This window comes from Xenopus laevis, chromosome 8S, assembly GCF_017654675.1.
Source record: "Xenopus laevis strain J_2021 chromosome 8S, Xenopus_laevis_v10.1, whole genome shotgun sequence".
Classification (NCBI taxonomy): Eukaryota; Metazoa; Chordata; class Amphibia; order Anura; family Pipidae; genus Xenopus; species Xenopus laevis.
In genome coordinates, this window is record NC_054386.1 from 76,237,084 (window position 1) to 76,357,620 (window position 120,537).

The 120,537-nt window shown below is 37.3% G+C and overlaps 2 protein-coding genes across 6 annotated transcripts; both read right to left on the reverse strand.

The window, feature by feature from the left end:
- Positions 1-8,918: 8,918 nt before the first annotated feature.
- Positions 8,919-18,664, reverse strand: rap2c.S (RAP2C, member of RAS oncogene family S homeolog). Of its 2 annotated transcripts, XM_018231862.2 has the most exons (4): positions 18,507-18,664; positions 17,438-17,967; positions 14,527-14,844; positions 8,919-11,052 (listed from the first exon to the last, which is right to left on the reverse strand). In XM_018231862.2, the coding sequence occupies exons 2-3, from the start codon at positions 17,708-17,710 to the stop codon at positions 14,566-14,568; spliced, it is 552 nt and encodes a 183-aa protein (XP_018087351.1). In that variant the 5' UTR covers positions 17,711-17,967; positions 18,507-18,664; the 3' UTR covers positions 8,919-11,052; positions 14,527-14,565. The 2 variants fall into 2 exon arrangements, with proteins under 2 accessions (XP_018087351.1, NP_001080480.1); NM_001087011.1 differs by lacking the exon at positions 8,919-11,052 and having other exon boundaries at positions 13,594-14,844; positions 18,507-18,567.
- A 19,318-nt stretch (positions 18,665-37,982) lies between these two features.
- Positions 37,983-109,743, reverse strand: LOC108700174 (muscleblind-like protein 3). Of its 4 annotated transcripts, XM_018233117.2 has the most exons (8): positions 94,233-95,486; positions 84,208-85,071; positions 67,996-68,160; positions 61,239-61,439; positions 59,259-59,492; positions 50,670-50,820; positions 43,628-43,722; positions 38,569-38,704 (listed from the first exon to the last, which is right to left on the reverse strand). In XM_018233117.2, the coding sequence occupies exons 2-8, from the start codon at positions 84,379-84,381 to the stop codon at positions 38,702-38,704; spliced, it is 1,023 nt and encodes a 340-aa protein (XP_018088606.1). In that variant the 5' UTR covers positions 84,382-85,071; positions 94,233-95,486; the 3' UTR covers positions 38,569-38,701. The 4 variants fall into 4 exon arrangements, with proteins under 4 accessions (XP_018088605.1, XP_018088604.1, XP_041431038.1 ...); XM_018233116.2 differs by lacking the exons at positions 43,628-43,722; positions 94,233-95,486 and adding an exon at positions 109,218-109,743 and having other exon boundaries at positions 37,983-38,704; XM_018233115.2 differs by lacking the exon at positions 43,628-43,722 and having other exon boundaries at positions 37,983-38,704; positions 94,233-95,489.
- Between the last annotated feature and the right edge of the window lie 10,794 nt (positions 109,744-120,537).

The window sequence follows — 120,537 nt, forward strand, 5'->3', positions numbered from 1 at the left end:
TCCCTTTAAGATTTGCTATTTATATTTCCTGGGAAGCCTCCAAACCAAACTGACAGTCATAGGTCCACCACAGAGTCACTACCTTACATCAAAATGATTAAATATAAAAAAAAAATGAATTGAATTGACTTGAAAAGCTGTGATTCGGCACATGCAAAACAATAGAAAAATAAGCTTGTGTTATAAAGCAACGATCTTATTGTCTTGTTTGAAAATATGTATTTAAAGCTTGCAAAAAAGCAAATAAAGTATTGATAAAGTATTTCAAGGTTAACTTAGTATCAAAGATAAATAGCTTTTTTTCAAAAAAACATCACATTTATACAAGTGCATAATTTCTATTGTAATAATTATATATCCAGTGTATATTTATTTACATATGCTCCAAAAAATAGATAACAATATAATCATAGAGCACACAAGTCAGGGGTTCCATTATGTATGATTTGTGTCAGCAGAAAGTACAAATTCGGTTGATTGAAAGTACAAGCTGCCTGATCAAGTACATTTTGCTGGACAACAATGGTGCGCAGGATGGCAAGGAATTTGGAATTGTATCAGCAAATTCTGCAGGAAATTGTGGGGGTTTCCATCTTTAATGAAGACATTTTGTGTGAAAAAACAAGAATGTACCAGTTTATTAAACTCTTTAAAATATAGAAGGAATATAGAAGGAATGTGCTTTAAAAAAGTAGTGTTTCAGGCTGATTTATTAAATATTTCTGAAAAAAAAACCCTAACCCGCCCTGCTACAACCCGCGCCCGCTTTCGGAGTCCTTTTACAGACCCACGCCGAGCAGACACGAGACTATAAAACCAGAACTCAGAAGTCGGATGCCGGCCACCCGCGAGGAGCACTGCAAGGGCGACTTGAACCCGTCTGACCTGCTTGTCCCGCGGGTATCGGGTCGGCCCGCACATCACTATTGAGTAGCAAAGGGACACAACATTTTTGTACTGTTCTTGAATAAGAGTTGTAGAACAAACGCAGTATTCTCTTTTTAACCCCTCCAGTACCTAATAACACATGGAGAACAGAAATAAAAATTAGGAGTAAATCACAGCACACACAAAGTTGATAAAACAGTAACTCAGGGGCTCATTTATAAACACTGGGCAAATGTCCTCCTGGGCAGTATCCTATAGCAACCAATCAGTGATTAGCTGGTTTCAGCCAGCAGCAGGTTGAACAGGGAAAGCAAACATCTGATTGGTTGCTATTGGTTAGCAAATGAGCCAGTTTATAATTGAGCCCTTTGTGCATATTTGGCATTGAGCAATAGGTGGCATCATTACACAACTTAAACTGTGCATACAAACATTTTAACAAGCTGCCAGGGTATTTCATTATATTAGTATTTTCATTATATCAGCAGTTCGTGAAATGTATCCCGCGTGTCACCTGGTATATACAAAAACAAATTACAACAGAATATGTACGTTTAAAATAAGTTATGGACTTGCTACAGATTTCATACCAAGTGAAATGCATTCAGGCATAATTACATAAAGTATATGGATTTCTTTTTGTTTCCTAATAGTTTTTATTGCTTTTTAAAATCAACAGTCCGGTATAAATAAAGGCCGAGATCAAAAAATGGCTAAGAATATAAATCTTAAAGATCTTAAAAAAGATAACAATACAAGAAGTCTCTCTCTCTCTTATAGTAGAAATTAAGTCAATGAAATAATTATTATATCGCAAATGCGAATGGCCTTTCCCTCTGGAAACTGAATTTGTAGCTGTATTATTTGTAAATATTAGGGATGCACCGAATCCACTATTTTGGATTTGGCCGAACCCATCGCGAATCCTTCACGAATACTGAACCGAATCTGAATTCTAGTTTACATATGCAAATTAGGGGTGGGAAGGGGAAAACATTTTTTCTTTCCTTGTTTTGGCACAAAAAGTCATGTGATTTCCCTCCACACCACTAATTTACATATGTAAATTAGGATTCAGTTCAGCCGGGCAGAAGGATACAGCCAAATCCGAATCCTGCTGAAAAAGGCTGAAACCCGAACCGAATCCTGGATTCGGTGCATCCCTAGTGTATATTTCAACTTTCTTTCCTTATCATCAATTATTTCTAGATATAATGAACAATTTTATTGATTCCCATATCTGAATCTTATTGTCTCTTGGATGCAAAGGTTTTTCAATGATATCATAATATTATCCAAAGATGGGACTTCCTCGTTGATCTTTATCTATAGCTATAAAATGTTTCTGTTTGCTGGATTCCAGTATATGGAATGTAATATATAAACAGGTTATCTTAGAGACATGTGTGTGCTCCCATAGCACCTCTTCACCAGTAGATATCACACCCTGTAACCTGTATTGATTAGTATGGTCTGGTAATATGCCTTGTTTGTGTAAGTACCTTTTGTAATCACTTAGGGGCAGCTTTACTAAGGTTCGAATGGAAAATTCAAATTGTCCAATTTTTTTTTTGGTCAAATCTCACAGATTTTAATTTAATTTCATGTACAAGTCAATGGCAGAGGTCTGTTGAACCATTTGAAGATGTTACTTGCTTTCCTGGAATTCGAGTTCTTTTTTCGAAAGGAAAATTTGATTCATATTTGATTTTTCGGGTCGATTGAATATTAGACATTCAAGTTTTTTCATGAATAACCTCCCATTCGAGTTCGAGTACATTCAAATTTAATAGAGTTAAAGGGGACTTGTAACCCAGACACAAAAATCTGTATAATAAAAGACCTTTTCAAATTAAGCATGGAATACAATTTCTATTTTTTATTAAAGCGTTCATAGCTGTTGTAAGCTCATTTAAAAATCTCAGCTGTCAATCAAATATTGTCTGCCCCTCCTCTATGCCTTAGTCATAGAGGCGGGGCAGACAATTAATTTCACTTTCCATTCAGCACTTCCTAGATGTCACTGCTCTCCCCACATTCTCCCGTTCTCTTCACCATTTAATTGAGTAGCCAGGGCATGGGAATGGACAGCGGGTCCCCCATTCTGAGATGATACAAGGCTTGTCTTAATAACAGAGTCCACAATATGGCTCCTGCCTGCTTGCTATAGTCATGAATTCCCAGACTGAAGGAAACAAGATTCAAATAATTTATACAGTGTAATTAAAGTTCATTTTGCTTGACTAATGTGATAAAATAGGATGTTGAATAATTTTTTTGGGTGACGGGTCCCCTTTAAAAAAATTCACATAACATCGGAATTCGACCTCCGATAAATCTGCCCATTAGGGGCATATTTATTATGCTGTGTAAAGTTAGATTCGCTGAAAAAATGGCGTAAAAAGCATTGTAAAATAAATGGCGAATTTAAGAAAGGTGTGTGTAATTTTACGCCATGTGAAGGCCAGATTCAACACCGCTATTTTACATTGCTTCCGACCAAAAAAACGGTAGGAAAAAACGTGTAAGAAATTTAAGCTGTTTTTTACACCGTTTTTTTACATGGCGAAACCTGGCGATGTCTGGTGTATTATCTCGCTGTTATTTACACAGCATATTAAATATGTAAGGTGGATAATACCATACTGGATTCACAATCTAACACTTACTCATATGAATTTTGTATACAGTGGGTTTTGATGAGCTCTACACACTTTAAATACAGGTATGGAACCTGTTATCCAGAATGCTTTATGAATAAGGGGTCTGTAATTTGGATCTGCATACCCTACTAAAAATAATTTTAAACATTAAATAAGCCCAATAGGCTGGTTTTGCCCCCAATAAGGATTCATTATATTTTAGCTGAGATAAAGTACAAGGTAATGTTTTAGTAGTGCAGGTATGGAACCTGATTTATTCAAATCAATGCATGGTTGCTAGGGGAATTGTGACCCTAGCTACCAGATTGCTTAAAATGCAAATCTGCTGAATAAAAAGCAAAATAACTCAAAATCCTTAAATAATAAAAAATGAAAACCAGCTGCTAATTGTCTCAGAATATCCCTCTCTACATCATACTAAAAGTTATCTCAAAGGTGAAGAACCCCTTTAACCATTAGAGAACAAACTTACCTAAAAACAAACCTACCTTCTTGTACCTGAGGAAGGGATGCGGGAGGCCCCTGAAATGTTATATGTGCCACACATGTCCCTCTCATGGGTAGGGCTCTCTTTTTGTATATCATACCAAGGAATCTATAAAAAAAACATATTATTAAACCTTTCTCTTAAACCAACATCAGTGTTGGCTTTGGCTTCACATAGGCGTATTTACAACACCCAAATGAGCTTCTATATAAATACCCCAGGGTGGTGCAGTTTTCTGCTAAAGGAGCACTGGCACAGGGTATTAGGTAAGGGATTTTAATTACTGGGCGCCACTTAGAAATTTTACCTTTAGTTCCCTTTAAACTTACTGCTGTCCAGAGTAGGGATGGGTGAATTTTTTCGCCTTATTTCGCCGCAAAAAGGACGCCGATAGATTTGTATGGCATTGTGTGTCAAAAAAAAAAAAAAAAAAGACGCACGTCAAAAAAATCCTCTCGTGATTTTTATGGTGTCATTTATTTGTAAATCACACTGTTGTCACTGTAAACAATTCACTCTACCATATCAAATTTTCATTCCTAACACAAAAAGTATATTTTTGTAGTTGTAATATTGGTGTGTAAGCTGCCATCTCAGATCATTTTTCCTGCTCATGTGCTTCCAGAGCCAGTGCTGCACTATGGAACTGCTTTCTGATAGGCTATTGTTTCTCCTACTCAATGTAACTGAAAGAGTAGAAAGAGAGACATGGATTTTTACTACTGAGTGCTGTTCTTATATCTACCAGGGATCTGTAATCTGGGTACCTTCCCATTGTTTTGCTGATGAGGGGGGGTAGGGGAGCAGTAACGTAACTAGAGGGGGGCGGGCCCTGGCGCGGGACGTGCAGCCGGCCCCCTCTGTACGCCTGGAAACGGGCGCAATTACTAAAGAAATCCGTGGCGCGTGAGCTGCCAGGGGCCCTGGCCCAATCGCACCCCCGGTAGTTACGCCACTGATGTAGGGAGATAGCAGTACAACAAAGAGTCAGGAGTTTAGGATGACTAAAAGTGCTTTCTGGCAGGCTGTTGTTTCTCCTACGCAATGTTACTGAATGTGTCTCAGTGGGACCTGGATTTTTACTATTGAGTGCTGTTCTTAGATCTACCAGGCAACTGTTCTCTATTGTTAGGGAGCTGTTATCTGGTTACCTTCCCACTGGGTGATATCACTTGAATTTACAGTGCAGCAGTAAAGAGGGACTGAATGTTATCAGAGCACACGTCACATGACTGGGGCACCTGGGAAACTGACAATATGTCTAGCCCCATGTCAGATTTCAAAATTAAATATAAAAAAAATCTGTTTGCTCTTTTATGAAATAGATTTCAGTGCAGAATTCTGCTGAAGTTCTGACCCACCCACTATGATGTCTCTAAGTACCATGTTGTACGGTGCTTTTTGAAGCGTTGCAAAACAAACAAAACAACAACACTGGATTTTGAAAAAAAAAATAAAAATAAACATTCTGCACCTGGATCATCCCTAAAAGAAAGTGTATTATAGTGCCTGCTGCATAAAACATGTTATCGTCTTTCTTTCCTTTGGTGTGGACTCTGCAGATTTGTACTTGTTTTGGTCTTCTCATTGAATGAAAATATCAGACCTAGACTGCAATGAAGAAGGATCAGCAAGGTTTCAAACTTATAACCATATGGTGATGCAGGAGAAGTCAGAAATGATACAAAGTTTCAATGAAGTCATTAATACAGATTTATTTTTATATATAAAAAAAATAAAATTTACAAACTGGTAACTGTAGGGGCTGCTTTTACAAAATGACAGTTGCAATCTGTAATTTCAACCACAAAGCTCTGCCGTTGGCCAGTCATTCCTTTGTGTTGTCTCATCCACAAGAAACACAGTCCATGCATGATGCCGCCTGCTTGCAGTTCCGTATTCGGCCGACTTGATCTCCTACAGCGATGCAGTTTAAAGGTTACATTTGAAGGTTTCAGCCTCGAACAGCAACACCACATGCAAATTGGTCAGGAGGCTTTAACATTTGGTCCATATCTCCTGTACAATGTGCCGATGAAACGGTTTTATTAAACGTTTGATGAAAGCCATTACTTCACCCGGCATTTCATAGTCGACAAATCTCAAACTTTTGCCTTGAAAACAGAATGACCCATTTTAAATAAATCACCGATAAAGGAAAACTAACCCTCAAACCAGTTTTTCCACTGGAATTCCTTTTGTCATTCAGACATGGGGGAACAGTATTCTTCTAATGACCCCTACAAAACAAGTTGGCAGTTCACTGTACTGTATAACATTTTGGCTCTGAAAATATTTTTTACACCCGAGTGTTTAAAAAAACAAAAAAAAAAAAACAAAACAAAAACCAGTGCTGAATTTCCAACAAGAAAACACTAAATTTGAAAAGCATATTTACTACATCTGGTATTAAAGTGCAGGCTACATGAATGCTTACCATAATAAAATTAAAGTGGGGACATGAAGAGGGTAAGGGATGTTTTACATTACAATAGCAATTCAAAAAATAAAAAAAAAATAGGTGTTAAAACTTAAAACTGTAATGTAAACAATTATAAAAATACTACCACAGATCAACACGAGTCCACTGAAATAAAACAATTCAGACCTACACTGGTTTACCTGCTGTACAGTAGCAGTGATTGGCAATTGTCTATTGCTTGATTTTTCAGGTAACGGAAATGTTATTGCGAGTCAATTTTTTCAAAAAATTTGTTTCTACTTAACGAAAAAAAACACCAAGATCCTTTTAACTTGAAATTCTCAAAGTCTTTATTAAGAAATAACTGACCGAAACTCCGCTTACGCTCCTCTTCAGAAAAGGGGATCGTGATCCATCGTGTGGCGCTTGATTTCTCCTCCCTGCCTTCCTTATAGGAGATAGTCAGGGAGGAGAAATCGAGCGACACACGATGGATTGTCACTGTTTCTGAAGAGGAGCGCAAGAGGAGTTTCGATAAGTTATTTCTTAATAAAGACTTCGCGAATTTAAAGTTGTGCCTTGGTGTGCGTTTTTTTTTCCTGTTAGGTAGTAACTCATTTTTTATGTTACTGGTCCTTTAATGCAAAAGAAAACAAAAGGCTGCACCATTGTTAAATGTCATATAGGAGTGCAAGGTAAGTGTACGTCAAAAAGCCTCTATGAAGAACAAATCCCACGATCCAGCTCTAGGTTTCTGTCACCTGGTTATTAGGGATGTAATGGAAAGATCTTGCCTTTTCACATAAACTTCTAGTTCTTTTGCTGGTGCAATAACACAGCAGTAAGATTTTCCTACTTCCAAGAGTGGAATAAATAAAGAGAGAGAAAACAAACAATAACCCAGGTTGGATTTAACATACAGTCCATCAATAAGAATTTCTGCACAAACATTGGCCATCGGTTCACTCATCCATTTTCTGCAGCTACATTTTAATAATGGTGCAGCTGGGGGCTGGTAACACAAGCTTAGAACCACATATTTGTTCAGACCTGCAAACTCATCTTTAGCGATTTTGGCCATTAAGCCAACGCCTACATATAATGTTATTCAATAGTAAATGGAACCAATGTTTCACAAGTAGCGTTTCTCTACTTGTTTAATCTGTGATGCCAACAAAGAGGCATTATCTGTCAACTGCAATAGCCAACCCAACCAACCTAATAGAATACATCCGTTCCTGAATTTTGACTGTATCCCAGGCAAACACACATCAGCCTATGATTAAAGGAGAAACAAACCCACACTAGAAAAAACCCTACCCTGCGTAGACCAATCTCCCTCCTCCCCCAGAGCATAACTGCCCCACGGGCAAATGCCCCAAATTTTTAACTTACCCCTCCGTGCAGATCTGGCCTCGGGAGTTCACGGGCGCCATCTTCTTTTTTATGTCTTCTTCGGAATCTGAGCGGAGTTTCGGCGCATGTGCAGTTGGAGTAAATTTCCGGTCCCAAACAACATGCGCTGAAAGTCACGAAAATTCTCGAAAAAGTTCTGGTCCCGAACAACTGCGCATGCACCAAAAGTCACGTAAATTTCCGAAAAAGCTCCGGTCCCGAACAACTGCAAATATGCAGAAAGTCGCAAAAATTTCCTAACATTTTTCATGACTTTCAGGACATGCGAAGTCATTCGTGACCGGAAATTTACTCCAACTGTGCATGCGCCGAAACTCCGCTCAGATTCCAAAGAAGACTGAAAAAAGAAGATGGCACCCGTGATACCAGATCTGCATGGAGGGGTACTTAAAAATTAAGGGCATTTGCCCTGGGGGGGGGGGGGGTGCAGTTAGGCTACGCAGGGTAGGGTTTTATTCTAGTACGGGTTTGTTTCTCCTTTAAGTGCCATCATGGCATGAAACGCGCAACGCTACATCATTTATTGCGTTTTTTGTTAAATATACTTTTAATTGCATCAAGCATTGGAGTGAAGTCCGGCTTGTGTCAGTCCAATATGAATATCTAATTACCAAACACACCTCTCTGGCCGATTAAAAAGAAATAAATAATATAATACATGTTAAGCTGTGTGTGACCAACCTAGTGTTTGGAAGAAGATGCAGATGACAATACCCAGATCAAACTTACCGCATTTCACCAAAATGAAATACAGACTTTGGTCAATATCTGATCTGGGCCCAGACAACAAATGGATATTAAATCATTGATTACATGAACTGAAAATAAGTGAGTTTTGGTGCATTTTGTTTCCTGGAAGAGTTCATTTCATATACATATATATAGAATTGGAGAGGGCATCTTATATTTGTGTTATAAACCTCACATATCCCTGAACTGGGTGGGCAACCACAGCAATGGAGATTAGATCACTAACAAGAAGTCATCAGATCTCTGCAACCACAGAGCAAACCTTTTTTTTTTTAAATGCACATCACACATTCTAGAAAAGTCATGTTTAAAAACTGCAGTTCTGGTAAAGACCACGGAAGGCATTCGCTGTTTAAAGCACATTTTGGCTAGTCACTGCTTGCTAAGAGCACGGGCTGGCTAATTTGACCTGTGAGCAGGGACAGGCAGGTGCTCCTACACAATTGAACGCATACAAAGCAAATTTCAGGAGGGGGGGGGGTAGTAAAATCATTTTATTTGCACGTGACTTATATGTGCACAGGTGGGAAATATAAAAATGCCAAATGCCAAATTATATTACTTTGTAGATGCACAAGTAAAAAAAAAAAATAAGAATGAATATTGTAAAGCAGGTTGAAGACAGTTTTGGAAAAAAAACGCTTAAGACAGAAAAGGGTATATTCTCTAAAATAGAAATACATTATATAATTGTGTTCTTATCGCAGCCAAGGCCTGCATAACCCCACCAAACCATATCACAGATGGCCTTTAATCAAAGACAATCAGATGGCTAACCAAGAAGGTTTAGTTAAGCCATTTTTCATGTGTCATTTATTGTGTAGGCCAAACCAGTGCTTCGGCACATAAGGAAAGAAACAGGGGGTGTGCCAACTACTCCTGTACAACAACCATCATGAGAGTTACATTCCAGAAACAACTGGAAAGCCACCTCCTCTTAAAGGGAAGTGGCACAAGCCAAACGGGGCTATATTTACGGAACGCATTTTAGGACATCCTCCAGCCAAATACCTGTCCTGCATGCAATGTCCTACGGCTTAGGAATGCCGCTCGAGTGCTTTTACCGTCACTCATCCTCCAAATCTGCAGTCCTACCTCCATCCTCTACCCTCCCTTCTCAGTCGTCAGCCATACGAACTCCGCCCTCAGCCCTCAGTCTTCCTCCCTCAGTCCTCTTCCTTCCACCTTCCCTGCTCAGCCCTCTACCCTCAGCCTTCCTCTTTACCCTCCGCTCTCCCCCCTCAGAACTCTCTTTCCATCCATTAGTCTTCTCTCTAAGCTCCTAAAGTAGTGAGCGAGCATTTTCAGTCCTGCACTGCTTGGTCCACTCACAAAACCTTAGATGTCTATTGGCTGTGAAAAATGGCGCCAAATAGAAAAGCAGAAGTTAAAATATGTGAATAAAGCAGCGCAGGACTGAATATGCTCGCTCACCCCTGTAGGAGCTTATAGAGAAGACTGACGGATGAAAAGAGAGTTTTGAGGGGGGAGAGCGGAGGGAAAAGTGCGGAGGGATGAAGAGGTAAAGCGGAAGGCTGAGTGCTGAGCAGGGAGGGCAGAAGGCGGAGGACTGAGGGCGGAGGGAAGAAGGAGGGCTGAGGGCGTATGGCTGACAAGGGAGGGTAGAGGACGGAGGTATGACTGCAGATTTGGAGGATGAGTGACGGTAAAAGCACCCAATGCGGCATTCCTAAGCCGTAGGACATCGCTTGGAGGGCAGGTATTTCGCCGGAGGATGTCCTAAAATGCGTTCCGTAGATATATGCGCTAAGTTGCGCTTCTATGCAATTGTTTTTGGATCAGGATTTTCTGTAACCCAGTAAATATGGGACAGAGTGGCAAGGTTTTCAAGGAGGTCCAGTTCATATTGAGCAGCTTCACTTGACACACTTAACGTAAACAAAATCTCAAAAGTATTTACCGACCACTTTTAGGAGAAAACCAGCAAATTCTCCCGTTCAGCCACAGAGGAAAAAGGCAGAGCACTACAGAATGAAATGCTGCCGGCCTCTTTAGAGCTGATGGGATTCAGATGTGAGGAAATACATAGGAATAACCATGTGTTTAAGGCTCAAATTACCCTCTGATAAAACTTTCTTTTTAAAAGGCATTAAGTAATACTGAGTTTAAGTGTTTAATAAATACATGTTTCAGAAACGGATTAAAGAAATCAATTAAAAGTTTAAAAAAAAAAAGGGCATAGGCTTTTAAGTTGCTGCGGGGAAAGAGAGGAATCTCTAACGCATGGTAAATGTGCAATGCACAGCAGCTACAGGGGTGTGGTTGCTAAGGACACACTCCCTTAGCGTTCCATGGACTCTTGTGGCAATGTGCTATTTTGCAGACAGGTTCATTACGGCTCAGATCTGCAACCTGGGCTGTTAAGTTCTCCGAAGCGGTAGCTGTGCAAATTTCCTCTGAGTTATCTGTATGGGAGATAAAAAAAAATGAGGATCACAACAACACTTAGTAATGCCGTTTATAAACGTCGTTCAGTAAAGTAAATGTAAACAAATATTTTCAAAGTTTGTAGCTGGTTATGTAGCACCTACAAAAAAAAAAAAAAAAAAAAATTTGAATTCTGCAAGTCCTGTAGAAAGCCAAGAATGACACTTGAACGCGGTTAAATAACCTTTGCTTCCCTGCTATTTAAAGGGGAACTATTGCAAAAATTAAAATTTAATTTAAGCTTCCTCATACTGAAATAAAAAACTTTCGAAATAATAAATTAAAACTTTTATTAGAACATATTTTCTGAAATCATCAAGTTTATGTTCACTATCCCTCTCTCAACATCTGTTTCTCTTCATTCTGTCTTCATACAGCAGTTGGGTGTCAGATAGTCATTGACAGTTAGATCCAATATGTCTTATAGGGGGGCTCCTTTTCCTAGCAGATGTATTAGAGCTCACCAAAATAACGGATTCCAGTACAAACAAAATCTAAGAAAATAACTGCCTTTTGCAGAAATTCTGCATGTAGAGAGACATGATATCTGGTGATTTTAATAGAGTGACCTTTAATACATCTTCTAGGCAAAAGGAGCCTCCTATAAGATATATTGGATCATTTATCTGACACCCAACTCCTAAATGAAGACAACATGAAAAGTAAAAAAAAAAAAAAAAAGAATGGAAGGAACATGAAAAGTAACAGATGCTGAGAGAGGGATAGTGAATATAAACTTGATTATTTCAGAAACAATGCAGAATATTTAATTCATTGTATTTAGAAAGTTTCTTATTTCAGTATTATGAAGTTTATGACATTTACGTGATAGTTCCCCTTTAAACATGTGCGTTTTTACCCTATTTAACTCATGATAGCTTGCCAGTTTGCCATGGGAGCAACCATTTCATTAATATCCAGCAGTTGACCTGCCCATCTGTGACATCACCAGAGGGGACGGGGCAAGTACAAGAATATAAATAAGCAAATGGCAGAAGGGCACTGGAGGAATTGGGGGACGTCCCAGGGGTTTTGGGCCAGACCACATATCACTACTGAGGGCACATAGGGCGTATAACCCCTGGTGTTTTCCCTGGAACAATAAAATAGTGACTGTTATAACCATGATTACATTTATCAGAATTCTATTCTACATCCTCATACAAGGGGATGGGACTGAAAATGTCTTATCGAATCAGTGTGTATTTCCCTAGTACTGTTTAACACATTGATAAAAGTGGGCAGAATTCCATTATGACAAAAAAACATTAATTTGCCAAGCTCTAAACAGTACATAAATCATGTTTTGCTAGGAAATAAAACATGAGAGATACTGACACAGTTTTACATACGGTATTTATAAAATGCATAAGGTATGTCACCCCAAGATCTGATATCCTATAGCTGTCCTTTCTTCTAAAACCCAGTTTTTACCATTACAGCAGCCTCAATTTCCTAGCTTTCAACTCCTCTATAAGAAGCTCACTAGAAGGCCAGGTTTCAGCATGCTATCATGGGGAAAATGAGCAAAAACCTGGATTCTGGTATTCCATAGTGGCCAGGCCCAGACGTTATAGTTATAGGATAACTTCCAGTCTCTAGTGCAGTGATCCCCAACCAGTAGCTCGTGAGCAACATGTTGCTCACCAACCCCTTGGATGTTGCTCCCAGTGGCCTCAAAGCAGGAGCTTATTTTTTAATTCCAGGCTTGGAGGCAAGTTTTGGTTGTAGAAAAACCAGATGTACTGCCAAACAGAGACTCAATGTAGGTTGACAATCCACATAGGGGCTACTAAATGTCCAATCACAGCCCTTATTTGGCAGCCCAAGAACATTTTTCATGCTTGTGTTGCTCCCCAACTCATTTTACTTCTGAATGTTGCTCACGGGTTCAAAAGGTTGGGGATCCCTAGTGTGTGCCTTATAGGCACTGAACCTGTAAAACGCATTCAGACTAGGTATACACTGAATCCCCTATTTTGGATTTGGCCGAACCCCCAAAATCCTTTGCGAAAGATTTGGCTATACCGAACCAAATCCTAATTTGCATATGCAAATTAGGGGTGGGAAGGGGAAAACATTTTTTACTTTCTTATTTTGTGACAAAAAAGTCACCCAATTTACCCCCCCCACCTTAATTTGTGCATGCAAATTAGGATTTGGTTCAGGCTGGGCAGAAGGATTTGGCCAAATCCTGCTGAAAAAGGCCGAATCCTGAACCGAATCCTGGATTCAGTGTATCCCTAATTCAGACATGGCCAGGTTTATGCAGTGATCTCCTCTCAAGATACCATATTCAGTTACATTGAGTAGGAGAAACAACAGCCTGCCAGAAAGCAGTTCCATCCTAAAGTGCTGGCTCTTTCTGAAAGCACATGACCAGGAAAATAACCCGAGATGGCGCCTACACACCAATATTACAATTAAAAAAATACACTTGCTGGTACATTAATGACATTTTATATTGTAGAGTGAATTATTTACAGTGTAATTTAGAAATAAAAACTACATCATAAAAATCATGACAGAATCCCTTTAATAATAATACATCTGCTTTTATAAATGCTGCCAATCAAACCTCTCCAAAAAGAAACCGGCAGCTTACCACCACAGGCTCTCTACTACGGCTACAAATTACTCTAGGGCCTTTGCCGCTCATACACAGTACAATTACTGTTCAAGAGGAGAGTGTAAATGAACACTGCTGGTAAGTTGATGTGGGTTACTAGACCTGCGTAAACTTTGTAACTTTTATTACAATACTCCTATAAAACTTCAAAATAAACTAGGAATGATTAGGGGCCCTCCCCCCCAAACAAAGTAGGTCTCTATAAAAAGATATTGCATGAACCAGCTCATATGTAAAATCCTGCTTCATGTAAATAAACCATTTTCATAATAATATACTTTTCTAGCAGTATGTGCCATTGGGTAATCATAAATAGAAATTTGCCATTTTAAAAAATAAGGGCCTTTCCCCGGGATCGTACTATTCACTGTGCACACAAACATACCAAACAAACTATACTTGTTAGGTCACATGAGCCAATTAACAGACAGAGTTGTGTCTTTTGCTTGAACACTTCTTCCTGTTACAGTTAGAGCTGCAGTATTTCTGGTCAGGTGATCTCTGAGGCAGCACACAGACCATCACTAAATGGGGGTTCAAGGCAAGAGATGTAAAAGGGCAAGATTTACCAAAATATATAGACCAATTTGGTAAGATTCTTTAATACTGTATGCCACTTAATATGATATAAACTATCTGTTGCTTAAGTGTTCATTTTGGGGGAATGGTTTTACTTAATCGACTAAGTACTTTGAAATATTTTTTTCACAATCAGGGTCAAAACAACTGTTTTTGCCAGGAGATCTTACTTTAGATCTAATACACCCTCAAATTGCTACCATTTTGAAACAAGCAATCCAGTAAATACTCCTCTTCCACCAACCTGCTCTTTATGGCCATGATTGAGGTCCCTCCTAATGTCTCATTGAACAGTGCAAGTTGTACAACACTGATCCTGTTTCTCAGGCAAAGATGCATAGTTCATTTGCCTCACAATTTCAGCAAACAGTTCGTCCACCATTGTCTTGCTTTTAGCAGAGGTCTCAATGAACGGACAACCCCACTCTTGAGCAAGGGACCGTCCCTCTGCTGCCATAACTTCTCTCTCTGACTCCAGGTCCACTTTGTTTCCAACTAGGATGAGAGGGACCTTTTCATATCTCTTGACTCTAACGATTTGGTCCCGCATTGGCTTTATGTCCTAGATAAAAGGAAGAGGTCATAAGTGAAAAAAATAAAATAAAAAATCATTGACAGAACAAAAAGCTAACCGGCAAAAAAAATTTTTCTAATTCTTAAATGAGACTGCAAGATATAGAGTCTTCCTAATTTAATAAAACACAGACCATCCCGTGTGGGTATCAACAAATTCTAACTGAATTTTCTCACTGCCAAGAAACATCTGTAATATTGCTTTCTCTCAACTGCTATAATGTATGATTTTAGTCTATTTGGCACCTCCATAGAGATATTAAAATGTTCTATAAAATATCCCATGTACCATTAAAGGAACAGTAACATCAAAAAAGGTGTTTTAAGGTAATACAAATATAATACAGTGTTGCCCTGCACTAGTAAAACTGCTGTGTTTGCTTTAGAAACACTACTATTGTTTATATAAATAAGCTGCTGTGTAGCAATGGGGGCAGCCATTCAAAGGAGAAAAGGCTCAGGTTACACAGCAGATAAGCTCTGTAGAACATAATGGTGTTATCTGTTATCCACTATTTAACCTGTGCCATATAGCCTTTTTTCAATTTCCACCATTGCTACACAGCAGCTTGTTTATATGAACTATAGTAGTGTTTACTGAAGCAAACAGATCAGTTTTACCAGTGCAGGGCAACACTACATGATATTTTCATTACTTTAAAGGGGACCTGTGTCCCAAAAAGAAATATTCCAAATCCTATTTTATCACATTAGTCAAGCAAAAAAAAACAAAAAACTCTAATTAAGCTATATAAATAATTTAATCTTGTTTCCTTCGGTCTGGGGTTTCATAATTATAGCAAGAAGGCAGTAGCCATTTTGTGGATACTGTTATCAAGACAAGCCTTGTGTCATCTCAGAATCTTGTTTGTGCACCAGAATGGGGGACCTGATGTCCATCCCCATGTACTGGCTACACAATTAAATGGCAGAGGGAGGGGGGAATGTGGGGAGAGCAGTGACATCTAGGAAAGAGGAGGGGCAGACAATATTTGATTGAAAGCTGAGATTTTTAAATGAGTTTATGAATGCTTTAATAAAAGAATTTGGATTTCATGTTTAATTTGAAAAATACTTTTATTATACAGTTCCACTTTAAAACACTATCATTTATTGTGACCCCATACCTGTAATGATATTCCCCAACCCCCCCAATCCCTTCTCAAAGATTTATGGGACACTTTCCTCGTGCAGCAGTGTGATTGGAGAAACAAATCCACCAGGTCCATGGAGTGATTGTATATCTAACTGCATATAATATATGGGATTTTATTTTATACATCTTTTTCAATCACAAGGTCTAATGCACAGGGCCATCTTTACATTCTATATCGATTAGTAATCTGAATGTTTGATGTATACTCTCTTCTATGGTACAGTGCTGCACATTATGTTGGTGATTTATAAATACATGTTAATAAAGGCCTCCTGCACAGCCAAGGGTTCCATTGACCTTTTAAATTAGATCATTTTTATATCAGTTGGTCCCTAGATAAGTGGAATAGTTGGTAATTGCCCTACTACATTGAAAAAGCTGGAAATTAAAATATCCAGTTCCCTTCTATTAAAGGTAGTAGTCATGTTCAGGTCGACTGCTGCACAAAGGGGCATATTTATGAAAGAGTGAAGTTAGAGATCTCACAGTCCGCTAGAGTGAAATTCCGCCACTCTCCATTCATTTCTATGGGATTTTTAAAAGAGTATTTATCAATGGGTGAAAGTTAAAATTCACCCTTTGATTAATAAGTCTTTCAAAATCCCATAGAAATGAATGGAGAGTGGCGGAATTTCACTCTAATGGACTTTTCTATGACTTTTCATGATTTTCAATGGTTTCGGACCATTCCCTTAGCATAGCCCACTGCTCTTCTGCTGATCTTTCTGACTACTTTGCTGAGCTGGCTGACTACTGTTACTTTGTATCAACACTCAGGACTCGATGCAAGCGGGCCAGGCTCTGCGTGTTTATTACAAAGTTACTTTATAATAAACACGCAGGGCCTGGCCCGTTTGCATCGAGTCTTGAGTGTCGGTAATTTTCTTCCTTACCTAAGTCTATTGGGTATGAGGGTGCCCTTCTTTACTGAGCACCGGACCAATATCCTTTGAGAGGCCAGGGTGTGCTGGTGGGTTTTCCTTTTGGACTTTGCATCAACAGCCATATGTCCTTCAAACCCCACAATTCCCTGATTCACACATGATTTCAATAACGAACAGAACATCACAGGGCAATGCATTGTGGGTTATGTATTTCCTGCATGCTGTCTGTAAGCTGTGGAGAAGTTGTTACAATGTGTAACATCAGTGTTTAGTCCCTCCTTCCCTGCCAGGATTTCAAATGATGCAGAAAGAGAAGAACTGTTAAACAGCTGGATTTCAGCATAGAAAATTGTGTTAATTCATACTTTTTGAAGAAACAGGTAATTATGATGGATATATTAGGGGTTTCTGTGTTACGTGGGCCTTTTTATCAAATTTTGGTTTGGAAGCCGGAGTTCCCCTTTAAGCAATTTATAGATTAGCGGTCATGTGACACTGTCATTTATACTCGGCACTGTATGTGAAAGAACTGGTTATCTCACCTGGAATGACTGTTGATTTACCAAGCTGTACACCAAGATAAAGCCCTGGCCATTCTTAATGTATAGATCCCTCATGGATGCAAACTGTTCTGTGCCTGCTGTGTCCAAGATCTCCAGCACGGAGGGTGAAGAGTCCACCTCAATTTCTTTGCGATAAAAATCCTCAATTGTAGGATCATACTTTTCAATAAAGGTGCCCGTAACAAACTGGACTGTCAGGGCTGACTTCCCGACCCCGCCGCTGCCTAACACCACCACCTTGTACTCCCTCATGGGCTCGGACAAGTGGGGTCCCACAGCACATGCACCACGTCAGGAAGGTGGAAGATGGTGTTAGCGTGCTGCCTTAGAACTGAAGCTGTTCATATACGTTTCTAGAAAGTGTTCTTATCTAGGGATACTGTTGGAATGATCCTTCTTGATGATCCAGAGTACAAAGGGCCGTTCCTTTTGGTCCAATACCAGGAAGCAGTTCAATTTCCAGTGCGAGCAGCAAGGCGAGTTCCTTCTCCTGAATTGTGACGTCACAACTAATAGGATAAACGCAAGGAAACAGGTTATCTATTCCAATAAGTAATACAAGTATCAAAGTAAACAGACTGTGCGCTGCTATTTCACTCTATTACTCTAAGAAGGAAATGAACCCCCACCCATGTTTATTGTTTTTGTCTTTAAATTCACAGGCACAAGTTATATTTACTGATGTCAAGCAGGACCTTCACAGACTACTCATTCAGCCAGACAGACTCTTTAGAGCCCCTTTAGGTCACCAATGCTGAATGGGTCAATTTTGGCTGATTTGATCAGTTTCCTCTGCCAAAAATCTCATTATTCGGAGCCTTGTTGAGGAATGAGCAGGAGAAGCAAATATGTTGGTATATTTGAGGCTCCTGACCCAGTCAATACAAGTCAATGACTACTCGAGTATATGCAGCAAGTTGAAGGGCATAGTAACAGCACAGAGGCCCCTTTACATTAATAAATGCACAAACTCGAAATGCCGCTAAGGACAATGGCCGCTTTTCAGGACACTCCCGATTTGACTAACACATCCCGGGTGGCTACTTACACGCCCCGCGAAGCTGTTGATTGCAGCCCCCTTAGCGCCTGCCTGTCTTACAGGAAATCCCGACGCCACAAGTCTCGTCACGCGAGAGTGTGGCGTCACGATACACGTAAGCGTAATGACGCGTGACGTAGCCGTCTTCTGGGCGTGACAAACAGAGACTGAGTTACCCAGGGCCTTACCGGAAGCAGTTGCAATCCAGCTCCCAATCCTTTGCGCTGCTCGCACCTCCTACTTTTGTTAGAGGACTTTTGTTTCGCATTGTCTGTTTGGCTGTCGTGCCCTCTGCTACCTCAGCTTCCAATATTATTTAACAGTCTATTATAATTTGCTCAGACCTCTACGACTTTTGCCAGGGAACTAAAAAAACAAATGTATTTCCTGGTTGCCAGTGGTATCTGCCATTACAGAGTCTTTCGCCACAGCTTGTCCAAAAAAAGGAAAGAGTTGCTCGGACTAGGGAAGTGAAATGAAGGAATGCATTGAGCTTGGGGTTAACAAATCTTCCTTAGGGTTGCCACCCTTTCTGGAAAAAATACCGGCCTTTTTATATATTTATCTTTTTTCCCCTAAACCACCTGGCCGTTATTAGGCAACCCTATCCTCAAGCCAATGAGGGGAACAAGATTTCTCCAAAAAAAAAAAGATTTCTTCAATTGTTATCTAAGGGCCTCGCAGCAAAAACTTTATGGGCCCTGCACTCCTCAAACGAATTCTGAAATAATTCCTGAATGGTCTGCTTTTGCCGCGACACCCCAGCAGGGTGAACACTTCAGATTCCCTAAAAAACTGGTCAGGACAGGCGTCATTTTTATTTGATTTAGTCTGAATGTCTGAATGTCCAAAACAGAAAAAAATGTTTTATTTTTTTTTTTACTATATAACCCACTATAGATTTAGTGGGAGAAAAAAAAACAAATTTTTTTTGGAATTTATTATACCCCGGGTATGGAAAAAGTCAGAATCCGAAAATCCGGCGTCTCAGACCTACTGAGGTTGCGTTTAAGACAATGAGAGAAGTCCCGAAGATATCGTGATCTGCGCTGGGTTTCGTCTAACAATCCGAAGATTTGTGGTTTTTCGGGCAAATACTGAAAGAATTTAGTTTTCGTACCTCGATTCGTACGATGAGATCTTTGCGTCTATGGCCAGCTTTAGACTCACAGCTTAAAGGGCAATTCACCTTCATTAGCAAAACTGTAATTGAAAACAACATGTTCAAACTTTTCATTACCTGCCAAATTTTGTAAAATGAACATGGTAATTTGGGGGTGTGGCCAAACTAATTCACACTTTTTTGCCCCTCTTTTTATTTCCAAAATGTTGGGAGGTATGTTCAGAGTCATCATGTACAACATTGTGGAATAGAGAGTACATATTCACAAGTCACATAGATAACAATGTTTTGCAATTCCCACACGGGAAGGAGACACCCCCAGACTCCCCAAGGGGGGCAGTCATTTTTTCAGCCATAAGTGTCCCGGATAGGGTCCAATCCGAACAGCCTCTCGCTATGTATGTCGTTTTTATGCAAGGGCAATATACAATTGATAGTATAGCTTTAGTATGTTCCAACCTAAAGATTCCAATGTTTGTAAAGCTAATGAAAGATAGACTTTTAGAAGTGACAAGGTGCTTGATTTTTTTAACTTTGAGGTATGGAATTATAGCCACTTATTATTATTATTCTCTATAAAAAGCTGGTACAACTCTTTGTTTCAAAGGGGGGTGCAGCAAACTGAAGGTGATTTCTTATTGGGTAATGCAGTCTGCTGGAGACAAAGGGGCAAATTCACTTAAGTTTTGCCACTCTCCGCGCCACTTCACTAGGCACAAATTCGTTACCACTACGCTTATTAACTAAAATGCGAAGTTGCGTCTCAGCAGCTGAATGCTGGCAAATTTTCTTTAGTGTTACTTCGGCTGGGCGAGCATTTCATTATAAATTTTCGCTGGTGTTCATTTCTGCCTAGTGAACCGTTGCTAGCACTCTTGCACTAAGGTTAATTTGAATAGGGCGGGTACCTAAAAGTCATATGGATTTCTTTTTTAGTAATGTTGGTGCAAATGCTTGAACCACTTTTTCAATTTACAATTTACCACGTTTTTTTTTTTTTTTTTTTTTTAAAAACTCCTGTTTCTCTGTAATAATAGAACAGTACATTGTACTTGATCCCAACTAAGATATAATTAATCCTTATTGGATTCAAAACCAGCCTATTGGGTTTATTTATGGGCAGATTTATCAAAGGTCGAAGTGAATTTTCGACTGAAAATAAAATTTGAATTTCGAGCTATTCTTTGTGTAGTTCTACTAGGAAATAGTCCAAATTCGATTTGAATTTGAAAAAACATAAAAAACATGAGTATCAACATTTATTTACTGGTTCTTTAAAAATTCGACTTTGACCATTCGCCATCTAAAACCTGCCGAATTGCTGTTTTAGCCTATGGGGGACCTCCTAGAACCCATTTGGTGTCAATTGGTGGACTCTTTTTTTTTTTTTGTTTGGGAAAAACGTCGAATCGAATGCGCTATTCCTTCGATACGTACAATTCAAATTCGGCCGAAAACTGACCTATGCGAATAAAAACTGACCTATTCAACCAAAAAAAACTTCGACTTAATTTCAGTTGGTCTTTTAGAAGTTTTTTCAATTCGATAAATTTGGCCCTTAATGTTTACATGATTTTCGAGTAGACTTAAGCTGGCCATAGACGTTGAGATTTTCTCGGAACGAACGTACGATTGTACGAATTTACCATCAACTAAAAAGACCAATTTACCAGGAAAACTTGGCCCTGCAAAAATAGATAGAATGCACCGGGACCGACAAAGATTTTTTGACCTGGCCAATCAATTTCCTGACAGATGTCGGCCGAAAAATCATAAGATGTACGATCGAATCCCACTAACCGCATGATAATTTCGAAGGATTGGTCGGACTTCCCTAAAATCGGTTGTTCGGCAATAGGAATCGTCGTGTCTATGGGGAGCTTAAAGGTATGAAGATCCAAATAACAGAAAGATCCTTCATCCGGAAAACCCATGTCCGGAGCATTCTGGATAACAGGTGCTATACCTGTACTATGACACAGTGTTTCTTAAGAAGCTCAAGAAAAGACAGCAACAAAAAAAGATAAATATAGCACAGTAATTTTTTTACTTTTTTTGTAATACCCTTTTGTGCTCCACTTTCCTTAGTTACTCATACGTGAAACCAGTTTTTTTTTTTCATTTAGCAGTGGTAAAACTGTGGGATAGGGTTAACTACTCTTTACACCTACTCAAAAGTGCTTCTACACCAGGGGAGGGTGGGTCTTCACTTCGGGGACCCTTTGAAATAACTTTTTTGGGAGATGGTGGTATCTACAGGTTTCCCCTGTGTCAATAGGTGCAGCACTGCCCATTTAATAACTGACGGCAGGAAGAACTGAGCAGTAGTAAGTGCAACTCTATGGAAGTGCAATGAAATTGGTTTTACACACAAGTCTCTGCAGGGAAAAACAAGTTGCCCACTGCCCTTGTGGATGCAAATGAGCCCTCATATATATGTTTATAGTGAAATGTTTCCTTTTGCTCTTTCAATATTTCTTTGCCACAATTATATGTATTCGGAAAACTTGAATAGCCAGAATTTATTAAAGGAAAAAAAAACACCAGGGCATATTTATCAAGGGTCGAATTTCGAATTGAAAAAACTTCGAAATTCGAATTCAAAAAGACCAACCGAAATGAAGTCGAATTTTTTTTGGTAGAATAGCTCCGCATTCGGCTAAATTTGAATCGTACGAATCGAAGGAAAATCGCATTCAATCGTATTTGAATTGAAGTTTTTCCCAAAAAAACCTTAGATTTAGACAGTTCTAGGAGGTCCCCCAAAGCCTAAAACAGCAATTCAGCAGGTTTTAGATGGCAAATGGTCTTAAGTCCAATTTTTAAAGAGACAGTACATGATAAACTTTGATATTCAAATTTTCTTCAAATTTGAATCGAATTTGGACTATTCTCTAGTCGAAGTACACAAAAAAGTAGCTTGAAATTCAAATTTTTTTCATTCGAAAATCCACCTCGACCTTTGATAAATATGCCCTATAATGTGCAATTAGTAACAAAAAGAGTTATAACATTTTTTAGTATTTCTAATATAGCTATAAAGTCAGCTACTTACTTTATTGCCTTCCATTCAGAGCACAAGGGTCAGTTTGTGTGAGTAGCATTGGTATTTGGTTGCACATATCCATGCAGAGCCTTTTCCATCCATCCCAGGTCTCATCAGGGGAAGCTCATTCTGTGTAACTTCTGTGTAGCATTCATTTATTTCAGTGCTGTCCAATTTATATGGTACAGAGGGCCGGAATTTTTCTAATCTACATGGTGGAGGGCCGATAATGGAAGCCAGTGTTAGCCACTTCCTGTTTTTAGACCACACCCACTTTAAACCACACCAATGTTACCACAAGGCCATGTCCACATTAATAGCACACCAAAAAACCAAATGGTTGGTGCTCACTGCAGGGATCAGGGCTGGAACTAGGGGTAGGCAGAGTAGGCGGCTGTCTAGGGCACTCTCATTGAGGGGCGCACTTTTAATGGGGTTTTTTTCTTTTTTTCTTCAAGCGTTTATTTAATAATTTGTTTCAGTAATCATGGTCACTCAGTCCGGTGGATCAGATTTATTTAATGGCAGTCGCGGGCGCTTTGATTTCCGAAGTCACCGAAATTGCCTCACGAGGAAACTTCGAGCAACTTCGGAAATCGAAGCGCCGCAAGTGCATTGGCACAGGCGATTTTTCATTTTAGCGGGGGGAAGGCAGCTCGGGGAGATAGTCACCCTGAAGAAGAGGCGATTAATCGACAGGCGACTAAATCTCCCCCGAATCTGCCCATGTGCCCCTGCCCTAAGGATTTCTTGTCCTTTATGAACACCATGTATTTGACATAAGCAAATTAATATTGGTTCCGCCATTTCTTCAACAAACTATATTTGGCATCAGATTGCAGTAAAGTACAGTAGGATTCTAAAATCAGGTAAACACACAACCAAGAATTTAATATACTTTATTAAAAGATCAAAAAATAAACAACAATATAGAAGTAACATACTAAAATGAGTAGCATTATGCACATCTCTAAAGCACATACAAGCACTACAGCAATATAGTCTGGCAAAAAAAATTTAAAAACATACATCCTGTTGGTAGCAGTTGAGGGAATGAATAATTAATACATTCTAGAGTTGAAAAACAGATCCGTTTTGTTCTTTTTTTTTTAGATCCAAGCTGTCAATAACACAGAACATTACGTATGAAAAGAGTGAACATTCAATAGCAACTGGCAATCCCCAAAAGTAGGACTTACTTTAAGTGCTGGAGAGAGAAAGAGAAACTGGTTGCTAATAAGGTCAGCTCTGGTTGAAAGGCCCCTTTTCTGTATTAATTCATACATTTGTGGGTAATAAACACCCTTGCACTTTGCTTTTATATTAAGTTCACTATGTTACCCTGAGCAGCACTGGGGGGCTTGCAAATCTTTTTAAAAAATGGAATAAGAAGCCGATTTGCAAAAACTTGAACTATATTAGACTGTTTTATTCCTATAGACCAGGGGTCCCCAACCTTTTTCACCCGTGAACAACATTCAGATGTAAAAAAAGTTGGGGAGCAACACAAAAACGTAACATTTTCCTGGGTGATGTGATTAGCTATTGGTAGTCCCTATGTGGACTGGCAGCCTACCGTAGGCTCTGTTTGGCAGTACATCTGGTTTTATGCAACCAAAACTTGCCTCCAAGCCAGGAATTCAAAAATAAGCACCTGCTTTGAGGCCGTTGAGAGCAACATCCAAGGCGTTGGAGAGCAACATGTTACTCACAAGCTACTGGTTAGGGATCACTGCTATAGACATTGGGAGCCTCTAAATGTTGACTTTGGAGTTCAGCATTCACAACTCCAGACCTGTAGGAAAATGCTTGATTTATTCTCTAGGGTAGAATTTTGCTATTGAAAATGTTTTTCTAACAAGGCCACTAAAAAAACTGAACACGATACAAAGAGAATAATGTGGTCCAAGTTGTCCTTGCTGTCAGATTGTACCATTGTGTCCTTCCTTTCTGTAATACATTAGGCGCCCAAGAGTTCTCAGCGCAGTGCATAGCTATTTTGCTTTCAATATATTGATGATTATGTCAAAAAAGTATTTGCTCAAGTTGCTATTGTTTAAATGCTTTTTGTGTGCACTCTTGCATTATAAACATGTCCCTCCTTGTAAATATTATATGACATCTGCAAAATGGTACACTCCAAACACATTGTTCATCCCTCCTCTGCTAGGATATAACAATCTTTATTTGTGGCTCCCAACAGTATTGTAGAACGGTTTACCGTGCACAGTAGAATAGAGCTAGAATAGTATAACTTCTACGTCAGGTTACTTCATTCTGTTGTGTGTGACGAATAAACAAAACAAGAAAAGAAACCAAAGCATCATTTTCACGAATGGGGCGATTCCTGCAAGTGCCAAAACAGATAGAAGTGATTTGTAACCACGAAGAGAGTCAGTGAAGACCATTAGCAAAGGTGTTTAAATGCATAATATTAATGTTAGTGCAAAACGATTGTCATGTGGTGTAAGAACTGATAAAGTTGCAGAGTTCGCAACAGTATCATTCCGCCCCGCAAGGAAATTGCCTGTTATCCTGTAACTCCACATCAGTTTAGGTTATAAACAATATAGGGGAGAGCTCTTTGGTACCCTAGCTTTGAAATAATAGTGACATTTTTACACATTGCGATCAAGAAAAAGGACCTACAGCCGGACTGCATACAGCAGCTGCAATGTAACAGCAATGTTTTCTGGAGGTATTCTCTTAGTAGTTAGATTAATTAAATCTTGGTACATGCATTGAAGTCGATGGGCAACAATTTTTTTCACCCATTGGAGTCTATGGGCATCAGTTTTGCGGTGAAACTCTGCAAAAAAATGTGCTCATCACTATCTATAAGGCATCACCAGCCAAATAGCTACATATAATGCAAATATTGTTGTGAACGTAGTGGGGCTCATTTATCAACACTGGGCAGATTTGCCCTTGGGCAGTTACCTATAGCAACCAATCAGTGATTAGCTTTTTAAAGCCAGCTGCAAGTAGAACAGTGAACACAACAATCTAATTGGTTGCCATCGGTCAATATGCCCAGTGTTGATAAACGATCCCCACTGTATTTTGATTGGGCTTGGAATTCAAACCTAAGAATAATTCATGATAAGGGATTTAGGATATGAGTAGAACCCAAGAGAGACATCCTGGCCTTATAATTGCACAGGTGCTAATACTAGGTCATTTCTAAACATTTCTATGAAAGAAACAACTGAACAGGACAGTGCCAGCAAATTGTGGGAAGTTGGAAAATATACCGTCATCCTACCCTAAAACAAGATGATGGGATTTACAAGTGACAGGCAAATATCTTTGCATCTGCAAGAGAAACCAGCAGTGATGGGGCAGCTAGTGATCTTCACACATGGACTCTAATCTTCAAAGGTACACAGTAAGTTGCTGTGACATGATCAAGCAATAGCAGTACGGTCAAATTACTAAGCTAATTATAGCTGGCTACAATTGATTTCATTTGGACAAACTACATACACGTAGGGGGTTATTTACTAAATTCTGAATGCAAAAATCACAAAGAATTCATGATTTTTTAAAATAAAATCGGACTTTTTTTTAAAAAAAAAATTCGGAATTTGTTAAAACCCCGAGGATGGAAAAGTCCAAACCTGAAAATCCGGCATCTCAGACCTGTCGAGGTTGCATATACCTGTAAGTCAATGGGAGAAGTCCCAATGATTTTTCCATGTGCGATAGGTTTCGTGCAATACCCTGAAGTTTTCGGGTGAAAATTCAGAAAGAAAATCGTGAAAATCAGATGAAAAAATCGGATTTTTTTCTGCAAAGCTAATTTTCAAGAAAATTTTTATAATAAATAAGCGTAAAAACCCCGAGCGGATTTGATCAGAGTTTGTAGCAGAAAATATTGAGATGAATTTGGACTTTGATAAATAACCCCCCTACAAGTATTGCAGTAAGTACAGTTTATCCGCAGGACAATGCAACCCATCTTTAATCAGCATTAAGAAGATTAATCTTTAGGGTCTACATATTGTAGAACTGGTTACATATATTTCCCAGGTGCTGCATATTAAGCTATGGCGAGCTACAAAGCTTTTGCAACGGCAACGCAACATCATACTTTTGCTCTGAAGTTTTCATAGCAAATCACCTTCTTTTCAAAGCCTTTATTAATACATATCTCTTTTACAAACATTTCCTGTGTTTTTTTTTTATGGATTTATATTCAAAATATGTTCCAAGATTTTTTTTTTCTTTTTATTATGCATGGACTATGTACATAAGTGCAAAAAAGGTGAGTCTCACACATTCGTACACTAATCGAATCAGTTTAACTGCAGCATATTTGTATCTTCAACACTGTTGAAGCAGCATTTCATGTTTGGGGAGAAAGAAAAAAATGTTCCCCCAGAAAATAAACACATTTTGCAGTTATACTCAGTATCTCTACATTATTCAACCAACATGTTCCGTTTTTGAACAAAAGTAATACATGTAAAAAAAAAAAAGAAAGAAAAACCTCACATTGCCAAAAAAATTCTTGTCAAGTCTGCGGTCGGTGACCTTTTGCTTTTATAGTGAATTAGAAAGCGTCAAGTCTAAGGGGCAGATTTATCAAGGGTCGAATTGAATTCGAGGAAATTTTCGAAGTAGTAATTTTTTGGATACTTTGACCATCGAATAGGATACTACGACTTTGAATTTACTTCGAATCCGATTCAAAGTAAAATAGTTTGAATATTCAGATATTAAAGTGATACTGTCATGGGAAAAAAAAACTTTTTCAAAATGAATCAGTTAATAGTGCTGCTCCAGCAGAATTCTGCACTGAAATCCATTTCTCAAAAGAGCAAACAGATTTGTTTATATTCAATTTTGAAATCTGACATGGGGCTAGACATTTTGTCAATTTCCCAGCTGCCATGTCATGTGACTTGTGCCTGCACTTCAGGAGAGAAATGCTTTCTGGCAGGCTGCTGTTTTTCCTTCTCAATGTAACTGAATGTGTCTCAGTGAGACATGGGTTTTTACTATTGAGTGCTGTTCTTAGATCTACCAGGCAGCTGTTATCTTGTGTTAGGGAGCTGCTATCTGATTACCTTCCTATTGTTCTTTTGTTTGGCTGCTGGGGGGGAAAAGGGAGGGGGTGATATCACTCCTACTTTCAGTACAGCAGTAAAGAGTGATTGAAGTTTATCAGAGCACAGGTCACATGACTTGGGGCAGCTGGGAAATTGACAAAATGTCTAGCCCCATGTCAGATTTCAAAATTAAATATAAAAAAATCTGTTTGCTCTTTTGAGAAATGGATTTCAGTGCAGAATTCTGCTGGAGCAGCACTATTAACTGATTCATTTTGAAAAAAATGTTTTTTCCCATGACAGTATCCCTTTAAGTACTGTCTCTTCGACTTCGACATCAATAGTTCACCAAATTAAACCTGCCGAAGTGCTATGTTGGCCTATGGGGACCTTCTAATGCATTTTTCTACGTTTTTTGTAGTCAAAGTAAAATCGTTCGAATTTGAATATCGAAGCCGAAGTTGTATATACTGAATTTGACCGTTTTGCGGTCGTAGTAAAATTGTTCGATTAAAAGATTCAAACGATTTTACTACGACCGCATAACGGTCAAATTCGGTAAATACAACTTCGGCTTCGATATTCGAATTCGAAGTATTTCAATTCAATGGTCGTATTTCGAAGTATTTTTTACTTCGAAATTCGACCCTTGATAAATCTGCCCATAAGTCATTTAGCTGTTAATGTCCTTTATGTTGAATGAAAGATTAAGTGATTGATTATACATACGTACTAGCGTACAGTGCAGTACACATATTTTCAGATAGAAGGGGTAGGAATCTAAACATGAAGGGGGTTATTTACTAAAATCCGAATGCCAAACGCCTGAAAAAAAATTATGTTTACTATCCGAATTTTTAGTGGGAAAAAACCCACAAATTTTTCGGGATTTATTATACCCTGAGGATGAAAAAAGTCTGAATCCAAAAATTCCGGCATCTCAGACCTGCCGAGGTTGCATATAAGTCAATTGATATTCTGATCTGCGTTGGGTCTCGTGCAATAATCCAAAAAGGTTTTGTGGTTTTCAGCCAAAAATCTGAAAAGAGTTTTTCGGTGGAAAATCCGAATAATTTGTACGATTCGTTTTTTTCCCTGCTGTTTTTCTGAGGGTTTTTCTCGCAAACTATATTTTCGGGTAAAGTGTATTAATAAATAAGGAGAAAAAACTCGTGCGGATTTGGTCGGCGTTCTTATTGAAAATATTGAGATACAATTTCTCAATATAAATGAGGCCTCGCCATGTAGGTTAAAGAGGTCATTCCACATTATTTTCATTATTTTATACAGACTTTCCATATAAAAATTTAAATTTAAATATCCCAGCATGTTTTTTATTTTTTGATTTGCAGTTCAGAGCTAGTCAAAGCCTGGACAAATGAAATTAAGGCCTTTTACCATTACCATTTTTTCCTTTACTATTCTTATTTCTTATAAAACTGTGCTCAAATACTGTGGAATATCTCAAGGCCACACAATATTTTTTTCAGACTCTGGGAACCTGACTCCTTGGTTCTTATTCGAATGCTGTGATGTGGCTTCCCAGCTATATTTTCAGAACTGGACTAGAACATGACATTCTAGAGGTTAAGGACCCACATGTATTTTAAATACGCTAACTTTTTTTGTTATGGTTAGTAATAATAGCTAAAGCACCAAAGCAACCTTCTGAGTCGTTTCCAAACCATTCTTAATAAGGATTTTGTCAGTATGTCTCTGCTTTGTTTTACACTCTATAAAGCTTATATTTGTTATATATGTTCAAATTACTCATATTATGTCTCTTTTTTGCCCCTCCTATTAAGGGCTTTTATATGTCACACTGGCAATATAGAGTTTTTCAGTAACCACAATGCAGCCCACTGCCATTTTGTGAGAAACTGCAGCCTACAATCTCTTGTGAAATGTGAAAACTATGCATTTTTTATAGAAAAATAAAATTCTGTAATAGGGAGGTCCAGTTCTAACAGATGGACTGCAAGAGCAGGGATAATAAAGACAATACATAAATAGAAGGTCAAATTGTTGCTTAACACAATATGTGGCTTAAAGGAGAACTAACCCCTAGAAATGAATATGGCTAAAAATGCCATATTTTATATACTGAACTTATTGCACCAGCCTAAAGTTTCAGCTTTCAATAGCAGCAATGATCTGGGACTTCAGACTTGTCACAAGGGGTCACCATCTTGGAAAGTGTCTGTGACACTCACATGCTCACTGGGCTCTGAGCAGCTGTTGAGAAGCTAAGCTTAGGGGTTGTTGCAAATTTACAAGCGAAAAAATGTGTGTTGTCTGTAATATAAGCTGATGTTACAAGACTGAGTATTAAATTCTGATGTTAATTGTACTCGTTTCTGAGCAGACATATACTAATCAGCCTTATATTGTGACATTTCTATTCTATGTGTACTGTATATAGTGAGTTGGTCCGTAAGCTCAGTAAGTGACAGCAGCACAGAACATGTGCAGTGAATCAGCAGAAAAGAAGATGGGGAGCTACTGGGGCATCTTTGGAGACACAGATCTTTACTGCTAAAGGGATGTGGTTGCCTTGGGCTGGTACAGAAGCACAACATATAGGGGCACATTTACTTAGGGTCAAATATCGAGGATTAATTAACCCTCGATATTCGGCCGTCGAAGTAAAATCCTTCGACTTCGATATTCGAAGTCGAAGCATTTACCACATTTCCTTTGTTCGTACGATCGAAGGAAAAATCGAACGATTTAATCCTTCGAATATAACGGTTCGAAGGATTTTAATCCATCGATCGAACGATTTTCCTTCAATCAAAAAAAGCTTGGAAAGCCTAGGCTAACATTGATGCTCGGTAGGTTTTAGGTGGTCGAAGTTTTTTTTTGGACGAATGGTCGAACGATTTTTAGTTTGAATCGTTTGATTCAAAGTCGTAGTTGAAGGTCGAAGTAGCCAATTCGATGGTCGAAGTAGCCAAAAAAATACTTTGAAGTGCCCCATAATGTACAACTTTTCTAGCCTATGTCTTTAGCTAGGCTTTAGTTCTCCTTTAAAGGTTTCATTAGTAAATGCCAAAACCATCAACAGCTTCAGCTAAAACAGTTTCAGAATTCAGTTAAATTTTTAATAAAAATCTGCATACTGATGGAGAAAACCCCCTAAAACACAAACTGATACATGGAGATATGTGAAAAGAATTCTGTCTTGATCTTTGAGTATGTAGTAAACTGCGCCTTTCGGGATTCGGCCTTTTCCAGCAGGATTCGGATTGAGCTGAATCCTTGTGTGTGGCAGAACCAAATCTGAATATGTAAATTAGGTGTGGGAAGGGAAATCACGTGACTTTTCATCTGAAAACAAGGAAGTAAAACATTCTTTTTCCACTTTTTCCTTTCCCGCCTCTAATTTGCATATGCAAATTCGGATCAGTATTCGGCCAAATCTTTCACAAAGGATTCAGGGATTCGGCCGAATCACAAATAGTGGATTCGGTGCATCCCTATTCTTGTCATATAGTTTAGTCAGAAACTGAAACCTGTACCCTGCTGTACTTGAACGTTGATTTGGTATTACTCAAAAGAGATAATATCATTTATATCTCAAAAGCTAAAGAATGTTTAAAGGGCATGTCAACCCCAAAATAAAAATTTGCCTAATAAAAGAAAACAATATTCTAAGCAACTTTGCAATATACATTTATTGTTTTCCATGTTTTTTTTAAGTTATTTGTATTTGTAATTCTATTGAAAGCAGTTTTTGTCTGTGCATTTCTATTCTGTACCTTGATGGCTAAGACAATGTAAGACAAGCTCATGACTTTGCTGGGGAACCAAGACTTTTGCATTTTGCATTGTTTAAAAAGTAACAACCAGGAGTTGAGCAAATGCTGCTGCTTTTAATAGCAAATGTTTTTACAAATAAGCACTGACCTTTTTTAATGAATGTATATTGGAAAGTTGCTTAGAATTATGTTTTCTTTTATTAAGCAAATTTTTATTTTGGGGTTGAATTGCCCTTTAAGTAATTAACTAACTTATTATTATAGATAATACAATGGGTAAAAATATCTGTTTAACAATTGGCAATCTACTTTTAGTCTAATAATAAGCAAAAGAAAATATACGGCCCTCATTGACCATACAAATGACTAACATTTTTTTAATATACTTATATATTTACATTAAAATCAAGATAACAATTACAAACAAATTTTTTTACCTTATTTTTACACCATATTATAAGCTTTTTACTGTGGGTGGGGTGGAGGATTCAAATTCTTTGTGACATAATAGTGCGAAATTGAAGTAAATGTGGTTTGAAGTTGATATACCGTATATACTCGAGTATAAGCCGTCCCGAGTATAAGCCGAGGTACCTTATTTTACCTCCATAAACTGGGAAAGCTTATTGACTCGAGTATAAGCCTAGGGTGAAAAATGCAGCAGCTTCCGGTAAGTTTCAATCAAAAAACTAAGGATTTCTGCTCCCATTGGAGGTGCCGCATTTTCATTTTTGGATGCCGGCGACCATTCTTGGATGCCGGCGAATATTCTTGGAGACTATTCTTAGGCGCCGGCGACTATTCTTAGGTGCCGGCGACCGTTTTTGCGCTTGACCCGAGTATAAGCCGGGGTAGAGTTTTTCAGCATATTTTGGGGGCTGAAAAACTCGGCTTATACTCGAGTATATACGGTATCCACTTTGCACTGTTGCAAATAGTATATTCAATTTACTGTATGTGTCACTTTTGTGTAATGTATTGCTAAAGCAAATGTATTTAAAATGTTTCTAAGCAATACTGACATTTTTTTACACATAGTTTGGGCATTCGGACATTACCTATTTACTGGGCAAAACAAATTAGTCAGTTATATCAGATTTCTGAAACAGTAATTAGCATGCATTTTGTGTGCAGCATTAAACAATTTCAGAGGTGTATATTAAACAAATACGCCCAGCCTTTTACTAATGTGGCAAAACAGAAACATAAACAAAGGGGCAGATTTATTAAGGGTTGAAGTGAAAATTCGAATTTTGGAATTTTTATCTTGGTGGATTATCCATACTGGATTCGAGTTTTAATTTGAATTTCGAGGCTTATCATACTCTGGCCCTTTAAGAACTCTAATTTGACTATTTGCCACGTAAACCCTGCCAAATTACTGTATACGTCAATGGGAGAGGTCCAGGGATCAATTTGGTGATGTTTGCAGCCTTCCTGACTTTAAAAAAAAAGAGTTTAAAAAAATTTTTGATTTTTTTTTTTATAAATTCGATTGGTTGAATTTATAGGAGTTTTAAAAAACACTCATGAATTCCTAATTCGACCCTTGATAAATGTGCCTCAAAGTGTTAAAGCCTTTAGCATCATATACCCTGTTGAGAAGCGTCTATGTGATGTTTAATTATACTTGTCTCAATATCCTAACAAATTATTTGATGAACACAAGGAGGTTACAGGACAGATTTTCAAACATCCATTTTTAACACATTTTTCTCAATGTAATTCATTACGTTTTCCCACTTTCTGGGATTTCTTTTTATGTTCATTGAAGGTTCGTGTTTTTATAATTTTTTTTACAATTGAATTGTTTAAAGAATTAGCCAACGGGGCAGATTTATCTAGGGTCGAATTTGAAGAGTTAAAAAACCCCTGAATTCGACCCTCGAAGTAAAATCTATCGAATTCGAAGGATTTTAGCGCAAAACTTTCGATCGAACGATTCAAACGATTTTAAGCGATCGATTGAAGGATTTTTATTCGATCATAAAAAGCTTAGAAAAGTGCTGGGGAAGGTCCCCATAGGCTAACATTGGACTTCGGTAGGTTTAAAGTGGCGAAGTATGAAGTCAAAGTTTTTTTTAGAGAGACAGTACTTTGATTATCGAATGGTCGAATAGTCAAACGATTTTTACTTCGAATTTTTACTTGAATTTGACCAATTCGATGGTCGAAGTACCCAAAAAATTACTTCGAAATTCAAATATTTTTTCATTCGAATTATTCACTCATAAATCTGCCCCAACGTATCAGTTTGTTTTAAGACTGTTTGACAAGTTAAACCAGTTACTATTAAATCCTTTGACCCAAAAACTTGCAAACTCGCTCAGTTCATAGATTCAAAAAGCACTTGATAACTAGACACTATGGGGGTTATTTATCAAACTCTGAAATGTTCTCACTTTTTTTCTGGAAACCACTCAAAAAAAATCCACACTGACTTGTCCCCCTCTATTTAATAGTACATTTTCACAAATTTTTCTTGTGCGGAAAAAGTCATGGGAAAATTGTAAAAAAAAGCCTAAAATTTTTTTGGATTTTGCACGCAAAACCTACGTTTTTTTTTTGGAAAATCGCACGAAAGCTATGAAAAATTGTGTTTTCCCCTTTAAAAGTCCAACTAGAAAAATTCAGAGCTTTATAAATAACCCCCTATATGTCACTGAAAAATCTGAACAATTTGTTAAAGAATTGTTTTGACTTTTTGGCAAATCAGATTAATGGTGTATAAGAACACTGAAAAACATTTGTCTTGACTACTCGTATGTTTATCCTTGGCCCTAACAATTGAATTTAGTTCAGTTCATTAATTATTTTTTAAAAATCTGCCCAAATATGAATTTTTTGGGGAAAGCATTAATGCAAAAAACCAGAGAACAACAAATGTCTACAGGATGAGCTGAAAACAAAATAATCCACTTAGTATATATTAATTTAGATGTGGAGAAAAAATATAAAAAAATATAAAAAAATAATCCTCCAGATTTATGCTGTCTTTATTCTGGTATAACCTATATTAAAATATCGGTGCAAATCAGAATTCAATAATTAAACAATATAACATGGCTGATAATGAAATTAATATATAGCATGTAAAAATGAACACTGTACTTTTCTTTTTTTTTTTTTAACTCACTCCCTCATACCCACATTATCATTCCAAAGCAGGTATCGTAACCATACTTCTAAAATACTAATAAATTAAGCATTTCAGCTTGTCCCTCCTAGAGACCCGTTCTATATCCATATTTCAGCATTCTTGCATATTATTTGCATAAGGCTGAGAGTGATGGACAAACAAAAAAAACTTTGGATTAAAAAGAAACACAATCACACATGCTTATAATTATTTTGGGAGCATTTTTTTGTACACATAACAAGTGCCTATATTTAGAGTCACTATGACTAAAAAAAATATTCAGGAAGTTTAGAGTCTAACGACAACTTTTTTTTCATGAACACTTACGCATAAATAGATTAAGCAGTAAAATACCTCTCATATTCCTTTGGTTTTGTATAGTACTAACTTGTTTTAGTTCTCTGAATGTCATGAAAATAGCAGGAATATGAAAGATTTTTGTTTTTAGGTTTTTTTTTTTTAACTATTTTAAGTTTGAGTCATTGCACAACTTGTAGATTTAGTGCTACCTCAAAATGGCTTTTTTTTTAGCCTAGATTGTATAAAATGTAACGAGGAATTTAGTGCTTCAAGCTTTCAATTCTGAAATGTACAAATCATTGTAATTCTGTCGAAAATATATACATAAGTAAAGCTACCTGAATTATTAGTAATACAAAGTTTCTAGTAGAACAAGTAGCATCACCTTCTTGGCTTGTTTTTTTTAAGTTGGCAAATCCTCATGTGGCTGAAGCCAATCATCTTGGTATATCTTCATAAAAAGTGCACTCATTCTTAATTTGTGTTGGATATTTTTTCTAATTTAAAATGATAGAATCAAGAGGTACTGATTAAGACTTTTTTCCAATCGAAATTTGGTAACAGCTACTTGTAAGTGGCTAGAAATAGTGTTTATTGTTAACTGGGTGGGTTCATTGTCCTCATTGATGTCATTGAAAATTACTGGCTACAAATCTACCTGTGACAAATTTAAAAGTGAGTGCACCTTTTAAACAAAACATTTTAAACAACATTTTTAAAAACTATTTCTGAAGTTGTAAACACACTAGTGAAATTTCTGACCTTTTAAAGGGCGTGAACAATAATTAATTAGCTTTGGAAAAAAATTACTGTTTACCTTTTACATACATCTTTGCCAGATGTTATATATATATATATATATATATATATATATATATATATATATATATATATATATTTAGGTTTCATGATTATATATATATATATAATACAAGTTAGAAAGAGAGCAAGGTTACATTAAAGGGGACCTGTCACCCTAAAAAAATAATTCCAATTCCTGTTTTATGATGTTAGCCAAGCAAAATAAAGATCACTTACACTATACACATGATATCAATCTTCTTTCTTTTAGTCTTGTAAATCATAATCACATCAAGCAGGCAGCAGCCATTTTGTGGACACTGTTATTAAGGCAAGCTAAAATCTTGTTTATGCACCAAAATGGGGCTCCTCATGCCTGTGCACTAGCTAAAAAATTAAATGTTGGAGACGGAGGGGGAATGTAAGGAGAGCAGTGACATCTAGGAATTGCAGAATGGAAAGTGAAAGTACCTGCCTGCCCTGCCTCTATGCCTAAGGTATAGATGCGGGGCAGGCAATATATGATTGACAGATGAGAGTTTTAAACAAGTTTATAACCAGTATGGTTGTTTTAATAAAAAATTAATTTAGGTTTCATGATTAATTTTAAAGGGACTTTTATTATAAAATGTTCATGTGTGGTTGACATGTCCCCTTTAAGGTGTCACAATATTAAAAAAAAAAAAAAAAGTTCTAAAACTGAAAAACGTTCCAATATCCTTTAAATGTATAAAGCCATTTTACCATGTATCCAGTCTGGTTCAGTCACATCCCACCACTATTGAGGCACTGGCACAGGTTGTGCAAAAGTCATTGTTGATAACACGAATCATTTTAAAACAGAAAACACACTAATCAATCCTCATTTTACAGTAATTGTGGCTGTATTTTGTAAAACAGGAGCCAAAGTGGTTAGAAGCAAACTGTCCAAAATATAACGCAACTAGAGGGGCGGTTTCAAAATCTAAATACCTGGCAGTTTTGTGGTTTATTTATACACTGGATTTATTTCTGGTATGTGTTTCCAGATTTAATGCATGGGGGAAAAAAAGCGATGCATAACTTCCCAAGTTATACAGGTCCTAAAAATATTGTCAGATTGAACACAGGCCCGGATTTGCGGCAAGGCCGCATAGGCCCGGGCCTAGGGCGGCAAAGAAATAGGGGCGGCATGCCGCCCAGCCGCCGTTCAACTGCACCAGCTGCGCCGGCGTTTTTTCGCCGGCGCGCTGGGAAGGCGGGCGCTAGGACCGCGCGGCCGCCTGGTCGGACCGCGCGGCCGCCTGGTCGGACCGCGCGGCCTAGGGGCGCGCAAAAGTTAAATCCGGCGCTGATTGAACAGTAATCCAGGTTTTTCAGTTGTGAAAGCTACTAAATCATTGTATGTGCTTGGAAACTGGTGCATAAACTAAGTGCTAAGCTTGCATCGGTATCACTAAATTGTAGAAGTACACCATACACCTGCCAGTATCCAAATCATACTGAGTAGGACTAGAGTATAGGTGACACACTTGGAAATCACTTGGACACAAAAAGTGCTACATGATGGGTTAGTTGTAAAAAAAACTTAATACAATTTAAAAATGTGTCAAGAAGAGGTCTTGTATTTATGATCTAAGAGGCCCATATTCAATAGGCTGTGAAGGTATGCTGCCATAATTTGTGAAGTAGACAACAGTTTGGTCTTATGTTTTTCTTTAAAGGCAACAAAGAATAAGACATTCAATACTCTACCAAATAAAATGTAATGACTGGAATATTATTTTGCAGGATCTATCCCATATGAAGTGGTTAATTCCAAAAGCCCATAATATGGTTTGCTAAGCACTTCACAGAATATCCAAATAGGGCCAACTAAGGCTAAGCCTAGTCAGGTAAAATACTAGACCTGTTTAAAATGACTACCACTTTGTTTTAGATATTCATCTGCCATTAAATGCTATTTTTATTAGAAATTGACACCTAGGGGCAGATTTATCAAAGGTCAACATTTTGAGCTGTTTTTTGTGTACTTTGACTAGGGAATAGTCCAAATTTGATTCGAATTTGAAAAAATGTGAAAATTCGAATATCGAAATTTATCATGTACTGTCTCTTTAAAAATTCGACTTTGACTATTCGCCAACTAAAACCTATTTGAAGTCAATTGGTGGGAAAAACTTCTAATCGATTTCGATCGAATGCGCTATTCCTTAGATTCGTACAATTCGACCTATTACGGACCTCGAAAACGGACCTATTCGACCAAAAAAAAAAAACTTCAACTTAATTTCAGTTGGTCTATTTCAATTCGAATTTCGAAGTTTTTTTCAATTCGAAATTCGACTCTTGATAAATAGGCTCCCTAATAAAAATCAGTATCAATTAAGTGGCCTGATTTTAATGTACAAAATGAGACGGGCAGGTCCCTAAAATATATATATTTTAGACCCATTTCAAAAACCACCTTGTCCCTGTTTGGCATAATACCCAAAATTATTACAAAACAACAATGAATGAAAAAAAATCACAATTAAAAAAAATTGTCTTGAATATACTCAATAATGATGCACACGCAAAAAATGAATTAACTACGATGTAAACAAAACAGTAAGATAACACTTTAAACATGAATCCATCAATAATATACAGTAAACCAACAGTTCACTGTGTGTACACATTTAATATGGTACACATAAAATGATTACATGTATTAAAAGTAAATGTGTTACAAAAGTCTATTATAATATCCTACTTATATAACTGTTTTGAAAGAGCGATGTTAGCTTTTTCCCATAGTGCGATATTCAGACATTCCCATGATTCTGGTTTTTTTTTTTTTAAATTATTTCTTTTTTTGGTTAACATGTAGGCTGCAGCAGGCTTACTGTCGAGCTGGTAGAGGATGCCAAATGGGGATATTTACAGAAAGGCCATGAATAACTCCCCACGGATAAATTCTGGTACTCCACTATTCTGCTGTTCAGAAATTCAACATGGTCTACTAGAGGAGGAAAACAGAACAAAAGAAAAGAGGTTAAAACAGGAACATATGAAGATATTATGATTCCAAAAAAGTTAAGATGAGAGCAGAAATTTAAAATAATTCAATATATGTGTGTGCATATGTACGTATATCAGAATTCCTTTCAGTATTCAGATAAATGGCAGCACTTTTTGCAAAGCTTGGATTTAGCCAAATCCATGGGGCAGATTTATCAAGGGTCGAATTTCAAATTTATGGGAAACACCCAAATTCCAGAAACACCCATGAACTCGAAATTGGACCAATTGAAATTTATTTAAAAAATCTAATTTTCAAAACTCGGCTGAAAAGGTTTGAACCGAAAATTCTAATAGAATTCGATTCAGGTTTTTTCTCCAAAAAAAAACCTGGAATGTCAGGAAGGTAGCAAACAACTCCAAATTGATCCCAGGACATCTCCCATTGACTAAAACAACAATTCAGCAGGTTTTAGGTGGCAAATAGTCGAATTCAAGTTCCTAAAGGGCCAGAGTATGGTAAATCTTGAAAATTGAAGTTGAATTTTTTTTTAAAAAAAACCTCAAATCCAATTTTAATAATTCCCTAGCTTGGCTATAAAAAAAACCTTGTTAATTCGAATTTGAAATTTGAATTTTCAATTCAACCCTTGATAAATCTGCCCACATGTGTCTTCAAATGAAAATACTCAAAGATTATGTCATTTTGGTGATTATTTTCAGACTAAATATGTAAATTAGGGGTTCAATTTGTTATGTTTGTGGAAGAGATGATATTCAGCTGAATTATAAACCACTGAAAGTAGTAAATATAATGGTAAGTGGCACTTCTGTGAAACCGGTTTGTGGTTTAAAGTCTTATTTTGTATTATGACATTTTCTGCCACACTCACTTCAGTATAAGCACCTCACCCATGGCAGGTAACTATCAGACTGTGTCCTGATAACTATGAAATTGTTTAGGATACAGAGCCTCTTTTATTTATAAGGTGAACATCAGGGTGAATTATCTATGTACAAGAGAAAAGGCAATGATAGACAGGACTTGCTTTTATGGTAGAATATAATGTGGTGACATGAGACATGATGATATGAAATATATATCTGGCAGTGTGCTAAGACATTACATTGATGTTTATGACTCCCATGCTGAGTATAAGATCTGTTATTTGGAAAACAGTTTTCTAGAATTTCCGCACCGCATATGTAGATACAAGCAGAGCTATTTAAATAAATGTATACATACACACATTAAGGGGGTTGATATATATTAAACTCTGAATGCAAAAATCTCGAAAAATTCGTGATTTCTTTAATATAAAATCTGACTTTTAAAAAATCATGCATTTTTTGGAATTTATGAAACCCCGTGGATGAAAAAGTCTGAATCAGAAAATCTTGCATCTCAGATCTGTCGAGGTTGCATATAAGTCAATGGGAGAAGTCCCAATGATTTTCTGATGTGCGCTGGGTTGAATTCAATACCCCAAAGTTTTCAGGCAAAAATCATAAGAAATCAGAGTTTTCAGGTGAAAAATCCAAAAAAATCATGAAAATCAGATTCTGGAAAAAACATGTAAATCTGATTCATCACGACTTTTTCCTGCAAAATTTTATTCAGAAAAGTGTATTAATAAATAAGCTGAAAAAAACTGTATTTGGTCTGAGTTTTTTTCAGAAAATATTGAGATTAATTCAGACTTTGATAAATAACTAGGGATGGGCGAATTTGACCTGTTTTGTTTCGCCAAAAATTGTCGCCAACGCCCATTAAAGTCTATTGGCGCGCTTCTTTTTATTTTGACATATACATACAAGTCTATGGGCGTAATCTTTTCAGCGAAACAAGGTGAAAAAATTCGCCCATCCCTATAAATAACCCCCTAAGATTCCCTGAAATAATTAACCAGCTGGAAATGTTTTTTTTCAAATTGTTCCTTCATATTCGTAACTTTATATATGGTTTATTTATACATATGTACAATGACATTCGTCATTGTGTAATTTTTATTTATTTTTGCCTGATTGATTGTTCCACTGTAATAAAAGGCAGTTCCAGTGATAACTCATACATTCATGTAAGTTTTTATTTTAATGTTTTTCTCATCTCTCCAACCACTCCAAACTGAATTGGCATCTTATTGGAGCAAAATGATGGCCTGCCCTGCTAGTATGTGGTCCTCTCCTGATAGGATTAGCCTAATCCCTTATTATGATGTAATTGTTGGCCCCAAAGCCATACAGTTTGGTCAATCTTATTTGGTGTGTATGTATATATATATATATATATATATATATATATATATATATATATATATATATATATATATATATATATATATATATATATATATATATATATATAATGACAGCATGGAGATACTGTAGGGTTAGATAGTGATAGTTTTAAGGAATGCAGTAGATAAGGGATCTTTTAGTAATTTGGATCACCATACCTTAACCCTGCTAAATGAACATTTAAACACTAAGGGGCAGATTTATTAAGGGTCGAATCTCAAATTCATGTGACTTTTTAAAACTCCCATGAACTCAAAATTCGACCAATCTACTTGGGTGAATAGGATCAACCCAAAAACTCAAATGAAATTCGATTCGAGTTTTAAAAACTCGATTTGAGTTTTATCTCCAAAAAAATGGAATGTCAGGAAGGCTGCAAACAACTGATCCCTGGACGTCTCCCATTGACTTAAACAGCAATTCGGCAGGTTTAAGGTGGCAAATAGTCAAATTTGATTTTTTAAAGGGCCAGAGTGTAATAAATCCCGTAAATCTAATTAGAATTTTTTGAAAAACTCGAATTTCAATAACTCCTTAGTCGAATTTGCCAGTTTTGACCATAAAAAAAACTTGAAAATTTGGATTTCGAAATAGAATGTTCAATTTAAATCTGTCCCTAAATAAACTCAATAGGATTGTTAATTCAAAGAAAAAAGAAATTATTTTTAAAAATTAGAATGTGTACTGGCCTTCCTGTAGTTCGATGCTTACTGGATAAGGGATTCTATCTCTGTATACTAAAGTAGCTTGTACCTTAGCTATAGTTTCTCTTCAACATGATAAAGGAAAGGTATTACTTACTATTATCATAGGAATGCTTATTTAATATATATTGTAGTTTGGCATTTTGCGTTAGTAGATTCAACTACATTTTGCTGCATGTGTTTTACAAAGCTGTAAATGAGGGGTAAGTGGAAGGAATGAATGTAGACATTCTGCTGCTCCATGTGAGTTGGAGATGTGCTGGTGGGTTAGGCTATTTATTAAGTACGGGATTCCTTTTCACCAGCCACCTCTATGCTCTGAACCTTGCACTAGATTTTTAATCCACCCAATCAAGACTCCAGATGCAAGTGCTTTTTGAATGAGCGCAAGATTGTGATTTTGTGCCCTTTAGCGAAGTGTTACAAAAATATATTGGTACTATTCCACATTGCAAATTATATTTTTATTCTTTTGTGGGTCTTTGTAGATGTAGTTAATTATTAACTGTTATTTTAAAGTGCACTTTGTAAGTGAGAATTGTTTTTATCTCTCATTTGACCCAGTAAAATTCTCCTTCGCACTTTCATTAAACCATAAACTTGGAAAGAATAATCTGATTTCTACTGCTGAACTTACTGCTACTAAAAGATATACAGAAATAATTCTGTTCACTTTTTATCTTTGAAAAGCTAATGATATTAATATTTATATAGATATATGTATCTTTGATCTTCATTCATTTCCCTGCCTGATGCTTTAGATCCAGGAGATGACTAAGAATGATTCAGTCCTGGTATTTACAGTATTTTATTTATTTATAGTTTTTTGTCCATTTTTAAAACACTCTTAGGGGTTTATTTATTAATGTGTGAATGCTAAAAACTGAAAAAGGTTCAAGAGGTTCAAGTTTTTTTTTATTATAAAATCGGAATTTTTTTTCGAGATTTATTATACACTGAGGCTGCAAAAAGTCAGAATCTGAAAATCTGCCATCTCAGACCTACCAAGGTTGTATGGGAGAGGTCCCTATCCTATTTCTGTCGTCTGTGCTGGAACTAGCCTGAAAATCAAACTTTTTCAGGCTTTTCGGGCAAAAATCTGAAAAATTCAGGCTTTTCGAGAAAAGCCAGAAAAAAATCAATTGGTTTGGAAAAAAAAATCCCAAAAAATTGTACGATTCGGGAGTTTCGCTCAATTTTATTGAGTTTTTCTCTGATCCGATTATATCGTGCTTTTTAAATAATAAATTAGGTAAAATCATGGATTCTAGTTTGGTCGGACTTAAAAAAATCAGATAAATTCTAAATAACCCCCTTAAAGTAATTGGGGTATATTTATCAAAGAGTGAAGCTAGAGGTCGCCAAAGTCCTGAAAATTGAAATTCCACCACTCTTTATTCATTTCTATGGGATTTTTAAAAGAGTATTTATCAATGGGTGAAAGTGAAAGTTCATCCTTTGATAAATACGCTTTTCAAAATCCCATAGAAATGAATGGAGAGTGGCGGAATTTCACTTTAGAGGATCGTGCTGATCTCTAACTTCACTATTTGATAAATATACCCCATTGTATCTTGCGAAAAAGCAAAGACATAATGATTGTTTCATTAAACATTCAAAAAGCATGTACTCTGTTTCAATCACAAGATGCTTTATTGATACTAAGCAGAAAGAAGAAAATTGCCACAAGCATCCAATATATATACGTCTAAGGATAGGTGTGGCAAGATGTTTCATGAGTATAACCTCAGTGGCATCGCCATACAATATATTTATTTCAATAAACATACTCTTAAAGAAGACAAATCAAAATAATTTGGGGTTTATTTACCATAATACTACATTGTTTCAGCTCACCCATCCAAAAGGCGCATATAATATGGATTTCTACATGTGAAATAAAGCTATTTAAAGGGCCAAACCTGATTGGCTGTAGCTGTTGCAGCGAAGGGCACGCTGGTAGCAGGTGTCGTTGCTGCAGACACAGTGGTGGGCGTAGCACCGTGCATCATGGGTACTTTCAGGAGGGAACCATGGAAGCGACATACAGGAGGGTGGAGGGTTAATGGTAACCATAGCAACATATGGTGATTGAAGGAGCGTGGTAGGTATCACAGCAGCAAGCCATGTGACATCAACCATGAAGGTTACACCGGGAGCAGCATGCAATCACAGTGCAAAGCAAGACAGCGTTATCAAAGAAAAGATAGAAAACAAAAACAAAAAAAAAAAAAGAGAAAAAGGGAAAAGCTAATTATAATTGAGTAAACTAAAACATTATACACAATACATTTATAAGCACAGATGTGATGGGAGTCACTCTTTGAGGAATGAGTTCAAAATTGAAAAGCCATACAACTAAAGAGTAGTGACGGGCAAATCTGACCCGTTTCACTTCGCCAAAAATTTGTGACCATTTTTTTCACCCATTAGAGTCTATGGGCGAAATTTTGTGGCGAAGCTTCACTACTAAAGAGATGTTTATAGCTTTGATTCATATGAGCTATTCTGGTTAGGGTAAGGCCAGACGAGGAGATTCAGGGAGGTTTTGTTGCCTGGCGACTAATCGCCACGTCTTTTGCGCGACTATCTCCCCGAACCGCCTCAGCGTTTTTCCCCATAGGCTACAGCGCAAAATCGCCTGTGCTAATGCACACGCGGCGATGCGTTTTCAAAGTCACTATTGAAAACGCATCGCCGCGTGTGCAATTTTGCGCTGTAGCCTATGGGGAAAAAACGTTGAGGCAGTTCGGGGAGATAGTCGCGCAAAAGACGTGGCGATTAGTCGCCAGGCGACAAAAACTCCCCGAATCTCCTCGTCTGGCCTTACCCTTAATAACTAATTGGCAGTTGTTCAAATATAATCTGTTTTAACTGCTATTTGTTCTGTGTTCTATGAAACAGGGCATCAAATCTCTGTTTTACTATTAATGAACCCTTAGCTGACAACCGATTTTATAAATATCCATGTTTTAGTGCCATCATAAACCAGAGCCTTTAAGATGTATCTTGGATATAGGCATAGATTTAGTGCTCCATCTCATGTATTAAAGAGAACATGAATCCTCCAGGGAAAACCCCAACATACTGTAGTATGTACTTATTGTAGGCTAGTATTGGATAAAAAAAAAAGCTATAAAAACTTTTTTTACTGTAATAGTAACACTAAGGGGCAGATTTTTCAAAACGTGAGTTTAGAGCTGAATAAATAAAAACTCACTCACTTTCTATTCATTCCTATAGGATTTTTAGAATTGTGTTTATCAGTGGGTGAAAATTAGAACTCACCATTTGATAAATATGGTTCAAAAACTCCCATATGAATAGAACATGGGTGAGTTTTTATTTATTAAGCTCTAAACTCACGTTTGATGTCACCCCAGTTCATGGAACATGCCCCATTAGATTGGCAGCTTGCTGTATACTCCAGTTTATTGAATTGAATTGCTCCTTTCCAGGTTAAAGTCCCCTTTTCAAAAGTATAATATGACATTTTAGCCTGATATACTCCTGCTTACTATGGTATTTTAATCTGTCTCACTGGGTCTTCTGTGTTACTAAAAATGCAGACATTTAGGGGGCTATTTATCAAAATCCAAAATTTTTTGATTAAGTAAAAAAGTCTGACCAAACTATAATCCACAATTTGACCTTATTTATCATTGAAAAAACCTGATAAAATCGGTTTGGAAAAAATGCGAAAAATTTGAGTTTTTGCGAACAAAACCAAAATATTTCAGGTTTTATGCCCGAAACATTAACATTTTTAGTGAAATCGTTAGAAGCCCCTTTTGTTTTGGATTTTTGGACAACACCATGATATCTTCAAATTTGATATCTGACCTTTGCCATTGACTTCTACAGGACCCCCTGCAGCTTGGAGATGGACTATTTTTGGATTCAAACTTTTAGCAGCTTCGGGGTATAATAAATCACGAAAAATTCTATTTTTTTCTCCCAATAAAAATTTTGATTTTATAGTAAAAAAAAAAATTCAAATTTTTTTTGAGTTTTTGCCATTCGGACTTTAATAAATAACCCCTTTACTGATGGTCAGGTTGACACTTACCATACTGCTTAAAACATATACCTGTTTTCATTAAATGTTTAGCAGAAGGGCACACATTTCTGTTTAAGAAGTGACCAAGGAAGGCAAGCTTGTAAGAAGCATGGAAACGTGTTGATCTGTTTCTGACATTAAACTTCTGCATTGTCAGTATCACAGATTACCATTAAGGTGAAGATCAGATGGATCTATGTTAATTACTTATATTAGCTAAACCATGACCTGGGTGAATGAAAATCTTCATAGTCATAAGTCAGAGTGGGAGAGCTCCATTCAAAAATATCTGTCTACTGCACTGCAGCAGCAACCTCCCATAATCCACTAATAGGCGGACTCTCTTTCTGTCTGTCCTTAGACCCTGGCTTCCCAGCATTATTGATTTACAGAAGATCTGCTGGAGGACAAGTTGGGAAAAGGGGAAGGGCATTGACAAAACAACCCTAAAGAAAGATTGACATTTGCCATTTGTATAAACAATAGAACATACATAAGCTCACACATAACCGAAAATACAAACACAATGAACCAGCAACAGACAGCCAATGATTCACCTGTGAGGTAGACAATGGGGTGAGGAGGAAATGTGTTACCATAAGAGCAATGGAACCATTGACGCTGCATAAAGGGATATTAATCTGACCAGTTGCAGATTCTGACTTTTTCCCCTGAGTAAGCAAAATCACTCCTGTATATTCTTTTCTCTTAAGTTAGTCCTTTGCAAAATACAGAAAAAAATCCACCATCTACCTTATGTATGAAACTTATCTTATTATATTATGACTAATATAATATAATTATGACTGCTCTCATAAACCAGAGGATGACCAAGGCACCAGTGCTTCCTAAATATATAAATATTAAGCAATAATAAACAGGGCATATTTTTCTTGTAAAGCACTGTGGTATAATAATATATAATTGGCATTTGGGGCCTAACACTAAAACAATAATATTGCCACTATTTTTGGACGTGATTGGCCTCATGTATTGTCTGCCAGCCAAAGAATGTAGTTTCTGTTTTATTATAAAAAGGTATGGTGTTGGGGAGCACCAACCATCAAACACAGTGTATGGTGTGCAAGGCCAAATAATAACTATATAAAAAAAAAGGAGAGAAATTGAAAGAACTGGCCCTCACAGTTGCACCTTCCCATATATAGCCTCCGAATTAATTAGAAGTATTGAAATTAAAACATAACTTTTAATCAGCATTTAAAATGGATGTCCAAACAAAAAATGTTTAAAAAGACAGCTGGAAACAGGACGTTGATTGACCGGGTAAAAGGAGGGTTGTCACGAGTAGTGCTGAGCAACAGTTTAACCAAGTGATTGGTTAATCCTAGTGGGTGTTAGGTATTGATTATGAACCAAATAAGCAAATGGCTACCTTGCCGTACTGGTAACTACCAGTTCTGTGGCTAGTTAAAGATTCTAACCCACGGTTCATTCCGCCAGTTCCAACCCCTTCACCCTCATAGTACACCACCCACTCTAAAGTGCCCTTCAGTAGTAGAGCCGTGTTCCTTCGGCACTTAATTTTCTGCAAAGAGCTAAGGCTCTGGCCCTGGCTTTGACAAAGCCCGCAACTGGCGGGTGAAACGCACGTCAGGCGCACCTTTTAGTTTTCAGTTAGGCAGGACGTCTGATAGGGACTTTAATGGGAAAACGGATCGGGAGGGTGCGTCACGAGGGTGAAGGGGTTGGATGTGGTCAAATGATCCGTGGGCCAGAACCTTAGCTCTTTGCAGAAAATTAGGTGCCGAAGGAACACGGCTCTACTACTGAAGGGCACTTTAGAGCAGGTGGTGTACTATGAGGGTGAAGGGGTTCGAACTGGCGGAATGAACCATGGGTTAGAATCTTTAACTAGCCACAGAACTGGTAGTTACCAGTACGGCAAGGTAGCCATTTGCTAATTTGGTTCATAATCAATACCTAACACCCACTAAGATTAACCAATCACTTGGTTAAACTGTTGCTCAGCACTACTCGTGACAACCCTCCTTTTACCTGGTCAATCAACGTCCTGTTTCCATCTGTCTTTTTAAACATTTTTTGTTTGGACATCCATTTTAAATGCTGATTAAAAGTTATGTTTTAATTTCAATACTTCTAATTAATTCGGAGGTTATATATGGGAAGGTGCAACTGTGAGGGCCAGTTCTCTCCTTTTTTTGTATCTGTTTTATTATACCAGTTTATTTTCTGAGCTGGAAAGGTTGGTTCAAGCTTTGAAAACTATTGTCTGGCAGTGCTAAGTAAAATAATTATAAGGGATTTTCACCAAATTGAATCTCTTTTTCAGTACAAGGCAAAGTCAATTTTTTAACTTAATCACTATTGATTGAAGTGCATTCATTGTAACAGTTTCAACCAGGAAGAATGTTTAGGTTAACACATAAAAACAGCAAGTTGGAATAGTCTGAAATGGGAGTTACAGAAGTATCGGCAAATACAAAATACATTTAAGAATACCTGGAGAATATATATATAAAGCTTATTTTAGTTGATGTGGTTTTTTTGTACCACTTGGGGGGAGAAACACCTGGAACTACCATGTTTCCTACTATTGAGCAGTATACTATGAAAAAAAACACCAACACATATTAAACTTTAAAATCTCAAAGTCTTTATTTAGAAATAACTTACCGAGTCTCTGCTTGTTCTCCTCTTCAGAAAAGGCGACAGGGTGACTATCCATCGTGCGGCGATCAATTTCTCCTTCCTGGCTATGTCCTATAAGGAAGGCACGATGGATCACCCGATCACCTTTTCTGAAGAGGAGCGCAAGCGGAGATTTGGTAAGTTATTTCTAAATAAAGATTTTGCGATTTTAAAGTTTAATATGTGTTGGTGTTTTTTTTAGTAGTATACAAGCAAATTTTTTTTTATGTTACTGATCCTTTAAAGGAACGTGTTTGACATGATATGTGCAGTTGATATTTTTAGAGTGAAAATGCTCTAATGCACATTTTTTGGGCCACAAATCACCCTTAATCAGCGGTATCACTCAATGGAATACTGCATGAACAGTTTCAGGCAAAAGAAATGCTTGTGGAGAAACTAGGCTGCATGGCATTAGCCTTAGAGAACTGAGGCAAATATAGGGGGATTAACAAAAAAAACACAACCAAAACTTTGGACACTAGTGCAATATCTTTTATCAGGCTGTTAAGGAAAGGGTAGGGCAGCTGAGAAGGTACTTTATTTGGAATTGCTAGAGGTAATGAGTACAAAGAAAGAAGTTGTTTGATCCAAGGCAAGGCGCAGGAAGGAACAGAAATAGAAAAGGATGAAAATTAGTAGGGATCACATTTACAAACTATGATGATGATGGGGGTCAAACTCAAGAACATACTGGGAGGACAAAACAATGGTTTAGAAAGTTCACAGGAAAATATTATTTAAATTAATCCTAAAGGGATTTTTATGATGTAGTTTTTATTTCTAAATTACATTGTTTACACTCCAAATAATTCACTCTACAATATAAAATTTCATAACTGAACCAGCAAGTGCATTATTTTAGTTGCAATATTGGTGTGTAGGCAGCCATCTCAGGTCATTTTGCCTAGTCATGTGCTTTCAGAAAGAGCCAGCACTTTAGGATGGAACTACTTTATGGAAGGCTGTTGTTTCTCCTACTCAATGTAACTGAATGTGTCACAATGGGACCTGGATTTTACTATTGAGTGCTGTTCCTAGATCTACCAGCCAGCTGTTATCTTCTGTTAGGGAGCTGCTATCTGGTTACCTTCCCATTGTTTTGTTTTTAGGCTGCTGGGGGGGGAGGGTCGGGTCGGAGGTGATATCACTCCCACTTGCAGTACAGCAAGAGTGACTGACTGTATTAGATACAATATCACAATAATATACATAAATCTCAAACCAGCTGTAGATGCTTATTGTAAGAACTATGGGTAAGTGCATATAAAGATCCAGTGTAGACATCAATAGAATGGCAATAAAAATCTCTCTTTCATTTTACTGGTGGCAAAGCCATCCAAAGCCACAGAAACCTTGGGAAGGAAAGAGAAAAAATGTATGTGCCTTGAGTTTGTATTGTCTATTTGGCAACATCTTGTACAGGTACCGGTAGTTACATATTAAATGTGCAGTTGTGCAAAATGCCTCAGTCATAAGCAAGTTTGCCACCATAAACTGTCTGGCTGCATTTTGCTCAAGTACAGTGTAAAAGTAAATTGCATCTGTATATACCAGTTATTTCTTATTTTGGCAGTTCTAATTTTTATTTCTACCTTTTTAAATTCTGAAGACAGAGTACATATAATATATCTTATGACTTTCTAAAATCACCTTAAATATACAATTTGAATAGTTAATTTTCATGATTTCAGTTAGGGAGTAGGGTGAAGGCAAATACAGTAGCTCTGCTATGTTCTGACTGCATTTCATTTATCAAAAAAACACTAAAAAAAATTACATTACAGTGACTGCTTGATGGAACTTCCAAAATATTAAACAAGCAGTTTGTTATATGCTTCATACTGTACATACAGTAGCTTCAGCCGGATTCCATAACTAGTTAAAAGCCCAAGACAATAGATGTTGCCATTCTTTGTGATAAGTAACAGCAGACATTTCTAAGACAAAAGTGGTCTAGCAAGTGCTGCATTTACTCCAAGATTCTAGTGCTGGTGACTTTTCAGGTTAACTGCACCATCATAACTGTGAAATTCAGATACAATGATAAATCTTGACTTTTAAAATAGAAGTGACTGTGTCTTCTGTACTACTCTCCAGACAAAAATGGTTGGATGGTATCATCCATAGTGGTTATTTTGATACTACGAATGGCTTAGTAAGTATTATTGCACAGAAAGATGAATGGTCACTTACAGCGAGACTTCTAAATATCATCCGTGAATATTTCTCACCTGTAGGGATAAATGTAGGTTGTTGTAACTGCATATTTGCTAGAGCTTGTTGGTAGTGGAAAACACTTGGGTTAAACACCGTTGTGGCACCATTACTCTTCTCAAGTGCTGGCCTCTTTGGTAAAGGTTGAAGTGCTCCAGGCTGCAGAGCCTGTAAATAAATGAGTTATTAATAAAAAAATAAAAAAACTCACCTAGAATTAAGAGGCAAATCACATGTACAATTTAGAGAGTGTCATATATGTATTCATATTTATTTCCTTAAAAGGAAAACAGAAGCTCAAAGGTTGAAGAAATGACTAATGTGTGACACTCGCAACTTTTAGTTTTTAGAAGCAAATGGTTGTTGAAAGATGCCAGAGCTGTATAACAGAAATACTTTGTGAGCCACAGATTAGCCATTACTTTGTTTTAATTAACAAATAATACATTTCACAAAGTTACGAGGAATAGAGAAGAAGATTAGTTGTGGGCAACAGCACATGGTTAACATTGATTATCCATTTACTGTTTGAGGCACAGTCGGCTGGTGATCTTAAAACTACAGCACACAATCACAAACAGAAGCTGATTCAACAATTAACATCACTAGGATTTGCAACTAAACCAACCAAGCAAAAGTTCATCCAGCTGCAGTATTCCTACAAAGTTTCAGGAAAAATGCCTTTTGGTATCTATCTGTTTTGCAAGTTGTAGTCACAAGGGATACAGTTATCTTTTAATACCATGTTTCTAGAGAAAGAACTGTGATGCATGCTTAGATTACATATATGCTTGGCTGAATTGGACTGATTCAAGCCCAGAGCTCTGGATCATAGTTGGGCTAAGTTATAAACACTAGGCAAACTTGTACCTGGTCAGTAACCCATTGCAACCAATCAAATATGTGCTTTCATTGATCTAACTGCAAAAAAAAAAAAAAAACTCACTGACTGGTTGCTAAGGTTTACTGCCCAGGTACAAATTTGCTAAGCGTTCAAAAAACAAGCCCCGGCATGATTGGTAAGCAGTGTTAACATTAAAGATACCTAGCACAAATTCATGTCAAAGATGAGAGGGTTCAAGTGAGACTCAAGACTGGAACTAGAAGAGGTCAAATTCATGTTAAGACAGAAATAGAGGTATTTAGTAGGTTCAAGGCTATGTAATGGTAAGTCCAATTAAGGGTTGTGTTAAATTATCAGAGAGGAAATTGCTACTATTTTAATAATTAAGCATTGATCTTCACTGATCTTAAAAAGAAGGCTATTGGGGTTATTTTAAAAAAAAGGCACTATGTTTGTCCAGGTGCAGTAATCAAAAGCAACCAATAAGCAGGTCTAATTTACTGGTCACTGGTTTAAAAGCAGACATCTTATTGGTTGTTATGGGTTACTGGTACTGGGCAAACTTAGTGCCTTGTATTACAAATGGGGTTATAAGTTCTTTCTGACCATACCCAAGACAACAGTACCCAAGCCCAAGTCTCAAGACCTGCCCTAATTAATACAGGTATGGGTCCTCTCATCCAGAATGCTATGGACCTGGGGTTTTTCAGATTTGGATCAATATACTTATAGGGGGTTATTTAGTAAAACTCAAATTTTCTGAGTTTTAAAGGGGAAAAAGATATCTTTTAGAGAAAAAAACTTGAATTTTTTGAAATGTATTATACCACGAAGCTGCTAACATTTTCAATCAGAAAATACTCCAGCTAACACCTGTCAATGGCAGATGGTCCTTTTTACCTTTGGAACATATTTTATGCCTTCATGGTTGTCAAAAGTTCTGGGCTGTTTGGACTGGTTTTCGTTCGATGATCCATATTATTCGAGTTTTTTCGGGCGACGAATCGAAAAAGTCGAGTTTTCAGAGTGTCAATTTGAAAAAGTCGCATGATTCTAATTGACACCCTTTTTTTGGGGGAAAAATTATTGATAAATAAAGGGGATTCGGTTTGGGAGTATGGTCAGATTTTATTATTTTAATAAAGTGAAGAAAAAGTCGAGTTTCAGTAAATAACCCCAATAGTCTACTTAAAGGAGAATTCAACCTGTGGAGAAAAAAACCCGTACCCCCCCACCCCAGTTAGACCACCCACCCTCCTCCGCCCAAGGTTAATTGCCCCCCGGGGAAATGCCCCATACTTTATACTTACCCCTCTGCGCAGATTCTTCTTACCCCTCTGTGCAGATTTCCGTGTAATTCCGCGCATGCGCAGCTGTCGCAAACCAGCAAATTGCTCCAACTGCGCATGCGCAGAAATAGCGATCTCAGAGGAGCTGGAAGATGGATGCGTGGAACTCCGCTGGAAGAATCTGCACCAAGAGGTAAGTATAAAGTATGGGGCATTTCCCCGGCGGGAGGGGGCAATTAGCCTGGGCGGAGGAGGGTGGGGGGGTATAACTGGGGTGGGGGCATGGGGGTTTTTCCCCACAGGTTGAATTCTCTCTTAAAAAACATTAATTCAATCCAATAGGATTGTTTTGCCTCTATTTGTTTTGTTTAGTTAGTTATATTTTGTTTGTATCAAGAACAATGTACATTTTTATAATTAAAGAGAAAAGGAAATAATGTTTTAAAATGTTAATTATTTGATTAAAATTTAGTCTATGACACATGGCCAGTAATTCAGAGCTTTCTGGATAATTGTTTCCTAGATAACGGATCCCATACCTATATATTACTTCACGGTAGCAGTTTTGGTTGTGCTGTTACAACAAGATTTTTTACATATTGAGATCCGCTCATTGGTGAGGTTCAACTCAGGCCACCCCCTAAGTGGGCAACATCTGGGTCAATACATGAATGATAAAGCAAGCCTTTGGAGATCTATGGGATAAGGAACCTATCAATAAACCAATGTCCTCCCCAATGGAATTTTCAAACATGCCCAAAAGATGTCTGTCTGATTTTCACCCAGATATTGGTTGGGTAAGCCTTCCAGGTTAGAGCAGACAGTAGAGTAGTATAATAGCGCATGCGCAGCTGTCGCAAACCAGCAAATTGCTCCAACTGCGCATGCGCAGAAATAGCGATCTCAGAGGAGCTGGAAGATGGATGCGTGGAACTCCGCTGGAAGAATCTGCACCAAGAGGTAAGTATAAAGTATGGGGCATTTCCCCGGCGGGAGGGGGCAATTAGCCTGGGCGGAGGAGGGTGGGGGGGTCTAACTGGGGTGGGGGCATGGGGGTTTTTCCCCACAGGTTGAATTCTCTCTTAAAAAACATTAATTCAATCCAATAGGATTGTTTTGCCTCTATTTGTTTTGTTTAGTTAGTTATATTTTGTTTGTATCAAGAACAATGTACATTTTTATAATTAAAGAGAAAAAGGAAATAATGTTTTAAAATGTTAATTATTTGATTAAAATTTAGTCTATGACACATGGCCAGTAATTCAGAGCTTTCTGGATAATTGTTTCCTAGATAACGGATCCCATACCTATATATTACTTCACGGTAGCAGTTTTGGTTGTGCTGTTACAACAAGATTTTTTTACATATTGAGATCCGCTCATTGGTGAGGTTCAACTCAGGCCACCCCCTAAGTGGGTAACATCTGGGTCAATACATGAATGATAAAGCAAGCCTTTGGAGATCTATGGGATAAGGAACCTATCAATAAACCAATGTCCTCCCCAATGGAATTTTCAAACATGCCCAAAAGATGTCTGTCTGATTTTCACCCAGATATTGGTTGGGTAAGCCTTCCAGGTTAGAGCAGACAGTAGAGTAGTATAATAGATTTATATCTGTTACCCACAACTAATATGTTTAAACCTAATACATTTAATTTTAGACAAACAGAACAGAGTAAACATTTTACCACATAATTAATGAACTGTAGACTGCCTAGCAGAGAAAAAATATTCTATGAAAAAGTGAAACATTTAAGAGGATGAAGAGTAAAGTAATGTAGAAAGCAATGGGAATCTAATATTGTTGCACACAGAGATGAAGACATTTGGTTTGCAGTTCATAAATAACAGCATGGAATGTAATCTCCATTGTTATGTAAAGAAAATGCAAATCATGCCTCTTTGCTATTTATACTTAATCGCCACCCCATTTAAGCTGTATGATCTCATCTTAAATTTTAATTGTTACAGCACAAATTGCATACTTAAAGTGGAAAATTTTTCAAATGTTACACCTAAAGGTCAGAAGGTTTGTTTAAATTCATGGTTATAGGGTTTAAAATTAATTATGGCTCTATGGCTAGATATTGAATTAATTGTATGATGCTTTCTGCTAAAAGAATGAGAATGAAGCACAGCATATGTTTTCACACTGGCAATTTACTTTATTCCTGGTGGGTAAGGATAGGCAAATTTTTTCGCCTTGTTTCGCTGCGGACGCCAATATACTTGAATGGCGTCATGCGTCAAAAAAAGAAAATGATGCGCGTCAAAAAATTATTTGCTGTGTTTAAAAAATGTAAGCAAATTTTTGGCAACAAAATGCTATGATGAAGTCTTTCATTTTCCTTGCTTAACTTTTTTTTTTCAAGAACATTTTTTATTGTTTTTTCATTTAAACATACAACTTGCCCCAGAGGGCCATGACATAAGGAGTAGTGATGGACGAATCTGAATGAATGAATCTGGCCCATTTTGCTTTGCCGAAAATTGGCGAAATGGCGACAATTCACCAAAATGCATTGAAGTTCATGGGCGACAAATTTTGACGCGCGACAATTTTTTTCACCCATTAGAGTCTATGGGCGTCATTTTCACTGTAAAACTTGGTGAAAAATCTCAATCATCACTAATAAGGGGGCAAATATGAAAAAAGGAAATGTATGCATGTGTGTATTTAAGGTCTACATCTCATTTATACAGGCAATTACTCCAATGTACACATGTCTCATATGTAAAGTCATGGAAATATCTCTTGCTCAAAACTCCCCTATAGTTTTCCTTGGTTAATGTTAACTTATTATAATAAAAGGTACATTTGAAATAAGGTAGTTCTGAATCAAACAGCATGTAAAGGAAACCAACTTAGTTTCTAGACTGCACAGATATGAATTCCTCATTGACATGAGCTGCAAACCATTGCACGGTATAACATGGAATAAGCTCTCTCAAAGCAAAAGGTCAAAGATGCAAGTACCAGGTCAAGGGTTGCCTTGTGAGGTCGTTTCATTGATCTGACAGTTGGTTGAATCTTATTAAGCAGGCAGGGAGCGCATGATGGAAATGGGCCAAGGGGGTCAAGCACAACAAAAAACAGCAAGCAGAGGTGCATCATAAGGAGAGGAACATTGTGAGGATGAAGAGAAGAAGAAAAAAAAATCGAGAATGTATTATATTTAGAAATCTAAGCATGCACACAAAATGATTACTACAGTTATTTTATATTATTGTTAAACAACTTTTTAAGCTTCTTGGTGCTGTCAAAAACAGAAATCATGTGTAATTCAATTGTCTTTTTTTCAGCACAAAATAAATCAGGGTGGTCATCAAAACATTTATTGTATGTAAAAACAAATGCATAGTGAGTTTAAAGGAGAACTAATTCACTGCACATGCTCTGTGCTGCTGCCAGTCACTTTTCTGAGCATAGGGACCAACTCACAATTTACTGTATATACAGAATAGAAATGTCACAATATAAGGCTGATTAGTACTTAATACAGATAATTACTACATGGCAGCACAGAAACCAGTGCAACAGAATTTAATTATCAGCCTTGTAACACAGCTTATATTACAGACAAACCTAATTTTCTACTTGTAAATTTGTGATGACCCCTAAGCTTAGCTTCTCAACAGCTGCACAGAGCCCACCGAGCATGTGAGTGTCACAGACACTTTCCAAGATGGTGATCCCCTGTAACAAATTTGAAATCCTGGACCATTGCTGCTTTTGAGAAGCTGAAACTTTAGGCTGGTGCAATACTTTCAGTATGTAAAATATGTAGTTTTTAACCATATGCATCTTTAGGGTGTAGTTCTCCTTTAAAGAAGCATTTGGTTAGATATGTGTTAACTGGCATTTACAAATGTGTCCTGTCTATGAGAGCTTTAAGGGAAAATGAAACCAGTAAACACGCATTGCCCTGGAACAAGGGGTCCCAAAAAGCAGGTGTTCACATCTTGACGAATCAGATGTAAGTCAGAACTACATCATTTCTGGCACTTGTGCATTTAAAAGACATGTGCATGTGATTCTTTTGGAGCAAGTTGGGCACAGCCTGCAGTGCTGGCTGGTGCTGAGTGCAAATATACACAAATTGAAAGAACATCTTTGGATGCAAGTGTTTTTAAATTATTGCGTCACTGTGCACAAAGACTGCGTCCATTTTCAGTCACCGCAACTGCGGTTGTGGTCATAGAAGCTCTCGCACTCACCCTAACACTGCTCACAAATTCTATTGCTTGTTGACACTTCGGGAGTTATTTATTAAAATTCGATTTGTTTTTTTTTTGTAGTTTTAAAGGGGAAAAACTATTTTTTCATAGAAAAGAAAAAAAACGTAATTTTTCGTAATTTATTAAACCCCGATGGTGTTAAACGTCAGAATAAAAAAGTACTCCATCTCAAACCTGCCGAGGTCATCTAGAAGTCAATGGCAGATATCTGTTTTACAATTGGAAGATATCACGATCTGCTCTGGGCATCGAACAAAAATCTGAAAAAATAGTGGTTTTCAGGCGATAATCAGAAAAAAATCTGAGTTTTCGGGCATCAAGTCTGAAAAAATCGTACAATTTGGATATTTTTATGATTTTATCAAGTCTTTTCCTGTATCAGATTTTTTCAAGTAAATTTATTGATAAATACGGTAAGTAAAGACTCCTGCCTGAGTATCTCCTTGCTCACTCATAGCTCTGGGCTCAGATTACAGCAGGGAGGGGGGAAAAGGGAACGGAATAGATGAGCAAACTGAGCATGCTCAAGCCCTAGCCCTGGAGGTTTAAGCTGAAAACAGGAAATCTGATACAGAAGCCCATGAGTACACAATAGAAGGAAAGGAATGCTGTGTTTCTTTTGACAGAGGACTCAGAGCAGCATTACTTTGAGGGTTTACTGGTGTATTTATAAAGACCTTTCTGATAAAGCTTACTTAATTTTAGCCTTTCCTTCTCCTTTAACCTGTTGGTCTATGAGGTGTGGAGTTAGACAGCTCTGACATGACAACATTTAAATAGTTGTCACACATTTCTGTATACTTAAAAAAGGGTCAAATAATAATTAAATGATTGTAAAAATAAACCTTTCAAAATAAAAAATCAGACTATTGTGCCTTAAGAAACCACATTTTTCAGTTACATCAGGTAATTCAATTATGGCCCAAAACCTATATTTGCTAGGTAAAGTAATCTTGTGTAATAGCTGTGTCTAAGATCAATATTGTTATACTCTGTTCATGTTGATTTATAATGAACTAGTATAACCTGGGACTTGTGTCTTTATTACTCTAACCTTAGCCCAAACCCCACTCCTTTTGTTGCCAGTATGCCCAACTTCCACACGTAGTTGCTGATTTATGATTGTCTTCAGGTAAATCAATAGCAGATCACATGAATCTGTTCCTAAACTGACTGTTGTTTTCTGCATTTCACCATTTTTTCCTGATCTGGTGTTGCTAAACCAAGATCAAGCGTATTTTTGGTAAAAATTAAAAAGCCCAACAGATTTTAGCAATGGTTCACTGTGAATTTAACCAAGTACAATGTAGAGAGTGGCATTCTAAAACAGATTATGATTGGCCTTTGTTGTTTTTGAATTAATCTGAAGAAAAATACAAATGGTCTCAGAACATCTCTGTCTACCTCATAATAAATGTTAATTTTAAGGTGAACTTGCTCTTTAGACATTGGATCTAGACCCACGCTTTGTATTTAAACCACAAGTTTTGATGAAATTTGTACTCTTGAAAATGTTTACTAGTACTAGTCTGTGATATTTTACTTTTAAAGGGATACTGTCATGATTTTTATGATGTAGTTTTTATTTCTAAATTACACTGTTTACACTGCAAATAGTTCACTCTACAATATAACATTTCATTCCTGAACTGGCAAGTGTATTCTTTTTAGTTGTGATATTTTTGTGTAGGCAGAGATCTCAGGTCATGTGCTTTTCAGAGCCAGCACTTTAGGATGGAACTGCTTTCTGGGAGGCTGTTGTTTCTACTCAATGTAACTGAATGTGTCTCAGTGGGACCTGGATTTTACGATTGAGTGCTTTTCTTAGATTTACCAGGCAGCTGTTATCTTGTGTTAGGGAGCTGCTATCTGGTTACCTTCCCATTGTTCTGTTGTTGGGCTGCTGGGGGGGGGGTGGAGTAAAGAGTGACTGAAGTTTATCACATGAATGGGGGCAGCTGGGAAACTGACAATATGTCTAGTTTCCCAGCTGCAAATCTGCAAATCTGTTTGCTCTTTTGAGACACATATTTCAATGCAGCATTCTGCTGGAGCAGCACTATTAACTGATGCACTTTGAAAAAAAAAATTTTCTCACGACTGTATTACTTTAAGTTATATTTTGTTTGCTCAGGTATTGCAGAACCTATTATTGCAAGTGGCTATAGGTAGTTTACTTAGCCCCCAGGCACGGGTTAATGTCCCCAGATACAGAAAGAGCACGACCTTACCATGGCAGCTGCTGTTTGGTTCACCTGGTGCTGGGCTGCCTTTATTTTGGCTTGCAAATGTGCAGGGGGGTGAAAGTACTTGCATTTCTCTCGAGAGCATCTCCCTTTGATGTAATCCATGCAAACAGTTACAGTGTTTTCGTTTGTTTCAATCATGGCAATGTCTATTGGGTGAGCATAACGACAGTCATTCTCACCACGGGTACAGTTCCCCCGCTGGAACTCTCTGCATACCTGCAATAGATGAAACATGCAACTGTATTCATTTTTTTTGTTTATTTTGTTAAATGTGCACACAGACATTTATTAAAAAAACAGTATTTGACAACAACAAACATTACAATTGTCTGTTGCATTCTGCAAAAAAATCAAATATATATATATATATATATATATATATATATATATATATATATATATATGTATATATATATATATATAGTCACATGGAATGCTCCACAGTGCATTGTGTATTGTATTTCTGTTACTGAAATAATACTGAAATAATACTCAAAGCTTTTTGCTTATACGCAGCAAGTCACAAACTGATTTCTGAAATTCCTTCTTTTTTGTTGAGCTTTCTGCATATTCATGTGATGCTGTGATTAGGCCAGGTATTGAATAAAATGGACATTATAAACTAAAATGTGTTTAGAATACACCTCTGTGTCATGAAAAATATTTTTATAGTTCTACGTTTGTTATATAGGGGTTGTGATATAAATGATTTGTGTCCAATTTAATGCAATCCTAGAGACTCATAAGCTGGGTGCAAGTATCAAGCCCTCTTATAGTACATTTACAAATCCTGCTCGGGTGCATAGAGTATAGAAGCCATATTCTGCAAAAGGCAGCAAGTTTCAGCAGTATTGTACATGATTCAAGCTGCAGAATCACAAGGAGTATTATGATTTTTCAGTACCATCCAAAGAAGATGGCGGCACTCATAAAATATCCCAGGGGGGAGCACCCATTTTGTATTCATTGGGGGAAGTCTCACCAAACTGGTCTATATATTTAAATAAATATTGCCCTTTTACATCTCTTGCCTTGAGCCACCACTTTGTGATGGTCTGTGTGCTGCCTCAGAGGTCACCTGACCAGAAATACTACAACTCTAACTGTAACAGGAAGAAGTGAGGAAGCAAAAGACACAACTCTGTCTGTTAATTGGCTCATGTGACCTAACATGTATGTTTTGTTTGTGCGCACCGTGAATCCTACGATCCCAGGGGGCGGCCCTTATTTTTTACATTGGCAATTTTCTATTTAGAATTACACAATGGCACATACTGTACTACTAAAAAAGTATTTTATTATGAAAATAGTTTATTTACATGAAACAGATTTTTACACGTGAGCTGTTTTATTCAATGTATTTTTTATAGAGAACTACATTGTTCGGTATAGTTTTCCTTTAAGGTTCCAGATATTTTAATTTTTTTTTTACCACTATAATTTTTTACTAATCAAGGACATTTTATTTCTATACCAACAGGTGAGTATATCACATTGTGCTTCATATTGAATATTCTCATTTAAGATATTTCTTCAGGCCACCACTTATTGGCACTGATGTCAGGCAGGAATTTGCATAATCATTAACATGCACATTGTCGTACTTCATGCATACAGAACTTTGCACGTTGCCAAAGCAACTGGCTACTGTGAGTGAGCTTATGCCTAGGCTTTGTTCCTGCAATATTTATTTATACAAATGAAATTCTGGCTACACATGTTTGAAGCTTGCAGTATTAGCTCAATATAGTCTATTACTACTTGAAATAACTTTCAGTATAAATTAATACCTAATTAATGCCTATTACCACAGTAAGAGGTTCAAAAACTGCCTATCAAAAGCTGGTGTTAAAGAGTTGCCTCTTTAACACCTCAAATATGTTACCTGATGATACTTGCTTTTTTCCTTTTTATTACATTAGTCATTGTATATTAGGTCACATGTTGTTGACAACCACATACCTCTAGTTTGTCTGTGCGCATAAGTTTCTGACCAGCAGAGCCTCCAGGTACTGTAACAGCTGGGTTTCCAGAGACCAAAACAGGTGTATTTGGTAGAAGCTCAGCAGGAACTAAGCCCATTCCTGGGGACACATGACTTAGGTATGGGCTAAAAGCCATGGAAGGACTTGTAGCAAGTGATTGTGTCACGGGGAATGTGGTCTGTTGGTAAGAATAAAAATTCCATTAATTATTAAATTATTATATGTTTGATAATGACAAACCTGCTATGTTGGCCAACTGGACTTCTACAATTCTCAGGGATTCCACCCTGAAAAGTTGCTATCCAATGTTGGACTTATATGACAAGGTGGCCAGCAGATTAAATAGGTCCAAACATACTGTCTGTTGTAGTAAAACTGCCAGACCATACTTATATGTATGACAATCTAGTCTACTATGATTTTAATCTTAAAACTTGCATTTTAATTTTTTTGGCAGACTGCTTTCCCTCCATATATAATATGTATGCTGCTCAGTTTTTGATGCTTCTTATCATGCACAGTGAAGAAAGCATATTCTCAGGCAGCAACAGGACATTAGCAGCTCTGTAATTAGAACACCTCAATATTTAAAGGAGACATATTGGATAAATGAAAAACCCCTAATTTTGTAGGCAAATATAAGCAATATATGGTGTTGATTTTACATGGTGATAAAAATGAACATTATCTTTAAAAATAGCCCCTTTATTGGAGCTCCCTATAAATGTTCTCTGGTCCCTGCCTGTGTTTCGAATGAGGGGTGTGCATGTCCTAATAGTCCCTGCCAGAAGCACAGTAGGAGGGGGGGCAGTCAATCACAGCCCTGCAGTCCCACAAACAAATACAGACTTCAGTTCCCTATCAGGTCCTGCTAGCTGCTGATTGGTTAGAGAAGGGAGGGATTATTAGGGTTTTTGCAGAAATATTCAATAAATCAGCCTGAAACAGTACTTTTTTTTAGCACATTTCTTCTATATGTAAATGAGTATAATGCCCTGGTACATTCTTATTTTTTACACAAAATGTCTCCTTTAAGCCATCCAAACAAACTCATTAAAATGAAAATGAGCCAAAAATAGAAAGCAAAAATTTAGCTAATCCCATACATTTGTCTTTATATCATGTCATGTTTATTAAAGAAAAATTAGAAAGTAAAATGTGTAATTTTCAAATATTTCATGCAAAATGCTGTTCTCTGCAATGTATGCTGTTTTAGTCTTGAACAGTACTTGACTATAAATATTTACTGGCATTTGATCATTTGATTTTAAGCAAAAATCTTTTCCATCGCAATCCAATCCCATTGGTGTGGTTAATGATTACAATTACAATTTATACCCAGTGATATTTGAATTGTTGATTCATATGTTCTGACCCCATAGAGCAACATAACTACCTCCCCTAGGGCAAACTTTGTGTCTGGGATCCTCTAGAATCCCCCATCCAGGGTCACATGCCCGCCTGTACCTGACATCTTCATGCCGTTGCCCCTGATAGGTCCCAGGGAAGGAGGGCCCGGGTGTAGTTGCACCACCGACCCCATTGTTGCAGATGTGTTACATTACAGGATAGTCAAGTTTCTTATTGAATTGTCCAAATACTAAAGGGCAGATTTATCAAGAGTCGAATTGAAAATTTGAATTCAAAGTTTGAGTTTTTGAGTTATTTTTGAGCTATTTAAATTCGATTTGAGTTTTTCAAAAAAATTAGATTTTCGAGATTTATCACAAACTGGCCCTTTAAGAACTCGAATTCTACTATTTGCCACCTAAAACCTGCCAAATTACTGTTTAAGTCAATGGGAGATCTCCAGGGATCAATTTGGAGTTGTTTGCAACCTTCTTGACATTCATGTTTTTTTCGGGTTGATCCTATTCACCCGAGTTTACAAAGTTACCGAGTTTACAAAGTTACATTTTTATAATAAATTTTAATTGGTCAAATTTGAGTTTATGGGAATTTAAAAAAAAAAAATCGAAATCCGACCCTTAATAAATGTGCTTAAATATTAAGAAAACTATAAAAATCTCTAATGTTTTAAAAGTAAGTAATCCAGTCTTTGTTTCTGTTTACCCTAATAGTTTGTAGGGTTACCTACATGATCTATACAAAAATAATTTCTCTGACTCTTAGAGGGACCCAACCGAGGGACAAATTATATGAAACAAGCTTTCCTGTTTTTCTTTAGTCACCATTTTGGTCATTTCTGTAATTAGTTGCAGACAGGATGTCTTGAAACTTTTGATTCAATACAATTCATGTTCTTCGTGGTGATCCGGCATAATTGAATAGCCAGAATATCACAAGATTTCAGGAGGAAAACTTACATATTCCAACTTAATTCATCCTGTATATTTTAAGAAGAATATCCCGAGTTCTATACATGGGACCCTTCTTATAAAAACATTAGGAATATTCAAAATCAACAAGCAGTTACTCGAACTTATAAAGGAACAACTTCATAGACCTTATTTGAAGATTTAGGGGGTTATTTATTTAAGTTCGAATGTCAAAACCTTTTTTTTTTACTATAAAATCCAAATTTTTACTAAAATCTTTTGAGATTTATTATCCCCAGGGGATGGAAAAAGTCCAAATCCGAAAAATCCGGCATCTCAGACCTGATGAGGTTGTATATAAGTCAATGGGAGAGGTTTCTTTCCTATTTGGAAGTTTCTGTGATTTGCGCTGGAATTAGCCCGAAACTCCCACTATTTTGGACTTTTCTGGCAAAATTCTGAAAAGATTTGGGCTTTTTGGGGAAAAGGCAGGAATAGATTCAAATAATTTCAGTCATGATTCAGTGAAGTGCTTCATAACAGAAAAGTAAACCTGACTACCAGTGTTACACCCCATTAATTAAAGGGCAACTAAAGTCTAAAATAGAATAATGTTAGAAATGCTGTATTTTGTATACTAAATATAAACATGAACTTACTGCACCAGAAGCTCAATTAAACAAAATGATTGTATATTGTATTGTAGCCGGAAGCTGTGGCTGAGCTTCATGTGGTTTGTAGCACCCCATACCACCCTTAAACTAATGGTGGTCCTATGCTTTCATAAATAGACATTGGTTTGGGCAATCTCTCTCTCTATAAAGACGCATACTGGCGGGGGAGAATTTAGCCCTCAGACTGAAACCAAGGTTCTGGATAAATTATATGGTCTGTTAAACATGATCAGAATATGTAATCAGATTATATCAAGTACATTTTTGAAGCTCAAATAACATTTTTCCAGTATGTAAGATTAACCTCATTATTGCTAATTAAGGTATAACTGTACATGTAAGTATCCATTTAGAGACATTACACAGAAACTGCTACTTATTTCCCAGATGCAGTTAGGGCCTAATGATATCTATGTCAGCATTAAAAATACCATAGGCAGGTTTTAGGTTAAGTGGAAGCCGTGCAAATGATTATTCATGTTAAAGTTTTAGCAGAACACTATAGTTATCCGTATTTAATTAACTTACATTGACCTTTCATTACAGACCCTGCAACATAACAGATATAGAGAAGAGCCCACAGAGCTGACAAACTGAAGAACATTAGTAAAGTTAATGTTTGCTTAGGAACCCCCAACTAATTATAATATGCTCCCTTTTTGTTAATTTAACAACACAATCTTACTAATCATATGCAATACAAATAATGTTGTGCTAGTATGCAGGGGCTGTTCTAGAGCAGATGAATATGACTAGAGGCATAGCAAAACACCCTTAAACAGACTGTGTCCTGAGCTATGAGTATGCACAAAATACCTTTATATTGGAGAGAGAGGTCGACAAATAAAGGGACATTATGACATTTTGGAGGTGGCATGGCTTTATATCAGTGGATGTTGTCTTGTATGGCTTATGCATCAACAGTAGTGATGAGCGAAACTTTCTCACAGATCTCACAAAGATGCTTTCTGCTTTTCCAGGGATTTATCATAGACAGTGTACTGGTGACCAGCAATTGGCCTGGAAAGCCCAAAATTCTGAATTATATCACAGCTACTTTCCTTCTAGAATATATAATGGGCACTTCTGAGGATCACACCATTTGTGTATCTTATTGATTGCTTAGTGGAGCCTTTGATACATTATGAAGCTAAAATTCCATGAGACCAGGTGCACTGTTGGCTGTATACAATACCAATGTTCATTTTTAAAAATGATTGTCTTGTTCCTCTATAATAATAAAACAGTACCTTGATGGTAGCTAAGATGCTGGAATCCATTGGAGGCAAAACAATAATTTAATGTTTAAATGATTTTTAACAGACCAGGTATGGAGATCCAAATTAAGGAAAACACCCAGATCCAAAACATTCTGTATAATAGATACCATACCTGTACTGCCAAAACAAACCCAGCAAAAACACCAGACTACACTAGAAGATGAGGAGGCAGATGCTGATTCCATTTGAGAAACAGTAATGGGCAGATTTATCAAGGGTTGGATTGAAAATTCAAATTTCAATTTTTAATAAATTTCGATTGGTCAAATTTCACATTCATGGGAGTTTTAAAAAACTCCCATGATTTTGAAATTTGACCCTTGATAAATCTGCCCCAAAGTGAAGTGTAACTATTGCTGACACAAAGAAATCAGGGCAGTGACATTATAAATGTTGTAACATCTACAAATGCCTTATTTCCTTAAAAATGTCGTAACATATACAAACGTCTTATTTTCTATCAGTGTTTATATTTCCAGAGAAATGGCATTATAGCACTAGGTTAAAAAACATGATATTTAGTGAATGATAAAGGGTAACGGGTTATTTCATGACATAGTGATGATATTTCAAATGGTTCTATATTCAAAAAGATAAATAAAGTGTAGATTTAGGTATAACTATGGCATTTCTATTTTAGAAAGAATAGGAGTAGCTATGATTATCCCCAGTAGACCCAAATTAGTTAAAGGAACAGTTCAATATAAAAATAAAAACTGGGTAAATAGAAAGGCTGTGCAAAATAAAAATATTTTCAATATAGTTAGCCAAAAATGTCATGTATAAAGGATGGAGTTACTGGATGTGTAACAGAACAGAACACAACTTCCGGCTTTTTAGCTCTTTAACTCTGAGTTAGTCAGCAACTTGAAGGGGGGCCACATGGGACATAACTGTGTAACGAACTTACCTGGTGGTCTAGGGGGGAGACTGCCAATTCTTCTGTCCTGAAATTTTCCGAAATTTGTTCTCAAGTTCATAATTCTTTATCCGCAGCTTCCCTAGCTCAGAAAAGGGCTGCTGACAAATCCCGTAGGGAAGCACCCCAGTACAAGGTGGGAGATTTAGTATGGTTGTCGACAAAGAATATCAAATTGAAGGTTCCCTTTCCTAAACTGGGTCCTAGATTCATTGGTCCATATCCCATCATTACAGTAATTAATCCATCCTCTGTCCGTCTTCAGTTACCTCCTAATTTCAAAATTTCTAATTCCTTCCATGTCTCTCTTTTGAAGCCTGCCAATAATTCTCGTCACCTGTCTGTTCCTCCCCCAGTGTTGGTTGAAGGTCAGCCTGAGTATGAGATCCAGGAGTTCCTCGACTCCCGCCTCGTGAGGGGTAAGTTACAATATCTTACCAGGTGGAAGGGCTTCGGTCCTGAGGAGAACTCTTGGGTCTCAGTTGATGACATCAAGGCTGACCGCCTCAGGAAACAATACCATGCTAGGTTTCCCGGTAAGCCTGGGGGTCCAGTGGCCCCCCCTAGAGAGGGGGGTAATGTAACAAACTTACCTGGTGGTCTAGGGGGGAGACGACAGGGACGCCTGTCGCTCCCTCGGCGGGGACGCCCGCCTCGACGAGCGGCTTCCGTTAGGCCGCAGGCGCCGGCATCTTAGGGCGCGCTCTGGAGTTTCTTAAAGGCGCAGGCGCGCTGACGTTGTGACGTCAGCGCGCAAGGGCGCGCAATTCAAAAACTATTTAAAGCCCATTAGGGCTGTGGGACCTTGCCCGTGATAGGATTTAGTTCCTGGTGCTTCTGAGCTTTGTGCTATATTCTGAACCTGTTTGATTCCTGTTTTTGACCCCTGCCTGGCTATTTGACTATTCTGACTTCTGGATTCTGACCCTTGCCTGATTATTGACTACCGCTTCTGTTTAACCCTCTGATTGACTCCCTGGTTTGACCTTTGCCTGTCTGATAACGTTTGTTCTCTGCCTGCCTCGACCCGGCCTGATCTGACTACTCTTTTGCCTAACGCCTTGTACTGTGATCTTCTGTCCAAAGACTTGCTTTACTGTCGTGCCCCTCTGCCTATCCAGAACCCTCATCTTGCACCTCTCGTTTAAGTCCTGGTGGCATCCAAGTAAGCCGAGGGCTCCTCCCGAGGCCCAAAGGCGGTCACACTACTGGTGAAGCACGAGCCGAGACCAGGGTGCCTGGTGTTTGTTCTGGTGTTGGGTGCCGACTGTGACAAACTGTTCAGTGAGTTTGCAATTGATCCTTAGCATTCAGCTCAGATTCAAAAGTTATGACCCATGTGCTCTCCTCTCAAGTCACTGATTGGTTAGTGCCTGGTAACCAATCAGCGGAAACCAAGAGAGTTGCAAAGCAGGAATTAGTGTTCTGATTATTATGTTACACATCCAGTCACTCCAGCTTTTATAAATTACATTTTTGGCTAACTGACTATATTGAAAATATTTTTTATTTTATTTTTATACTGAACAATTCCTTTAACACAACAAATATGCTACTTTTTGAGCCTATCAGGACTACTTACGATTGGCTGTAACTGTGTGCCCGGGAGCATGAATTGCATCTGCTGTGCAAACATTGCTGCTGCTGTCTTTTGCTGTATGAGATTGTTCCTTCCATTGATTTCTAACTGAGTTTTTAAGTGCGGGGGAGGATGAAGATATTTACAATTTTCTCTTGTACATCGACCCTACAGGCAAAATAGACAAATAAACGACTTAATCAGCTGTGAAGTTTTCAACACACACATGCAACAAAAATGTTTCAAATTGATTTCACTTATGTAATAATAAAAATAATAACAATAATACATTTCCATTTAACGAAGAGACACTTTGAATGAAATAAATCTTTGCAGGCTTTTCCTTCAGTGAATGTGCTTGTTACTGATATGATTCATTAACACGCCTAGGCACACATACATTTAGCTGTGACACCGTGCAGATACAGTGTATGTGTAAAATTGGTTACTACAGGTATGGTATCCGTTATGCGGAAAACCGTTATCCAGAAAGCTCCTAATTATGGGATGGCTGTCTCCCATAGACTCCATTCTATCCAAATAATCCAAATTTTTACAATTTGGATTTCCTTTTTCTCTATAATAATAAAACAGTAGCTTGTACTTGATCCAAACTAAGATATAATTAATCCTTATTAGAAGGAAAACCAGCCTATTTAGGTTTATTAAATATTTAAATGATTTTCTAGTAGACGTAAGCTATAAATTTGGGGCAAATTCACTAACCGGCGAAAATTCGCCATTGCTGGCTTCGTGCACATCGCAACACTTCGCCAGGCGAAAATTCACCTGGACAACGCTAATTCACGAAGATCCGAAGTTACGCACAGGGTACTGAACGCTGGAGAAATTACGCCAGCAAAATTACTCTCAGCAGTTCGAAGTTACGCTAGCGTTGGCTAATTTGCATACGGCGTGCAAAGTACAATGGCCGTATATGCTGCAGCAAATACATTACACTACACAAGGCCAGGGAACCTTAATAAAATTATATAAAGTTGTTATATTGCCCTACACATGTGTCCACAGTATAGTTTAGGTTCCATATGTTAGCAAATGTAGGGGAGAAGGAGGGTACCCCCCAAAAAAAATTACGGTCTTTTTCAGTCTATTTTTTGGGACTTTTTAAATTTTCAACTTTTTTTGAGGAACTCCTATCTACTCTATTGCACTTCGCCTGGTCTGAGGTGGCGAAGGCAAGTCTGGCGATAGAGGTAACGGTCAGTAAAATCAAAAACTTAGTGAATTTGCATAGTAACGCTCTTTCGCCAGACCAAAAATTCGTCTGGCATAAGAGTGCGAATTTGCGACAGAGTCTATCTCCTTGGCGAAATTATGCCAGCTACCGTTAGTAAATTGTCGAAGTGCCAAAACGATGTCACGCTGGTGACACGCTGGAACTTCGCCCATTAGTAAATTTCCCCCAAAGATCCAAATTACAAAAAGATCTGTTACCTGGAAAACTACAGGTCCCGAGCATTCTGGATAACAGATCCCGTACCTTTACAGCATTTTTGAGCTAAAAATCTCAAGTACTAAAAGAGCCCTTATGAATACATATAGGTGGTATAATGTTATTTTTACTGACCATTTACTTTCATTACTCAAGTTTCAAGAAAATAATTCAAGGCATTTGTGCTCTTTATTACTTCTTTGTGGTTGTCTCTATAGGAGTGATGTCCCCATTCTTTGTTGTTAAAAGATTAGAAGCATTGCAGCATGCAATCTCACAAGCACATTACAATGAAGATATCACACTGTTATTATTGTTGGCAGAGTAAGTCTCTGCTAAATTACTTGTTCCAAATAATGGCTGGCAACAAAATCTTTAAATTATACTGCACAATAATAAAGAAGCTCCATATTTTGTTTTTGTTCTTTATTGTATTTATTTACTTGATCTCGTGCTTTAATGTATATAACCAGCAGTAGCAATCAGGTGACTCAAAGCAGACTTAATGCCGCCAGAATCACATTTGAAACATCTGAGAATAAACTAGTACAATCCTAATTTTATACTGAAATATATTGAACCCGCAGTCCATAGAGACAAAAGCGGGGTTCATAACCATGATTAATCACGACAGCCCCTGTCGTGATTTGTGCAATTTATGCAATTTTCTGCCCTCCACAATTACCCTTAATTCATACGTGACATGGGGAGGCCCTTCAAAGTCCGAATTTATCTCAGTATTTAAAAAAAAAAACTTAGACCAAATCCGCATGCGTTTTTTCGCCTTATTTATTAATACACTTTTCCAAAAATTTAGTTTGAGTGAATAAATCGTGAAAAATACAAACCGTAGGAAAGATTTTTTTCAAATTTTTGCCCGAAAACCCCAAAATCGCCAGATTATTGCATGAATGAAAGATTACAAAATCTTTGGAACCTCTCCCACTGACTTATATGCAACCTCGGCAGGTCTGAGATGCCGGATTTTCAGATTCTGACTTTTTTCATCCTCGGGGTATAATAAATCACGAAAAAATTCAGTAACACTACTTTTTCTGGTTTTTGGTATTCGGATTTTCGTAAATAACCCACATACAGTGCGTTAGATTTCAAGTTACTATGTCAGTTAATAAAATAACTCCGTGCACCTTCTGGGTTATGTTGTATATTGTAGATATGTAGCTTAGGTCACCCAGAATTTTTTAGGGTGGTCTCTGCCTGTTGTCATTGTGTTTTCAGTTAATTGCATAGTTACTCAGCAGATATACCATAGTTTAGAAAATCAAGATAATATGTGCTAAATATACAGAGCTAGGAACAAGGCAGGATCTCGCACACCCAATAGATAACAACAATATGTCTGGTGCACAATGGCAGAGGTTCGGCAAGCCCCACAGCAGAGTACAGCAAAGGAATTCCAACGGCACACAGGACTGTAAGAAATCTTCAAAATTTATTTCAAAGCGGAGTGCGATGCAACGTTTCGGGGAGTAAAACCCCTTTGTCTAGCATACGCGATCCACATACAAAGTGCAAATAAATAGAGCAGTGCATTATTCAATTAGCGTGTCATAATTGATTGTCCAATCAGTGTAAGTTAGAAACACATATAAAAAACTTTTAGATAGTTAAAATAATCCAATAAATAGTGTACAATACATAATATATCATAAAAATGCATACAATAGAAAAACTAATAACCACAGAAGTGTACTCAATAGAAGGAACAAAAATACAATGAGTAGTCAGAAAAGATTATTATATTAATATTTACTGTATCATGGCTGCATTTTGATACAGTAAATATTAATATAATAATCTTTTCTGACTACTGACTGTATTTTTGTTCCTTCTATTGAGTACACTTCTGTGGTTATTAGTTGTTCTATTGTATGCATTTTTATGATACATTATGTATTGTACACTATTTGTTGGATTATTTTAACAATCTACGAGAAAGTTTTTTTTAGATGTGTTTCTAACTTACACTGATTGGACAATCAATTATGACATGCTAATTGAATAATGCACAGCTCTATTTATTTGCACGTTGTATGTGGATCACGTATGCTTGACAAAGGGGTTTTACTCCCCGAAAGTTGCATCGCACTCCGCTTTGAAATAAATTTTGAAGATTTCTTACAGTCCTGTTTGCCGTTGGAATTCTTTTGCTAAATATACAGAGGTCAGGGATCAGAGTGGGAATAAAATATTACATTTATTGCTGTTATTTGCCTCCCCTTAAATCTGTCAGAATCAAGTAACTTGGCATTCATTCTCTACCCAGGGAGATTGTTAGCAATGTTATTTACCTCTTATCTCTGCAAAGAAAAAAAATGTTAAATAATAGGCTTTATGCAGCCAATATACTCTGCTTGATTACAGACTGTACAGGGGGTAAAGGGTTCTGAATGAATGGTGCAATAGACATCGTTCAGCTTGTCTAGCTCTCCCCAGCATTAGGCCTTGGCTGTGCTTCTTGTTATAGCTTGAGCAGTAGAGTGCAATGCCATAATTGGTTGGCATCTGATTTTGGCCTGAATGAAGAATGCAGCACTTGGGTGTACAATGGCACTTCTGTTTAATATGTCAGTGTCCTGAAAAAGCATTGAGAGGAACAAATACGTAACTCCTTGAGTCGTGAAAGAGTCCACAAAGAGGTGGCACTTCAGCCAATTTCAACATAAACCATGGTTTTTACAAAGGAATGTGTAATGAAAGGCAATAGATGCAAAGACTTAAATACATGCTATTGAATTCTCTTTAGGTATTCATGTCTGCAAACCTTCTGAAGAACTTTATGTATTATGTAGGCTGCTCTTATATTTCCTTGATTAATACAGTACATTCTGTTATTTTTATAGTACTATTTAGTCCTTTTTGAAATGGAAGTGCCTGAGCAGTCCATGCCTTTCAAAAGCTCATAGCTGGGGTCTCTGTGAAGCTATATCTATATCTATATAGCTATGGCGCCAGCATATCTATGAAGACATTCTAGGTAATGTGACTGCTGTGGTTCTCGGTTCTCCTCGAACTGAATCAGAGTACCCAAAGACTTGTGAGCTTGTAGCCATTCCATTTATTTCAGTTAGAAACATGCTGTCTGGGACACTAGCACTGTCATTGACCACTTGTTTACTATTCAAATCCATGGCAAGCATTTGCCGGCAAGCAAGGACCAGATTGGAACAGTTAAACTGTTCCTTCTGTTCATTCTTCTAAGTTACTTTTGTGCTGCAAACAATAAAAAAATACTAAATTGTAATAATAATAATAATGGGTTTTCTAAATCGAAATAATGTGTCATTTTTAACAGGTATGATATCCGGAAATCCATTATCCAGAAAGCATTGATTTACGGGAATTGCATAGACTCCATTTTAATTAAACATGGTTTGCCTTTTCTATGTAATAATAAAACAGTACCTTGTACTTGATCCTAAGTACATTATATTGTTTTGACTCCAATAATTAATCATTATTGGGGGCAAAACTATCCTACTAGATTTTGTTAATGCTTAAATCATATTCTAGTAGGCTTACGGTGTGGAGACCCAAATTACGGAAGATCCCCAGATCCCAAGCATTCTGGATAATAGGTCCCATACATGTAATTGCAGAGTGTGATGGTATATTAACCTCATACAATTGGTGTTATGGTCTGGCAAAGTTCTATGAGCATACTTATAGCAATTTGTGTTTTATGCCAATAATCACATAAAAATTAGGGATGCACCGAATCCACTATTTTGGATTCGACCGAACCCTCGAATCCTTCATGAAATGTCCTTCAGTGTCCTGTATAACAGGACACTGAAGAAACATGTAAATCATTGTGAGAACTGGAGTCTTGGCTTGAGGAATGTTGGCTTCTGCTAATTGTTTCAAAAGTTAGAATCAGCAGTGTAGACATTGCATTGACCTTATGGTGTTGGTACTTCAACAGAGGCATGGCCCCATAAAATATATATATATATATATATATATATATATATATATATATATACTGTAAAAATTTTAAAATGTAACCAAAATTGATTTCTCACAAGTGCTACTGAAAACACACGTCATTAAAAAAAAAAAAAGTATACCTTCCTATGGTATGAGTCTGTGCTCACCTGTCACATGGACTATAACCAATCACTATACATCTTGGGATATCATGGATTCTGTGAGTTGTATTTTACTCGTTCTTGGAGGGCCACAAATTGAACATCTCTGACTTAAAACCATTACTGCTTTAGGACAGCACAATGTTAATTTGACCCTGAATTGCAGGATAACGTTTTTTGGAATTCTGAAGATGAAGGGACTGGATGTTTAATATCCTGATGATAATCATTATCACTGGAATAATGTATTGCAAGTATTATTTCATAAGGAACAGTTTCCTTGCATGTGATAACCCCTAAGCACCTGCAGAATATTTATACACATATTTACACGAAACAAAAACATTGCTACACAGCAGGAAAAAAACAAAAAAAGATTTTCTTTTCATTCCATTAATGTGGAAATGTGCATTTTGTTGTGAGATGGTCCCATCTAAAAAATCAAATCCTCTGTAAGTCTACAAATGTATTGCTACATTGTATTACTTGTGTGTCTATGCAGGCTCTCTCATGTTCATATTCCAGTCTCTTATTCAAATCAATGCATGTTTGCTAAGGTAAACAAGACCCTAGCAACCAAATTGGTGAAATAGCAAACTGGGAGCCGCTGAATAAAATGCTAAATAATTTAAATAATGAAAAAAATGAAAAACAATTGCAAATTGTCTCAGAATATCACTCTACCTCATAGTAAACATTAATATAAAGGTGAACAACCCTGTAAAGGTGCTCATGTCCAAACAGGTTCCTTATACAATCGGGCCAACATGGACAATGGGGTCTGTCCTGTCTCTTCTGTTGAATCACACTCAAGTGTGCTTATTGATGTAAGAGAATGCTGGAGCTATTGCCATCCTAAACTTATTGGTAAATCCATGCATCCCACACCAGGCTACAATCAATAGGTACCACAGAATAACATTTTTATTTAAATACATTTTTATTTAAATACAGGGCACCAGAAATAACACAATTCCTATTGTGACAATTTTGTGCCTGACTTGTGTCCGATTCCCACATGCACCCAATGCGTTAAAATGCAAAATGCAATTGTGGTGGGTGCAAATGTGCACAACCGCAGTTATACTGGAATTGCGGGGACAAATTCTGCATTGGGGAAAAAAAACACTGCAATTTGTCTTCAAAATTGCACCTTGCACACTGCAATTGTGGTTGTACATGAACATGAAATTGTTGAATAACCCTGTGCAATAAAACCCAAGTACCATTAAAACTTTTTATTGACTTTAACATGCAAAAGGCTCATTTTAAGGTCCCCGCCCCAGTGGAGATTATGGTCTAAAGTCTTTGTCCCATGTCTGTAAGACTGTTTAAGTCAGTATTTGTATGTAATAATTAATGCATACAAACTGATTTTACTTTGTACTTAATAAATACCTCTATATAATAATAAAATGATTACATTGTGTGTTTATTATCAGGCCAATCAACCTACATGTGTCTTTGCCATGGCTTGTGATAAGAAATGGGTGTACTTGGGAGAGACCCACGCAAGCAAGAAATAAAGGAAATTCCTTTTAAATTTCATCTTGAAACCCATCCTCATGTTTTTGTTAATTGTAATTGAAATGCCACAGTAGGATTGTGGAGGTTTAGAGCAGCCAGTTAATAGAAGGAAATGTGGAACGTGAGTGCAGAGATTTTTATTTATTGAGAAAGACTACAGAACCCTAACACAATCAGACACAAACCAATAAAATAAGATGAATCTTCAGCATAGAACACATAATAAGGTCAGTGTCGGACTGGCCCACTGGGATACCTGGAAAAGTCCCGGTGGGCCAAGGTGTCAGTGGGCCCTTATGCTGCTAGACATGTGGCCTATTTAATGGCAATTTCCTATTTCTATGAGAACAAAGTGGTTAAATAGATGGAATAATAGATTATAGTATGTAAAGAAAAGAGACTAGGAGAATAGAGGTTGAGTGAGGAGAGGAATAATAATAGTACTAAGAGTGGGCCCCTGGTCTAAGATTAATTGGTGGGCCCCTATCAAACATTTTTGGGCGGGCCCCTGGTGTCCCAGTCCGACACTGCTAAAGGTGGCTATAGATGTTGAGATTTTCCCTCCCTAACGGCCAATTTTAGTGCGATCCAACGTATCGCACAATTATTGTGAGGTTAGTGGGCACCGAACGATCGTGCATCGGTCAGAAAATGATCGGTCAGGTTAGAACATTTTCATCGTTCACAATGAAATGTATCTATTATCCATTAGTTTGCAGGGCCAAGCAGGAAGCTACCCACAGTTTTTCTGGTTTCAACTAGACGATATAGCTTAAAATGGTCTCTTTAGTTGATGGACAAATCGTACATTTAGGGGCATATTTATCAAGGATTGAATTGAAAAAACTTTGAAATGCAATGGTTACGTTTTAGGAAATTTGAATGAAAAAATGATGTTTGCTCCAAAAGTTGCCGCCACCTTCAAGCAGGTGTTAGAGGTTAAGATTTGTAATGCTATAAAAAGTCTAATGAAGAATATTACATTGGGACATGCAATTGTTTTGATGCAAATTGTTCTCTTTGCAAATACAGGTATGGGATCCGTTATCTGGAAACCCATCATCCAGAAAGCTTTGAATTACGGAAAGCCTGTCTCCTGTAGACTCCATTATAATCAAATAACCCATAATTTAAAAATTGATTCCCTTTTTCTATGTAGTAATAGAACAGTACCTTGATCCCAGCTAAGATATAATTAATTCTTATTGGAAGAAAACCCAGCCTATTGGGTTTGTATTATTACATTTCCCCCATAGTGTTTTGTGTGTATTTTTCACCTAGACTTCATTATAAATCCGTGAAAGACTAACTCAGAACTTAGAAATTAGTTTACATATTATTTGGCAGGCTGAAAATCACCTTCTGTAATAAATTAGAAGGTACTGCCAACTGTAGAGCCCTGTCTGCACCATGCTCAGGGCACAGTGTTCAAATTTGGAATTAATAATGTTTGGGGCAACAGGGGTTACGTTCTTCTGGGAACTGGACAAAAGCTGCCTGTTTATTTACATAGTAAGTAAGGTTGAAAAAAGACACACGTCCATCAAGTTCAACCTTTTAGTTTTTCTGTTTTTTTTTAATCTGCCTGCTAGTTGATCCAGAGGAAGGCAAAAAAAATCCATCTGAAGCCTCTCCAATTTGCCTCAGAGGTAGAAAAATTCCTTCCTGATTCCAAAATGGCAATGGGACTAGTCCCTGGATCAACTTGTACTATGAGCTATCTCCCATAACCCTGTATTCCCTCACTTGCTAAAAAGCTATCCAACCCCTTCTTAAAGCTATCTGATGTATCAGCCTGTACAACTGATTCAGGAAGAGAATTCCACATCTTCACAGCTCTCACTGTAAAAAAACCCCCTATATTAAGTGCATTTCTAAATAACACCTAGAACGACACATTTTGCCTACATTATTGTTGGCAATTAAAGTCAGTTTTCAGAATTTTTTTTAACTTTTGTAAATATTTCAAGATTGGTAGTTTGGAAAAAGGTATTTACCCATTTTTATTCATTTATCTAGAATACAATAGATAGGTTAAGAAACAAAATGCGGTCAATTTACAGTTTGGACATATAAACAACAAGTAATATGCTTTATTTTCTTAAGTGCCAGTCATGAAAATTGAAAACTGCTATACTATATATTTTGTTTTTTATAGGCCTCTATGGTGTTAATGTAAATAATTACAGCACTGCAGTGTTGGCTGGCTTGGACTTCAAATGCTGTTGAAGCTGCCCAGCCATCTTCTAGGCATTGGGAGCAGCCAACAACACTGTACTTTAATGGATGGATGATTATAATCTCAAACAAGACATAACCTCATATAGCTCATTATAGTCATGAATGGCAATACAAATGCAGAGTTTAACCATGGGCCCCTCGAACCGCAGCAAAGAAACTCTGCAGACATCTGCTCCTTCTATGAGGCTGAGAGGGTATATTGTTTTTGGTAATGGTCTATTTCATAGAATCAAGTTAAAACCAGGTTTTTCATTCCAGTTTATTCTAGTTAAATATATATATCAAAATATTTTTTGTGTGGGCCAGCCTTGGTGCCATAGCATTATAATCTCCAGGCAAGAATTGCCATTTCTGTGCTTCCCTTAGGTAAGGGGCAGATTTACATAGGGTCGAATATCGAGGGTTAATTAACCCTCGATATTCGACTGCCGAATGTAAATCCTTCAACTTCGAATATCGAAGTCGAAGGATTTACCGCAAATAGTTTGATCGAACGAAAAAAATGTTCGATCGAACGATTAAATCCTTCGAATCGTTCGATCTGAAGGATTTTAATCCATCGATCGAACGATTTTTCTTCGACCTAAAAAACATTAGAAAGCCTATGGGGACCTTCCCCATAGGCTAACATTGCACTTCGGTAGGTTATAGGTGGCGAAGTAGGTGGTCGAAGTTTTTTTAAAAGAGACAGTACTTGACTATCGAATGTTTGAATAGTCGAACGATTTTTAGTTCGAAACGTTCGATTCAAAGTCGTAGTCGAAGTAGCCAATTCGATGGTCGAAGTAGCCAAAAAAAATTGTTTACATCCTGTAGTGACCCATTTGTATTTGTCTTCACAGAGGGCTGTCACCTTCAGCAAACTACTGCGCATGTATAGAAAAGCAAACACTGGAAAATAAAAATAAATAAAAAAAGAAAACAAGGCAAGTTGTGCCTTGTATGTGTATAAGTGAATAGCAATAACTGTGTCACAATCTAGAATAGTGCTTTGACTGCCTATAGGTTGCACTATTTATAAACATGCCTTTGTTTTAGTCACTTCCATATTAAAGCTGGACATAGACGCAAAGATATGATTATACGAATCGAGGATTCATATGATTTTTGGACCGTGTGTGGAGAGTCCCGACATTTTTCGTCCGGCGAAGATCAGTCGTTTGGCCGATAATATCTCTGCATGTATTGCCGATCGTACGATTTTCAATGGGAGACTGTCACTAGCTTTGGTCGGACATAACTTTCGTACGATTGCTGTCAGGGGAAGAACATCGGCTGATCTGTTCTTTTCTACTTTATTTGATCAAAATGGTTAGTGCAGGTCGGGAGATGGGGAAGTCCGATCGTACGTTGATTCGTACGATCGGATCTTTGCCTCTGTGGCCTGCTTAAGGCTGGTTATACGGCGACATGCAGAGCAAAGAAAGACTCACAAAAAGATACCAGTGAAACAGACATATAAATGCCTTGAACATTATTGAAGACAAATGACCTAGTTTCTATAAATTCTATAAATTCTATAAGTCCCATTCATAAGATTAATCACAGCCTAAAAACCACAGGTATGGGACCTGTTATCCAAAATGTTCAGCACCTGGGGTTTTCTGGATAAGGGGTAATCTGGATTTACATACCTTAAGTCTACTAAAAAAAATAATTTTAACATTAATTACATGCAATAGGGTTGTGCCTCCAATAAGGATTATTCAAGCGTCAATTTGAATTGTGCAATTTATTCAGATTGGTGCTCTGAAAACTCGACTATCTCAAGTTGTCATCTGAAAATTTTTAATTTATCAGATTATCAAATGAAAACCAGAGCAAACAGCCCAAAACTCAAGAGAATCCAGAAGGTGAAAAACATGTTCCAAACGTTAGAGGGACATCTGACATTGACTTTTACATAATTTCTACAGGTTTTAGCTGGAGTATTCTAGTTTTTAGCAGCTTCAGAGCATAATAAATCTCCAAAATTTTTTTGTTTCCTTTAAAAATTCGGATTTGTTTTCCCTTTAAAACTCAAACAGAAAAACTCGACCTTTAATAAACAGAAACCCTTAATTTTGGATCAGTGATGGCATGTATTCACTGCTCACAAGCTGAGTGAAATCCAGATTACTGTATATATATTTCGCATCTAAACATTAACTATAATCGTGTAATCAGCATGTTTTATCCACATGACAAAAGGAAAATATTCCCACCGGCAAATAAGGCAGCTACCAAGCTAATTCTCATGCATTTTTCCATTTGCCTTGATGTTAACCACACCCAAGTCACTATAAGATGTATGTCACTATAAGATGCATGTTTAACTGTGTAAAGATAAAATCACTTGATGCCATGGATTTCACTCAGCTTGTGGGCAATTCATGTTAATATGAAAACCCAATGCAGTACCTTCCATCTCTCATAGATTATTTTGAAATCTTCATTTTCCTCTCTTTCCTGTGTTATCACATAATAATAACTATTCTCTTCTTTGGACTAATCATCAAGTGACTGAGATAATGACAAGGCAATATACAAATAAAATCAGCGTCACTGATTTTTAAATGGACACCTTTGACGTACCATATGCATGTATAGATTTTCAATAAAACAAGGAAGTGCTCCAATAGGATGTTATCTCTGTTAAAGGAGAAGGAAAGTATTTTTTAATATTTTATACCCCCCATAATTTGAAAGCACAGCCCAAGATGATTCTGGTCGCTAATTTTTGCCCAAATCGTTCCCTTCACCTGTTACTCATCGTTGCCGAAAACAGAAATGCAACTTGAAATAACAATTTTAAGTACTTAGAGTTTTAAGTTTTAGAGTTTAAAACTAGGTAACTGATAGCTGTACAAATGGGTCTCGTTTATTAACACTGGGCAAATTTTTGCCTGGGCAGTAACCCACATCAACCAATCAGTGATTTGCCAGCTGCAGGTAGAACAATAAAGCAAATATCTGACTGGTTTAGAGTTTACTGGCTAGACACAATTTCTAAATGATCCACAATTGTGGGCCTATAAGGTTTATCTTAAGATGGCCATACACAAGATATGATTTGGCCCCTTCAGACCAGTTAACAGCAGCTTATCTGCTTGTGTATGGGCCCTCTCTAACTGCCTCCTAGATATCTGGCCAAAAATCAGCCAGATATTTAACTGGCAGGTTTGAAAATTCAGCACTAGTGGGTTGATGTGGTCCTATACCATTATGATCCAATCTAATCGGATCAGCCCCATTTAGCATGTAGGTGGCCCAGTCAGGCAAAGATCCACTTATATATATATATACGGTATGTCTATTTTGGCTACACATTATTGGAAAAACCTTAAGTAAACGTATTAATCTTTTAATTTGAAGCAGTCAGGCTTTGTGTTGGATGTGGATCAAATGGTTCAAGGGCAAAAGCACAGCTCTTTTTAGTGCAGTTTTGCAATCTACACTCTGGCAGGATACAGTGTTTGCTCTCACAATGCTGAAGTCAAATATGTTTTTAAACATCAGGTTCCCATTCACTATTAAGAAGAAGGCTCCAGAAACTGGAAAGGAGTTAATAAAATAAGCTGCATTCTCTCTGAATATCCTGTTGGCAGGCTGTGCGGGTCATAAAACATTTGTCATAATTAACTCTTCTGCAGCTTGTGATCAGCAGCATATGTGTGTCTCCTGAGCTATCTAAAACTTATTCTAATAGTATGGAAAATGTGCTATTTACTGTACAGCCTTGTAAAGCTTGATCTCTCCAAAAGCAGCTTCAAAAACAACTCATAACCTCAGCTATAAATGAATTTCAAGGACCCATTTAGACCACCGGGACAAAGAATTTGGATTGCCACAAAACTCTGTAGGAAAACAGTGAAATGTAAACAGCTGGTACCACTGACAATTTCACATAAGCCTAAAGACACTGTTATCAGCATATGGAACAAGAGGCTGTGACCATAGGCGCACAGATAATATTGTACGTAACAAATTTTCGTATGATATTCGGTGCGTGTATGGTGGGAAAAGAGCCAACTGATATCGGCAGAAGAGATGGATATCGGTCGGCTCGTCGATCGGGCTGGACAGAAAATTTTGATTGGGTTCCTTTGAAGGCACCAGAACATCGGCCATTGTTAGTGCTGAATTGTCAGATACAGGTAGAATTCTATTGTTTTTACCTGTATATCTGACGATTCAGCTCTACACGTGTGTTGTGAAATGAACAATCTTTCTTGGAAAGATCTTTTCCAAGAAAGATCATAATTGTTACGTCTAAGGCAACCAAGAGAAGTTGACAAAAATGTGACTGCTAATCAGCTGTGCTGCATGGCACAGGAGTGAGTAACAATTACAGTATCCAGTGTCCTAATGCGCTGCTTGAAAGAACCTGATAACTCATGCATCTAGCGATTTCTCGCTTTACATTGGTCAGAAAATCGATCAGGCAGGTTAGAAAATTTTGGCAACAGTACAATGTATCCATTGTCCAATTGTTTGCAGGGCCAACCAGGCAGCTACCCATAGTGATCCTGGCTTCAACTAGATGATATCATTTGAAATGGTCTTTTTAGTTGATGGACAAATCATACATTTAAACGATCATTTCAAGATAAGCTTGGTCTTACAATGACGAAAAGATCTTTTAAAAATGTTAACATCTATGACCACCTTTAGTGAGTAAAACACGAAGAAAGCCCATGGTCATTGTCCATTGCCTGCTTGTGACCTTGCTCAATGTATCAATTTCTACAATATATTGCAATGTGCTTTAACGTGCCATATATTGCGCCTAATACTCCCTAGTGCCAATTGATGCAGTTGTACAACACCAAAATTATACCTGAAAGGAATTGAATGCTTATTATTTTGACCTTAATATGGTATAATTTGTTGTAGTTGTACAGCACCAAAAACCTGCCTTAATATTTGTATATACAATATATTGCTGTCAATTTTATATTCCTCGGATGTTGGTTGTTGTAGCTATGAAACACCAAAATCATTCCACTTTCCAAAAACAAGTGTGTAACCGTTGTTTAACAAAATACAGGTATCACCACCTCGACAGAGTTCATAAAAAGCATAGATATTATCGACATCATTTATTATTTAAAGGGGACCTGTCACCCTAAAACATCATTCCAAATCCTATTTTATGATGTTAGTCAAGCAAAATAAGCTTAGTTTTCACTACATAACATTATTTTAATCTTGTTTTAGTCTTGGGATTACACAATCAGAGCAAGCTGGCAGGCGCCATTTTGAGGACACTTATTATGGCATGCTTTGCATCATTCCAAAATCTTGTTTATGTGCCAGAATGGGGCACCTCATTCCAATGCCCCATGCACTGGCTACACAATTAGATGGTGAGGATGGAGGGGGAATGTGAGGAGTGCAGTGACATCTAGAAAGTGCAAAATGGAAAGTGAAAACAATTAGCTGCCCGCCTCTATGCCAAAGGCATAGAGGAGGGGCAGGCTACACACGATTGACAGCTGAGATTTTTAAACATGTTTATAACAGGAATGGGTGCTTCAATAAATAAAATAATTGTAGTTTCATGTTTAATTTGAAAATGAAAATTTTTTATGCAGCTTTCCCTACAATAGCATGTGTTTCCTTCACGGTATATTTGCTATGCTATCCTCTCATTATGCTCACAGTGCTGTTCCTTTATTAAGCTTATATCTCTTACATCAATTCACCAGCAATATATGGGATGAATGATGAATAGGAAAGGATCTAGTCTCAAGAGTAATCTGCTTTCTGGCTGGCTATTAAGACCATTGTTTCATAAAACAACAATCTATATCATGAAAAAAGGTTCACTTTTAGGTGAACTACCCCATTTACCACATTTTCTATACATTGAAAATAAATTATTATTGCTGGCAGCCACAACCGGGCAGTCTATGTATTCAAATGTACGGATATCTACCAAGACCTTGAATATGGCAACTGGGATATTTCTAAAACATCCATCCAGAAGTGCTACATTACTGTTGGTTCTCTGTGCAGCCCAGCAGCCTAAATGTATTAGAAAACAGTCTTTCCAGTGACCTGGTAATTCTCTTTATTTTTCAATTTTGACGCTGGTATTATTATTTTTCAGAAATAAACCAGCATTTCAGGTGTTGAAAGGCATTTATAACCTTGTTTCTATTATCAATGTGAATGCTATATTGTATTTTAGATATCTGCCATTAAAAATAGCCTTACAGTTAAGTTACTGTTGTATTTGGAAAATTACACCCCCAGAATGAATACTTAACCAACCGTTTATATTATATTAAGTTGCTTATTAAAGAATCTTACCACATTGTAATTTCATTATATATCAGTAAATATTACCATTATACTGTACATCTTTTTACTTGAGCCACCATTTTGTTATAAGTTGTATTTGGAAAATTACACCCCTAGAATGAATACTTAACCAAGAGTTTATATCAAATTAAGTTGCTTATTAAAGAATATTACCACATTGTAATATATATATATCAGTAAATATTACCCTCATACATCTTTTCCCTTGAGCCATCATTTTGTTATGGTCTGTGTACTCCCTAAGAGATCACCTGACCAGTAGTAACTCTAACTGTAACAGGAAGAAATGTGGGAGTAAAAGACAGAACTCTGTCTATTAATTGGCTCATGTGACCTAACATGTATGGTTTGTTTGTGTGCACCGTGAATCGTAGGAATAGTACATAGTAGTAAAAAAGTATATTTTTATGAAAATGGTTTAGTAAGAGGAAGCAGGGTTTTACAGGTTTTTACATATGAGCTGTTTTCTGCAATATATTTTTATAAAGACCTGCATTGTTTGGGAGTATAGTTTTTCTTTAAATGACATCGACAAAGACTGTTTATTTGAGTTTGTAATAAGAACATTCATACCTTTAATGAGTCAAAGCAAGCAATTACTCGACCATTTTCCACATGGCAACTCCGAGAAGGGTGAGCAAATTTGCACTCCACATCGGATCTTGAACAAGTGCCTCTCTGGAACTCTCGACAAACTTCCAGCGTCAGCCATTTTGTGTCACGTACCAGGGAAACGTTAACGGCCATATTATGAAACCCCTGGATAGAGGTACTTTTCCTTTTCTAACACAATTTTCCACTTTCTAGAAAAGGGTAATAAGGGAATATGGGATTTCAAGCTTAACTGGACAAAAAAAAATTTGTCTTGTAGCTTTGGTAAAAAAAAAAATTGTCAGCACTTCGGTTTGTTTTTACAAAGTCAATCTATTAGTCAAGACAAAAAAACACATAAAATAAGAGAATAAAATCCAATCATAAAATAGACTTTTAATCTGATAACTCGGAAACAAAAATAAATTTAATTAGAGGCCAGCTCATGAAAAGTGCAAAAAGTCAAAGTTCAAAAGTATTCGTTTTTTTTGTTTAATATCTTTCAGCCAGTTCTGGAATCTCTTAGATGAAACCGGCAGTCTTAAGACAATTCTGTGCTCCAAATGAAACCAATAGCAAGTTTCTAATTTTGCTGCTGTTATATGTATTTATTCAGTTGATGAATGTTACATTCAAGCCTAACTGCGTTTTAATGTAGAAAAAGTGAAATCAGAACTGTTTAAGTGAAAACAGGTTAAATGGATTGCCGTTGGGGTGTGGCCTGCAAGCAACGGCAAAATGAAGAAAAAAAAAAAAAAGCAAAGCAAAAAAAAAAAAAAATAGGAGAGGCAGCACTAGATAGAAATCCAAGCAGTGTTGGCTTCGGTAAAGGCACGTTTCAGCAACCTGCAAGGAAGAAACAAAATACACAATCAGACAGAGCTAATAGTTCTTATCACTTACTGTCATCTCATTCGAATGAATGTCTTTAAACTAGAGAAAAGGCTTCAGTTAGTGACATTACGGCACACTGCAGTCAGCCATTATAGATTAAAAAAGGCTATTTCTCACATGAAGCTGCGCATGGTAAAACAAGCAGCCAATGACTTTTACTTTAGCATTAGAGGTCTGGACGGCTACCCAGTAAGGGAAATTGTTTCATTATGATTTTTTTTAGCATTAACTATCATTTTTATGCCCAGTGTTCAGACTGTAATTGCTTTGTGTCTGATATTATATTTCCAATGCACTAAGCTAATTTCATTATATTACACTTTTGTTTCGAGCTTTGGCCAGGAATTTGGAATATAATGAATTTTGCAACAATCGCACTACTTTCTGCAAGGAGAACAAAAAAACTGACAGTAGCAAGGCATGTGAGAGGGTACTGTGGCTTTCAGCTGGTGGCTGTGTGCCATGGGCAGGTAGGACTACAAGCTCAGCACAAAGTAATCCTGAGTAGAAATGCACCCTGACTCACAAACAATGCATCTAATTTAAGGAGGGTAACATTGCCAGTGGTATAAAAAGGGCTCAGCGGGAATATTATAGAAACAACAACACAAAAAAAGTGCTTAGAATTTAGCTAAATGCTTATGAATTGAAAAAAATATGAAGTAAAATGTATGTTGTATTGCATTGTAATGGGGTTGCTACATTATTGCCACTGGCAGCCCATTTCAGTAAGGATAAAGGGTAGGTATTATTGTTATGTAAATATACAGTATATTGTCATTGCAACTACCCTAAAAAATAACTTCAGTGTTTTGTGTAAGTACACAAGAATTGCTATAATGCTCATGAAGTGAAGTGTCCTAGTGACACAAAATGCGTTAGGCATGAGTGGTTTATACAAATAAAATATCTTTCAATTGTTACCTACTATTAGTCTGATATATGCGTGACCTTTTGAGTGCCTTGCTCCAACATTTTCTATAATGCTCATGGACCCAGCCCAAGCCTGGATGTTATGGTAGCCCAGCAAGTAACGCTGGGCACATTTTTTTTTTAATGGAAGAAGCACACCAGCCTGTGGTCGTGAATCTGATATACTAATGTCATCTGGTTAATGCACAGCCCGGAAACACACATTTGAGTGATTTTTTAAATTGATATATATATATATATATATATATATATATATACCCCTATAACAATGAATAAATACATGCTGAAATGTGCTGTTTTAGCTGGAAGCATTACAATTGTTATAATGGCACATGTGCAAACCCTAATGTTATTGATTTTTCTTAAATCGTTGTGATATAAAAGCGTGCCCAGTCTACTTTAATGAATTGTACCCAATTGCACCTACTTTGGCCGTAACCTATGTGGCTGTATTTACAGGATTCTACAGGCTGTGTCAGTAGCCGCAATAGACATGCGCCAAGTTAATTGCACACTAATGCTATGCCACATGAAATGGCGTACTGGAAGTATTGGCATCCCACTCTGAAAATTATAGCCACACCTTCTGCTAATAAACTTTGGAAATATTAGGTCTTAAAGGGAATCAATCTTTTGGTTCCCTTTAAGAAGCACACCGGCTATCATCTTGTGTATCAATATAATATTTCTAATATAAAGCAAAAAGTTGCCAACTGTGTGTGCAGAGTAGTGATGTGCGGGTCGGGTAAAACCCGACCCAACTCGAACCTGGCCTCCCTCCACCCGAGCCCGACTTCCTGGGTTCCTTTTATAAACCCGCGCTGCTCCGCCGATGACATCACAAAAGGGACAGGGTGAACAGGCGCATGGCTATAAAATCGGAAGTCGGAAGCCGGCAGTTTAAGGTGGGTCCAGGTCGAGCTCTTCTTCCTTCTCTCCCCAAATCCGACGGACTCGCGGGTATCGGGCCGGCCCCGCACATCACTAGTGCAGAGCATATCTTAGCAACGAGTTACAAATCTCTGTGGCAGCTCACATACTTTAGCTCTTTGGAAATCATGTTTTTATGCAAGGTTACACAATTCTTCTTGGAGGAGCCATGAATACTTGACTCTGGTTTGCAGAATTTATCATAGCAAAGCTTTATTGTTGTTTAACCCCTTATTGGTAGTAAGTTTGTTATTTCACTCAGAACAGTACTTTATCTTCTAAGAAAAGAACACATGGCTTTTTCTTTGATATTTTCCAATTCAGATGCAGAGATCTGCTCATTTGGGTACTGTTTAAGGCTTCAAAACAGAGTGTTGCCAAATTACAGGTTTGCACTTTTAACTACAAAAGAAAGTATCACCACTCTGGTATCACTCATTTACAGGATTTTTTTTTTCTATTATAAATTACTATTGCATTATGTAGTAACCCTGTTTGTCTTTATTTTTCCATTTACTGAGGTGGAGAAAGAGTTGTGCACTTTGCAAAATTTATTCCGGATATTCTGGTATTCACCATCCCAACTTATATACTTATACTGTATATTTCCTAGAGATGCACTATTTTGGATTCGGCCGAACCCCCGAATCCTTCACGAAGGATTCGGCCGAATACCGAACGGAATCCTAATTTGCATATACAAATTAGGATTCTGTTTTGTGACAAAAAGTCAAAATCCTGTTTTGTGACAAAAAGTCACGTGATTTCCCTCTCCGCCCCTAATTAGGATTCGGTTCGGCCAGACAGAAGGATTCGGCCGAATCCTGCTGAAAAAGGCTGAATCCTGGCCGAATCCCGAACCGAATCCTGGATTTGGTGCATCCCTAATATTTCCACATGTGAAGGTTTATCACATATTCCCAAAGTTATTACCTGCATATTTTTTCTTTAAAACAATTAGGTGCTCACTGGAAGGGGTGTCACTACCATCCTAATAGCAATTGCAACCTCTAACCTTCAAAGACTTCACAGTACTGGACAATTTAAAAAAATATCACTTCTATTAAGCATGTTTCAGAACAAAATGCCGCCCTTCTTCCAACATGAAAAAAGGACATGTTGTTCCAAAACACCTCTTAATAAAGGCAAAATTATTTTAAGTCTTGGTGCCTCAGAGTTTCTGGAGTTTTAAGGTTTATTATATTACTAGCCCAGTTACATAAGCTGTTCACATTATTACATTTCCCACTTGCTATAAAGTCACGGGGGCTGCTCTCATGGGCTTTGCACTCAAAATTAATTTAAACCACCCCACTTTAATGCATGCTAATTACATTTAAAGGAACAACAAAAATAAATGTTCTAAAGTAATACAAATATAATGCAGTGTTGCCCTGCACTAGTAAAACTTGCTTCAGAAACACTACTATTAGTTATATATAAATATTCTGCTGTGTAGCAATAGGAGCAGCCATTCAAAGGAGAAAAGGCTCAGGTTACACAGCTCTGTAGAACAGATTAGTGTTATCTGTTATCCACTATTTAACCTGTGCCATATAGCCTTTTTTCAATTTCCGCCATTGCTACACAGCAACTTGTTTATTTGAACTATAGTAGTGTTTCTGAAGTGAACTGATCAGTTTTACCAGTGCATTGTTGTTAGTTGCCCATTGGTGAAACCAGTAAACTGTTGGATAATGCACAAACAGGATGGCATGCTGTCCTAGGTATGTTGTACAGGTCATTGTAGTGTACAAAATTAATAACACAGATATTGGCCATGCATGAGTACCCACCACTATTAGTTTTCTGCAGAACTTTTCCAGTAGATGCAATACAATGGTTTTGCAGAACCAATCCTACAATTGTTTTTTCCAGAATATTAGTAATTCTTCTGCTATCTGTTAATCACAGAATATACAGTTTGAGGCATTATTGGAATAGACTTCTTGGCTGGAAACAAGATGACTAATGCTACATTGTTTTAGCGGTACATGTAGTTGGGACAAGCAGTGCAGAGAATATCAAGTGACATATTCCAATATTAATCACAGATAACTTAATACCGTAGTTCTTTATAATCACATGTTTTCCAAATATAACCTTTTAAAATATATTTTTCATGTGTGTAACAAAAAGCAACCAAACTTGTGCAACTTTACCCTTTTGTGCCACAATGCCAGACAAGATAGCCAGAGAACTGAAAAATTGGACTTACTAATCTCTAGTTATCTTCACACCATTTTGGAAAATAAATCCTTTTCCAGTTTTCCTTTTTTGAGTCCCTTGTATCAAAATAATTTGTTTTTGTTATCAGAAAATATCAACCCTCATCTTTAATACTGATAAATGGTACTAAAAGTACATTTTGTACAGGGAGGCTGAAATTGTTATAAATATTCAAGGGTTGTAAACTATATTTATTTTTGTAGAGAGAACGGAAAAAACAAATTGAGTAATATATAGATGCTAGCCATGGTAATATACAATAAGTGCATTCTGGAATCCTAAGTGCTGCTGAGCTGTATAGCATGGGTCAGTAACCTACTGGCCTTTGAAGTAGAAAAAATCAAATTTTTTTTTTGTTGATCTGTTAAGAAGGGTTCTTATGAGGTAATAACCTCCAAAGAATGTGGGCAGTTGTGTAACAGTGTAGTGATTCTTCAAACTGTGTAAAACATCAAGCTTGTTTATGTAAAAAAACAGAAAATATACTAAGTAACATAGCTAACTCAAGATTCTGCTAGCCATCAGAGATGTCTATCACACCAAGCTGTCCACGGCTGACATTTAAAGAAGGACAGATGAGAAATATATTAATGTTTAACTTTTGAAAAAAAATTACCCCACTGAACATTTTAGTCTGAAACTGCAGATGATGTTGGAAGAGTAAAGAAGGTACATATAAACGTGGACACTATTTGCATGGAGTTTCAATTTCTTCCACAGTCCAAAAACATAGGTCAGTACCCCTCCCTAGCTCAAAGTACTGGTCCAATGGTATTCTAATGCTACATGAATTAGCACTTTTATTGTAGTAGAAAGTTCAGCTTCTGACCCCTTAAAGATAAACTATAATGAAAAAAAGTTTTTATTTGTGCCTGAAAATTACATGGTAATGTTTAGAGAAACAAAGTAAAAAAGAAAGAATTCTGGAAAACATTGTCACATTTGTACTACCTAATGAAATAGAAGAATACACCTGGTTTGGCCATCAGTAAGTTTGGCTGATCTGATGTTTGTCCACCAGGCCAATGACTGGATGATATTACAGGCCTGTGTAGAGCAGTAATCATTCATCCAAAAGCCAAAGTGGTGTATAGCCTATGTTTTTTTTGTGCCTCTGGGCGAAGTGATATTAAACAAGCTCTAATATATATACTGTTCCACAGTGCCCGCACTCTGATATAGATAAAAGCCAGAGGTGCACGATCAATGTGTAGTATACATAAAGAAGCAGGATCAGCACACTCTGTATTGTGATGAAAAAGTGATGGTTTATTCAATAGAAAGAAGTATTTTATCCTAGGATGCCTAGGATAAAATGCTTCTTTTTATGCTGGAGTGACTGGATGTGTAACACAATAGCCAGAACACTACTTCCTGCTTTTCAGCTCTATAACTCTGAGTCAGCGACATGAAGGGGGGCCACATGGGACATATCTGTTCAGTGAGTTTGCAATTGATCTTCAGCATTCAGCTCAGATTCAAAAGCAACAGATATGACCCATGTGCCCCCCCCCTCAAGTCTCTGATTGGTTACTGCCTGGTTACCAGAGTAACCAGTCAGTGTAAACCAAGAGAGCTGCAAAGCAGGAAGTAGTGTTCTGGCTATTATGTTACACATTCAGTCACTTCAGCCATTACATTAGCGTAACTAGAGGGGGACAGGCCCTGGTACGTGACACACAGCCGGGCCCCGCCACCCTCTGTACGGCCCGCATTTTCAGTGGTGCACGGACTGCCGGGGGCCCTGAGGGGGTGCCGCCACTGAGCCTTTTTACATTACATTTTTGGCTAACTAACTATATTAGAAACATTTTTTTATTTTGCACAGCCTATCTATTAACCCAGTTTTTATTCCTTTAATAAAGAAGTAATTGCAGATATGCGCATGTTCAGTACATGGGTTTCAAGGTATGGTTTTGGTTGTAGGGACTCGGAAAGCTGTTAGCTAGTCACTTTGTAACGGTGTGGTCTGATTCACTACCCAGCTCAGCTACTTCCTTTTCCAATCAAAAGAGGCTGGATGCCTGTCATACACAAGCTGATCTGGACAGTGAACAAGGCTGCTCTGTTGTAGTTACTTACTACTAGCTAGGGATAGGCAATAAGCCAAGTGCAGCTGACTTGAGTAACTTGTAGGGCTGTGAATGGAGCTCCATGATAATTGCGGAACCTGCTCAGTCTGAAACAGACTAGTAATTTATTTTAGATGATGGCATCCTTTGCAGGATCATTTGCACTTTTGCTTTGATCATTTGTGCTTGACAACATATAAAATCATTTTTAAAAATGTATTTTATGGCTATGGCACACTGGGTTATTTTTGGCGGTTTGGCACCAGTGATTTTACTAGCTCAGTAATGTTGACAGCAATTTGCTCCCCAATAATGGCTATGGCAGTTGGCGAAAGCACTCATACAAGCTGGCCACTTTTCTAAGGACCAATAACCCGACTAGCACCGTGAATTGGCACATCTTCCTGTTGGTTTAATACACAAGAGTCTGATTGCATCAGAACAGCTGAGAAACTAAAGACTGCTATTTTATATTACCCATAATAAAGAAATCTAGCCATTTTTAAATTGGTTTGGTACATCCTGAGAAAGAAAGAAAGCACTGGTGAACTCAGCAATGCAAAAAGACCTGGAAGTCCATGGAAGACAACACTGATGGATGATCGCAGAATCATTTCCATGGTGAAGAGAAACCCCTTCACAAGAACCAAACAAGTGAACAGCACTCTCCAGGAGGTAGGCGTGTCGATAGCCAAATCTACCATTAAGAGAACACTTTATGAATGTAAATACAGAGGGTGCCCTGCAAGGTGCAAGTCACTCATAAGCATCAAGAATGGAAAAGCTAGATTGGACTTTGCTAAAAAAAAAACATCTAAAAAAGCCAGCACAGTTCTGGAAAAACATTCTTTGGAGAGATGGAACCAAGATCAACCTCTACCAGAATGATGGCAAGAAAAAAGTATGGAGAAGGCGTGGAACAGCTCATGATCTAAAGCATACCACGTCATCTATAAAACATGGTGGAGGCAGTGTGATGGCTTGGGTGTGCATGGCTGTCAGTGGCACTGGGACACTAGTGTTTATCCATGATGTGACACAGGACAGAAGCAGCCGAATGAATTCTGAGGTGTTCAGAGACTGAAAACCGTTGCAGTAAAGGCCTGGCAGAGCATTAAAAAGGAGGAAACCCAGAATCTGGCGATGTCCATGAGTTCAAGACTTCAGGTTGTCATTGCCAGCAAAGGGTTTTCAACCAAGTATTAGAAATGAACATTTTATTTTCAGTTTTTTAATTTGTCCAATTACTTTTGAGCCACTGAAATGAAGTAATTGTGACAAAGAAAGGCTTTAGTTCCTCACATTTTTTATGCAATCTTTTTGTTCAACCCACTGAAGTAAAGCTGAAAGTCTGCAGTTCAACTGCATCTGAGTTGTTTTATTTAAAATTCCTTGTGGTAATGTACAGAACCAAAATTAGAAAAAGTTGTCTCTGTCGAAAGATTTATGGGCCTAACCGTATCTTTCTATTTAAGTGACCTTCAGCTTCCATCAGGTACTGATGTCCCAGTATCTTAGAATGCTGGAAGTTTTAGTTCAGCAACAGCTGAAACTAAAATTGATCTCGGTGAAAGCACTCCCTCTCATGTTGTTTTATTTGTTCTGTTCATAATTTTCACAGTTTCCCTTTTGTTTTTACACAGCTCTGTGGAACCTTAGGCTATACTAATAATAATTAATCCGGAAGAGAAAGAATGTATATGATTCTTTAGTATGGCAGCTTACATTTACTATGGAAATCGAAAGGTACATGAGAAGGATCCACCCAGTCATGGCCTTAATGAGAGGCTGCAAGTGAGCACACACACAAGGCAAGCATTTCCACTCCTGAATATCATAGCCTTACATTCTATGTATTAATGAAGAATAAACAAGTGATTCAATGAATAAACAATCGAGCATTCCTTTTAATAGTAAAAAGGGCTGGCTGAAATAAAGGGGTTAATTCTAATGGGATACCTGCATAAAAGGAGTTGATTATTAGGGTAAGGTCCCACTGGGCGTTTCGGGGAGATGTAGTCGCCTGGTGACTAATCACCTCGTCTTTGCATCGACAAATTCCCCCCGAACGCCTTCCCTCACTCTTGCGCTGGCTAAAATGAAAAATCGCCGGCGCTAAGCACACGCGGCGATTCGTTTTCCGAAGTCGCCCAAAGTTGCCTCACGAGGAAACTTCGGGCAACTTCAGAAAACAAATCGCTGTGTGTGCTTAGCACCGGCGATTTTAGCCAGCGCAAGAGTAAGGGAAGGCGTTCAGGGAGATGCATCATCAGCTCTTTCCATTTCTTCTCTCTAAGGGTATGGTCACACTGGGCGTTTCAGGAAGATTTAGTCGCCTGGTGACTAATCGCCTCGTCTTTGCGGCGACCAATCTCCCCAAACGCCTTCCCTCACTCTTGCGCTGGCTAAAATTGCAGACGCTAAGCACACGCGGCGATTTGTTTTCTGAAGTCGACCAAAGTTGCCTCATGAGGAAACTTCGGAAAACGAATCGCCGCGTGTGCTTAGCGCCGGCGATTTTAGCCAGGGCAAGAGTGAGGGAAGGCGTTCAGGGAGATTGGTCGGAAAGAGATGATGATGCATTCTAAATAGTGTCCCGGTAAAAGGTATATTATTTAAAAATATAAAGTCCGAAGCACTAGCATGTATGAATGAAGAAACATTTGGTAAAAACACACACACACACCAAATTGTGCCGCGGAAATTGTGTAAGCTTTAGAAAATAAAAAATAAACGATGTAACGATGCACACATATGTCCATATGGCAGGAACGTCGAGCTGGATTCAAAACACGTGAGTAAATGAATGAATATTCAAATTGCATACAAAGTACAGTATCTTACTGTATGTCTATCAGCAGCATAGAAATGATAGCTATACATATACACACACATATATAAACACTTAAGGCTAGGATGTTAACAATGTATATTTTAGTGCCGTCGTACCTCATTCTCTTTTGTGACTGGTAATTTCCCTCTAACCAATGCAGCATTTTTTTTTTTTTTTTAGGAATTTCACGTCGAGAAAAGCACTCGTTCCTTTTGCTTGTTCACTTTCTGTCGTTACTCCAACACTGGCCCACAAAGATAAAGCGTATGTGCAGTCAAGGAATCCCAGACCGAGAAGCAGAAAATGAGTGGCAGTCAGGAAATGGGTCAGTCAGAAGTGCCGCCAAAATGTGAGCTGTTTCTAAAGAAAGGCCCTCCCTCCTAGAGGCTGCCAATCAAACATGGGTCACGAGGCTGTTTGCACAGACTGAAAAGAGTTCCTATTGACACAGCTTATGTCTGCAGCATGCTACCCTCAGCACAGCTTTCATGCACAGATCAAATTACAGACGCTTTCTCTCTTGCATTCAGATGGACCCTGTACAATACAACCTTTTCCAGGAATACATGTTTTAGCTTTCACTACACAAGTGACCAGTTTTTATCAACAGTACAGGAGACAGATTTAAAATACGACAGGCAGTGCAACATAGAATTCACAGTTTGTGACTATTCTTGCTTGCTTTTTTAAGCAGGACACTGATAAATCCCTAAAGGAGCTATAAAATGAACCAAGGGATTGTTAGCAGCACATTCATATACATATGAACAGGTTACGGCACAATTTAGAGCGTTGGTTTATGAATATATAAAGGTGTTCACAATGGCGTGATGTAAGCCTCTCTGAAACAGCATGCCCTGCTATGTTTAAAAAGGTGTTGTGAGTGGACTACAGATAGCATAGCTTGGGGAATATGGATGTTCAAGTATTAACGGTCTGTTTCGATAGAATACTCTTTTCCGTAAAGAAAAAAAAAAGTCTTTTGGGGGCACAATAAAATGTAAACATACCAAGTCAACAACCTATGGTAACATGCTGTTTTCTAGTGCATTTCACTTGTATTCCGATGTTAATACTAATAAATAGTATGGTACTAAAATAAAATCAGTACTAGTTGCCTCACGAGGCGACTTCGTAAAACGAATCTCTGCGTGGGCTTAGCGCCGGTGATTTTAGCCAGCACAAGAGTGAGGGAAGCCGTGCAGGGAGATTGGTCACCGCAAAGACAAGGCGATTAGTCACCAGGCGACTAAATCTTCCCGAAACGCCCAGTTTGACCTTACCCTTAGAGAGAAGAAATGGAAAGAGCTGATGATGCATTCTAAATAGTGTCCCGATAAAAGGTATATTATTTAAAAAATAAAGTCCGAAGCACTAGCATGTATGAATGAAGAAACATTTGGTAATTAGATATATATATACTCTAGCATGTATGAATGAAGAAACATTTGGTAATTATATATATATTTATATATACTCTGTTTCGATAGAATACTCTTTTCCGTAAAGAAAAAAAATGCCTTTTGGGGGCACAATAAAATGTAAACCAAGTCAACAACCTATGGTAACATTCTGTGCCAGGTAAAGGTGTCTGTGAACTCTTTCACTCATACATAAACTTCTGTTGAGTTAAATGTCCAACGGACATAAATGTATGCCCTGTACCAAACATAGTGTAGGTGTCCAATAAAATTCACCCTAGTGTGTGTGTAAGTGAATGCTATAGGGACCTAGACGGTAAAGTTGATGTTTGATGGAAACATGTCTATAGCTCTCTGCTACCTACCCTTCCCACAGTTTCTATAGGGTTTTCTAGTACATTTCACTTGTATTCAGATGTTAATACTAATAAATAGTACTAAAATAAAATCAGTACTAGTTGCCTCACGAGGCGACTTCGTAAAACTAATCTCTGTGTGCGCTTAGCGTCGGCGATTTTAGCCAGCGCAAGAGTGAGGGAAGCCATGCAGGGAGATTGGTCACCGCAAAGACGAGGCGATTAGTCACCAGGCGACTAAATCTTCCCGAAACGCCCAGTGTGACCTTACCCTTAGAGAGCAGAAATGGAAAGAGCTGATGATGCATTCTAAATAGTGTCCCGATAAAAGGTATATTATTTAAAAAATAAAGTCCGAAGCACTAGCATGTATGAATGAAGAAACATTTGGTAATTAGATATATATATACTCTGTTTCGATAGAATACTCTTTTCTGTAAAGAAAAAAAAAAGTCTTTTGGGGGCACAATAAAATGTAAACATACCAAGTCAACAACCTATGGTAACATGCTGTGTCAGGTAAATGTGTCTGTGAACTCTTTCACTCATACATAAACTTCTGTTGAGTTTAATGTCCAACGGCATCAATATGCCCTGTACCAAACATAGTGTAGGTGTCCAATAAAATTCACCCTAGTGTGTGTGTGTAAGTGAATGCTATAGGGACCTAGACGGTAAAGTTGATGTTTGATGGAAACATGTCTATAGCTCTCTGCTACCTACCCTTCCCACAGTTTCTATAGGGTTTTCTAGTGCGTTTCACTTGTATTCAGATGTTAATACTAATAAATAGTACTAAAATAAAATAAGTACTATATAGGCGTGACCCTATCATTTACAGTATGCTTCCAACATTTTCCATTTAAAATTTCTATTTTAGTATTTTGGATTTATTGATGATACCTTTCCCTTTAACAAGACCAGACCACTCATACATATTAGCTCTTTTTAATGCTGAAAATGTAATAGTAATTTAGTGGATGGCCATTCATCCTAGACAATAAAGTTCCCGTAATCAAATTAACATACGGTATGCAGCTAGGGGACTACAAAGTAAAAAAAGACTAAAGGGGGAGGAAGAATTTAATCCAGAGTCCCTGAGGTTGGGTCTGAATTATTCTCAATTATTATTTTTACTGTACACTGGTCTCTGCCTCTGATTCATTATATGGTGCAAATTAATGTTGTATATTCTTGCCATGACCCACTTGTGCAGTTCTCATTGGCACTTGTTAGCGCATAAGTACAGTCATTTAAAAATGACACTTTATTATGTTTTAAATGAAACAGGCATGAAAAATTAAATGATGTGGCAATATATTGTGTGTGCAGTTTTTTGTATTTCCCATTAAAAACTCAAGAAGAATTCCTTTTTGTCTGACTCATTTTCCTTAGAGACAGATGGGGACCAGATCTCAAAATTATCCCTCTTTTCTGACTCAAAGTTTGCTGCATCTGAAACAAATTTGCCAGGAATTAGAATAGTCATAACTATGATTTTGCAGTTCTAGACAATAACCCTGTGAACAAAGCTTATCTTAAATTTTGATACTTATTGAAATATAGCAGGTGATGAGAGCTCATATATCAAATCATGTAAAGTACATCCCAAAGGCAAAGATAGTGAAACTAATTAGTCCCTAGTTAATTTTTTCCATAGTTTAAGAACAGTCAACAAAAGTGATTATCACAAGAGTTTAAAATCAGAATAATACCTACAAATATGAAACATTTTTGAAAACGTAGATCGACAGTATTGGTGCACTCTTTTCTGCTTTTGGTGAATGATAAAGATTTGTCTTTCTTGGATTTATCTAATTTATTCTAATGCTAACAGACTTCTGCTGCACAAATATGGCAGCCTCCTCATACAGAAACATGGGGCTTCAGACAGGTAATATAAAAACATTGTGCAAACACTTTATGGAAAAGTTATAAGTAGCTTTCAAAGGCAATATTATGACAGATGTAAAAAAGAGTTTAATTTCTGGTGGCAGTATCTCTTTAAACTGCAGAGTTGTGATATGGGAAAAAAAAATATTTTGGACTACTGAAAATCTATCCCCCCCGAAAATACTTATGGCTCGTGTGACCTAACAAGTATGTGTGCCCTTGGTTTTCTTGTTTGCATCCAGAATTGTAGGATCCCAGGGGATGCTCTTCTTTCTTAAAATGGCAATTTGCTATTTAGGATTACCCAATTGCACATACTATAGTAAAACCCAGGTATGTAAAATCAGGGTACTACTGTAATTCCACCTGCTTTTTCCAGTGATCGTAGTTCAGTCTCACTTAAGGCTATGGTAAAAGAGGTGTTTTGCATTTCACAATTGCCGTTAGAGGCCCATTTATCAAAGTCCGAATTTATCTCAATATCTTTTGAAAACTACTCCAACCAAGTCCGCATGGGTTTTTTTCTCCTTATTTATCAATACACTTTCCTGAAAATCTTCAGGGAAAAAAACCCGAAGAAATCTTGAAAAAAAACACATCGTACAAATTTTTCAGATTTTCCATTCAAAAACTCAAATTTTTAAGGATTTTTGCCCGAAAACCATAAAAATCTTTGGATTATTGCACGAAACTCAGTGCAGATCAAGATATCTTTGGAACTTCTCCCATTGACTTATATGCAACCTGAGGTCTGAGATGCAGGATTTTCAGATTCAGACCTTTTACATCCTCAGGGTATAATAAATCTCGAAAAATTTGAGGGTTTTTTTTTCCACTAAAAATTCGGATTTTATAGTAAAAGTTTTTTGAGTTTTTGGCATTCAGACTTTAATAAATAACCCCCGAAGTGTAACACATGTATTATTGTGGGGAAGCTCAGGACTTGGTTTAGTAAAAAGGTATTATAAGCATGTATTTTTTTGTCAGTTTTTAATATTAACGTGCAGATATTTTACAATTTTTTTAAAGGTAGAGTTTCTGTAAAAAATCCTTCCTTTCCTCAGCCTTCCTCCATTTCAATATTACGCTGATATTTTGCCATTATAACTATTATTCTGTGTGATTTTATACTCTATCTGATTATATAAGGTTACAGATTTCCTGATGTAACATTGTGTAATTATTGCACTCCCAGCCATGCTCAACCCACAAGAATTACTATTTGATGTGTTTTTGTGTTCATGTTTTCAAGGCTGGTTCAGTGTGATATTAGCTATACAAGAATCATCTTATTTGTCACTCCCTGTTCTGCTATCTGGCAATTTAGCTGGTTGGAAATTGATCCTTCCATGAAAAAACATTTTAGTGCGATCTCTTTACATCCCAGCAGGCAGGGCAGCCATAAGGGGGGGGGGACAGCAATCTGTACCTGTGCCAGCCAGCAGCACCCAATATTGCCCCCAATCTATACCTGTGTCAGCCAGCAGCACCCAAATATTGCCCCAAGCTGTACCTGTGCCAGTCAGCAGCACCCAATATTGCCCCCAATCTGTACCTTTGTCAGCCAGCAGCACCCAAATATTGCGCCAAGCTGTACCTGTGCCAGCCAGCAGCACCCAATATTGCCCCCAATCTGTACCTGTGTCAGCCAGCAGCACCCAAAATTTGCCCCAAGCTGTACCTGTGCCAGTCAGCAGCACCTGAAATATTTCCCCCAATCTGTACCTGTGCCAGCCAGCAGCACCCAAAATGTTGCCCCCAAATCTATACCTGTTGTGCCACCAATGCATTGCCCCCCAAGTCTGTACCTGTTGTGCCAAGTGCCAACAAACAATGCATTGCCCCCCTAAGTCTGTGCCCCCGAAGTCAGCAGCATCACCAAATTTGGCCCATCCCATATCAGTCTGTACCTCTTTGCTCAGTGCTCACTGACTGTTCTCCAATAACACCAGTCACCACACCAGCAACCAGTTTCAGAACAAATAATGCCGCACTGACCGACCGACCACTGCCTGAGGGCTCTCTCCAACGCGCCAGGCCAGACCAGCACAGCTCCCTCTGCGGAGTGACGTCATCACGTTGTGCACTGCTTACTACATCGTATGGATGCGCATCCGGACCATGACCACTTCTGAATCGCATTAGAGAAGAACTGACCTGTCTCTTCTTTACAAACTGGAGCAGGAGGGAGAGAGGGCAGGCTGAGGCGCAAATTCACAATCAGATCCAGGGCAAGTAAGAGGGAGGTCTTGAAGCAGAACGGAACTCTCCTGGGGCATTGGAGAACAAACCTTCAAACTTAAACAAATAAAAAAAAAAATGTTTCCTTTAAAAGGGTGCCCCCTTATGACTACACCCTAAGTGGGCGCCTACTCTGCCTACCCCTAGTTCCAGGCCCTGACTAATAGCACCACTAAGTACTATTTGTATAAGGAATAATGTGCCTTCTGTTGTAATATATAAGTCACTGAGGAGTTCCATGACCATATAGAGGTACAAGGCTCAATAACAAAAAGTACATTATTTTTTATAAAACACAAGTTTGTGAATCATGACAGAAATTACATCACTAAGCACTGTATACACTATACAATGTAACTGTTTAAAAGAATATAATTTAAAGGAATTGTAGGGACCCGTAGAGTTAATCCTACGGTTTAAGGGCCCCTCCCCTGCCTCATGGCCTGAGATACGGGTTTTCTACCTGAATTTTCCAGGGACAGAGCCTTTGGATTGGTGCAGCATGGCTGATCCCAAAAGGAACCACAAGGTGGTGCTGTGCAACCATATAATAGAGCAGTGATCCCCAACCAGTAGCTCGTGAGCAACATGTTGCTCTCCAACCCCTTGGATGTTGCTCCCAGTGGCTCAAAGCAGGTGCTTATTTTTGAATTCCTGGCTTGAAGGCAAGTTTTGGTTGTATAAAAACCAGGTGCACTGCCAAACAGAGCCTCAATCTAGGTTGATAATCCACATAGGGGCTACCAAATGGCCAATCACAGCACTTATTTGGCACCCAAGAACATTTTTCATGCTAGTGTTGCTCCCCAACTCCTTCTACTTCTGAATGTTGCTCACTTGTTCAAAAGGTTGGGGATCCCTGTAATAGAGGATGCCATGTGCTTTGTCAGCCATTACAGCTTTAAAGTTCAGGTTACAGTGACTGCTGTTATCTGCTACAGATATTTGTTTCACTTTGGATAGAGTGACAACGCCGGCAAAATGTAGGCCTTCAGTGGAGTGCAATAGGCCTGCCAAAGGCTTGGCAGGATCCTCCAGTGCCTGGATAACTCAACTAAGATGGTTTGGAGTTTGGATGCCGGATTTCTGTATTCACCTTTGGAGATGGGTGAGAGATGCAGTTCAGCATGGATGTCGTTTTATGCGAGCTGGATAAATCTGGATGCCAGCTTCATCTCTATGTGAGTCTGCCTGGAATGGTAGAGAAAGAGGATCTAGGATGTTTCTGTGTGTGCTCACTGGAAGATGTCTGGAGCCTTCATCGCTGTGGATGCTCTGTGTGAGACTACCATCTGTGTGACTCCCTGGGGTGAGTGTTACCTTTGGGAAGGATAGGAAAGGATGAGAATCCAGCGATCTCCTGTGTATTGAAACAGGCTGTTTGTGAGCCTGCCACGTGGGAAAGCATGTGGGCAGGTAGCGCTACCTAGAACTGTACTCTTTTGGGGACAAGGGATGGAACTCTTGGGCTGCCAAAAGGAGTGGTGTGGGACTTTGCCTGGCGGGGAATCACCAGCACTGGACTGCAACATGTTCTAGGGTAGTGGGTCATGCTTTAAATGCATATGTGTCTGTGAAACGTTACATTTTACTTACCCTTTAATATTACACTTATTTTATATAAAGTTATATTGTTATATACAGAAAAAAAGCCCACCCACAGTCACATTATAAAGAAATCACACAGTTATCACAGTAATAAAGAAAACAAAGAGCCCAATGGCCAGTAAAGGCATTAGACTGCATGTCTTAGGCAAGAGACTTGTATAAGACATACTGATACACTCTGCAGGGAACCCCGGTGGCTAGAGCCAAGTGAGTGCTAGCAGATACACACTTACTTCGTTACTTCGCAGATTTACTAATGGGTGCTGGCGTAAATATACTAGCGAAGTGGACCTACGCTAGCGCTACTTCGCACCCTTACGCCAGGCAAAGTTGCAATATGGCGAAAGGACGTATCTACGCTAATTCACTAACTTGCGCATTTTACTGAATGTTACCTCTTGCGCCAGACTTGCCTTCGCCACATCAGACCAGGCGAAGTGCAATAGAGTAGATAGGGCTTGCTTCAAAAAAAGTTTACATTTTTTCTAAGTCCCAAAATACGCTGGCATCTTTTACTTTTTTAAGGGTGATGGGCTAAAAAAGATTGTACATTTCCTTCATTTCCTACATTTCCTTCCCCCCCTACATTTCCTAACATATGGCACCTAAACTATACAGTGGGCACATGTATAGGGCAAAATAACAACTCTATTTTATTTTATGAAGCTTTCCCAGGTTTGTGTAGTGTAATGTATTTGCTGCTACATATACGTCCATTGTACTTTAACTTGGCGCCGTACGCAAATTAGGCATCGCTAGCGCAAATTCGCTACCTTTCACCTCCCTGAGCGCAACTTCGGATTTTAGTGAATTAACGGCGCCCTGGCGAAACTTCGCCTGGCGAAGTGCAGCAAAGCCAACGCTGGCGCAACTTCAAAGGTAAGTAAATTTGCCCCATAGTTTTTGCTCTAAGCTTCCTACACTGGTTACTGGCAATAGGCCAAAAGTGTAACTGGCCAGACTACTGTAAGCAGGTCAGCTGCTGCAGTAAGCACTATTTCAGTAGCTGTGTTTATAGACTAGACCCAGCCATGTCACTTTTTGACATCTTACAGGCTCACCAATTCAACACATCACTAGCCTGCATTTAAAACACCATACTTGTGTTTGTAGACACTTGCCTGTGTGGGCTGATGTGTGGGCTGACTTAAATAGTCACTGAAATGTGTCTAAATATTCCTCATTGCTATACACACTGTATGGACAATTACAAATTATGAATTATAATATATACAGTATTATACTAATGCTATTATACTATATTATAAAAAATATATATACTATATTATAAAACAAATATATATATATATATATATATATATATATATATATTCTAAAGCTTTGTGCATCTTTTATTATAATCACATATCTTTAAAGCACCAACATATTCCACAGAGCTGTACAATAGGGGGTCGGAGGGGGCCCTGGACATTAGTCCCAGTCCGACCCTGGGCACTTCAGTTGTTTCAAGGTACTGTACAAGGAAGCCCTCTACTTAACACCTGTGCCTTTCAACAGAGTCACTATGGACTGGGACACAAGTGCTTAAGGGGGAATGTAATGTTTTGCGAGTGCGAAAAACATTCACAATGATGTTAGCAACCATGTTTGTGCCATTTTTGACTGTTTAAATATCTCAACGACTTCCTCGCAAAGTTTGCAACCAAATTGCTTTTGTGAACGTTCGCAGTGTGTGTAATAAACACTTCGAGATCGCAAACCATTTTTCACGACAAAATATTTAACGAAACTGCAGAGCAGGTGTTAAAGGTTCTAATGAAGAATATTACATTCGCAAAGTTTTGCTCTTTGTGAATTTTATTACATTTCCCCCTAAGTGTATGAGCCATAGTAAATGAGTTCCTAATATTATTATCATTCCCTCACTAAGGATAAGTAAAACACAAAACATGAAATGACAAATTTCTATCAAAGACTGAAAGCAAAAGCACTTTTTAAAGGACTGTAGGGAACTTTCGACCTGTGCCATCTCAGCACTTTTCAGGCAAAATTATAAATTGCAGAGGTACTTGCCCCATTGTCATCCAGTCGCTATATGAAAAATTATAGTTATAGGATTTGCTGTGTTGCATAAATAAATATGCATGGGTTTATCAAGCTGCCTATATTTATCTCACATAAGTTGATATCATTTCATTCTGTAAAGAATGAGCCAAAACTGTCCGTTATACCATTAGCTGTATTAAAGGTACCAACTCTGGCACACACTGAATACTGGAATTATAGAGTGGTTGACATTAATTACAGGATTAAATGACATGCTGAACATGTAGTGTAACTAACACCTGCTGGATATGTCAGGTAATCCTTTACTATTTAAAATACTAGTGTTGTCTACAGAATAAGTATTGTTCTTTTTATGTAGCAGATCTTCACCTTTTTTCTGACTTTGTTATAAAAGTCTCCATACTTTCTTCTGACTTTCTTATAAAAGTGTCCATACTTCTCGAAAAACAGTAAGAAGACAGGTGAAATCACAAAGCTCTGAAATTACATAGCTGTCTCCCTCCCTATGGCATTTCTTAGGGTCAGATTTGCTAAGGTTCAAATTATAAATCGTAATTTTCAAACTTTTTTTGGGTCAAAACTCACAAATCGAATTTGAATTAGAATGTGAGATTTATCACACCTCGACCCTGGAAACAGTTCTAATTCAATACTTTGCTGCCTAACACCTACTGAGTTCATGTAGAAGTTAATGGCAGATGTCTGTTGAACCATTTGAAGATGTTAATTGCCTTTCTGATATTCTAGTTTGTTTCGCAGGAAAACTCAATTCAAATTAAATTCAAATTCGATTCATATTTTCCGGTCGTTCCTATTCGATCGAATGTTAGACTTTCAAGTTTTTTCATAAATAACCTCACGTTCGAGTTGTGAGTAGATTTGAGTTAAAAAAAACCTCACAGAACTTTGAAATTCAACCTTTGATAAATAACCCCCTTAATGTAGCTTTTCAGATTCTACACCATGCAGTATAATTGGCAGAAAATCCTGGGAGCTGTAGTTCAATGACAGCCGGAGAATTAGAAACATGGGTTTTATCTGGATAACCACAAGAGGTAGTAATTTTCCACTGTAAGATATACAGTACCTTGTTGCTTGTATGCTGTACTACATTCCTGCAAATTAGACATTTTAGTGGATAAAGTTAATAAATACAATGCAAATATCCAGTACCACATGGATAGTAATTTCAGAGATGAAAAATGAATTTTCTTAAAGGGTGGAGGTGGTATAATATTGGCACTTCAGAAGACAGCAACATATTAGGCCATATTTTGGCACAAAACATGCTCTTATATTGAGTGTGATTGACCAGGTGCAACACCAAGCACCTGTAGTCACCACATACAAAGGGTGCATGGCTTCCTTGATGCACCTCTTGCACTACAGTAGGCACAAATGGTGCATGGCACCTCCTTGTGGATGGTGTTTTAATGGGCACAGTTCATGCCCATGTTTGTAACTACTTTAGCACTGTGGTTAGCAGCCATAAGTGAACCCTATTGTTCTCGAGCACAGGGCAATGGTAAATGTAAGTGCTGGACTGAACATGTCTGAAATAACCCAGATCAAGCAGCATTATTTTTTTCCCCAATGAATTATAGGTCTGTTTTACTGGCAGCACAGTATAAATAAATACTTTTAAATAAAGTAGCATTACAATACTGGTAATGTTTCAGAATATAAAACATCTGAAGATCATTTTCAAGGTCCCTTCAGCAATCATAAGGACATTGTGCCGACATTTTATTGTGTTCTGCCACTGAAATGGCTGAAGCCCTGCCAGTATCAATTTCCATTTACTTCATATCCATAAATGCAATATGAACACTACTTTATTGCCTGTGACAAGCATTATACAGAAAATAAACTATTTTCATAATAACTATTATAATAGCAGGGATAGCTAAGAAATTACTACATCTAGAAGAAAATATTCATGTTGCAGATCGCTACATCTAGTACCACATATCTGGTTAATTATAAAGTATAACTCAAGCATACTTTATAAGATGTACTGTGACTTTTTAGTGGAAGAATTATTTTATGTTCTTTATTAATTGGGAATTTATATTACATACACTGCAAATGTTTGCAAAAACCATTTGGCTGCAAACTTTGAAGACATTCACTCAGACATGGGACAACATTCTTTTTTAGAAAGTGCCAGGTCAGAAATTATATGGGCATCTCCACAGGGCAAGACACCATGCTGGTATCTGTCCTGGTATTAGTCTGGCCATGTCTGTTTTCTTTTTATAAATCAAACACTTCAGTTCTCAGATAATTTATCAATATGACACATAAGTACATATGATCACCACTACTATAAAATTAGAGGTAACTGCTTCCCACTTATTGCAGTTGAATAATGGTTGACTAACAGTTACGAGCTATTTCAGGTTACAGATTTTGATTGCTGTAGTAGCAGACTTTATGCCACCTCCTACCTCCTTGTGGCCTATATATGTCCCAAGAAATTTGCTGTTGAAAATTCAAGGGACATTTCCCAAGTAGCACTTGTTAACCACAAGGGAGAGGCTGAGCTCTTCAGTGCTGCATAGACAATACATTGCACACAATATTCCTGGGAGTCTCCCTTAGACTTAAGCAGTTCTTCTTGGCACACCAGCACTCAACTTCAAGTAAATGTCTGCAACGTTCTAACCAAAATTGCCCATCGCTTGCCATTTACTAGGAAATGACTAAAACATGTAGGCATATCCTATTTAAAACAATGGGTGGGTGGCAGACCACATATTTCAGGCTGTGTTATATATACTTTGAGTTACTGATACAAAAATCAGAATAAGAACATTGTCCTAACTAACCTAATGATTTCTTTTCCCTAGGATACAGTATTTAGAAATGGTGCTGTAGTACTTTTAGGTGCAGAACCAGTGATAAAATGATTGACTCTAGACTTACCAATATAGTTTTTACTGACATCAATGGCCTTGCCATTAAAGCACTGTCTAAAAAGGACTCTCTTAAGGTAAGTCATTTTCTTGTTGTAACCTTGAATGACTAAAAGCCTGCTTTTGCAGATCAGTGAAATCTCACCTTGAAAAAGTCATGGTGCACTATTTTGCAGTGCACAACTTTACATCAGTATAAAGCCCCCATTATTCTGCGGCCATCATCTCTTTTATTGCACCTCTAACATAAATATTAAACTATGATTAATTAGTCTTTTTCAGAACATTAATTTGCATGTCAACGTTTCAGTCTCTCTTTCTGTTTTGCATGCATTATAAAGTGCTATACCACGAACCATTTAATCTGTATCTACTGTATATATGTATGTAGATCATGTTAAAACGTTACAAGCCATAGGATAATCAGAATACATTTTATATCACACTTATATGTTTATACAATATCTTTAAACTATATGATGCATGGAATACAGTACATGTGATACCATATGCAATGGCTCAGCTTACAGGAAATGCAAACACAATTTTAAAACCCTCCTGTTTGTAGGATATTTTTATCTCACGTAATGCATACAAAATATTCATAAATAGTACTTTATGTAGTGGCTCATCTTATTTTTGCATAAATATACAGAGAGGAATAAAAATCATGTTGTTCTCAATTTACTACTAATGATCTCACAAATATTTACTGTCCTTTTTTTCTGAACATAATGTGACTTTATGGACAACCACATCATATTAATGTAATGGCCATTTATTAGTTTATTAGTCAGTATGATTCAGCAAGGAGAATCAATTAACTCACGCAATGCCAGACAGGCCTGCAAAGCTGTTCACTGCAATGCAGTCTAGATATTTCAATTACAAAAAAGGTTAAATAGAATGAGTAACATGAGGGTGTATTCTGCACATAGATTGGAAAGTAGCCGTCAGTAACTCTTACAATACCAGCTTGGAAAATATTTTTCTCTTTAAATCAACTCCGACACTTCACTACCTCAAATGAGACACAGGGAATTTAAAAACCATATGGGTAGCAACATGTCAAAATAAAATTGAGACAATTTTCAAGTCAATAGAGCTTACACTTTGCAAATTACAGACTTTGTTATATTTCTTTCCATTGCATCTGGAACATATCACCTTGATCAGAGGTTCTGGACCGATAAGTCCTTGACAGCACAGAAGGAAGGGGAAGAAGTGCTGAAAACCTTGCCTAAAGTCTATTTAATATATGTTTGTCTCTGAGCAGTTAATAATATGGGTAATCCATAATAAGGGCTTAAAAACATTAACAAACTCTGTTCTACATTTTAAACCCTCCATGGATTTAGTCAGCACAACTATAATGTATATAGATTTGATCAGCATTCCTCAGTATCTGTGATTGGTTCTTGCTAGTTAAATCAATGGAAACCTGCAGAGGTCTGCGGAAACATCCTGAGCACCTCTGTACCCTATTGACATGCAGAAGGGGTTAAATCAATGGAAGCATCACCTTAACAAGGATCTCATTCTTTGTTTCCAGGCAGAATACAGTGCAGATGTTGGAGGAGCCAGACTGCGCATGTACACAGGAGCTGTGTATAGAAGTCTCCCACTCACTTATATACTTTATGCAGCTCTCACTCAAAAGTCAGAGCATAAATACTGTACTTTATTTTACCCTATCCACAACCTACCCTTTCAAAGATAAATTTCCCTATATATATATATCTCCACTCACTTATATACTTTATGCAGCTCTCACTCAAAACTCAGAGCATAAATACTGTACTTTATTTTACCCTATCCACAACCTACACTTTCAAAGATAAATTTCCATATATATATATATATATATATATATATATATATATATATATATATATATATATATATATATATATATATATATATATATAGTACAAACGTGCAAAAGTTTAACATTCAACATTAACATTCACGTATTATACCCAAATAAAAAACCTTTTATGTTCTGCAGATAAAATCTGTCCAAGATAAACAAAATATAGATCTATTGTTAAACATTGTAGCTTCTTATATATTGGTTTTGTTTCCTCTATGCACTTTTAATCGTATCAACAAAGAATTAATGTATGTGGGAAAGAAGTGTGGAATGTGAAAGCAAAGTAGACATTAAAGAGCTAGATATTTTGCATTTAAAAATACAAACACATGAAACATGGCAATGTAATCGAAATGAATTAAGCATAAAAATAATATTGGGAAAAAAAAACAAAAGCACCACTTTAAAGATAAAATGACATAGCAGACAAAGTATTTTAGAGTATTAAGCGCAATTCCTGAATTAGCATCATGAGAATGATATACACATTACCTATTCATCAGTGATACTTGCCGGTGTTTCTAGTACTGACAGCAATCGTGGTAGTTAAATAATGTCAGTTGCTAGAAGAAAAAAAGGCTAGTCCCAGGCAAGTTCAGCTGCATATCCTATCCTCCCTGCACATGCTGCTCACACCCTGTGCTTCCAGTACAAGTGGCTAGCATATGAGTGCGGTTTGCACTGAAAAACCAAAACTGATGCTCTGCCAACTGCACAAAGCTGCATGTGCCCACAACGTGAACTTCCACATCCCCTTCCTTACCTTATGCTTTCAAGCTGATCAAGCAACCCCAGCAGGTCTCAGCTGCAGTATGCCATTTGTAAGAAGCGGAAGCAGCGACAAGCAAGACAGACGGAGTGCTGGGTGAGGTTTTAGCATGGGTGTATAATGAATGCCGCCATTTTAAAGCCTGGCTCCTGAAATCACTAGGCATAACCAAATTAAAGCACGCCCCACGTACATAACTTCATTGCTGGGACGTGCAGCTGGGATGCAGTGACTGTGCTGCAGGGTGTGAAATGTCAAGCAGACAGAGCTAGCTCTGATTTCCTTGCTAGAGCTGAATTAAAGCTGTATGAATTCAGCACGTCCGAGTGTATGGAGTCAGATTTCTTCTATTAGCAATCGTCATTTTACCGGGTGTCAGAAGCAGAAGCTACTTTGCTGAAGCCAAAACCAAACATTTCTTTTTTTCATATTCATTTCCTGTCTCCCTCTGCTTTACTGACTTGGTACATTCCACAAAACACCGCACCTAATGGCCTTCAGGAGCTGTGTCGTATGCTGTAGCTCAGCCTGGCTGCTGCCATAGCAACACAGCTTAAACCTTCACTAATGCTTCAAATAAATCTACCATTACAATAAAGGTGACTCAAACCAATTAGTGCAAGCAAATGTCACTAGTTTATATGAAACTCGCAGGCTCGTTGTCCGGTAATGTCCCTTCAAAACACAGATCATAAAACAATGTTCTGTCCTTACAGGAAATAGTAAACAATTATAAAAACAAAACTTTTTTTTTTTTTAAAGAAGGATAATTATTTTCAGCTTCAGGAAGAAAGCTGGAATAAATCATAACTAAAATGACAGTAAACATATTGCATATTTTTAGCGTCAATATATCCTTTTATTTTATATTTTGTGATGAAAACATGTTTTAGACAAACTGCATTTACTTGAACAAATGAATAAATATAGGAATACACATTTTAAAACTATGGACGTATGTATTGTAGCACCTTTTTACCCAGGCCCGGAATTGTGGAAAGGCCACCAAGGATGAATGGCTCGCCCATCTCTACAGTATCATGGCTAAGCACAGGGGTGCAGCCTGAACACTACTTTGAGTATGTGATATTATCCCAGAAGGTTTAGTTTGGCATTTGAAATTTATGCTTGAGCGGGCCTACGATTGAAGACGCATACCTAGAGGCCCGTTGTTATGACCAGTGTGCATGTTTTTATCCCACTTTCTATATCTTATTTTTCTGTATTTATACACTGTCTTTGGTTCACATAGAACAGTCACACTATGGTTCTATAACTAGTGAGGGTGGGGGTAGAGTTGAGAGTTGCCTAGCAACTTGTTTGGCGGCTTTTTTCGAATTTAAACTGTCACTTCCTGTTGAGCACCGTTTGTCCTTGAGAAAGGTTCCTGTGAGGAACCGAAACGTCGGATTTAATAAACCTACGTTTTTATTTTCACCATATCAAAACGTTTGATTCTTCATGCAAATCCAGTGAGTGCCGGTACCAAGTGCAGTCCTTATCTATATATACACATACGTGTAATTTAGCAATAAAACAATACCATAAAAATCAGGACAGACTTCTTTAGCATGTTTCAATCAAGTTAAGCTTAGCTAGAAACCACTTTATGTATGGATCCTTTGTGTAGGAACATGCTATTGTATGAATACTGAGATATTTACTTTGATCACTATTCTAGATCTTTATTATATCCTTCACATTTGATATTGATGCTTCCTTAAATGATTAAACTGCATTAACTGCACCACACACTTGTGTGTGATTTTTTCAACAGGTTTCTTTTAATCCATCATAATTCAGAGCTGACCAACTGGCAGAATGTGTTCTATTTGCACTACATTGATATAAATTATTTAATTATGAAAAATGATAGAACAAAATCTTAAATGTTTCATATTTATTTGAGGTGACTGGGTTGTGTTTGTATTATGCCATTGCGTGACAATTAATAGCAAGTTCTCTGTTACATCTAATAAATAAGATTTAAAATGCTAAAAAAATCACACCTCAAAGAAATCTATATAGTGATACACAACACCTGGATCCAAAATTAATACACATCCTGCAAAATAAGAAAATAAATGTATACATATCTTCAGACATAAAAATCCATTTCCGTCAGTTCTAACTGAATTTATCTGACATCTGAATAAAAATTGCACTGCAGTAACTTTGTCCTAGAAACATACACACTATGTAAACAAGAATATTCTGCAAAAGGTGGAAACCTATCCTTACCCTTTATCAGTATATACAAGCATAATAAAAGTTCAGTGAAAGAATTTGTTCAGGTTTTTTTTTTTCATATCTTTCACTTGCTGGCAGAGCATGGTGCTTCTATTCTATCTACAGTCTAGAACAATGAAGGAACATTGCATCCATTACCACCTATTTTTAGAACTAAAGGTACATAGTGAGAGAATGACATGTGCAAGGTCACAACGGATTGATGCATGAACACAAAAACCTCAGACCTCATTCTTCAAACAGCAGCCTATAACCCAAAAAAAGTTGAATGTGCAAACAGAACAGGGTTTCTGGGCTTCTGAAATTATATGGTCTTACTAATTATTAAAGGGGAACTCTGGCTTCCAAAACCAAAATTTGATAAAGAGGACCACATAACACAGAAACCCCTAATATATTCATCACAGTTACCTGTTTCTTCAAAAAGTTTGAATAAATGCCATTTTTATGTTGAAATCCAGCTGTTTAACAGTTCTTTTCTTGCTGCATCATTTGAAATCCTTGCAGGAAAGGAGGGATAAAAATGTTGCAAATTGTAACTATGTTGTTCCTTTCCTTATTGAAATCACATGTGCAGGGAATTGGGTTTGGAGGATGCAGGCTGAGGACAGTTGGCTGTTGATACAAAGTACCAGTAGTCAGCCAGCTCAGCAAAGTAGTCAGAGAGATCAGCAGGAGAAGAGGGGGCTAGGCTTAGGGAACTGTCAGAAACCATTAAAATCATGAAAAGTCTGCATATTTTTTAAATTATGTATATTGCAAAGTTGCTTGAAATTATCTTTACTTTTCAAAAAGCTTACGTTATGTTTTTGTGGAGTTCCCCTTTAAATATATTTTAAAATTAAGAGAGGAAGAAGGGTCTCTAGGGTCACTGTTTACACAAACAATTTGGAAGGATAAGAAAACTATTTTACTGCCTTCGTAATTGTTGCTTTTAAAGTCAGAAGCCCATCTTGCTTAAATGCGCACCATTTTATGCCCTATTGTCTACTATGGATATAAAAAGTATACAAGAGTGTACACAAAAGACACCAGCACTCAATGATAGGAAGTGACCAGTCAAGAAGGATATGCAAAAAAAAAGGGTGCTCTGCTTTGAACCAGTAAGCAAGTTTGAAGGAGCATAATAAAAGTATGGGTACTGTGTAGAATTAAGAATGGAAGTGGGAAAGTAATGAAGGAGAGCAGATAAGGAAAGGAACATGGGAGAATGGAGTAGAATTGAAAAAGGAAGGTGGCATACAGGAGAATGAGCATGGAAGGGCTGATTTAGACAGATGTGGAGAATAGCAGAGAGGTTGGAGGGTAGAACGGAAAATAATAGAAAGGGAAAAAGTCGTAGAAACAAAAGTTAAATGTGTAGGAAGGTATGCATGTAAACAGAACAGTTGAGGAAAAAACTGCAAAAAGATGGAAGCACAAGGGCTGTAAGGGATGAAAGGCAGATCATGGTCAGAAAGTGGTGTAAATGTATGGGTCCATTATAGTTACAGTAATCATATAGCTTAAAATGAGTGCAAAGTTGTGCACTGTGGATAATGTGCATTATATCAGTCCAATTCTGTAAACCATGCTTTAAATAGTGTTGTCATAATAATATGTATACTACACAGAAGGATGATTATGTGAATTTGTGAAAGCTTAGCATATTTTAGGACTTATATATTGATGACAGTTATATTGCATAAGGTCTGGCGCTACTGTTTTTTTACAGTGTTTTGAATATCTGCTACTGTATATCTCTCAATTCTGTAAATGCCTTAAGCATCCTTTACTGCACAATAACCTGACAAACAAGTGGCATTAAAATAACATTTTGTAGAATATAAATGTGCTTTGTAACTAAAAATGAATGGTGCTTCACTTTTCTCCATTTCTATTCTAAAAAGAATTTTAATTGATATTAAAATAATAGCTATCATTGGACCATATCTTCCTACCATTTCCACCTGGTTATCTTGTTACCAGCAAAGCCTCTGGACCATAGGGATGGAGAATGGGGTCGATGCAGAGTAATAAAAACATAATGATTTGTAGCTTTTTTTTAATATAAAATCACATATCAGATTATATTATCATAAAATAAAATAATTTGTAGATAGACCCACTATAACTTTAAATATAGCACAAGTCTTAAAGGAATGTAATATTAGTCACTAGCGCAAAAATCCTTCACAATTCATTCATAATGCGAATAAATGTTCGCAAATTGAAAAATTTTGCCTTTGCAAACACTTTCCCCTCAAACGACAGTATGATAACAATATCGAATTTTATAGTTTTCGATAGTGTGCAGTGTATGTAATAGAAATTTAGCAATCACAAACCATTTGTTATGACAAAATATTTAATGAAACTGCAGAGCAGGTGTTAAAGATTTGCAAAGCACAATTAAGATTCACAATACAATAAAAGCCTAATGAAGAATATTACATTGCAACATGCAAATTTTTATTCACAAAGTTTTGCTCTTCGCAAATTTTATAACATTTCCCCCTTTGACTTTTTAAGCACAACTCTTTTAGTGTGATGTAAGTGAACGCCACATATTGAAACTTTCAATTGGTTGCACAGTCTGGTATATCATGTGACTGTGATCTTTGTAGATCAAAACCAAGGGCTGAGGGCTACAAATATATTGGTTATTAATTTTTGATCACACTAAGGCACACTAAGGCGTTTCTGATATTTTGCAACTTAGTAAATGTTCTGTCGATACTTTCAACACTAGTGCCTAGTATGCAGTCCTGCAAAGTATAAAGCCCACAGAGAAGTTTCTGGGCTCCATGCTTTTGCGTATAAAATATTTTATAGGTAGCCACTGAAGTGTATAAGTCACCCAAAAATGCTTGACTTTTAAATACTGCATCACCTTCATCAGGGGTCTTCAAACTTTTTTTTACCCGTGAGCCACAGTCAAATGTAAAAAGAGTTCGATAGCAACACAAACATGAAAAAAATCCATGGGGTGCCAAATAAGTGCTGTGATTGGCTATTTGGCAGCAGTCCCTATGTAGACTGGCAGCCTTCAGGAGGTTCTACCTGGCAGTACACCTGGTTTTTCTAAAGTTAGAACTTGACTCCAAGCCTGGAATTCGAAAATAAGCACCTACTTTGAGGCCACTGAGACATCCAAGGGGTTGGTGAGCAACATGTTGCTCATGAGTCACTGGTTGGGGATCACATAACTACATCAAGAATGTATGTCTTTTAATACTGTATCACATCCACTTCTCAAAGACCAAGATTATGCATCCAAGCTCAGTGAAAGGGATGCAAACACAATGTTTGAATATCCAGTTGCTTTCATCCACAAAGTCAAGTACTCTAAATAAAAGAAAGAGAATGCAGCTTAAATAACTTTAAGGTACATTATATAGTGAATAAAGTACCTCCTCTTGTAAAATATAAGGATATTATAAGTTACCGAGGAGTTTCATGACCATATAAAAACACGAGTAGAGTATTTTTATACAGGTCATGGAACTCCGAGGTAACTTCTAATATCCTCATATTTTGCAACTGGGGGTACTTTATATATTATAATACACAAGTTTCAGTGAGTCATGTGACATAAATGACATCACTACTCATCATTTATAGCTGATGAAATCAGAACTCACCATTTATAAGGATATAATTTACAGGAAATTCATTGCTCTTGTGTATTATATGGTGAATAAAGTACCCCCTCTTGTAAAATATAAGGATATTATAAGTTACCGAGGAGTTTCATGACCATATAAAAAGGCAGAGTGTTTTTATACAGGTCATGGAACTCCGAGGTAACTTCTTATATCCTCATATTTTGCAACTGGGGGTACTTTATTTATTATAATACACACGTTTCAGTGAGTCATGTGACAGAAATTACATCAGAACTCACTGTTTATAACTGATGACATCAGAACTCACCGTTTATAAGGATATAATTTACAACATATTCATGGCTTTTGTGTATTATAAAAAAATATGGGAAGAAAGTCTTAAACTATTGGTGAATAACATTTGTAATTATCAGAAAATTATCAGAAAATTATCAGAATCAAATCTCATTGTATGTTAAGACCATAGTGTACCAGTAGTCACCCCATCATTTCTTATTCAGCTGAATGGGAAGGACTGCAGGTCACTTGGTATACACCAGAGGGCATCAGCTTGAATAGACTTATTCTGTCCTTTATGTGCACTAGCTTCGGGCAGCTGGTATTTTTTCCATTCATCATTTTGCTGCCTCAAAACATATTCCAGACAGCGCTTTATAGAAAAGCAGGTATACCTAACAGAATAATTAAATATATAAAAGTCACTTTATATAAAAGTCACTGTACAAGAGAGCATGGCCATCAACTTTTCTTAATATAAATACAGATTTTGTCATCAGTAATTACTCAGCCTTCTTTTCAAATTTTCTGCTTTAGTCCTGTAATTTTTCAGATTTGCCATATTCATAGGCAGAATTGTGAATAGGCCCAGCTGAGAGATGTCCTTTGGGATGAGACATTTGTCCCCTTTGCTTCATGTAAGACCCGCCTGCCTTAATTAAAAAGATAATTCACCTTCACTAAATAATTTTTAATCATAGGTCACAAGTAATGACTTTTGTTTAATAAATTTAATTTGATTTAATACTGCAAATTTATATTTCAAAAATGAATTTGTTTTGTTTCATAAAGCTGTGTAAATAAATGTTTATAAATACACAGCATATTATCACATACCTTGCACACCTTTTATAAATACCTGACTAGTTTTTTAATGGATCGCAATAAAGAGAAATGCGCAACTTTATTTTACTCCACCTTCTGGCAAAGTCTTTTTATGCAGCTTTAAAAAAAAAAAAAAGTCACATAGTGCATAATGTTTTGTAAGGGTAAACTAATCATTCAAATTTGTACAGGAAAGCAGTGGTTAAAACATCTTTTCTGTTTTTTACACATCATAAAATACAGATGAAGCCACTTGGATTTGTGAGTTAAATGCGTCATGACTCAGGGTTAATTGAAGAAACTGGGTTATCTAAAGTCATCTTAACTCATTTAATGCATTTAACCTTTTCATTAGCATACCAAAGCACCATTGTTCACAATGGTGAATGCTTTAATTAGATGGGATGTTGTGACACAGTTTTCTGTGTTAAATGAGATAAATGGGATATCTGTGTTTAGTTATTCTGTGTCAAACAGACAAACCAAAGTGGCTGCATCTGTATATGCCCCTTGTGTTTCAGATTGTGTGCCATTGCCCTAAGGGGGATTGAGGAATGGTTTGTACAAGTCTGAGGCAGACTGACATTGTTTCCTTTAATATTCCCTACATTTTTCCAGGCTTTTTTTTTCCAGGAGATTTTTGTTCTTGCCAAATATCTCATATGGAATAATCAACAGTGATTAGTTAGGCCATACAATCTTGGCTTCTATACCATCTATAAAGTTTTTTGAAGGTTTGACATATCTTGTCTACATGATACATTGTCATAGATGTTTTTGAACAAATGACAATTGGAAGAGTTCAAATTCTTGCTGTAGTTGTAACCGCTAGAAGATAACTAAAGGGACATATCTATTGTAGCCCAAACTTGAATAAATTGTGCCATTTTGGCAATAACATTATCAGAGTAGCAAAATATTTTGGGTTTTTTTTCTCATTGGACTTTTAAAGGGGGAAAACAAAATTTTTTCGAGGAAAAAAAACATGAATTTTTTGGGATTATCAAACCCCAAGGGTGTTAAAAGTCCAAATAAAAAAGTACTCCAACTCAGACCTGCCGAGTTCCTGTAAGTCAATGGAAGATGTCCCGAATATATCCTGTCTACCCTTGGTTTCTGAAAAAGTTGCAGTATTCGGGCATCAAATCTGAAAAAGTTGCGGTATTCAGGCGTCAAACCGGAAAAATTGCGGTATTCGGTGCGTCAAGTTGTGGTATTCGGATTTTTTCCCCACACAATAAATTTTCGGGGAGGGTAAAAAATCCGCGTGGATTTGGTAGTTTTTGGATTTTAATAAATAACCCTCTTTGGGTAAATGCCTTTTTTCCTTACCTGTGTTAATGTCCACAAATGGGTTAAAGAAGGAGAAAATGCAAGTTTCCTGATGGTATTTTCATTTAGCCTCTACCAGATGTTTGACTTTTATTTTCGATATTAACTTCTGCTTTAAACTAAAGGCCAACTTATAGCCAAAGGATCCAGTGATATGCTCTATTTTCATGTGAAACAGATTTCCACATTTAACTGCTGGCAGAGATGGCTTGTGTTTCCTCTGCAGGTCACTGCAGAAATATATTTTCTGCAAATATCAAATATAGGATTATTGCTAGATTCACAAACCAAAAATGCACATACACACCCAAATCTAAATATTAAAAACTGTAATATTTGTATTTGATAGTATTTATGTAACATAGCTTTTTCTGTGCTATATGTTCACCACACTGCTAAAACACTGTATATTTTGAATCATGTACCACTAAAGAATATATAATATAGCCTGAGAACAGCTGCATAATAAAAAGGAATAGGAATTCAGTTGCCAGTACCTGTACTACATTTTACTGTAATGCATTCAACTTCAGCAATGTTTTGCTGCTGGGCTACATTTTATTCAGAAAGAAAGGCTTATATCTGAGGGAAGGTGAAATAACTCTTTATGTACAGATCTTATTAAAGCAACATGTATGCAGAAGAAAAAGGGTAAAGACCACCTGGGTAACTATAGAAACTAGAGATATCTGAATATGAGTAATTTTTTGAAAGCATAGCCATCTAAGGTGTTATTAAAATATGACAAATCCAGTAAGGTTGTTATGGGAATACATATAGTATAAAAGGTTTAGTTTATATACATATGTTGCTTGATTTCTTGCACGGGCTACATTTACAGCGGAATAATTATCAGATTACTATGCAGAACCAAAAGTAAGACTTAAAGGGCACCTATCACAAACATTTTAATTTAATATGAGCTTTTTCATACTGAAATAAGACATTTAAATCAATCAAAAAAAAAATATATATATATCTTTATGAAGGAGTTGTTGGAATTTTGATTGACAGTTAGGTTTAATATAATCTATGGGGTGCTCCTATTGCCTTGAAGATGTATATTGGAGCTCACTCCTTTAAAATCACTAGAAATGTGGTCTCTCTTCATGCAAGGTTTTGCGCAGTTACATAAGGGGGTGGAGAGGGCTTTAGATCCCATTAAAGTCTATGGGTGTCAAAATTTTTTTGATGCGCAGCAAATTTTTTTTGACGCATGATGCCATACAAGTCTATGGCTGTCATTTTCGCAGCGAAACAAGGCAAAAAATTCGCCCATCCCTAGTGTACAGTATATAGCTTTAGAAGACCCATTTTGCAAACCTTGATTTTGAGAATTGCTACTCTTTATACAAGGTCCCTGTCTAGATCTTAATATGACACCTGCACAAAACATTGTTTTTAAATAGTAACTACCAAGATGGACTTTTCCAGTACCTTTTTTCTATGTACATTCTTCTAAGAATGCATTTTTCTTCTCCCTCTCTAATTTCAAAGTAGCAGCAAAGCAGCAAAGGCCGCTCTTATTATCTCCTTAGATTGCAATCTATGGCTATATGATTTTTTTATATGACAGGGAAGAAAATCTGTTTGAGCAGCACATTTACTGTGTAAAGTTCTGTTCTTGTTTGTTACTTCTACTTATTATGCTCTTAGGTACAGGCATAAGTATAGCCATAAAATTGTTGCTGAAGCATTAGTAGAACTGGGAATTAAAAAACAGACCTCCCTGGTTCGGAACAGTTATATGTTTCATTCTCACGTAATGAGAGGAAAAAATGAAATGTCTTAACCTGCCTGCCAACAAAAACAGACCAATTTAAAAGCATTTATATAGGCTGCTGAAAAATGGAAACACTCAGTGCTGCATAGGAGTTCAGATTTTATATAGATGTGACATCATTGTAAGTAAAAATAGTTTATCCTATATTACCTAAATCTACAGTCAGCCCAACATTTCAGCATATCTGTCCCTCTCTTATGTATGTAATGAAACATGAAACAAACTCAACTATTTATTTATGACGTATTACTTTGGAAACATTGTGCATGTAACTTGTTCTACTCTTAGTCACATTTATACTGAACCTGTACACATTTCGCAACATTTAATAATTCTTTTCGATGTTGTTGTCACCACAAGAGATTTATAAGATAGCTGTAGGCCGAAACATCTGGGTGCATATTTGTTAAGAAAAAAATATTTGACACCATTGAGTTTGCTGAAATTTCTTATTCTTCTAGACATTTACCTGCTTCATTCTGCACCATAGCTTCTGTATTTATATATGTTTCAATGCTTGGCACTCACACACAGCTGTAAATTAGATGTATTACTTTCTGTTTTTCCCATAAAAAACGATTCAGCAAATCATTTGCAAAGGCACATTTATCATGTGTTGTATTTATGAACATTGACAATGTATACAGTTTGTAAAAAAAGAATAGTCTGTATTAGTGATGGGCGAATTTATTCGCCAGGCGCAAATTTGTGGCGAATTTGCGCGATTCGCCGCCAGCGAATAAATTCACGAAACGCCCGCGAAAATTCGCGTCAAAAACGGGCGCCGGCGTCGAAAAAACGGGCGCCGGCATCAAAAACGTGCGCCGGCGTCAAAAATGACACTCCGGCGCGATTTCGCAAATTTTTTCGCAAATTCGCCCATCACTAGTCTCTATTTATTATTCTTATCAGTAAATGTGCGGCCTAAGTGATTTTAAAATTAATGCAATTATTCCTTTTTTTCCAGGTATTGGGATAGTGTTTAACAACATACTTTATCTGTAGAACTAAGTCAACTTGACTTGCTGTGTTTTTTCCTTGAAGACGTTTCACCAGTCATCCAACTGGCTTTCTCAATTCAGAATAACTTGTAAATAGTATCTTTTTTCGGGAATATATCCTCTGGAATGTTGCTCCAATCAACATAATCTTTTTATCATAATCCGCACATAGAGGCGTGGGGTGCGACATCTATTGTCTGCCACATACAATGCTGTTTTGGCACCTCTCCCTGGAAGGT

Excerpts from the sequence above, each read along its gene's own strand:
- rap2c.S (XM_018231862.2), bottom strand. The coding sequence starts at position 17,710 with ATGAGGGAGTACAAGGTGGTGGTGTTAGGCAGCGGCGGGGTCGGGAAG. Across the intron at positions 14,845-17,437 it reads TAAATCAACAGTCATTCCAG|GACATAAAGCCAATGCGGGA; the intron begins GTGAGATAACCA and ends CCTTTTATCTAG.
- LOC108700174 (XM_018233116.2), bottom strand. The coding sequence starts at position 84,381 with ATGGCCGTTAACGTTTCCCTGGTACGTGACACAAAATGGCTGACGCTG. Across the intron at positions 61,440-67,995 it reads GCACACAGTTACAGCCAATC|ACCACATTCCCCGTGACACA; the intron begins GTAAGTAGTCCT and ends TCTTACCAACAG. Across the intron at positions 38,705-50,669 it reads ACCTACATTTATCCCTACAG|TAGACCATGTTGAATTTCTG; the intron begins GTGAGAAATATT and ends TTCCTCCTCTAG.